Here is a 104719-nt window from a genome sequence, read left to right as displayed (position 1 = left end):
CGCTAAGAGCCATTCCTGGCTGCAGCTTCACTGCCTGGGGAGCAGCAACAATCCTGTGCAGATGTCCCTTATCAAAGCATTGCTGTCTCTGACAGGGTGACAGATAGGCCACTTAGGGGACACGCCTTGTGCTCAGGCCAATGTGAATGAGTGATTTCTGTCATGACGAGGATGTCTGAGTGGTCGAAGGGACACTCTGCCTCCGAGAGGCACAGGGTCTCGGGTGCACCTCGTGGGGCAGCACCATTTGGGCCCCCAGCCTGCCTCCCTCTTTGCATTTCCTACTCATCACACCCCTCTGCTGGCTGTGCCAAGCCCTGGGGCTGGTTTACGTGGCCCTGTTTCTCTCATGGCTCTCTGCTGCTGTCGCAGAGATGAGTTTGGGGACCTGGGTGTATCCACATGACCCCTACCCACCCTATTAGGCTTGATCCATCCACCTGCCTGCCCTCCACACTTCCCTGGTCCTGGGCTTTGGAGTGAGTATGGGCTTCATGGTTAGCTGTGTCTGTGGAGCCTGTGCCATGTGTTGGCCATCTAGAGCATGGCCCTTCCTCCCAGTTACCCCTTGTAACTGGGCTCTGGATTCTCAGGAGCTGACAGAGCTCTTTCTATCCTCTGGAAATAGTTAATCCAGTGACATCTTCCACAGTGCAGACCACCAGCCCTGCCTGTGGCTGACTCCTGCCCATCCTGAACCTGCTGATTGCTTTTGTGGTGGATGTGGCCAGCAGCAGCCAGGCTGCACAAGGCACACTTTGATTAAAGCCTCAGACACTGCTTAGGTGATTTTCCTCAGCCTGGCCCAGTCTTTTTGCATCTGCCACACGTCCCAGTGAGACTGAGATGTGTCGCAAGGGATGCTCAGCGTTCCGGGGTGACTTTGCTGCTGTGCCTGTCCTTGGCCAGATGTTCACCGAGGCATCTCTGCACCCAGTGCACCCACAGCAGGGCACCTGTCTGGGCCTGGACAAGAGGGCAGAGACCAGACCCATTCCTGCTTCTCCCACCCTGGCATCCTGCAGACCCCCAGTGCCCAGAGGAACATTTAGGGGAGGACATTGTTTTTTTCCCAAGCAGAGAAAGGCTCAAAGGCTGTGAATCCTGGCACAATGCCCAGCCCTTGTGTCTGCTAAGGAAAGAAGCTGTAACCAGTGATCAAGTGAGTTGTGTCCCCCTTTTTCTACACTGTGGGGAGGGTGGGGTATGTCAGCCTGGGCCTGGGGCTGCCCCATCCCACCCTGTGATACCCATCAAACCGCCCAGCTTCCCCCCTCTCCCTAGCCTGGCAAAGCATCTCTTGCTTGCCTGCCGGAACAGGAGCACTTAGCTGGGATAAAAATAGCCATGTTTGCCTCCCAATGGACCAGGGATGGCAGAAGGTGAAAACTTCCCTGTTGCAGCTCTGCTGGGCTTGCCACATCCATAGCAGGATGGACCCCGAGGAAGGTGAAGTCAGTGGGTGAGCGTGGGCACGGATCACGCAGCCCTCCCAACCTACTTCCCTGGGACACTGCTGGTCCCCGAGGACGGCCAAGAAAATGTGGCCAAGCACGTGGTGGAGAGGTTGGAGGAGGGAGGTTGAGGAGGCCAGGGAGCAGCCGGATGGACAAACCCAGAAGTGCAGGGGATCTGTGGGCTGGCCAGGCTCCAGCTTTGCTTCTCAGGTGAAGCAGAGGGGGCACTGCCAGAGCTGTCCTGGGAGTTTCTCTCCAGCCAGTCAGTGCATGCAGGCTCCGTGCATTGGCCGGGCCACAGGGAGGGCTGAGGGAATGTGTTTAGTTCTCTGAGCATTTCTCCACTGCGTTTTCCTTGCTAAATGGCTCTTATTTTTAGATCCAGGCAGTTGCTAAGCATCACTGCCTCGCTAAGGCGGCTTCTTTCATGGCTTGACACCAAAGCACGCTGACAACACGCTGCCTCGTGAGCATGGCCCTCCCTCCTTGCTGATCTGGATTCCCTTCTGCCCCGCGGCTTCTGTGGGCCGGGCTGGGCACAGGGATCAGGAGGGATGCTTTGCCTCCTCCCGCAGCCGCTGCTCTCCTCTGTCTCTCTCTGCATGGGTGAGAGAAGGAAGGGAGGAGCTCTGGGAAGCGCTGGGAGGTGGACAGCCCCTGAGATGTGCCCAGGACCCATGCCATGGTGCAAACAGTCAGTACTCAGGCAGTGGCATGACAAAAGCCCCTGGCTTTGTCCATGGAGGGGACTCTCCAGCACAGTCTGCATCTCCCGGGGATGGCATCGTGCACAGATGGCAACAAATCACCAGGGGCAGCAGCGGGACATCAAGTTCCCAGTGCCAGATGTACCGGTGGGCTGTGAGCTCCTCTCTTGGCAGCACTGTGCCTCTGGAAGCCTCCCCAAGTATGCTGCTGCTTCACCCTTTCCCTGGGGCTGCAGGGGATGGGGGTAAAATCCTGCTGGAGACTCCAACCCTGCGTGGAAAGCCATGCTCTGGATGGGGACGGCAGTGGGACCCGCTTCTGCGCTCGGCTGCAGACAGGGGGACCTGGCCGCCCTCCCCACACCTCTCCTACATCTCTTGACCCCTGCCCATCCCCTCCGTCTCGGACCGATTTCTCATCCAGCGTCTCCCCCGAGGCGGAGATGCAGCAGCCCCGCGGGACTGGGCAGGGCTGGGTTTCCGTCCCTGGGGGTCCCACGGCGCAGCCCGGCATGGGCACCGACACGCAGGGCTCGGGGGATCCTCGCTCCCCCGCAGTGGGCTGTGGGGTTATGCGCCCCTCCTGCCCCACGCCTTCTCCATCTCTGTCCCCTTCTCCGTCCCTGCGCGGTGCCTGACCCCCGGGGCTCTCCCGAACCGCCGGAGACCGCACCTCGGGGCAGTCCGGAGCAGCTCTCTCCCTGCCTCTTCCCGGGAGCGCCCCCGCTCTCCGCCCCCCACCCGTGCCTCAGTTTCCCCGCGGTGGTGGGGCCGGGCTGGCGGCTCCCGGGAGGAGGCGGGGAAGCACGGGAGGGAGGGGGCGGCCGTGCCCAGCCCCCGGCGGCGGCGGCGGGGACCGGGGCGGCTGCGCGCTCCTGCTGCCGTGCCGAGCCGTGCCGAGCCGAGCTCCCGGCACCGCCGGCCCCTTGCCGCTGCCGCGCTGAGCGGCGCGGGCGGCGGGGCGGGGGAGGCGGCGGCCGCGGGCCGCCCCTGCCCGCCGGCGCAGCCCGTGCGCCCCGTCGCCGTTCCCCCCGCCGCTTGGCGGGGCGGGAAGATGCGGAGCAAGGGCAGGAAGGAGAGCCTGTCCGACTCCCGCGACCTGGACGGCTCCTACGACCAGCTGACGGGTGAGTGCCGCCTCCGGGGAAGGTGCAGCAGCCACTCGGACCACGGCGCGGGGCGGTCCCGGGCACCCGCTTCCAGCCCCGCTGAGCCCCGCTCCCTGCCCGCTCCGCTTCGCCGCACGCCTTGCTCGGGGAGAGGGGGAACGGCCGCGACCCCGGCGCTAGAGCAGGGGGACAGTCCCGACCCCCGGGGGGGAGGATGCTCCGGGGGCGATAGGGAGGCAGAGGTTGTCCCTGGGCAAGGAAAAGGCCCCGGACGGGGGGTGGGATGCTTGGATCGCTTTTGGCCATCCCCCAAGCTCACACTCCCTCACTGTTACTCCCAAGCCCCTCGGGACACCAGGGTCTGGTGCTGGGCTCTCTCTGCCATCCCTCGGCCCCCCCCTGCACCCTGGGGTGGCACAGCAGCATCCCGGCAGCAGGTTCTGTAGGAAAGACAGGCTCACTCCACTCAGAAAACCCCAGCAGCACCACGGTGCCTGGTGTCTTCACCGGTCACTCGGTGTCCCCTAGAGCCTCCCTTGAGACGTCCTGCTCGTGGATGGGGGAGCTGTGGGACAGAGAGGATTAAGAGGACTCATTTGTGATCCTGTTATATTCCCCTCCATCCTCTGCCCCATCAGGGAATTGCCGACCATCCCATATCCTGCAACATCTGTCCACCCGTCACACCTCATCCTCCACTGTCCGATAAGGAAGCCGCTGGGATGGAGCTGGCAACAGCCCTCCTTCCCCACGTGTTCTCCACAGATCAGGCCAAATCCTGTGCCCTTTTAGGGCCTCTGTCGCAGCAGCTGTGAAATGGGGCAGCAGTTCCCACCTGCTTTCTGGGACCCACAATGGAGCTGAACCTTTCCTTAGCCAGTGGGGTTCGGTGTCCTTGTGCCGCAGGCACTGTTGTGTGTGCACAGGCGGCTTCCCCGAGTCCCGGTGATGCTTTTTCTGCTAAAGTCTGGGGTGGGTTTCAGGATTTGCTCTAGAATTTCGAATAGTTGGTGGTAGCAGGGCAGGACCCCTGTTCTGCTTTCCTGAGCAGCCCCAGACATGGGAGATGCTGCTTACTGTCGGCCCAAACGTGCTGCAGGGAAGATATTTTTGAGCTGTGTAGGAAATTGGAACCCACACACAACTTTTGGTTTCTCCGGTAACTTTAAAATGTCCATATGGATTTAAATCAAATCAAAGTTAAAAATAAATTCTAGTCTCTCCAAGACTGAGACCTTTTATGCCTGGGCTTACCTCTGAGCCAGCTGTGCAGCAGGAACCTGGATGGAGTGGAGCTGTGCCACCATGCAAGTCCCTGCCCACAGGGATGGAGCTTTGGGGAACTCTTTGGGGAATAAGGCTGGAAATATCTGCCCCATTTCCCAGAGTGGGAAACAGGCCCTGTAGGGCATGTCACTCATTTGCTATCACTGTCAAGTCAGTGACCTGCCAGGGAAGAGCCTGCAGTAGCACCACAGAGGAGAGGGAGCTGGCCCTAGTGGCACTGATTTCCCCTGCACTGGCTGAATGCACTGAAGCTGACCCCCCTGTGGAGGGAAAGTTGTCCTTCTCCCAGAAAGCGTGGAAGCGATGCAGGCAGGAGATGGGATGCAACCTTAGCTCTAGGGAGCATTTACTGTCTTGACCCCATGGCTTCTAACCTGATCTTGGCTCTCCTGATATCCTGGAGATGTGGTAAGGAGCTGGGACCTCCACAGTGCTGTAGCAAAGCCCTGGGGTGAAGCCGGCAGTGCCAGTGTAGGCTGTCTCTTGCTGCAGATGGGAGGGTTGCTGCTGGCACCTGCTGTTTGGTAGCTCAGCTCTGCTTGGGGTCAAGCACGAGCAGTTTGGGGTGTTCCTGCAGCTTTGGAGACCCCCATCCATCAGGGTGTGCCAGAGTTTAGAGGACATCTGCCATGCAAGAGTTGTTAACTGAGAGATGATTTGGTGTCAGGCAGGGCGACAGCCCCACGGGAGCTCCAGCAATTGCTGGTGTGTACAGGGACAGCAGTCAGTCCTGCTGCCTCCCCATCACTGCCTGAAAAACCAGGGGTGAGCAATGTGATTCTCACCTATGCGTGCCCAGAGAAGGATCAGCAGTACCCACTTCCAGAAGAAGGAGAGGGGCTAACAGGAAGCAGGGCCCCCAGCTGTGCTCAGGGTAGAAACTCTCCTCAATGTCCACTCATTCTTAATTTTAAAAAGCTGTTGAAAATGAGGGTGCAGTGACAGCCCCCTCTCCCTGCGGCGTCTCCAGCGATGCCCATCTGCCCCGGCTATGTGGGCACGTGGATGTGTGTGTGAGAGGCCCGAGTGAATGAGAACTGCCTGCGTGTGAGCAGGGAGGAGAGCAGCAGCGCTCCCTGTGCCGGGGGAACGCGGGCTGGCTGCTCTGGGGCGAGCCGGGACGGCCCCTGCCTGTGCTGGCCCCGGTGCGGCGGCGCGGGGCAGAGGCAGAAAGCAGCTATGCCTGCCTGGCTGCTGAGCCTGTGGCTGGGCACCCACCTGGGGGTTAAGGAGAGAAATGTTTAGGTTACACCACCAGGAAATTAAACTGGTCCATTTCTGGGATATTTAGATGACGCTAGCGAGAAATAAAAGCCATCCATAAATCACATTATTCCTCCAGCCTCTAATGGCATGAGCGATTAGTGTGCAAGCAGAGCCCAGAGCCACTGTCTCAGGACTGCTCTGGCCATGGCTCTCCATGCAGAAGAAATGCGAATCCAGTGCCACTTTGTCCCGAGAAGCGCAGGTACTGCATCCCTGACCCTGAATGCTGGCAGTGTGAGAGGTGAGTGAACTCGGAGAAGGGTTTCCCTCCTGCCTGATGCTCCACAGGGATGTGTGGGGCATCAGGGCTGCCCTAGCTCCAGATGGGGAGCAGGGGTGGGTGGCCTGGGACTTGTCTTACCCCATTGGACAAGCCCCTCCAAGCCATGCTGTATCCTGTGAGTGGGACAGCATGTGCCAGCACGGGGTCAATATCTAGCCTGTTTGGGGTGAGGCAAACCCCCTAACTGCCTTTTGGAAAGATGATGGATTCATCTCCAGGGCTGTTTGGTCCCCAAAAAGGGGTTAGGAGGCTCACTTTTCACCCTTGCTTTTTCACATCTGCTTTTTTCCTCCAGTTGTCATGATCTGGGGACTCAAGCAACCGCTTTGCTCCACCCCAAAGGCAGCCGCAGCATTTGCAGGGTTGAGCAATTGCTATAGAGATCATCTGCAGAGCTTTGGGATCCTCCTGTCTCCAGAGACACAGCTGATGGATGGGGACTCCCCAAATCCTAGCAATTTGAGAAGCCCACCCTGTGAGATGAAAGCCATAGGCAGCAGCATAGCGACAGCGCAGCATCTGGCTGAGCTCTACTCCCTGCCTGGAGGGTGTTTCAGAGGTGTTTCTCCCCACGGCAGTAAGAAAGGAGAGGTGGAGCCAAGCTATCCCCCACAGACACATTAGAAGGAGAACAGGCCAGTCGGGTCGATGGGAGGACAGTGGGAGCAGGGTTCTGGTTCCTGCCATGGGATAAAGCTGAGGAGCTGCGTCCCAGCAGTGCCGTAGGAGGGTCCCAGGTGATGGGCAGATCTAGAGCTGTGCCAGGGGCTTGTTCTTCTGCCAGCAAACCCGGCAGCTTCATCGTGTCTGCTCACAGCCCATGATCAGCCAGGTGGGGGGAATATCTCCACCAGCCTGCCATAGCGTAGGACTTCCATCTGCACGGGGGATAATTTATTTCCCAGAGTGTGGAGGAGGTGTCAGTACTAGCCTGTCCCAAATAATAGCATGTGTAGGGGGAAGCGCTGGGGTCTGCTGGAGTGACAGGGTCATTGGGTGGGAGCAAGGGCATGAGCAGGCAGGGGCTGGCCAGGAGCCTGGCTGCAAGTGTGCACGGCAGGTTGTGTGCTGTGCCCGTGTGCTGGGTGGGTCCCAGGGAGGGGGCTGGGGTGGAGACGGTGCCCAAGACCAGCTCGCCCACATCCAGAATAAAGGTCCTTCTCTTGTCTAGTTGCTTCCTCGGGAACAGCCCTGGGTGCACAGCCCTGCCCTCATGAGTCTGGCAGGGCCAGCTGCCTGCATCCCTCTGGTCTCTGCCAGGCATGGGCTGTCCCCTCCTCCTAGGAGCAGCCCCCAGGAGGAGTGACACCCACCAGTGTCCTTCCCCTGGGTGTCTGACCTGTGGAAACGGTGTGTTGCCCACCCCCCTGCTCCCCTGCTAACCTGCCTCCCCTCCTGCTGCTGCCCCACGCGACCTCCCTCTGCTTGCCCCTTCTGTTCCTGCAGTCTGGCAGTGAGGCTGGGCTGGAAGCCATGCTGACCCTCAAGCCAGGTCCCCAAGCTCCCAGGAGGTCCTCTGTCAGGGTGGGGTACTGTAGGGAAGGGTGTCCCCGTTGTGTGCCAGGGTTAGGGGCTCCCATGGGTCATCTCTGTGCCAAAGCGCCTTGCCCTCAGTGGCTGCTGCACCTTCTCGGGGTGATGGGACTGTTGCCTGACTCTGCCTCATCTCTGTCTGCTGTCTCCCTCCTTCTGGCATCTGTACCCTCTTCCTCTTCCCTTTTTGCTGTCCTGGCTTGTCTGCAGTCCTCTGATGCTGATGACTCCTCTCTCATGGGGTGTTGTGGCATTGCTGAGATCCTGAGGGTCGCTGATGGAGGGGATGCTGCTCCTAGCCACGCATGGGGCAAGCAGCATGTGAGTGATGCTGCTGGGTACCTCTGCTCATGTGCAGGTTGGATTTCACAGGTGGAAAGGCTGGAGCTGAGGTTTTGGCAGCCACTGCTGCATCCCTGCAAACAAAGGCAGGTTGGAGTCCATGGGGAATTGGTGGCACAGGATTAATTGACAGGAAGTTCTCGGATTTGGTTGGGGCGGTTAAACGGCTGATCGCTACAGATGCTGATGCATAATTCATGGACTGTCGAAACTTCGGCCAAGCTCCTGCTGCACCGGGCTGGCCAAGCACAGGCTCTTTCACCATTTCTGTGTCTGGGCATAGAGTTTTTCCTCACTGTTGGCTGCGTTACAGCTGGAGAAGGTGTCTCGACTTGGTGGTGCTGTTCTCATACTGTGTGTTGTGCTGGAACCAGTTGCCCTCAGAGCTTTGGGAGCCAGGACATGAGGAGGTTTGGTCCCTGGAGCAAACTCTGGTTTCTTCCAGGCTGTATTGGGTCCATATGTCCCAGCTGGAGCTGAGCCTCATGCCTTAACAGCCTGGACATCAGTGGGTTGTGCCAGCCCTGAAGGACAGGAGAGACCCCATCCATGAAGCTGCCCCTGCCTCCCTTGCTGGCTCTCCTCATTAGTGATGTTTTCATTAGGGGAAGTGGTTTGGTTTTGTTTAAGCCAAATTGCTGTGCTTGGGAGATGATAAATCCATCTGCTGGCAGATCGCTCTCCTGCCGCCGGGATGGATCCCAGCCCTGCTCTCTAATCGTGCCGCAGATAAATGAGCCTTTAGTGAAATGAATCTCCCTGCCATCCCTCGCCGGGGGGGGGGGCTGAGCTGGGTGGGATGATGCCATGGTGAGGGGCTCTGGCTTGAGGTGGGGAATCACAACCCTTCACTAACACTGTAGAACTCTGAGGGTGGTTATTGCTGAGCAGGTGAACTGCTGGGGCTGTTGGAAGCAGCTTCCCTAGGAGCAAAGGGGCAGAGGAGCCCCTTTCTATGGGGCAGGGTCTGTGGATGGGTGTAGGAGTCGTGTTCAACCCATTGTCCATGCCAGAGTGCTCTGCTGGCAGCTGGGGCTGGGTGCATGCCATGGCATGGGGGTGAGTGGCCCCGCTCCCAGCAATACCCCCCCAAGGGCTTTGCAAATGTTCTGTGGCAGCCGGGCTGTGCTGGGTGGGAGGCTCTTACTGGGGTCCTCCTGTCCCCGAGCTGCCGTGGCTCTGGCTGCTTCTGGCTTTTAAGTAAATTTGTCTTCCGCTTCAAATGAAAATGGGTGGTGCAGCCCCTGGGGAGCAGTGAGAGTAATTAGCTTGTTTGGAGATGGAGCCCTGCGGGAGGGGAGCTGGGGGCAAGATACTGCTGCCTTCAACGGGAGTTGACAGGGACGGGGGGTGTGGAGGGCTGCCACCTTCACTGCCTCTGAACCCGGGCTTCCTTGAATGTTTCTTCTCTGGTCCACACAGGGCAAGTCACCGATGGACACTCCTGGGCAGGGAAGGCACTCACTGGCATTGACATGCACTTATGTGTCCACGCCTTGCTCACCTCTCCAGCCCCAAAGGCTCAGCTCCATCAGGTTCCAGATGACTCCAGCCCCATTTTGGCAGGAAGCACTCTGCTTTTGAACCTGTTGGGTAGGAGATGCCTCCTGTTCAGGGAGCTGGCATCCCTCCCAACCCCAGGCTGGTGTTGGCATTGCTGCTGGGGACTCTGGGCAAGAAGGTCAGTGTCCCATCCATGCTGCTCCTGCTCACTCCACCTGGGGACGTGGGGGCCCTTGAGACCCTGAGGTCTGCAGGACATACAAGCAGGAGCCCCGGCTCTGAGCCTGTGTGATTACCCAATTCCTGTGCCAGCTTCATCTGCAGTGAGTGTTTTAGGGGTTGTGCCTGTGCAAGTGGGGGCACTGCACACCCCTGCATGCAAACAAACCTGATCCACTCTCCACTTAGCCCAGGGCCGTAACTGGGACAGACAGATGGCTTTGTTATGGATGGGAGCCAGGTGTGGGGTCTGACTGCTCACAGACAGGTCCATCAGGGACCATGCTGCAGAGGCAGCAGTGCTCGTAGGAAGGCAAGGAACACTCAGAGCCCCAAGGGATGGTGCCAGGCTGGCAGTGGAGATGGACAGCTTCACCTGCGGTCCTTCTCCAGGGAGCAGGTCAGGGACAATGATGGAGTAACTATATCAGCAGGTGGGATGGTGGCACAAATCTGCTGCTACAGCCACAGCTCTGCCCTGCAGAGACTTGAGAGCTGGATAGGATTGGACACCCTGGTCTGTCCTGCTGTCCCTGTGTGACACTTCCCATGGCAGTGACATTCCTGCTGGGGAGAGGCTCGACAATCTGAAGCAGAGGAAGGTTTCTTGGCAAGATGCTACCATGAGAGACTGGCATGACCCTGTCACTAAGCCTCTGTGGGGTAGAAAGTGGGACCCTGCTCCTGGCTTCAGGCACTGCCCCCAGCAGCAGAGCTGGGATGCACCAACTCCCTTACCTGTCCTCTTCCCATTACCAACCACACATCTGGACACCAAAAATGTGCTTTTTAGGGATGGAGTATTATTGGTGATGGGCTGGCCAGGATCTGAGTCACAGGGAAGAGGGGTTTCCTTGACCCAACTGGGGAAGGTGTAGCCCTGTGGGATGCAGGGAGGCACCAGAAAACTCACACACCCATCAGGAGCCAGGTCAGGAACCAGGGAAGAGCCGTCTGTCTGCTTTCACCGGTTACTGCAGCCCGTGCAGCTGTGGTGGGGTGAAATGAGAACCGGCCTGTTTGCTAACAAGATTAGACAGGCGAGCCATTGCTCCTGGCCCCTTTGGTTAATTGCTTCTTCCTAGATTGAATTTTTTAAAATTGCATTGCTTACAGAAAGCCCCTGAATGGGTTTAAAGGCAATAATCCACCCGGCCCTCTGTCACTGCAAGGACCCCCCCGGGGCTACTTGGCAGTGGGTTGTTGAAGTCCCTGGTGTGTCTCCACGTGTCTCTGGTGTCCCCAGGAGGTGGCTGGCAGCACTGGCCCTTGACAGCTCCTGATTTATTCCAGGAGGGAATACACATTAATTTTTAATGGTGTGATTTAGTGAAGTCTCCAGGGGTGAGGGAGAAGGGGCTGGGTCGGATGCCAGGCTCTGTACTGCAGCCCATGTGACAGGTCCCTTTTGCCTCCACCACTGCTGCCTCAAGGACTGTGGCGGGCAGCTTCCCATCCTGCTGGACTCCTAGGGGCATGCTGGATTTGGGTGATTCAGCACCCCCAGCCCTGGCTGCACTTGCTCGAGGTCTCGTCTGACCCTGGAGCAGGGAGGGAGAGCTGCTGGTGCCAAGTTCTGGGGTCACAGCACAGGTGGAAAAGGGATGTGGGGCTTGGGCAGCACAGTGACAGATGACGTAATACGCTGTGGTTATGACTGATCCCAGCACCTCTTGGGAGCATCTCAACCCTCTCCTGAGTGGTGGGATCTGCCCTTAAGCACCTCTTTCTTTCCCCCTTACTCTGCTTCTAGAAGTTGATCTTCTAAGCCCATCCCCAGCCCTCTGCTGCTCATGCTGACCCAAACAAATTTCCCCTGGAGCCCGCCCTCCCTGCTTGCTTCCCCTCCGTCATGCAAAGTGAGTCACTCCCAGGCACCAGGAATCATTCATGTCATTTCCCCCTTTGCCGCAAAGTCATTAATGCGAGTGGAATAATTTGTTGCATAACGGAGAGGATCAGCGGGAGCACTGCTCTGGCAAGCAATTACTGGTCCTGGCCACCACTGCCCTGGGAGAGGGCAGCTTGATGGGATCCTGCTGGTTCCTCGGCTGCCCCATGCTGGCAGCAATGGGGTCGGATCCCTAGGGCATTTTTCCAAAACCCATCAAGTCCTGACTGAAACCCAGCCTGGGGGGATGGACCCGTTTGTCATGGCCTTGGTGTCTGCTCACCCTCACACAGATCCTCCGAAAGGCGCGTGTTCCAACTCCCCCACAGTGACACAGGCAAGAAGTGTCCCCTGCATTGATCAGGGTGTGTATTGTTGCACCCTTCATTCTGGCCACATCCCTGCCTCCTACCCAGTCCAGCTCCTCTGAGCTCCCCAAGCTGAGTCACAAGTGCTTCCCACCAGCAGCCAAATCCCTCCTGGCTTCTTGCTCCAGAACTGGGGACCCCAAAGCGTTCTGGCAGAGGTGCAGGCAGCTCTGGAACTGCTTCCAGTGAGTTCCCAGCTGGCTGGTTTTGGTGTAAACCCAAACACAGCTGGCGGTCTCTCCTGGGGACCTTGCAGCCTCCCAAGTAGAGGGTTGGCTGGAGGGGGCACTTGCCACCCCACCAGCTAAGGGGTGTCGGTGCTGACAGCATGTGCTTGAGTGATGCTCGCTGTGATTGTGGTAGACCCAGTGTCTCCCCTGCATGTCGAGTGGGAGAAGGGCAAGGAAGAGTGCTTTAGGTGATAAGAGGCATTGTGGAGGCTGCTCCCCCTTCCCAGGGTTAATTTCCTTCTATCCGATGCTTGGCCAGGCATTAATTTAAAGATGCTGTAATGGGAGAGGGAGAGCGTAAGAGGATTGGGCTGAGGGCAGGAGGATTTAATGAAGGGAAGGGATGTGGCTGGGGCTGGGGCCTGCACAGGGTCTGATGGTGCAGGATGGGCAGGAAGTGCCGTGCACTGCTCAAGACCGAGCCACCGTGACGTGTCCCAAGTGCCACTGTGGTGGTACCCGTGGTACCCTCCCACCCCTGGGAGTGAACATGGGAGTGAAGCTTTTTCCCTCCTCAGGGAGAGCTGCTGGCGGCTGGGTGGGGACGGGGCTGTGAGCTGCTTGTTTGCAGCGTGGCCGTGCTGCACGTTCCACCCCTGTTTGTTTGCGTGAGACACCAGGCACAAGTTTCAAACCCAAGCCTGGAGCAACCCAGCAGAAGGGCATCGTGCCTGGCTAGGGAGAGTAGGGGGGAAGGAGCAGGCAGAACCCCTTTGGGGTGCCATGTCCCAGCTGGGACTTTGTCCCCTTGCCTCAGCTGGGCAGCAAGCCCCTCGGTGCAGGGGGCTGCCCTGAAGCAGAAGGGGGAAGAAGGAGATGGTGTCTAATATTTCAAAGTGACCCACTGAAAACCTGCTGTTCCTTGGGGCTGCTCGTCCCCCAGCATCCCCGGAAGGGGCTGGGATCGGGGCCACCCCAGCCCAGTGTAAACTGGAGGGAGAGGCTCTTTTGGGACCACACCCATGGAGGCAAAGGAGCCTTTCCCCCTCCTCCATCCCTCACAGACTCAAGAGCCCCACCTCTGCCGTGGACCACAGTGCCGGGACAGGGACGCGGGTCCCAAGGGATTGTGGTGTCCCTCCAGCCCCGCACCGTCCTGTGCCTCCCTCAGCACTGTTTGTTTTCTCAGCCTGCCCTGCTGTAATTACAACCCGCTGTCACTCTCTGGATAATACATCTTCTCTTTTATCACTGCTTAATTAAATAACTGTGGGGAAGTGAGGGGCTGGTAACCCCTCGTTTGCTGGGATGAACAACCCAGTGGCACTGAGGAGGTCTCGCGGGGCTGGCAGAGGAGCTGGATGGGAATGGCTGTGCCCCGGGCTGGGCAACGTGGCTGAACGTGGGGTACCTGCATGCCCTTGGGAGGGATGAGGTGCTGATTTGTTGTTCATGGGCACAGGACTCTGGCACAGATGTTTTCAGGCCAACCCTGAGGAAGTGCCCTGGATGTGACCACTGACACCCTGTGTGTAATTCTCCCCTCAGCTTGGAGCCTTGCCCGCTGCCAGGCTGGGAAGAGTGTGCTGCTAGGCCAGCCACCTCTGCCCACAATTAGTTGGTGCTAATGAGTGCCCCTGGCAGGTGCTGCCAGGTCAGTGATCTCTGGCTGAGCATCTGCCAGGCTATCCCCCTGTGGGACCAGACACATGGGTCCCACTCCCTGCTTGGCAGAGCGTCCTTGGGTGTGCTGTTGCTCTTCAACACGGACATGGCTCCCTCTGCTCTCTCTCCATCCCTTCCCTCATCCCTCTGCTGTTTCTCTGCCTTTGCACCTTCCCCTGGAGGCTGGTCCCGGTTTGGGCACTGCCAGTGGTCCACCTCCAGGTGCTGCCCCTGTGTCTTTCTGCTCTGGGTGCTCTCCCCATCACAGCCACCCCACAAGTTGCTGTAGCAGTGGAAATGGAGTCTGCTATGACATCCTCAGGAGCAGGATATGGCCCTGTTTAAAAACATGTGGGCTGGGGTGGTAGGAGTACTCCCCTGGGCACTGCTCATCCTGCTATGATGGGTCGGGGATGAGATAGATGTACAACATGTCTGACTGGGGTAGACTGGGAAATGTCCCCCACTGTGAACAGCGCTGGGTGTCGGAACCCTGGCTTGGAAATGATCTGTCTGGAGATGGAGCAGTTTTAGAGGCACTCTGGGATTTTGTGGCAGGATGTTGTGGGAAGAGGAGTTCCATGACGACGTAGGGGTTGTGTACAGATGTGGGAGCATGGGATGACCTGCTGGCTCAGGGTAGCTCTCCTGGTGTGCTGCCCAACCTCACAGCCTGTCCTCCTGCCTGCCCTGGATTTGCAGCTCCAGACTTGACTGGCACAGATTAAAGCCTGGGGCCATCTCTCATCTTGGCTAACCTGGGTCCCTCCTGCCCCCAGCCCAGAACGCGGGGGAGGTTTGGAGGTAATCCTTGCAGACGAGATGCTGCTGGCTAGTTATAGCAGAACCTCTCACTTTGTGGGAACCACGGCAAATTGTCCCTCGAGGCCTGGCAGCAATGGTACAAATCTTCCGCTAATTAGACTTGAAAGTCCTCCCGTGAGCTCAGACACAGGATAGATATTTGATTATTAACATATTTATTTCTGCGTCTCTCAGCAGGTCTTGCACTGGGAGGCTGTACTCTCCCTCCATAATTGCCAGGCACATTTATTCCTATCAAGAGTGCCTGGGGGCTCCAGGGAGGGGGGGCTGTTCAGCTCTGTGTGCTCATTTTTGGGATTGTCTCATTAAGGTGTGTAGAAGACAACTTGCTGATGCTGAGAAGGTCTTAGGCAGGAGCAAGGCCCCCAGGCTCTGCCTTGTGCCTTCCACCACCCCTCTTCCACATGGGATGCTCCTGACCCTCCTGGCCAAGTGGGAACCCAGGGATATCTCCCGAGCACAGTGGGTCCAGGCACTGGGTAGGCAGAGGAGGGATGAGGATGACCCAGTGGTGCGGAGCGGGTGCTGGGCGCCACAGCCCAACACAAAGCTGCCGGCCATGGCACCTCCAGGGAGAGCATCCCTCCCTCCAGTGGAGGCAGACAAACTGCAATGGAAACACTGCCTCTGAAACAACCGAAAATAGCTCTCCTGTCCCCAAAATGTCAGTTTAAAAGGCAGTCTGTGGGGGCCCCCCTGGGCTGCCAGTGGGTTGAGCGGGTGCCCTGGAGATGCTGAGTGGGCAGCCCTGCTGGCCCATGGGGCAGAGAGCGCAGCAGGGTGGAGGGCTGAGCCATCACCCAGGGAACAAGTGGAGAGAGGGTCAGTGCTGCATGGGGGGCCATTAGCCCAGCCATGGGGATGTGCAGTGTCTTGGCTTGAGGCTGGAGAAAGGTGCAGGTGAGCTGTGGACAGTTGGAAAGGCAGCACTGACCACTGAAAGGCAATGTCTGCCCTTCCCTGAGCCCCCCAGGTCCACCCAGCCACCCATCCAGGGGCTTCAGGCCAGTGCTGGGGTGTGATTGGCATGGGGGCTCCATGGGCTTGGTGAGGAGCCATGGGTCAGGACCTCAGTCCCATCTCCAGCACCACTTTGCTCTCCCTCCCTGCCTTGTTGCCATGTTTCCCTGAGCTGAGGGCACGCGCCTCGTTGCAGTGCTGGAGTTATTAATAGCAGCAAACACTCTCGGTGCCTTCAAGCCAAGTCCATTTTGGGGGAGATTCCTGCCATTTGAAGTATGTTTCCCCTCCGGGCGTCTTATCTCCCTCTCCCAGCTGTGCAGCCAGTGTGTGCCGGAGCCTCTGGATAAGCGCTGGTGCTAATAGCCCGTGTCACTCGGCGCGGCAGCATCCGCCTGGGTGACAGAGGGTGTCCCGCTCCCTGGCCCACAGGCAGCCCCGGGCTGCCTGAACACGTGGGAGCCGAGGTCGTGTCCCAGCCTGCTCCCACTGTGCTTCCTCCTGTCACCCTGCAGAATCAGATCTGTTGGTGGCCAAGAGAGTGCTGATTGCAAGGAAATGAGCCTAGTGCCACCTCCCACTTGCTGGAGCCCAACCTATGTGTGATTGTGAGGAGCTCATTTCATTTGTCACTGTCCCTGTGGCTTGGTGTTGGGGTGGTGAGGGTGGCAAGGCTGGAGAGATGCTGAGGACCATGTCCTCTCCTGGAGCAGACTTGGGGGCAGGGCTGGCAGCGCTTGTGACCAGGCTGAGATTTTTCCCAGCCTCTCAATTCAGGAGACCCTGGTGAGGCTTGGAGTGGGCACTGGAACAGGGCTGGGGATGGAAATCCTTGCTGATTTTCATGGGGTGCCATGGGCATGGAGCAAGGTCAGCATCTGAGGAGCAGAAAGATTCGGTTTGGGATAAGGAGATGCCGTGTCTGTGCTGTGCCCCAGTGCGAGCTGTGCACCCCCATACAGCAAGGTGCCCACTTGTAAAGACCATGCTCTTTGGAGGTGCTGGGGGCTGTGCTGCCTCACTGCCTGATATATCCTGATAAATGCCCCAACATTGCTGTGCTTTTCAGACACAACAAGCTCTGAAATGCCCCCAGATGGTCCAGGCAGGTTATGGTTCTACTTGCTTACAGCTGCAGTCTCGATGTGTCAGCCCTATAACCAGGGCTGGGTTCAGCTCCTGGCTGCTTTCCCTTCCCTGTGCGTCTGTTTCCCTGCAGCTGTTGGTGCAGTTCTTAGCCTTCCCATTGCAGGACATGGAGACACTCGGGGTGCACGCCAGGAGCCAGGGTGGGGGTTGATGAAGCCGTTCCCCCAACTTTGTCCCCTCCTACCCGCCGCTTCTATCCTGTTCATGGGGTCAATGAATTATTCATGCCCTGGCGGGCGCGGGTGTGTCTGTGGCCGCCTGTGTGATGCCAAGGGGGCTGACATGCCGCCGAGCACAGAGAGCTTTTCTGTGTAAATACCTAAAATATTTAGCAGAACTGACGAAAAAAATTCAGCTTGGGAGCAGTCAGTGTCTCAGGGCAACCTGGATGTCTGGGGGCCATCATGGGGGTTCTGGGGGTGATGGACACACCAGGGTGGTCCCTGGGGGGCTCTGACCTTCATCTTGGCCTGACATGCACCACCCAAATTGGTGGTGGAGTTTGTGTCCATTTGTCTGTCCAACCACACATTCGTTGGGTCTTTCTGCTTGTGTCTGCCATCAGATGGTGGGGGTGCCTCATCCTTTCCCTGCATTGCAGAGGTGCTTTGGCATGTGCTTGTCCCTAGCGTGGTGCCACAGGCTGCTGCCCCATCACCTGCTGCCTGCCAGCTGCTGGCAGGTGGGTGCTGCAGGACCAGTGCACAGCGCTGGGCTGGGTTCTTTCCCTGGCAGCGCCTTCCTGAGCAGACAGATCACGTCACATGCATTTTTTAGCAAGATCCACCAGCTGAGAACGAGCTGAGCTGTCGTCGCGTGTTTGTGATCAAAGCCAGACATGCCCTGGCAGCCCCGGGGAAAGTGGCCCTGCTTGCCATTCCTCTCCATCACATGGCCAATTTACTGGGCACAGCAGCCTGGGGATCCAGCAGTGTCACAGGTTGCAAGTGTGTTGCCCCTGCATTCCTGAATATACCAGGATGACCAGTGCCCTCCTGCCTGCTGGGGTTCAATGATTCCTGACCCGAACAGCTAAGGATGGGTGCAGTTATGATGCAGAGCTGTTGATGGCATTATGCTTCATGCACAGTCCTACATCCCAAAAATTGCACCTTCTGCTGGGAGTCAGAGTGAGCTGGGTTTGCTGGCAGCAAAGATTGGGGTAGGAAAGGATTTGTGCTTGTCCTGGGATGTGTTTTAGGCCAGGTTCACAAGGGAGCAAGCAGATGTAAGGGATGCAGGGAGCTGTGGCCAGCTCTGGATGGGAAAGCACATGGAGCCAGCTGGCTGTGACATGGCAGGGCTGCCCTTCGAGGCAGCCTGGGCTGCTGGCAGCTTTTCCTTGGCCTTCACAAGCTCGTGCTTTCATGGACGTGCCTTGGCAAGGTGGGAGCTGTGTGCTGGCCCATGATCTGTACATCCCAGGGCCAAGCCGCAGGGTGTGTGGCCAAAGACAGGAGGGGCTCACGGTTAGAGCACACAGCTCCTCCCAGGCCGTGTGCCCTGCTCCGAACCTTCCTCCGCCTCCTTGCTGGATTTGCTCCTGCCCCCCTCGCCTGCCCGGTGGTGGGGCGGCGGCTGCCTGCGGTGGGTGCCTGCGGTGGGTGCCTGCGGTGTGCCCGCAGCACGGCTGTTTTGTGTTTCCCTCTGCAAGCACAGCAGAGCCCTCGGGCTGCACTTCGTTGTGACAGCACATCCCATGTCAGACCCGCTGCAAATCCTGACTACTAATAGCTATGCAAATTACCTCATTAGCTGCCTTATTTATTTTCTCTGGCATCACGTTTTCAGCACTTCCCCCAGACCCGGAGGCTGCGGTTTCCCCGGGCTGGGAGGAGGCAGGAGCAGAGCAACAGCACGCGGGGCTGGCTGGGCTGAGCCTTCCTCTGCTGGTGGCAGCGGTGCTGGGATCCCACGGAGCCACCCGCGCCCGATGTGGCGTGTCTGGAACCAGAAGCTCATGGCTCCTGAAGTGATCCCTGCCGCCTGCTTCTCCCTCATCGTGTCCTGGCTCTGGGGTGAGTCCTGCTGAGCTCTCCCTCGAGCCAGGACCTGCTCTTTCCCTGCCAAACAGCTGTGGGTCTGGCATTGCTGGGATATGTATGCCCTCCATCCCAAAAAAAGGGTGAGTTTGAATTATTTAGATAGAGAATAGAGCATTTGCTCAGTCGCTGTGGGCTTGAGTGGTGGGTTGAGGCTTGGCACAGGGTCGCAGGATGTCCTGCATCCTTCCCACTTTGATTGTCCTTCCTTGGTAATGGAAATTTTCCTCCTTCCCTTCCTGATTGCCCTTTCCCATTACTGGAAATGTGCCTCCCACCCTGACAGCCCTTCCTCCCTGAGATAAATGTTGGCATCTGCTTTCTGCCAGCCACGGGATGACTCCAGAGAGCCCAGAGATGCCCTGGCCAAGGTGGCCCTTGGCTGGGGCCCTGCTCTGGTTCTCTCCCTGGGGGGGGGGGGCGGTGTAGCCCAGGCTGAAATACTTTGAAGCCCAGGCACCATCCAGGGCTGGCACAGGCAGGAACAGCCTCCGACCACCAACCCAGCATGGTGCCCCTTGGTGATGTGCACATCACAGGGCATCCCTACCCGTGCTGAACGTGCCTGCAAGGACTGCTCGTTCCTGGCTGCATTTTCTAGGGGTGTGTATGTGCCCACGACACCTGTGACAGCGAGTCAGACTTTGCATGGACACCAGGGGACCCACATATTGGTGTGATGACTGGTATAAAGACCTTGATTCAGCCACTCCATGGGCTTGTCACCACCATGCTGAGCTGCCTGCAAGCATTGTGTCTTCTCCCCCCACACTCTTCTGTTTATCTTTTATTTCCCCCCTTCTCTTGGCGGCTGTGCTAATGAATATTTCATGGCCAGGAAGCAGCGTGAATTCCCCCGGCAGCTCCCTGCATTCCCTCGGCAGGTACCAGCCCGGTAATCGGTGCTTTAGGAAGGATGTATCTGCCAGGAAGCCATCTCGGGAGGAGAGGACCTGGGTAGGGAAGGAAGCAATGGCTCTGGTGTGGGCAGCTGTGTCGTGTCCCCCTCCTCGGCGGTGCTGTCACTGTCCCTTCAGCCTCCAAGGGACTGCCAGCGGACCGTGGCGGCCGCACGGCCTTTACGGTTCCCGTGCATCCTCTCACAGGCGTGCAGGGCCACGCTCCAACACAACAGCACGTGTCCCCTCCTGTCCCCCGTGTGCCATCAGCTGCCACAGCCGTCTGAACGAGCCGTGTCCCCGGCTCACCTCCCGTGGCTCCGCCGCTCTGCTGCGCTGTACCGGGGCTCCTCTCAGCGTCAGGCAGCGGCACCGCGGCCGCACGGAGCGTGGGGCACGGAGCGTGGGCAGTCCGTGTCCCCACCCAGGGCATCACAGGCGCGTCTCATGGCCTGTACTGCCTGTCCCGGCTCCTGTGCCTCCAAGCTGGAGGTGTCCCGGCACAGTCCGCAGGCAGGCATGGGACTGGGGCAGGGAAGTGCGGGACAATGTTGGTCTTCAGTCTCTGAATTTGCCCTTTATCCCCTACAGCGGGGAGCTGGGCTGGTCCCCAGCGCAGGCTCGGCATTAGGAGGTGCGGGCAGTATCTCCCTTTGCCAGGGTCTAATGGGGGGAGCATGAGCTGGAGACAGAGCCTGGAGCTATAGTCTTCCTCCTTCCCATTGCTGCAGCTCCAGCAATGGCATGTCCCCTTTGGGGGCCCAGCAGGTGCTCTGGGGGCACAGGTATCTTTTTGGAAGATGATGTCCTTTGCCCCACAGTGAGGCACTGTGGGGATTGGAGTTCACCTGGGGCTGCAGCTGGGGGAGGGGCTGGGGAACCACTGGCCTCCTTAAGCAGGGAGCAGGTCTGGGAGAACCACAGGCTGGGCTGTCGGGCAGGAGGCTGGTAGGATGTACCCTGCAGTGGCACCCGTGGTGGATGTGACCCAGGTGGGGTCTTTAGCAAGAAAAGTTGTGTAAGGGTGGGCTCAACAGCTGCCTTGTGGCTTGCTTTTGATTTGTGCTGAATTCCTGCTCGGCTTCCCAGAGAGGAGCAGGGTCGGTGATCAGGATGGCCAACATCTGCTGCTCCGGAAAGGGACAGGAAATCCCCTGTCCCGCATGACCGTCACGACCAGGGTGCACAGGATGGCACTTGCATGTCTCACCCGCCCGGGACATGCTGGGATGGAGCAACTTTCCCTGTCAGATGGAAACTGGCTTCCAAGGAGCTGGATATTGGGGTTTGGGATGGATCTGCAAACTTTTGTTTGCTGTCACGTACTGTGGGCTCTGGCACCCTCCTGTGGCTGTTCTGTCACCTGTCCTGTATCCCGCGGGCCTTTGGGATGCGGCAGCTGCCTTGGTCTGAGCTGTGCTGGCTGGTCCCCGTGGACATGCTGCGGAGCTGCTCCTCTCCCCCAGCATTGGGGACGGTGTGCATTTGCAGGATCTGGCCTTGCATCACACAGCTCACGGGACCTGGTCACTGCAAGAAACTGTCCCAATGTGTGTTGTTGGGTTGAGCCAGGAGCAGAGCTCCTGGATACTTTGGGGTATCTGAGGGTCCTAAACCCCAGACCTGTCACTGGAAAGTGGCAGGAGTGGACTGGGAACTGCTGGCTACCCAAATTTCTGAACTTTCAGGTGGGGGGCAAGTGGTTCACAGGGGTAGATTCAGTCAAGGTGTTGCATTCACAGATTATCTCTACATCTGTGTCTCTGACTGCTGAGCTGCCCACTCTGCCTCAGCTGGCCTGGATTGTCCCCTTCCCCTTGTGACGTCGATGTCCCTTGCAGCCTTTCCCTGGCCTGGGGCTTTGTGGATGCGAGTCCCTGCTGTGCTGTGTGTTGTGCCTTTTTTAGGATCTCTCCAAACCTGGCTCAGCAATGCAGTGACCAGTGCAGCATCCCTTGCTGCTGGTGCCCCCCATACTGGGACATTGTCATACCGTGGTGTGGAGACACTCTGTTGGGCAGCTGCTCCCCTTTTGCAGGGTCATAGCCTGTGTAAGACGGGGGGGCTTGGTTTGGAGGGAATGACCCTTCTTTTGGGGAGCAAGGGGTGAGGTTCCCTATGCCAACCACAGTACAGGGTTGGTGGGAGGTGGTGGTGCTCTTGCCCCTTCCCTTAGGGCTCCTTCTTGAGGTATTAGTAGGGACTGGACAGTCTGGCTGTTCCTGGCTGTATCATGGCTCCACCCTCTTTTCCATCCCCCAGGGAGTAGAAGCTGTAATTTCCATCAGGTCCCTTTTTGTACACTTCCTTCCCTATTAATAAGAGATGAAATTTATGAGATTATAGAGCCTGGATGGATTCAGAACTGATAGAATCCTGCTGCTGTGGGGTGTGAATGCACTGTAGAGATGGAATACACCTGGGAAAATGGGACTTGGGGAAGGGATGTTGTCTTGAGTGTGCACAGACCATCTCAGGCTGGCTCTGGGAGCAGGGAAATCCCACTGCCACCACACTCCAGTCTGTCTTCTGGCTCTGGCATACTGTGTAAGTTAGCAGACCGCTGACAGGCTGAGTTTTGGACTGAGGAGCTCTTAGCCTGGGTGGTCTCGGAGTCTGACTCCTCTTCCTCTTATCCTTGCACCCATCCTTGTCTCCTCCCCGGTGTGGAGCCAGCAGAAGTGGATGCCTGGAGATGCAAGACACTTGCAGGGCTGAAGGACTGATGCCCAGGGATGCAGGATGCTCATAACTCTTGATAGTAGGAGTGGATGGCTGATGTCCAGGGATGCAGGATGCTCTCGGTGCCGGCTTCCCTCCGGAAGGAGCATCCTTGCCTGCTCTTGGAGAGAGGCGGCCCTGGGATGCAGCGGTGCCTCATTGGTCAGCGGGACCTGTGGAGTCTGCGGGTTGCCATACCAACCTGCCTCCGGTTCCCGGCCAGCCGGGGCGTGAATTGCCGGGTCGAGCTGATGCCAAGGGGCGGATCAGGAGTCAGGGGCAACCCGAGGCTCTGCCAGCCAGGGAGACGTCCATCCGCCTCTGCCGGAGAACTGGCTGGCACCACCGGGCTCCCCGGCACCCCGCATCACCCCGACGTTGCTCCCCGCCGCTCCCCGCAACTTTGCGGCACGGAGGGGGCCGGCGGGCGGGCACGGCCCGGGGGGGCGAACCCAGACACGCCGCTCCCTCTCAGCGGTCAGCTTTCGTGAGCCTGAGCCCCGGGAGAGGCATCGCCGCCTAACCTTCTGTCCCAGTGCCCACCTGCACCGGAGCATCCCCGCGCAAAACTTCCCGCTGCCCGCCGCCGGGGAGCGGGGCCGGCGGCTGCCGCGCTGCCGGGCGCTGCCGCTGCCCGCTCCGCCGGGCTGGACCGGGCGCCGATGCCCGCAGGCTCGCTCCGGGCAGAAAGGTTCAGTCCTCCACCGGGCATCGCCCGCTGCTCGGAGGAGCTGGGGGGCTGTTTGGCAGCCGGGAGGGAGTGCGGCTGGGTCCCTCCCCAGCGCTGGGAGCTGGAGCCATGAGCCACTGCCAGCAGCGCTGCAAGAGGCAGCTGGGCCGGGTGATCCGCTTCTTCTACCAGTTTGTCACCGGGACTCTCTCCCAAGGTAGGTGCCGCCCTGGGGGACACGGGATCTCTGTTATGTGAGAGGGGGTGTTTGTCGGGTGATCTCTGTGGGGTCATTTGGGGAGGGGAGAAATGCTGTTTAGGTGCTGAGTGCTTCAGCCTCTGGCAGAGGGGTTGTACTGAGCTCCGTGTGGAGCAGAGCTGAAGACGGTTCCAGGAGGCAACAAAAGCCCCTGAAGGCCCCCTGTGGCCCTGGGGTGAGGGGAACGTTTTGTTTGGGGAGGGGACTGATGCAAAGTCGAGCATGAAAGAACTGCAGCTGGTCTGACTGTTCCCTGACATGTCAAGGAATCTGACTCCTCTGGGGCTGGAGCTGTGCCCTCCATCTAGCTGGGCAAAGAAGTCCTGGGTGTGCCCCATGAGCCAGGGCACGGACACGCCCTGGTGCCTACATCTACCGTGCTTTTGTCCTGGGATGCTTGGTCCTGGGGACAGAGCTGCATGCTGTGTGCTCGTGGCAGGACCCCTCACCCCTGTGCCTGGTCCTTGCACTGCCCTGCCAGCTGCCCAGAACCCCCTCCTCTGGGTGTGAACCCAGAACCACCTCCTAAACCCAGTGGGCATATCTTGTGGAGGTCATCATGCACCTGTGTATGCTGGGACTCTGGGTGCCCTACTCCTGCCCCTGTCCCTGTGTCCCTGTGCAGGGACAAAGTTGCCATCCCCATGGCCTTGCCCTGCAGAGGACCACTGGGCTGCCCCTCTGGGCCCCGACAGTGCTGGGAAGTGATTCACTGTACCATGAGTGCAGGGAAAGCCTTGTTAGGCCAATGTGGCAGCATCACGCCTCGGAGCAGGGCTGGGACTTGCACTGCTTTTGCCAGGAACCAGCCTGCCTGGGAAACCCCTCCCAGGTTCTGTCCCTTCCTTGCATGGGGAAACCCCTGGGTGTCCGCAGCCTGTGCCTATCCTTGGGGCCAGAGAAATGCAGGGATAGCATGGAGATGCACTTGGCACAGCCCTGGAGGCTGCGATGTGGGAACAATATTTGACCTGTGAGCCATGCCCAGCTGGCATGCTACCTTCCTGCCCACAGGGACATGAGCCCTGGGATGGAGGCTCCTGGTCAAAGCAGGGGACAGTCCCCCCAAGCCCAGCAGCATGCCCGGCTCTAGAGCCTGGGTGTGCCGCAAGCAGTGCCAGGTCCATCCCCGCTAGTTGGCTCCATTGGGTACCAGCCAACTTGCCCAGAGTGGAGGGGGCAGAGGATGAGTCAGCTGAGTCCAGCCCAGGGCATGAGGGGCAGAGCTGCAGGTGATGGAGCAAAGAGGGAATGGGACCTCAGGATGCTCCCGAACCCCACCACCTGCAAGGATGTCCTGCAGGTCCTTCTCCCAGTGTCCTGGGCTTTCCAGCTGGGTGCTATGGCATTGTTGCTGTAGCAGGTGTCCCCTGGGACTGGGTCTCTGGAGTGGCCATGTGTGGTGCTGAGCAGGACCAAGGGCTTTCCCTACAGCCCTGCTGGGTGTGCAGGGGATTGGGATGGGCACAGAGGGCATGGCTGGCTGTGGGGCTCTGACTACCCTCACCCTCTTCTTGGTGTTCTCCCAAGCTCTGGGACAAGTCAAAGTGGGGTGAAACCCAAAGCTGGGCAGCTCTGAGTTGGGTGTGGGATGTGGGGCTTGCACAGCCTTCTCCCCTCTGCAGCATCCCCTCTTCCCCAGCTGCTGCTCCAGTCCTTGGGTCACCAAGATACTGACCCAACTCCAGCTGTTATCCTACCCCATCATTCCCTTTTGGGGGGCAGTGACCCTCTGCCCTTCCTGCACAGGTGAAGGAGGTCCCATGGAGCTCACTGTAGAAGGCACTGGGTGCCTGACCGGGTGGGCCCGGGGTAAGGGGTCCCCTGGCTGGGTGCCCTGGGGAGCCGGCCAAGGACGGGTCGCCAGAGGGGAAAGAGAAATGACTCAATCAATTAACCAGATTAAAACTGTGACTTCACCTCCCAAAAATAGCATTTCACCAATATTTTAATGTGCTTATTAATAATCTGCTCGCGCTCTGATTAGCAGCAAGGTAATAAGGGATTGGCTTTAACCTAAATTTAACTCTCCCTAATGGATGATGGCCCCGAGAACCAAAAAAAAGGAGAAATTCCTATCCATCAGGCTGGCCCCCCAGCAGGTCAGGAGCACCCAAGGGATCTGGGCAGCAGCTGCCCAGCTGTGCCGAGGGACCATCACCTCATTGTGGCCCAGCAGGTCCTATGGCACATTTTGTGGAGGTAGTGCCCTAACACCCTGCAGCACTGGGTGAAGAGCACTTTAGGGGTAGCTCTCATGGAGGGCAGGGGTGGCTCTCATGGAGGGCAGAGCCTGGCCACAGTCAAGATGCATGGTCCCCTCCTGAAGAGACAGGTCCCTTGACGATGGATGATTGCCCTTCTCCGTCCCCATCTGCTCCATCCTGCAGCTGGGGGCAGTTCCCCCTCCCCAGCTGCTGGTGGTGCTGGGAGGATGGAGACAGGGACCTGCTACCTGATGGCTCTGGGTGTTGCCCCATGTGTGCCTGTGGCATGCTGTGTGCATGGAGCTGCTTTTTGGGGAAGAAACCCCACTCCATGGCTTATTTATACACCACCCAGCAGGTGGCTGGCGGGAGGTTTAAATTTAGCTGTGTCGCAGGGCTGTGCTGCTGGCAACACCTGAGAGCCAGGGCGGGGGTGGCTGGGTGGGTATAACTTCATGGCTGTTATTGTTACAGCCCAAAGTAGGACAGGTGGCATGGACTCAGTGCCAGCCTGGGCTGCCTGTCCTGGCATAGCTGGTCCTGGGGCAATGTTAAGGGCCTGCTGCTCTCTCCAGTGCTGAGCCATGGGCACTTTGCCATCCTGTCCTGTGTCACCTGTGGATCCTCAGAGCAGCTGATCTTGGGGGAGAGAGAAGGGAGGGAGGGAGAGACGGATCTGGATGCTTGGATTCTGCTCCCTGAAAGGGGCACAGCTGGGGCAGCGCTGTACTCCTCACCCACACCCGGCTGGCCACATTCCCTGGACGTGGGTGCAGGGTAGAGATGGGACATCTTGTATGCAAAGAGGGTTTGGGATGACACACTTGGGTCCAGCATGTTCCTCAGCCATATATCCCATGGGGCAGCAGATAGGGCCAAGTGCTGTGAAGTGACCAGAAGTGTCTCAGGCATAGGTGCAGCTAATCCCACGTGGTTTGGGATCTGTGAGTGAGTGCGCCCAAACCCACTGTGGTACTGTCTAAATGCACCCAGCGTCACAGAGCAGGAATCAGGCTGACTCCAGGCTGGGAAAAACAGATGCTGAACGCAGACATCCCTGGGGAGGTGCTGTTGTGGGACACAGAGAATGAGATGCCAGTGCCTCTCTGCCAGACCCAGCTCTCCAGGATGGCAGAACTGCAAAGACACCTTCCTTCAAGGCCCCGTGTCTGGAGCAAGGACGGACACAGGCATCAGCAGAGATCCTGGCAGCATCATTCCCTAGGGAGCCCCGTTTCCAGGACTCCCAGCTTCACCTGTGGTGTGGCAGCAAGGGGCTGAGCCCTGAGGATCCCAAGGTCATCAGGGAACTCAGAGCAGCCCTTGGGCTGTGGTGATGCCTTGCTGGCCCCATGGCACTGAGACACAGCCACACGTGTAACGAGCCCCGTCTGTTCTCTGCCCCCTGCTTCCTTCTCCTGGCTGATGGTGCCACTCTCCCCCCGGGCCAGGAGGGTTATTTTTAACTGTTTGCCATGTGCTGTCTGAGCACAATTAAGGTAATTGGTTTGGGAGCCTGGTTCTCACACAACGCTCCCAATTACCTGCCTGCCTGCCCGTGCGGCCCCCCGCCTCCCTGCCCGCGGTGGCCGGCTCCTCTGGCAGGGGGACTGCCGGGACAGGGCTGCCCCAGATAGCACGGCGGGGCTGGGTTGGGGGCGCGAGCGGACACAGGGGATGGAGCCATGGAGAGGACATCCCTGCACAACGACAGCCTGCTCTATGCCTCCCTGATTGCCATCCTCCTCCTCATCTCCTATTGGTTCACCACTCGCTGCTTCAAAATCATCAGCGGCATTGAAGGTACGGGGCTGGGGACATGGGGGGACAGGGTGGCCCGCCCCGTCCGCTTCCACAAAACAAGTGGTGAGGCGAGCCACTTTGGTGTGGGAGAGGTGGACTGGGGACTCCCTCTCTGCCTCTCTGAGAGACCTCCATCTCCTCCTCAGCCACTTCATTTGTTCCTCCTGGCCCTGGTCCTGCTCTGCTGTGTGTGAGAGCAGCCGGTGGCAGCCCCGGCGCTGAGCTGTGGCTCAGGGCTCTATCCAGGGCTGCTCCGGGGTCCACCATGCTGCCTGTGTCTAGGTACTGCTGCCCCTTGCTGTGAGATGGGGATGCAGATGGACTCTCTGGAGCCTCCCGCTCTTGTAGGGTGGCCAGGGCTCATGCTTGGGCCTCAATCTGCATTTTGAGGCTCTGGGTCCCTTTGGGCGTGACCCACATCTTTGGTCCTCAGCCGGTGTGCTGGGGAGCTCTGGGATGTGGTGGGGGTCCCAGTTTCCCCGGTGAAGGGTCTCTCCAAGCCCCGCTGCAGTGGGATGTGAGTGCCGGAGGTTTGCAGGGTGACACTCCAAGGCAAGGAGCAGGGCAGGAGGGGTGAAACTGGCATCATGAGTCCGGGGACGTGCAGAGCCTCTCCTGCCCGGGGTGTGCATTGCTCCATCCATCCGTGAGACTTCTCTCTGCACAGCTCAGCCAGGGCCTTGAGGATCTTCGCACAGCATGGCCAAACGCTGACTGGCTGCAGGGGCAAGGAGCACCCCTGGGAGCAATGCCCCTCACTGGGACAGGGGGCAAAGCCCTGCCCCACGCTTCTGGTGGGGTGTGTATGCTTTTGAGCATCCCCTGCAGGCAGCTGCGGGTCTGGCTCCATTGGTGAAGTCCCACGTGTGGTCCCTTGTGTCTCCTCCATCCTGGGGGCAGCTCCAGATGGAGTAACATCCCGGGGACCTTGGTGAGGTGAAGGGGTGGTCCTTTGTCACACCTAGCTCATCTGGGGCTGCCCTTGGTCAGAGGGAATATGCTCTGGGAATATGCTCTGGGGAGTTTGGTGGTCCTGGGAGCTGGGCACAGTGTGTCACAGTGGGACACGGGACCAGTGCCGGGTGCCTGTGCTGGTCCTGGTGGGATTCTGTCTCATGCTGGCAGCAAACAGTGGAGGGTTTTATTAATGTCTCCAGCATGGAAATATGTAATCCTGACATGGTGGCCAGCGGGAGAATTATCACTGCTCCGCTGGGGAGGACAGCTGGCACGGGAGAGGCACAGGGGCAGGTGGGGAAGCTCCATGACTGACCTGCCACTGTGCCCTTCAGCCCCAGCATCCCACAATGCTGCCAGAGACACATGAGGGGCTGATGATAGCCCGTTCACATGGGCTCAGCAGGTTCCCTTTGCAGAGAAGCTGCCCTAAACCCTCTGGATCAGGCTGGAAGGGCTCATCTTCCTCTATGTTTGGCCAAAATTAGGCTGCAAAAATAGACTCATGGCCTGCAGGACAGGCATCGGCACTGGAAGCAGCTGGAGGCTTGAGGAGAGGATGGGTTGTAACTGGGGCTCAGCAGGAAAAGTGGCTTTAGAAATGCAGTTGACATCAGTGGGAAACTTCCTGCAGGAGTGCAACAGGTCTGTGCCACCCCAGCCCGGAGGGATTGACTCGAGGGCAAAACTGGGAGGCAGACACATGAAATCTAGTCTCAGTGCCTGAAAACTCACCTCTTTCCAAGGAAAGGAAATGCCAGGTCTGAAAACTTTCAGCCTGAGGAATGTTTCCTGAGGGAAGACTTTCAGCTCTTTCCCCAGGAGGCCTCTGATGCATCTCTGTCATCTTCTGCTGGTGTTAGAACAACCTTGGGAGTGTGCCCCAGGTGGGCAGGAGATGCTGAGCCTGGTGGCACGGAGCCACTAGATAGCCAGGCTATGCCACGACCTGGGACTGACACACCAGCCCTCTCCATCCCCTGCCAGGGGACCAACCTGCAGCCTACTGGGCCAGTAATGGGGTTTCCTGGGAGACTGGTGTGGGGCAGACCTGCTGGGACCTCTTGCTGGGGGTCTGCTCAATAGCCTGGACATGGCCACCCCGCTGTAGCTGTGTCAGCTGGCCTTGCTCCCGGGGGGAACTGGGAAGGGTGGGGGGCAGCAGTGGCATGGGGGCAGCCCTGCTCCCTGCTTACCACACTCGTGCTGGAGTTAGGACTGATCTTGCATCGTGTACCATGTGGGAATTATCCACCTGGAGATGGGCAGTGCCGGAGGCATCCCTGGGGGAAGACCACAAGGGGTGCTGACCCCTGGTGATAGGCAGTGACCACAGGCACCTGGATCCCCGGTGGTCCCTGTGGCTTGTGATCAAACAGCCAGGCAAGGGCTGGAGTGCTGTTCAAAAAGAGCAGGAGAACTCAGTTTAGCCCCATTGGCTGTATGTGGATGTGTGCTCGAGCCACATGGATGCCAGGGTCACCCTCTGTTTCCAGCTGCTCTGTGACCTTGGCTGGGCTCCTAGCCCCTGCATCTCCTCCTCTCCTGCTCATTGCTGCACCACTTGGGGGTCTGGCAGGGTCTTGGGCATCCTGCATCACAGCCTCTGCTCCCAGCCTGTTCTCCCAGACCTGCTCCCCATCTTCCCTTGGTGTTCCTAGCAAAACAGGTGGAGCCATCTGCCTGCTTGGAAATGGAGCAGTTGGAGTTGTTGCCCCAGACACTCTCCAGGAGGGAGATGTTGAGGTGTTCAGCCACGTTGGTCCCCGTGGGGCAGACACATGTCTGGGGCACAGAGGACAAACCTGAGTCATCCCCATCCTGGATGTTTTGCCAGTGCCCAGCGTCCTGCCCCTCCCTGTGTCCCCCCCTGGGAACCGAGTGCCTTTTAATATCTGTGGCCCGTTTCCTTAGCAACTGCATTAAGCAAATCGATGGAGGTGGTGTCATTGGAATGGGAGGGCATGCCTTCTTTTCCCCCCCGACCCCCCCATCCTCACCACCCCCCACGCCTCCCTCCACTTGGCCTCTCTCCACTCTTACTCGCAGGCACGGCCCTGCTCTGCCTGGGCTCTCGGCCGTGGCTCCCTGAGCCTCCCGCCACAGCCCCGCGCTGACCCCTCACTCGCCCATGGCTGATGGCGGGTGCCCCTGAGTAGGGGGTGGCAGCTGAACCCCCACCACAGGCGGGTGTCCCTGGGATGCGGGTCTGGCGGCTGATGTGCTGGGGTGAGGGGGCTCAAGGGCTGTGGTGGGGAGGGGTGGGGAGTGAGGGGCCATGAGACACCCCCACCATGAACCTGGAAGGCCTTGAGATGATTGCAGTGCTGGTGGTCCTGGTCCTCTTCGTCAAGGTGCTGGAGCAATTTGGCCTCTTCGAGCCTGTGTCCTTGGAAGGTAACGGGTGTGGGCGGTGCTGTCACCTCCAGGGACACGAGGGGCAGGTGGTGGGTGTCCAGAGCTGCCCCCGAGGATGCTCCAAGGCTGCTGCATCCATGAGAGAGTCCTGGGACATGGGGTCCGTCGGCTGCTTGTAGGGGCACAGGGTGCAAGGAGCAGAGCATCCTGCCTGTCCCAGTGGCTGGGGATGTGGGGAGGGGACAGGGCGGGCAGGGTGTCTGCTGTGTGGTGGTGACTTTGATGTGTGCTGGGGTGCTGTGGGCTGGGACTGTGTGTGAGCATATATGTGGGCACTAGGGTGTTTCGCAGCCCCCCCACAGGAGCAAGGTGTTCCCAGAGACTGTGGTCACGTCACCCTGCACATGAGATGTTGGACTCAGCACCAGGCTTCAGAGCAGCCAGGCTCAGGCAGGATGGGTGCATGCTGGGCTCCCTGTTCCTGGCTCTCCCCACCCTTGGGCAGGGTGGGAGGACACAGAGGGAGCTGTCCAGTTATGGATGGGCTGTGCGAGGCGCTGAGTGGTGTGCATGGGACGCACTTGGCAGAATCTGGATCCACTCGGGGCACTCTGCTTTGTGCGTGGTGGGAGGGAGGTCAGGACTGCTTGCCTGGGTGCTCCCTGGGCTCCCAGGGTGATGGTTGTGTGAAGGGTCCCACCCAGCCCCTGCCCATGCCTGCACACCCCTCTCTGAAGGATGCCGCAGCCTGCCCGGCCCCTGGCGTCAGGGCATGCACAGGGTGAGGAGGAGACAGAGAACTTCCCGGTCTACTGGTGCCCTGGGATATTCCGCTCTGTTTCTCCAGCACTGGCTCCCACATAGGCTGGATGTAGTGGTGAATGCTCCCCTCCACAAGCAGTGGAGCAGGCAGCACCCTGAGACTGCACCTACTGGTTGGCTGTGCCTGGGGATAGGGAGGGAAGGAGGCGGGCAGATCAGGGGGATCTCTCCCTCTGACCCTGTGAACCTGATCGAAGGACAGGAAAGATGGGTGGAAGTTTTCATTACTGCTTAACTGCTTGCTAAGTCCCTGTGCTCCAGCAGCAGATGCACTCCTAGGTGGATCATACCAGGAGGGAAACGGAGGCAGGAGCTGACCTAACTGACAGACACCCTGCCTTGTGAGTGCCAGGGGAGGGCATGCTGACTGTGCCCAGGGTGGATTCCCCCTCCCCAGTTCTGCTGGTGATTTGGAGGTGCCTCCCCCAGATGCTGCTTTACCCCTTCCCAGTGCTTTTGCTTCCCCATGTAGCTGCCCGAAGCTTTGTGCCAAAACCGGTGGCATTGATTGCAGCTGTTTTGCACCTCCCAGGTGCAGTGGAAAGAGTGGAGACAGAAAGCCCCCAGCCCCTGCAGCAACCCTGCTGAGGGGCTCAGGACAAGGCAGGGGCTGCTCCTTGCCTTGTGTGGCTCCTCTGTTTCCTGGGGCACACTCCTTGTCCACCTGCAATTGACTTTTCCCTAGCATGGGCCAGAGTGGGACATCAGAGATGGGGCATCCTGTGTCCACCCTTGTCCAGGTCATCTGTCACCCCTCCAGAAGGAACAGGGGCATGCCTGTCCCCCTCCACCCACACTCTCTTGCTGAGGAGCTGCAGTTCCCTCTGGCTTGGCTGGAGATGTGCCCCAGCTGTGAGGGTGGGAATAGGATCCAGGTGCCCTGGATTGCCAGCAATTACTCCCATTGCCTAAAGTGGCCCAGAGGAGAGGGAAACATGTCACTTGAGGGGCAGAAACTGGCTGAGGTAAAGCTGAGCCCTGGGCACTGTATGAGGAGTCCTGTGTGTGAATGACAGTGGTTTGGGATGGGGGTGAGATGCTGTTGCATAGGTTACTTCCCCTCTTGACTCGAGAGGCAGCAGGTAGGATTTTGCTCTCCAGGGAAGGTCCCAGACAGTGTCTGGGGCTGGAAAATAGTGTGCCCCTCCAGGGGTTGTTTACAAGCCGTGGCTCGGTCAACAGTGACAACCCAGAGACCGCAAAGAACCTGAAACCAAATGCTAATGGCTCGGGTCTGCTAATGGACACCAGGCTCTGCCACCTGCTCCGGAGCCATCGATGCTGCCGGCCGTGCTTCCCCTGTCCCGGCTGCTGGCCCATGCTCTCCCTGCCCCATCCCTGCTGGTCCCCTGCCGTGGCTGTTTGTCTGCACAGGCTGTGCTGGTTGTATCCCGTGGATAGATTGTGCTGGGAGGTGTTGTGCCACCACAGTGATGGACTGGGAATGGAGCAGCTCCAGAGGGGACCAAGCCAATCTCTCTAAGCCTGGGGAATGGTTCAGTGGGAGCATCTTGCAACAAGATCCTGGGGCAATGCCAGGCTTGCTGCATTCCCAAACTCAGCTGGATGAGGCCCCAAGCACCCCATCCTTCATTTGGAGCTGGCACTTTGCTGAGAAAGGTCTTGGACAGAAGTGCTGACTGTCTGCGACCCCTTGTCCTGTCTGCTTGGCACTGTACCCCCTTGGATCCTGCCACAGGCTTGGTGGCACAGGCACAGCCATCGCCTGGCAGCAGCAATGGAGCATCTCCCATGAGTGCACTGTGCTCCAGGATCTTCAGGGTGATCAGTGCTGGAACTGACACTGTTTACCAGCTGGATAATCAATGATGGACTGTGTCACCCCACCTCTGCCCTGTGCCATTGTGCCTGTCCCCAGCCCTGAACATCTCTTGGCAGACCCATGTAGGAGGCTCTCAGACCCCTGCCGAGAGCCTGCTTTGGCCAAGTGCTCAGGATGGGGCAGGTGGAGAGAAACACTATCAGTTTTGCCTCTTGAAGTGCAGCATCAATAATTCAGCGCAGAGCAATCGGTCCTGGCTGGGAGGAGGGATGGCAGGAGGGAGAAGGCGGGAGAGCCACCCGCGTAGCCCAGCCACAGATTAATATTAAATGAAGTTGCAGATTGCTGTCGGCAGGATAATTGGTGCCTGCCTGGGGCTGTTCCTGCCTTGGCTGTTCAGGGTACGTGCTGGAGGGCAGGCAGGATTGGGGGTGTCTTGGAGAGCCCCCAACATGGGGTGTGCTGGCCTCTGCCTTCCCTGGAGGCTGCTGCCGCAGAGCTCAGGATACGGAGAGAGAAGCAGGGCTGGGAGGGTGCCAAACCCTTCCAGAATCTGGGGAGAAACAGGAGGGAGCAGCATCATGCCTGGGTGCCACTGGCACCCCAGACGGTGCCAGGAGGGTGGTGGCAATGAGCAGTATGGACACCTCCTCATGGCTGGCTCAGGGTGAGGGTCCCTCTGGAGAGGGGAGAAAGCAAGCATCCCCAAGGTGCTGGTGAGAGCAAAGTCCCGTGCCAAGCCCTGATTTCTCCTGCTTTCCAGGAACCTCTTTGGCAGGAGTGCTGCATCTTGGCTGCAGGAGGGACTGGCCCTTCGGGGTGTGATGCTTTGGTGCCTGGGCTCAGGGCATCATCCAGCCTGGTGGCTTTGACAGACCCCAGAGGTCAAGGTGAGCTTGCTGCAGGGGGGTAGATCTTGGAGCATCGAAATCTAGCCCAGAACAGCTGCAGACACTCCAGGCTGAAGTTTGGGGTTCCCTGGGCTGGGCTGCACCAGAGATTTCCCCGTATGGAGTGGATTTAACCCTTGCCTTTCCAAGGCCTAGCAGGTTTGCCAGGCTCTACGGCTGGGCAGGATGTGTTGGCTCTCCCGGCAGCCCTGAGCTCCCCAAGGTCCACAGCACCTGTAGTGCACCCTGTGCCTCTGCTGCTGCATGGTGACACGTCCTGCTCAGCCCAGCCAGAGCTAATTAGCTTGTTGAATCTCTTCTCCCTCCGGCCTTGTGTTAATCACTTTTCACACTGCTTCCTTCCTGATTCCCTCTGGCCTGATTTGCTCTTACTGTTGCTGATGTGCCTGGAGAGGGGAGCAAGGGGACCCAGCTGAACATGGACCAGGGCCCCCACTGTGTCCCAGGATGGGCTCTGAGCCAGCAGATGGAGGGGCAGGAGACCATTCAGCCACAGGGAAGTGAGAAAATCACAGGCTGGAGAAAAAGCAAGAGATCTAGAGAGCAAAGGAGCCCATTGGGACAGCCCTTCTTTATAGCCCTGCTCTGTTGGGGGAGGGTGAAACCTTCAAGTGCAGTGGGAGAAGTTGGCACTCTCTAGTGCAGGGTTGTGTTAGGCTGCAGGGTGCTGTGGGAGCTCAATGGGGTCTCCTTCACCTCTCCCCTGTGAGGGGCAGGACTAGACCCCAGGACTGGGCACAGGTGGGAATACAAGTGCCCTGGACTGGGCTCTGGGTAGTATGGAGTCCATGGTCCCTGGAGCGCAGGTAGTAGGACATCTGATGTGCCATCCATGCTTGGCTGCAGCATCCCCTCCCAGGGATACAGGAGAATGTCTCATTCCCGCATGGGTGCCTGCGCTGGGGCTTGTTGTACTGCTGGGGCAGGAGGTGGCCTCGTCAGAAGCAGCTTTTAGGTGAGAGGTGCATAGACAGCTGCCAGAAAGAGACTTTCTAATAACCGCTGTTGCCAGGCTGGAATCTGTCCTGCTGCCCTCAAAGCAGGACTTTGGGTGGGCTGTGGGGAGCACCCACCCTGGCTGTCCCTGACGTGCTGCCCTCCCTCCAGGCAGCACCCTGTGGGGCACGTTTGCACCCTGTGGAGCACATTTCTCTCCAGCAGCACGCAAGGTACCCAGGGCTGGCAGCCCCCAGCCGTGGCTGTGACTGACTTGCTGGTGCAGAGATGCAGAGGAAGAGGGAAGAGATGAGGGTTGCAGATGTCTGTGGAGGTGATCAGCAGACAAGGCTGAGCTCCAAGGCAGGGAACTCCTGCCATGCAAGGTGGGGACACTGTTGGGGGGAAGGTTTGGTGGTTTGTGATGCAGCAGAGGGGATTTCCTGGGCAGAGCTGGTCCCTGGGCTGGTGGCAGCAGCATCCCTGTAGTGTGTGATGAGCTCGAGGGTCCCTGCAGACTGCTCAGCTCCAGTGCCACCACAAGCTGCTGTTGGGGTGGAAGTCATTGCAGCTGATCCTCCTCCACCTCCCCGCACCCACTGGTGCCAGTTCTGCACCCCTTTGTGGGTGCCTGTGCCAGGCTGTGTAGTGCAGGCGTGCCCTGGGGGAGACCTGACCCCTAAGTCCCTTGGGAAGTTCCGTGGACTCTCCTTCTCTGCAGCCTGGGTGTCCCGAGGGACCACAGTGGGTGCCAGGTCAGGAAGAGGGAGGGCCAAGGCAGGTCTCTCCTCCCCTGCCCTCCCCTCTCCTGCGTTGCTGGGTCTGTTGCTGCCAGAGCAGCTGCCGGCTGGGGCTGCGTGTCTGGGGGATGGCGGCTGAGGCACCCTGGGACCTGCAGGGGCTGCAAACGGTGGGCATCATCCTGCTGCTCTGCTCCAGCCTCAAGATACTCCATGCCCTGGGCATCATCGACCTGACCAGGGGAGGTGGGATGGGGACAGGGATGGGGATGGGGTTGCAATGAGATGGGGATGTTGTGGTGGAGGTGCTCCTCCTATCCCAAGAGCTGCAGGGTGCTTAGGGGAGTTTTTGAAGGATTAGTGTGGTTTAGGGCTTTTTGGGGGGGGGGAGGAGGGCATTGGAGTGTCTGGCAGCATTAGGATGTAGGGAACTGGGGAAGTAGGGGTGTCTGGGGGTGTTTCAGAGTGTTAGGATATTGGGTGGGAATATTTGTGGACATTGGAATGTGTGGTGTTGGGTGCAGGATGCTAGAAATGTAGGGTGTCTGCGAGCATTAGGGTGGGGGATATCTGGGTCTTGAGGCACGGGGATGCAGTGATGTGTGGGGTGCTGGGGGATGGAAACTGTCTGGGCTGTTGGAGTCTCAGGGCAAGGGGATGCAGAGGGCTGGGCTTTGTCAGATGATGGGGAAAAGGACTGCAGGTAACTGCGGCTGAGGAGGTGTGAGCTGGGAGAAAAGAGCCATGGATGTGGGGTGCAGCACCATGCAGAGCAAAGCTTTCCCACTGCTACAGGAACTGGTGGCTATGGGGGAAGTGTGGCAAAAGAGGCTAGAGCCCCTTTGCCCTCCCTATGGGGCTGTGCCAGGGCTGGGGAAGGAAGAGGATGCTGTGGGTGTTGTGCTTCCTAGTTTGGCAAGTGGGTACTGAGGATAGGGCTGGATGTGGCCAAAGAGGAGGACCCAAAATATGTCAGAGCAATGGATACAGGACCTGTTGGTTGTGGCTGGTGAGGGTGGGAGTGCAGGGAGCTGCATGGTGCTGATGCCTTGTTTCCTTTGGCTGCCTTCCTCGACTGTGCCACGGACAGTCCCAGCTCAGACAAGGGCTGCCAACAGACTTTGCATGAATGTGTTTTGGGGCTGGTTTGCTGCCATCTTCTCTGCCTCCTTGCTGACACTGGGGATGCTGTGAGATGAAGGGACTGCAGATCACATCCCCTCGGGTAGCCAGATCTCGGAATGGGAGGCTGTGTGGATAGGAGTGATCAGAGGAGCAATTAGTAGTAGAGCAGAGGGAGGGGAGGACATGAAGGTGCTGTGCCCAGGAGGTGCTTTCAACCCCCTTCTGATGGAGGATGTCCCTGAGCTGCCTGGGATCTGGCTGGGCTGTGGCTGAAGCACATCCACTCCTTGTCCCTGTGCCTTACTGTGGAGGGTATGGATGGCTGGGTAATGGGTATGCAGAGCACCAGCTCTCTTGTGGAACACACTGCTTGCAGCCAAGAGGAGCTGCTGCTCTGCTGAGGCATTTTTTTGGGTAGCTCCTCTGGCACCTTGGATGTGCTGGTTCCTGCTGCCAGAGGAGGTGCCAATGGGGGCAGGATATATCCCTGTGTGTGGGTTTTGCAGCAGGGTGATGCATCTGGCTGTCCCATCCTGTCCCTTGGGATGTGTATCCTGTTCCATTCCCTGCTTGCAACGTTTTGTATGTGGTGTGGACTGAACAAATTATTATTCTGTAACATCTCCTTTGGGCACAGCCAGGCTATCTGGGAGCACTGTCACAGGCTGGAGATGGGAGTGGGGACAGCACTGCTGTGAGCCCCACTTGGCTCTGTGGCCCATTCTGGCCCATGGTACCCTCTTCCTCTGGGGTTTGCTCAGTACAAGGGTTGTGCAGCTGTTCCTCCCTCTGGTACTGGGGAATATCCTGGTCCTGAGCCTCTGCTGTCCCATGAACCGCAGCTCGATTGGCAGCTTTGCTGCTTCCAGCTCTGTCCCACCCCCAGGACAAGGACTCTCTGGCCCCAGGAGATGGCAGCTCTGATTTCATTCCTCTGATGGATGACTGTCTGGCACCTTTGCTACACTTGGCTCTGCATTGCTGACTGATGAGGGTCATTTGCAGAGCTGCTGCTAGTGGGACACATCCTGGCCTCCCCAGGGTGGCTGGGGGGACTCACTCTTCCTCCTGCTGACCCTCCTTGCAGACTCCAGAGAGCTGTGGTTGATGGCACTGCCTGAGGCTGGGTACTTCCCTGAGTGGCTGAGCCCTGCACAGGGATGACTGTCAGCCATAGGTTTTAGGGGCAGGTGGGTTCAGGTCAGCATTGGGATACCAGCTCCTCCTGACCTGCCAACTGACCCAATGCTGCCCCACAGGGCCAAGCAGGGGCTGTGGGTGCTCTGCTCCCCTCCTGGAATAGTGCTGTGCCCAGGAGCTGGGCTGGGGACACTGTGGGGGTCTAATCATGGGAAGCACATTTTCCACCCATCATGATCAAGCATTTATTGACAGGTTACTGACAGTGATGGGGGAGTTTTGGCACTGCCTGTTGGTTTGTTATTGTAGAGTCTTTTCTAGCAGAAGGGTGCCATGGAACGGGTGGGTTGGTCTCCCCATCCAGCTGTCACTGTGGGGTCACTGGTGGCTGTGGCTCTATGGGAGGACAGGGACATTGTTATGCATCAGACTGACTCTGTGTCCTGCTTTTCCTCTGGGGAGACCACGGAGCAGCCCAGGCTTGGCTCCTCTGTGGGAAGGGGGTGTCAGTCCAGCACTGGGTAACCCTCAGCATGGTGGCATTGGCTGGATCCAGCCCCCAAGGACACATCAGCTGCTGGTGGCTCGATACAAAGTGGTCCGTGGCCGTCCTGATGGCAATCATTGCTGGGGGCAGGGATCTACCCACTGTAGGTCCCCTTGGAGCCAGCCTTAGGGATTCATTTCAACAGCATGTGGAAGTGGGGATGTGAAATCTCTTCCCCTTCTGGTGCTGCTCATGGATGGAGTCTCAGTTTGTGTGTGTTCATGTGTGTTTCGAAGTTGCCGAGCTGCGGAGTGATGCATGGGAAGCGACAAGCCACTTAACCCCGCAGACCTCCTGCCGCAGATAAAACACTGCCAGCCCTTTTTGTTCTGTACCAGCCACTGGATGGCCCTTGCAGAAGGGTGGAGAGCAGAGCAGCATCTGGAAAAGGAGCTGTTGCTGGCAGGAACAGGGCTTCGTGCTGCAATGTCCCTTGTGTCCAGAGTGGCAGCACACGGCTGGGCTCTGCTCCTCATCTTCGGCCAGAGCTGTTCCCCAGCAAGGGGGAGCTCCCAGACTTGCTTGTGGTTTGGATGCTGGGGACAGAAAGAGGCTGGTGTGTCCGACCCAGCAGAGCCCTTGTGTTCACTAAAGCCAGGACAGCAAAACCCCAGTCCTGGTCACCCCTCTCCTGTTGTTAAGCTGCATGTGCTGAATGTGCTCCCTCCCCTGCCCTGGGGACCCTGGAATCGGGCCCCCTTCAGTTTCCTCCTTGAGAAAACGCCCATGTTCCTTATTTTTTTTCTTTTTCCTTCTTTATAACAAACTAAAGTGTAACTTGCACCCGACCTGACCTACTGCACGTGCCTATACCTGCTGCCCCTGTGAGTCCAACCACAGTTTACTCTCTGTTGCATCTCTCTCGCTGTGTGGTTTCCCTCCTGCCCTGCTCCCTCCCGGGCCCATCACCCTGGCACTGGGTGTTGCTCTGCCCACCTTGTCCCTTCCCTCTCAGCAAAGGGGATACTTCTGCCTGCCAGGTCTTTTCCTGCAGCTCAGCTCTGCTGGAGGCACCTGGCCCCAGAGCATCCTTGGAAGGCTGAAAGGTGCAATTTCCCTTTCCCTCTGCAAATTAAGGCCCTGTAAGCATAGCTGGGACAAAATCATGGTTTATGTACAACTGATGCCCACTTCTAGGAAGGAAAAATCCTCTTTCCTCACCTGCCTGCAAACCCTGGAGCAGACAGGAGCCAGGTTGTGCTGCTCTGCCAGCGCCAAGATCCTGGTCCTCACCCTTGCCCCTGTCACCCCCCGACAAATGCCAGGAGGGGTGCGTTTGTTCATCCCTATACATTTGCATATCACTGTCGCCCTGCTGTGGATACCACATCCCTGGGGAGAATTTACCCTCTTTGAGTGGCTTTGTGTGATGTCCTGCTGGAACCATGACCTCCTGGAGCTATTCTCTATCCCTCAGAATGATGGAGCTGCCTTGGTGTGAGCTCAGAGGCTCCCAGATTCTACCTGTGGGCACTTTGGGGCCAACCTGCCTAGCAGTGGCTGCCGTATGTGCACCCATATCCCTGCCCTGGAGCTGGGTACCACAGAACATCATTTTCCTGGCACCTGGGGCTCAGCTTAGCCCCACAAGGCTGAGAAAGTGTTTCTGTGGCAGCAATCTGCTAGAACCCTAGAGAAACAACCCCAAAACCGGGACTCAGGACACATAGACATTGTGACCTGCTGCTTGCAGAGGTACAGGATGCTTGGAGCAAACACAGTGACAAACCAGAGCCCCAAAGGGACTTTGCACCTTTCGTCCCATTTGTCCCCATGCTGGTGCCTGCCTCCCCTTGGAGGCTCGAGCCCAGCATAGCCTTCATCCGCTCCTCTTCCTCCTTTCCCTACCTGCAGCATTAGTCCTGCGCTGAGTTTGCTGGCTTGAGGTACTGTGGGAAGGGAGGGAGGGGGTCTGCAGCCATGGGGCAACACCAGCTGGGAGAGATGGGGCTGAGTGAAACCACTGGGGCCCAAATGGGGGAACAGGGGGTGGCAGTGGGGTCAGTACAGGACCTACTATTAATGCAGGGCGACTTGGATGCAATGGCCATGGGCCAGGCTGCTGTGGGTAGTCCCTCACACAGCCCTGCAGCCTGGCCAAGGCAAAGCCCTGAGCCCCGTTCCCCGTCTGGCTGTCTCAAAGCAGGTCCCTGGGCTCGGGTCCCAGCGCTGCACTGGGGTGGGGGTGCATGCTGCAGTCTGGGCTGCATGGGGGTTCCGGTGCATGCTTTGCCTTCAGCCCTTGGGTGCCAGCAGGATCAAACCCAGCCCGAGCTTGGGGAAGATGCAATGCCCTGGCTCAGCCACAGGCTGTTCTTGGGCTTCATCCTGCCCTGCCTCCCTGCAGAGTCCCTCGGGGCAGATCCCCGGGGAGCAGGTATTTGTCCTCAAAGCTAAAGGACAGAGTCAGGCCCTGACATTTCCTGACTCTCTGGGCTCCTGGGAGTCTCCAGTGCACCCCAGCATGAAGGGGGTGTACAGAGGCGCTGGGTGTGGGTAGCCTAGCAGGGTTGCCCCCATCCTCCCCAAGGATGGATACTCCAGTGCCGGGTTTGTCCTGGGATTGAGCAGGAAGGCCGACCAGAACCTGGGCTGGGTTTTGCCTTCCTGCTCCTCCAGCCTCACGCTGCATGTGCTGCCTCTGCTCAGATCACCCTGCGCCGGGTGCCCATCCCTGCTGCCCGTCGGGACCGGGGGCTGATGCTCTGTTAACTCTTCTTCTGCTTGGTGACTCCTTCTTTCTTCCAGGCAACCCGCCAGTCCAAACTAAAAAAGCGCTGAAGCAGCGATTCCTCAAACTGCTGCCCTGCTGCCGGCCCAAATCCATCCCCTCGCTCAGTGAAAGCAAGTGCTTCTTCTTGCCTTTGTGTGTGTTTGTCCCCGGCGGTGCTGCTGCCTGCTCTCCGCCCTGGCCCTGCCTGCGGGAAGGGGACGCCTCCACCTCTCCCCTGCCCTGGCTGTCAGGATCAGCCCTGCCCTGGAGGGGTCCGATCCCATGGGCTCTGCACCTACCTCTGTCTTTACCGGCTCACAGGCTGGTTTTCTCCGTCTTCATCTCCCTGGAGCAGCTCCCACGGGATGCACAGCGGCAGGAACCGCTTGGGAGCTGGCTCAGGGCAGCGGGGCCCTCCCGGCACTAGTTTAAGGGGTGGGGGTTTGTTTCTCTAAGTTCAGGGTCGGTTTGGAGATGGAGGTGTGATGGGGGGATGAAAGAGTCTGAGCAGGGAGTGAGTGCAGAGTCCCCTAACCCCCTGTACTGGGTGTGCTTGGCCCCTTGGTGAGTCCAAGCCCCTGGTCAGGATCTTTCCCCGCTCCACAGTGCAAGCCAATTCCCCCTCAGAAGAGGTGAGTATGGAGGGGCAGGGTCTGAACCATCCCATGGAGAGGGGCTATGTGCCACTCTTGGCTGAGTGGGGTCTAAGGGTGCTGGTTGCTGCAGGCAGGGGTTGTGCAGCTTGGCAGATGGTGGAGAGAAGCCATCGATGAAGGTGGGAGCACAGTGGGCAGGATGGAATCTGGAAAGGTGGGGGGGGAGCATTTGGGGCTGGGAGTTCTGAGGGGCAACTCTCCTGCTGGACGTGAGCCCTGGTGCTGCAGGACATCAAGGGTCTGAACTCCACAGGGCAGATGCCTGTGCTGGTGGGAGGAGAAGGGCAGGCAGAGAGGATTTCAGCACTGGGGGGTTTTCACACCTGTTTTCTGCCCAGCCTAGGCTGTACTGGAGGGGGGGTAGTTGCCCAGTGTCAGTCCCTGGTCTGCAGCCAGGGTGTCTATGAGTGTCCCCTGCTGGCATAGACCCAGCTCTGGCTGAGCAGAGCACCCCAAAAATGTGTCAACCTGGGCAGGTGTGAGAGGAAGGGGTGTGCTGTGCAAGGTGCCTCTCCTGCCCCCTGGCATGACAAGATAGGGCAGGACAGTGCTGGCCTCAGCCACCCTCTCTTCCCCTGGGTTCCTTGCAGACAGTGTTGAGGACGAGTTTGAACTCTCCACCGTCTGCCACCGCCCCGAGGGGCTGGAGCAGCTCCAGGAACAGACCAAGTTCACCCGCAAAGAGCTGCAGGTCCTGTACCGAGGCTTCAAGAATGTGAGTACCCCTTGACCAGCTCTGATAGTCCCCACCTCTGCTGCCATGTCCACCTTGGGGTGGTGCTTTGTTTGTGAAGGTTTTTGGGACCTTGGGGTTGAAGTTTATATAAGGCTACAGCCTGACCTTACCTGCAGGGAGCTCAGTGAGGAGACCTGATCTTGTTTTCCATTTTCTGGGGTGCAGAGAGCCCCCTTCCTGGGTGCCTGGGACTCAGAGCCCCTCCAGCGAGGGGTGCAGCCCAAAAGATCAGAGAGATGCTCCAAGCAGCCTTTCTAGCCACCCCACCAGGTGCACAGGGCTGGAGAGACAAGGCAAGGGAGCCACAGGGTTTTAAGGGGGTGCTCAGCCCTTTTTTGCAATGTGGAAGTGACGCTGTGGCCTTGCCCTGGCAGGAGTGCCCGAGTGGCATTGTCAATGAAGAAAACTTCAAACAGATCTATTCACAGTTCTTCCCTCAAGGAGGTGAGTGCCTATCCCAATCCCTGTCCCTATACACATGGGTGCCTCTGCGGGGCAGAGGGTCACACAGCACCCCCTCATGCTGTCTGCCTCCCTGCAGACTCCAGCACCTATGCCACCTTCCTCTTCAACGCCTTTGACACCGACCACGATGGCTCCGTCAGCTTCGAGGTGAGCTGTGGCCAAGGAGGGGGTGATGGGTTGCAGCGGGGCAAGGAGAGCACGTCCCTTCAGCGACCAAGGGCTGGGGTCAGCAGCGTTGCTGTTGCAGATGGATGAAGAGCTTTGCAGGTCTAGTGGAGTTTATTAAATTCCCAGAGGCAATGGAAAACCAATGAAAAGCAACAAAAAAGGGCTTTCTGTATTTTCTGGGTAGGGTTGTGTAGGTACCCAGACCGGCAAACACAGCCATGGCTGGGTCTTGTTCAGGCTTTGGCTGAACAGCAGGTCATGATGCACATTGTCCTCTTGCTTGCTGTGACCCAAGGGAGTAGTGTGGGAAATGTATGGGGTTAAGCAATTTTTTCTCCCCAGACTCTTTTTGATACCCAACATTTCACCTTTTCAGCCCAGCCCCAGGGCACATTGGCTTTGGGGCTGAGTTCCTCTCCGCAGGAGAATCAAGCAGGGCTGTACCCTCTGTGTCTCTGAGGCCCTTTGTGGCTGTAACTCCCACTTGCCTGCCTTGTCCATCCTTGCAGGACTTTGTGTCTGGGCTGTCCACCATCCTGCGGGGCACCATTGATGATCGCCTGAACTGGGCTTTCAACCTCTATGACCTGAACAAAGATGGCTGCATCACCAAAGAGGTGGGATGGAGGGGTCCAGACTGGTCCCCAGGGCCAGTGCCGGTCTGCACCTGGCAGGGACAAGGGCAGAACTTGGGGGTATTGGCTGAGCTCTGGAGGAGAGCTCAGGGGGTCAATATTTACTTGAGCTCAGCTTTGCAAGTGTCCCTCCTGGCCCCCTGGCACTGGTGGGACTCTGGGATGGAGGGTGGATGAGTGGTGTGCAGCTTTGGGGCTCCACTGTGCATGCATGTGCACACATGGCCCCACAGTGTGCACAGAGCCAGCAGAAACACACCTGAGCACCCCACAGGTCCTTCAGGAGCATCAAGAAAAAGGTGCGGGTTGGGGACCAGGTGGAGGCAGAGCTGAACTGCAGTTGACACTGCAACCCTGCTCCCCTTCCCATCAGGAAATGCTGGACATCATGAAGTCCATCTACGACATGATGGGCAAATACACCTACCCGGCCATGCGGGAGGAAGCACCCCGGGAGCATGTGGAGAACTTCTTCCAGGTGAGCTGAGTACATCCCGGGGAAGCAGAGCTCCAGCACAGAGCTGCAGTGAGTGCGGTAGAAGGCACCCCATTCTGGGGATGAAGCAGGGCTGTGCTGGTCCTGCTGGTGCTTGGGCATGCCTGGGGCAAGGGATGCACTGTGTCCAGTCCCTGTGGGATCTGGTCAGGGGGTACCAGGTTCTCCCTGGGGCTGGGGCTGTCCCTGCTATGCCCCCTGTGCTGTGCTTGTCTGCAGAAAATGGACCGGAATAAGGACGGCGTGGTGACAATTGAGGAGTTCCTGGAGTCCTGCCAGAAGGTAAAGTCACCGGCAGCTCTTGTCTAAGCTAGGTCACCACGCTCTTCCCTGGGGACCTTTGTCCCTCCTGCTTCCTTCCTGCAGAGAGGAGGTGAAGCCAGGGCTCCCAGGGGCAAGGCTGGAGCTCTGCTTTGGGAACTGTACCCATACCAGCATCCCCGTACAGATGAGGAGAGCTGTGGATCCTAGCAGGGCTTGGGAACTGCCTGTAATCCCTGGGGCACTTGTCCCACGTGCCAGAGCTGCCATGAGGGTACAGCCAGGTTTGGGGGAGCTGCCCAGGTTGCTATTCTGTGCCCAACTTGCCTGCTTCCCACCTGCTCCTGACAGGATGAGAACATCATGCGATCCATGCAGCTCTTTGACAGCGTGATTTAGCTCCCAGACCTGCCTCCAGATGAGCTCTCCTGACACTGGGCCCAGAACCTTCTTCTCTCTCTCGACTTTTCCTTTGAGACTCCCCTCCTCCGGCTGCACAGACACCCCCATGGAAAGGGGCCTTCCTTCCCTGAGATGCAGTCGGTGCCGAAATCTTCCCTTTCCCCTGGCCCAGCTCTGCTTTCCTCGGGGGATCCCAAGCAGGTGCTCCCTGATGTTGGAGCACGGGCATGGCTGGCACAGGATGAGCATTTCACCTGGATGGACCTCCCTGCATCTAATCCTGATGGAAAAGATGCAGCCTTGGGCTGCAATAGAGGTTTTCCCCGTGCACACCACCCTGTGCAGCCACAGCTCCCCTACCCTGATCCTCCCCAGCCTCAGGAGCCCCCAGTCCTGGCTCCAGCCTGAACCCTCCAGCGACACTATCTAGAAACCAATAAAGTCTTGGAATGGGCACCAGTGCCTCGGCTTCCTCCCCTGCCCTGGCTGTGCCCTGCTGTGGGGAGTGTGTCCGGTGTGTCCACTGTGAGCCACCAGCCACCCTCCTTGTCCTGAAACTGGGCCGGTGGGTGGGCAGAGGGGCCGTGCCTGGAAAAGGCAGCCATGTGAGCCCTTGGGGTTCATTGCTGCATGAGCTATGGGGCAGCATGCCTGACCCCAGGGATCCCAGTTAGAGTTAGGAGGCTTGCCCTGACAGGGGGAGAGGGGAGGCTAAAGGGACCCCGAGGTGACTTCTTGTAGCACTTGTCCCCCAGGATGGAGGATGCAAGCCTGGGAGAGCTGCAACCTCAGCCCCTGTCCCTCAGGTTTGGGGTGCTGGCACAGAGGGACCCCAGGGATCCACTTGGAGGCTCTGGTGGAGAGACACCCTTTCCAACACTTCCCGAGGACATGACAGCCAGGGTGTGGGGACACGTAGAAGAGGGAGATGGGCTGGTGCCTGGTGGCCATTCTGCCCCCATAGGGCTCACAGTCGTGTTCCTGGCATCATTTGCTGCTGACCTTGCCCTGCTCCTGTGCCCTGGCCCATCCCAGCCCACCTGCTGCCCAGAGGACTGGGGAATGAGCAACGAGGCAGAGGTGTTCCCACAGGCACTGTGCTAGTGACATGGCTGAGCTAGCATCTCCTAGAGGAGAAAGTCGAGGCTGGGGTTAGACAGGAGTCGCTGCCATGCTGCTGGCAGGCTGGGGGTCACCTTGGGGCAGGGGGCTCATCTCCTTTCCCCAGCATGGCCATATGTGAGCCTGCTTGGGGACCTTGGGGATGGGGACCCTGGGTGTCTTTATCACCACCAGCTCCTTGGAGCCAGGTGTGTGCAGGCAGGCCTGTCCTGCCCACATACCACTCCAAGTCACAGCTGGGAGAGTGATGCCCAGGGGCTAATGATCCCATGCCAACACCAAAGGCCCCTCACAGGCACTGGGAATGCACCCAGCCCTGGCAGCCCCCAGCTGTGGCTCCACTCTTCTGTATCCTTGGCCAGAGGTGGTTTGGGCTGGCCTGAGCTGCAATGTCTGGGATCAGCACCCATGCTGGGCCAGACCCAGGCTGAGCCCCTGGCGTTGGAGACATTAGAATTTAACCCCTTGGGCTCTGAGCCAAAGCTACAGGGCTGCTTCCCAGGGGGACCGTCCCTGTCCCAGCCCTTGCAGATATGATGTGTTTTTTAGGCTCATGCGACACACTATTCATCTCGCAGACATGATGTGTTTTTTTAGGTTCATTCAACACACTGTTCATCTCACAGACCTGTTCCTGGGTTTGCTGTGGGGCTGAGCTCCCACTTGCATTCTCCTAAGGGTGGGAGGGCCTTACTCGTCCATCTCTTCGGCCCTGTTCTCCCTCCTCCCAGGCTCCCTGGGGTACCCACTGTCCCCTGCCACGTGGAGCACATGCCGCCTCCCCCCTCACGCTGTAGGTCGCATGGTGTGACCCCCTGACCTGGGGCATGGTGACCCACAACCTGCTTGGCATCTCCAGTCTGTATATTTTGTATTATAACAATTATATGAGTTAAAAAACAAAACAAAACAAAAAAATCAACAAAAAACCAATAAAATCTAACCACAATGCTATGCACACCACCGTTATGTCTTTGCATCTGTCAGCTGCCTGGGATGGGAGGGCAGGGAAAACGAGGGGTCGCTGAAGAGGGTTGGTATCCTTTTTGGGGTACTGTGGTTGCATGGGGGACAGGGTGCACACTGAGCTTGGCTGGTGGTGGTCCTCTAAATAGAGACTTTCCCCTGCTAAGAGGCTGTAAGTGTTAAGGTTAAGAAGCTCTTACATCAAGCGTGTCACTTTTCAGGAGTCAGGCTGCCAGGTGTGTTTTCAGCTTGTCACAGATGCTGCTGGGTGAACCCAAGATTAGGACCAGGTGGCCCTTGTTAGGATGTAGCATTTAAGGCTGAGCTAACAGGAACATGGTCACCTGCCACCTTGAGGAGGTAGGTAGGGACTGGGAAGGACTTTTTTCTTAGCAACATGAACTGATGGGCAATCACTAGTTGTTGGAAAAGGCCAGCATTGAGAACTGGGGAAAAACTAAGTAAAACAGTCATGTAAGTAAAGAAAGCAGTGGAACAAGAGAGTAATGCACCTGATGTGGGACAGCAAAATGGTCCAGTATTACACAGTCTGTGGTTCAGGAACTGAAAGCTCAGTGCAAAGATCTGCCTGGAGACCAAATATCTTAAAAGGATGGGCTCTGGCCGTGGGGGGAGTTACCATTGTGGGACTGGGTAAGCAGCAAGTCTGATCTTTCCAAAGCCTCTGACTCTCCAGGGACATTTTCAGGCTGCTGGCCATAGCCCAGGGCTGTGTATGGCAGTATGAATGGGCCTGAGCACATTTTTCCCTCTAACCCACTTTTCCCGGTATATCCTATCCCCTGAGCTCTGTTTGGCTGGTTGCTATTTCGGGCAATGACATCCAAGGGCTTGATGTGCCCTCTTGTGGCACAGGGATGCTGTGAGCCACTGATAGGATCCCTTGGGTCCTTGTCCCCAGGGCGAAGGGCAGGAAAGAGGCTGAGGTGACAATGGGAACAACAGGGCTGTGGGGCTCAGCCTTCAAATGCTGCCGTAGCCTTTTCACACCAAATGGGAAAAGGTTTGTGCAGGGATTGTAGCTGTTGCGGTGGGGGGGGGGGGGGGGGGGGTGGGGGGGGTGGTGAAGCATCTCTGGGAGTCAAAAATAATCTGTTTAGCTCTCCCCCAAACAGGCACTCGGAAGGGACTTAGGGCAGGGAGGCCTGGATCAGCCTCTTTAGGTGTGCCATCAGCTTGCTATGAGAAGCTGCTGGGTGAGCCAGGGCTTTGGATGACCCTGGTTAGTAGGAGGTGGCATTGAAGGGTGGTAACAGCCAAGTCATTTGGTCTATGGCAAGAACAGAGATAAGAGCTGAAGGATCCTTGGAAAAGGGCAGCCGTGTGTTGTTTCCAGCCAAGTTTTTCCCAGCTTTCAGAGGAAAAATTATTAGTAGCTATGTGGTAAAACAGCTGAGCAACTGGATGAGGCAGCTGATGCAGCCTGGGGCAGTGATTCACTCCAGCATCCTGAATACTGCCTAGAAACACAAGCATTTTGTAAAACGATGAGATTCCAGCACTGGGAGAACTAATACTGCAGGATTATTTTGGTATGATCAGAGATATCAGCACCCCTTCAGGGTCCTTTGTAACCCTGTAGTCACTGCCCAGCTCTGTAGGCGTATGAAAGCCCTGGGTGTTCTCCACCCAGATTCTGTGCATTTCTCCTCTCTAACCCTTCTGTAAAGTCTGGTCGTGTATCAATACAATTTAGCTGCTTACTATTTAGGGTATCTGTACAATTTCTATTTTTGCTCTTTGAAAGCTTTGGCCTGAAGATGGTGGTAACTAGAGATGCTCCTTGGCTACGGGCTCTGCTGCAGCTTCCTGAGCACAGGTATTGACAGTGCTGGAAACACAGCCGTCTTCAGTTTCTTGTCATGCCCGAACCGTCATCAGCGGGAATGTGGCTGAAACGGGATGTGTGTCTGCCCTCACGTCTGCAAGCATTCTCCAGCCCTTCCTCACGAGCTGGGGTTTTCGGGAGCTCTTTGTGAACTTGTTTCTTGTTGGCTGGTACCTGCTGCAGCCTCCCCAGTGCTGGGAAGGCTGGCAGGATCACCTTGCCGGCCTCTCTCCATAGCCACAAGAGAGGTCATCTTCTCAGTCCTGGGGTCCTTGCCTCGTGCTCCCATGCGGCTGCAGCTTCTCCCTAGAGAGATGCTGTGTGACCTTCTGTGATCCACTGATATCATCTCAGCTTTGGATCCTGCAAAGCATCCTCGTGGCCTCTTCCAGGCATGGAAACACCTCCAAGCGTGTAACCGGCCTTGCCGTGCCAGGAGGGTCGGAGCTTCCCCCCCCCACAGCGGCTCGGCCTCCCCTCCGCGCCGCAGCCCCGGCGGGCCCTGCTTAGCTTGCGGGGCACCGCGAGAAGTAGGTCATGTCTCACGGGAGCCCGCGCGCCCTTCGCTCCCGCGCAGGCGCGCTCCCGCCCGGGCTCTGCGCCGCGAGGCGCGTGCGCAGACGCGAGGTAAACACTCAATTCCCCACCCTCCTTCCCCCCTCGGCGCCGCTTCCCTACACAAACCCCACAGCGCATGCGCCTTATCACACTGCCGCTTCCCCCTCCGTCCCCGCGGCCCCCCGCGCGTGCGCTGCGGGCGCGCGCTGCCTCCCCGCGCAAGCGCCCTGAGGCCGCCGCGGCCTCGCCCCTCCCGCTGCCGGCCCTGCCGAGCACGCGCAGTGCGCGCCCTCCCCCGCCCCGCGCCTGCGCAGAGCGCGCGCGTCGCCCGCCCGCCTCATTCCCTGAGGAGCCTCCCGCGCCCTAGCCCGTTGTTCCCGCTCCACCGGCGCGGTCCCGGCCGCCCGCGTCCTTCGCTCTCTTCCCGCCGAGGCAGACGCTCCCCCGGCTCCCGCGGCGGTCCCTCGGAGCGGGGCGGCTGCGGGCGGAGCGGCGCGGACCGGTTGGGGCCGGTTCCCCGCGCAGGCGCAGCGCCCCGTAAACAGGAAGCGGCGGCGGCGGCGGCCCCGGAGCGGCGGAGACAAAGGGGCTGCGGAGCGGGGACGGCAGGGACGTGGCTCGGCTCGGCCCGGCCCGGCGAGCGGCGGCGCTGGCGGCGGGCGGCAGGATGGTGCAGAAGGAGGGGCAGGCGGCGCTGGAGGAGCCCCAGGGCAGTCCCAACCCGGCCGGGGTGCCCGGCGCCCCTTTAGAGCCGCCGGGCGCCACCGCAGGGCCGGTCCCGGGGGGTGAGGAGACCGACACCGAGACGGAGACGGCGCTGGGCTCCCGTCGCTTCCTCTGCGGAGTCGTCGAAGGTGAGAGTTCTCGGAGAGGATCTCCCCTGGGAGAGAGGGGGTGCGGGAAAACGAGGGGTTCGGTATCCGCGGGAGGCCGGGGGTGGGCTGGTCCCAGCTGGCTTTGCTTCCCCGTTTCCTCTCCTCCCCCGCCCGGAGGAGCCCGCTCGGCGGGGAGGTGGCGTGCGGTTCTTGGCCGGGACTCCGCCAGGGTGGGGAGGAGCTGCGGCTCCCGGGCGGGGCTTCTGCCCCCGGGGCTTGTGCTGGAGCGGGGAGCGCCCTTTGATGGCAGCTGTGCGGCGGGGCGAGGGCAGGCCTGGCACCCCAGCGCGCCGATGATTCCTCGGAGGCTGAGGCAGTGCTGGGGCTCGCTTGCTCGTACGTGTCTAAAGGGGAAGTAGGAGAGAGCAGAGCTACCGCGCGATTATCCCGGCTGTACGTGGTCTTCCTGCGCACTGGAGACTCACATTCGGTCCTGAGTAGGGACTAGGTAATTCCGTAAATATCTGCTCTGTAATTAATATTAAAAGTACCTTGTTCTCTAAAGTATTGTAGCTTATTATTTTAATTGTAGAACAGTCCTCTGTTTTTTAGCATAGTTGCTGCATTTAAAGATTTAGATTGTTGCTGAAGCTGCAGAATAAAGGGACTTTTTGCAATTCTCAGTAATGCATTTCTGACAGATCAGTTAAGGTAGGTGGTTGAAAGCCAGCAGGAAAAGTGATTTATTCGCAGCGTAGCAGTTGGTTTTAAATTGTTCATTTCCTGTGATCTCTTATTATTTCTTTACCTATAATGATTTTCTAGTAGGGAAACAAAATGATTAACAGATGGAATGGAGAGGGGAACAGACAGTTTATCAAAGTCAGTATCTGCCATTACTTGCAGACTGTTTTCTGTTCATATCTTAAATTAAAAGAGCATTTGGCTTTGTAAATATCACTGTGAGAGATGAATTAGGCCTACTTGATGATGCCTTTCTTTTTAGCACTTGGTAGGGTTTAAATACAGTCAATGTGGAGGAAAATGCCTTTTTCTTTTTTTGCTAATAGACTTAATTCTGTGACGGTAGATGCCAGATTGAAGGCTTTGGAGACAGGCAACAGTGAAGAGAAGCACAGATTGTAACAGCATGTTTTCTCATGTTCCTGCTGATACACCTGGAACATCACTTGTTTGTCCAGGTTTCTACGTGAACCACTGAGAATACCGTAATAATTTTTCTTGTTGTGTTAGTTACATTGTTGGTTGCCTCAGCATATATTTTGTTGCAGGTGTTCTTGAGTGTATGGTGCACAAAACAAAGCAATAAAATGGCCTCTGCCCCATGAAGCTGTCAGACACTGGTTAGGAGTTACCAATCTAACAGTAATATGTGTATGGGGGGGAAAAAGGAATAGGGGAGTGTTTAAAAAAAAAAGGCAAACAAAAAACCACCACCAACAGAAAAACAAACTTGTGGTGAATGAGGTAAATGGTAGTGAGTGAAAACATCTGTCTCATTAATGACTCAAGGGAATTACAGAGTTAAGAGAAAAACAGGAATTAACTTCAGAAGTGTAGATAAATACTTAAACATAGTGTAGTGGTTAATACAGACTAAGGTATAGTGAGATTAAAGCACTGAGATGGAGAATTTGGATCTTTGGTAGAAAAGGCAGAGGGCAATTGGCCAAATACTGGGTATGCGCTCTAAGAATGTGAAGAGCCTATGTCACTTACCAAATTCACTGTTTTGCAGAGTAATAAGGTCTAAGAGATTGCTGAATGCAAAGCTTGGGTGCACTGCCTCTAGGACGTCCTGGCTTTTAGTGATGGAGAGCATGGTAATGGGATGAGGTATTTTGGCATGATCTGTTGACTTTGTATTAATCTGACACAGAGTCCTGAGGGAGTAGTACAAAACCAGGTCAATTTTTTCATTTGGACAGAAAGATCCAAGAATTGTCATCAGCTGGTGACAGTAGTAACCTAAGAAATGTGTTGACAGATGAGAAAGTATCTCTTCAGATTAACCAGTTCTGTTCAGCCTTATTTAATTAATTTTTGGTAACTGATTTTCTTTCTTTTTATAATAGGCTGTGCCTTGCTTTAGGCTTGTAGGTCTGAAACAGCAGTATTGTAAGTAAAGCAAAAGTCTTGTGAACAAGTTATGAGGCATAGGGGATATTCATTAGGTCTCACAGCATTTCACTTCTCTTGTGGGTTCTTGAGCTTCCTCAGGGCAGCATCAGTCAGAGTCAGGAAACCTAAGTGAAAATAAGAAATTCCTTCTGGGTGAAGTAAACTGGGAGGTTTTCAGGCCTCTCTACTCTCTCTTCTTGTTCTGTGTTGCCCCTGGGCAGTTGTGAGAAGTAGTTGCTCAGTTTTGCCACATTGTGGTGCCAGGCAGTTTGAGATCACTGTTTGAGAGAATAATTCTTGAAACTTGAGCCTCTTGCTTTAAGCTTCTTAAAAGAGCATTGTACACTTAACATGTAACTGAAATACAATGTATAAAAAATGGCTTCAGTTTGGAGTTTAGAAAGGTGGAAGGGTGGTTTTAACCTCAATGGGACTGAATACTTACAGATTTATGAGGGTGAATAGCTTTGGAAATGAAGATACTGTTTAGCTTTTGAACTGGTGTTCTACGGGGACCTGTGAGCTTTGTGTATTAGTAGTATCATTCATCACTGAGTGGCCATGCTGTTTGAAAAGAAGAGCTTATTAAATTTCATGTTATTTTAGTCTCTGGTCTTTGCACGGACTGCAAGCTGAAGCTTTGTTTTGAAGTGCCCACTTGTGGTTGAACTGTTTGCACATAGGTCTAAGTGAGTTGGCTTGACTAAGAGCGCATTGAGAGTGCTTTTTAAAAGTATTATGTTTCTAGAATGGAAAGATTAGATTTAAAGCCAGAAGCAGTTGCAATTTCCATGGAATTGTATGACTTTCAATACAGTCTACTTTAAAATCACTTGTGTAGATGCTTTTATATATGATTATTCACAGACATAGTACTAGCTTGTAAAATGTGGAAATGGTAAAGTAGGATATCAGTTTGCAACTTAATTTTGAGAAAAAGCCTATTAAACAGAATAAAAGAAATAAAATCCTAAGCATTTTGTTGGCTCACTTGCACATGTTTTTAATTACATGTCATCTCCTCCAATATGTATTTATATATTCAGTGTATATAAATTCTAGCCTGTACCACCAGTTAAGCATTTTTGAGCTGGTAAATATTTTCAGGTGTCTTCAGTGTTCACCTTAAAATCAAATCTATTTTGTAGGTGTCTGGAGTGGTAGTTTAATTAGGTTATAACTGCTCAGTCTGCTGCTATAATAATGCTGACTTGACTTGTCAAGGGCATATGCTCAGCAACACAGTTTGTATTCTGAAAATTAATTGCTTCAGTGGCCAAAATTATAAGACCTTAGATCATAAGAAATAAAACAAATTATAATTGCATTTTAAATTTAGATCAGTTTAGGCTGTTACTATTTTATGCTAACTATTTTTTTTACTTTCTGCTTTGGGAAGCTTTTTGACAAATGTAGCAAAAGAGGAAGAAAATGGTGGGTCGTTAATACAAAGTTTCATGGAGCAGGCATAATCTAACTGGATAATTCTAATGTTGTTGCCCGTAGGATTTTATGGAAGACCTTGGGTGATGGAGCAGAGGAAAGAACTTTTTAGAAGGCAAGTCATGTTTCCTCTTACTGCAGCACATTCCATCGGAATGTAATCATAATCTTCCACTTAAGCCTGGAAAGAATTATTGTTCTAACCTAGAGCAACTTTCTGCCTAATATCTGTATCCTTGGGGATTTGTATTCACCTTTTCATCTTGCATAAACCAAATTTGTCCAATATAATTTGTGCTTCAAATTTTGTGATTTAATGGTATAACACAATGTTCAGTGAACAAAAAAATAGATTAAGTAGAAGAATTAAGATGAAGTAAAACATAGGATTCCTGCATTTGTAGGCTATTTAAAGGCTTTTTTCCTGTGTTTGTAGGCTTCAAAAGTGGGGACTGAATACGTACCTGTATGCTCCAAAGGACGACTACAAGCACAGGATGTTTTGGCGAGAAATGTACTCTGTGGAGGAAGCAGGTAATTGCTTTTATTTCTCCTCTGTGTTTTCTATAAGTAGCTTTTTGAATAAATTGGTTATTGCTATGTATGCTTGCGTGTGTTTAGTCACAGTAGCCTTTCCCAAAGGTGACTGGAGATGTCTTCTTAATACCCTGCAGGTGTGTTTATTGGAGCTTTGGAACAAGCGTGGATTTACTTCTTCTAACTATAACTGCAGATGATTTCTGAAACTGCTTTTAAGACTTTGTCTTACAAGATTTACTTTTTGTCAAGGGAAGGGTTGCTTGGACTTAATTCCTCTGGCTCTTGAACATCTGGGCCATATTTTGAAGTAGAAATTATTTGCTTCAGAAAAGGGAAAAAATATTGATGAGCAAATAGCATGTCCTTTTATGTGATTCATTAAGTCCTTGTCTCAATGAAAAGAGTACCTGTTACAAAAACAGCTCTTGACCAGTTAGTCAGAACATAAAAGATCTGTTCATGCTAGTGTGAGTTGGTTCATCCACCTCTGGCATTTATGGGGTTTATGATGGTTTATTAGACTGAGGGGATTATAGTTTTCCTTGGGTGAGGGGAAAAATTATACTCCCTTAAAATTAAATAATCCTTCTTGGAGTCCTCTTTGAATCACTGCAGAAAAAGAATCTAAAGGATACTGCAAGGTAATAGCCAATAACAGCAAAGATTGTTAAATATAATGAAAATAATTGTCTTTATTCATTCTATGAAAGAGTCAATTGCAAGTTTGTTTTTTAAAGCAACTACTTCTGCACAGTGATGTTAAACCCCACTTTTTCATGTGCCCAAGCTTTAATCCTATGAGTAGTATGTGAACCACTGTCACATATTACTGCAATAAATTGTCTGTTAGTATGTGTGGAAAAATGAGTAATAATTCTAGAATTGTTGATTTACATACTGTGGAAATAGTCTATATCCATGTTTGTCTCACAGCACTGAGATTAAGAGAATTTTAAAATTATTTGTAGAATTTTTAACATGGAAAATGAGAATACAAGGACAGTTGTTGTATTCCTGTTGGCATAATTGCTGAAGACTCTTCCAAATAATTTGGTGTTCTTTGCTGTGTTAGTTTCAAGAAATTCCAGCAAATGTTTTTTCTAATTACGATAGAAGAGGCATCTGCACTTTATAATATACTCTAAATGACACCTGAGAATTTTTTTTAACTGTTGGGTCCTTCTGAACTATTTTAATTTGATTTCCAGAGCAGCTAATGACTCTAATATCAGCTGCACGAGAACACGAAATAGAATTCATCTATGCAATCTCACCTGGACTTGACATCACTTTCTCCAATCCTAAAGAGGTATCCACACTGAAACGTAAGCTGGACCAGGTAAGGATGACACAAACTTAGTACAGTTGCAGTGCTGCTTAATTTGGAAGCTCCAATACCCTGCTCACTCTTGCAGCTTTTCACCAGCTTCTTGAACCTTTTCAGCACTGCTGTTAGGTTGGGTGTCTCTGAATGGTTCTGATGGATGTGTTCAGGTTGTGTTGCAGAAGTAGCCAACAATAACTTAGATTTTAAAAAAAAATCCTCATCTTGTACTGGATGCTGAAGGCTATTTTTGTCTTCAGAGTATTTCGGAATCTTGAAGCCAAGATGCACTGCTAAAGCAAGAACTCTTGCCCACAATAAATGCCTGTGCAGGCAGACCTGACATGCACATCATCTTTGTTCTCCTAACTGACTCCTCTCCTTTTCCCAAGAGCTGTTACAGAATTAGCTTTTTTCCCGGCTGTCCATCCTGTTAGATCAGCTTTGGATGGTTAGAACTGGAACAGATTGCAGGTCTTTAAAGGTCTAATCTTTGAGAGAAGCAGAGCTTCAGGCATTCATTGTGAATAGAAACCAAAGTCTGTTTTGCCTCCACTATACCCCCATTCCTATAGGTGTTCCCTTTAAGGTAGATTAGATTTTAAAATTCTACAGTTTGATTAAAAGAAACAATTTAACAAATGAAACATTTTGCTCTTGTCTCTTGTATTAGGTTTCTCAGTTTGGCTGCAGATCTTTTGCACTGCTGTTTGATGATATTGATCACAACATGTGCGCAGCAGACAAAGAAGTTTTCAGTTCTTTTGCTCATGCTCAAGTCTCAATCACAAATGAAATTTATCAGTATCTAGGAGAACCAGACACATTCCTTTTCTGTCCTACAGGTAAAATGAGCAGAATCGTTTGGTTCAGCCTTAAATGAGGGGGAGTGTTATCTCACTGTGTGAAAAGCTGGTTTAATATTTAATAACTGCCTTAAGGAGTATTCTGGGGTTGATTGAAGAAATTGACTTATAAAGAAAAGTTTGATTATTCAAATGTATGCAAAGGTTTTTCCAAATCTATACATTTCTGAAAGGCTCAATGCCAAGCAAAGAAGGCAACTTGATAGAACAGTTCAAGAAGTTTGAACTGAGAATTAGGCTAAAGGAAGATTTATTTTTTTTTTTAACTTGAACTGAAGTCTTTGCTTCCTGAATTAGCAGGTTGTTAGTTTCTAAGATTTTTTTTTTTTTAAGTAGAAGTAGTCTCTGCTTACTGCTGTCCCTGGTTCCTTTTTAAAATAAAATTGCTGACTTCACTAGTCACTGACTTGCTTTATTTGTAAAAAAAATATTTCTAGTTTATCCTCTTACACTGTAGTAGTTTGGTTCTGTTGCAGACCTTAACTTTAGAGATGTATGTTCCAATGTTAATATTTTTAGGTATTTCCACTTTATAATGAGTCTTGGGGTTTTCTCGTTCTCTTGGATACTGTTTGCTGTAACAGGGCCCTCTATTTATGGACTTGATGAATTTTTTCCATTTTGACACTTGAGCAATTTAAAATAATTCTCTACTTTTTGTTTCTGATATTCATGCTAAGTGTCATTCGTAATGTCCTTTTTATTTATACTTCAGACTTTTGGGCCTTGATTAATTTTATAAATGTTCCTCATTTCAAAGGGTGGTATTCTCTCAATGTGTTTGTGGGACAGTTGGGTATGTTGTCACACATGTGCATCCTTCTGATAACAGTGACATTCTCTTTTCTTGTGCAGAGTACTGTGGAACTTTCTGTTATCCAAATGTTGCCCAGTCACCGTATTTACGGACTGTAGGAGAAAAGCTGCTCCCTGGAATTGAAGTGTTATGGACAGGTAAAAAACTGTTTGGTTTGATGGCTTATTTCTTTTAATTTGTTGGTGTTAAGTATTTTCTCATAAGTTTTTATTAAAATAAACTGTCCAACTACTTGGGGATTGAATCTTCAAGTATATGCAAAGCCCTCTGATTATCCTGTTTCCTGCTTAGGTCCAAAAGTTGTATCCAAAGACATTCCGGTAGAATCCATTGAAGAAGTTTCTAAGATCATCCGGAGAGCACCAGTTATCTGGGATAACATTCATGCTAATGATTATGATCAAAAGAGGCTTTTTCTTGGGCCTTACAAGGGTCGGTCAACTGAGCTCATCCCTCGACTAAAGGGCGTTCTGACCAATCCAAACTGTGAATTTGAAGCCAATTATGTTGCCATTCACACGCTTGCGACCTGGTACAAGTCTAACATGAATGGAGTGAGAAAAGATGTGGTGATGAGTAAGTATGCAGAGCTGTTTGCTGGATCTATGCTTAACCATATAAATCATACCAATTCTTGGTGTTTTTAATGATTTTAACTCTTCCTCACCAATTTTTTCTTCTTATGATCACCTAGCCTTTTCTGTCCCATAAGTAAAAGGCAGTTGCCTGAAAGATAATGATCTTGCTTTACTGGCTTCCTGGGGCGTACCTGGAGCACGTGGTATCAAAGAGTTGCTTAGTCTTGAGAGATTTCTGTGGTTATGTAATTAACACTTTTGGAAAACAAATTTAATGCCCAAATTTGATGTGTGTCCATGGATATGATTTCATTGGAATAGAAGCAGTTCAGATCAGAAGACACCCTGAATGCCAGGGTGTCTGGTTTCTGTGTTGATACGGATGGTGACCATAATTTTCTTTCTTTTCTAGTAATTTGTCCTTTTTTAAGTAAGCCTGTGAGTGACTGAATGCCTTGTCTGACATTACTTTTATTTTTGCTATTTTAAATCAAACTTGCGTGATAGCTTCTAAAAATTTGTCTCTGTAGCTGATACTGAAGACAGCACGGTTTCGATCCAGATTAAATTGGAAAATGAGGGGAGTGATGAAGATATTGAAACGGATGTTCTCTACAGCCCACAAATGGCCCTGAAGCTGGCCTTAACAGAATGGTTGCAGGAATTTGGAGTACCTCAGCAATACAGCAGTGAGTATGATTTGGTATCATTCTGGGGTTGGTAGAAAAATGGGGTTAGATGTTCAGTATTTGTGTTTAGATTAAGGATATTTTACAGATCCTGGCAATTCATACACTTCAGCTGGAAATATTTTCTACCTTAGTAATTGGGGAACCTTAAAAAAGTAAGAATGCTTGATGTTCTGCAGTGTGCTTGTAATGCTCTGACTGATCAACAGAAGAAATCTTGATGTATTATCCTTTGGCACTTCTGATACAAGACAGGAAAGGGTCTGGATCTTGCTAGTCCCAGTTGTTACTACACTTCAGAGGAATCTGAGAGGGAAAGAGTTGTTTTTATTTTTCCGAGTTGATGTTAGATTGTCGTAAACACTAGTTCTGGTCCTGAAGACTCCGTGTTCTTCCAGTTGTTTTAAGATAGTTTTACTTTCTTGAGTTTCTGTCTACGTAAACCAGCTGAGTTCCTTCCAGCATTGTACACCTTTTCTGTACTAGTGGGAGCTTGGGATCTGAGGTAAAATCTGTTTTTCTCTAATGTGGGTTTCAGATGATCAGAGCATCTTTCTGTGGTAACTGGTGATGGAATAGAAGAGCTGGTTCTCCTGACTGCTCTGGTGCATTTATGCTTTTGAACTGCTGTAGAGTTTTGTATCTTTCTAAAACTCAGCTGCAGCAGAAATGCTGGGTGAAGAGCAGTAATTAAGGTGTCAGTCTGCCTCCATTTTCACAGTATAGTTGAAGTTGGAAGGGAGCTCTTGAGTCTAACGACCTTGCTCAGGGAGGGTGAATTAGAGCAGGTTGTCCAAGACTGTATCCAGTAAGGTTTTGAATGTCTCAATTTCCCCCAGGTTAAAGACATTTTTGAAATTGAGATATTTTAGCATCAGTCCTTTTCTTATGAAGTGTCCTTTATACTCAAATACAACTTTACCAAGTCAGTTGATGCAGAGGGAAAAATAGTGGCTTTGAGAGCTTTTTATTCTGATGACATAGTTAAAAATGCTGCTGGCAGCACACAAATGTTAACTAATTTTCCTAACTTTTTCTTCATCCTATCTTTGCTTACCAATTATGTGAAAAGGAAACTTGCAAAACTCAAAGTCAGTAGTTAGAATTACATTGACAGAAGTGAACAGGCAAAATACCAAAAGGAAGCTGTGCTGATGGGGTGCTGTGGTAACAAAATCATCCATCGTTTGCAGGAGTTGCTGATTTGAATGTTAGTTGGCAGATATTGAAAACTAAACTTGTTTCTTCTTATTCTCAGGTAGGCAGGTGGCCCACAGTGGTGCTAAAACCCCTGTAGGGGATGTAGGGCCACTGGTGGCACCATCCTCTTTAAATGCAGCGACAGTGGTTACCACGGTGTACCAGGAACCCATCATGAGCCAGGGCACGGCGCTGAGCAGTGACTCACCAGCCTTGGCCAAGGAGGAGGAGAAGAAGCAATCTGATGAGGAACCAATGGACATGGTGGTGGAAAAACAAGATGATGCAGACAAGAATGCAAACCAGATACTGACAGATATTGCTGAAGCCAAGATGGCAGAGGAGCTGAAGCCAATGGATACGGATAAGGAGAGTATAGTTGAGTCAAAGTCTCCAGAGATGTCTATGCAGGAAGACTCTGGCAGTGACATTGCACCTATGCAGACTGATGAACAAATTAACAAAGAACATTTTGTGCCTGGGCCTAATGAAAAGCCTCTTTACACAGTAGAACCAGTGACTTTGGAGGACTTACAGCTTCTTGCTGACTTGTTTTACCTTCCTTATGAACATGGGCCCAAAGGTGCACAGATGCTGAGGGAATTCCAGTGGCTCAGAGCAAATAGCAGTGTTGTCAGCGTTAATTGCAAAGGAAAGGATGCTGAAAAAGTGAGTGCAAATATTGTTTCTCTTCTTTTAAGTCAAAATCCCAAGCAATTTTATCTGTTGTCTGTAATAAAGACTGGTGTTCTACTTTGTAGGTCCTGAAGGCTAATGTATAATGAACCACAGGTCACAGTAATTTTCATTACTCCAGTGGAATCTACTGTTTTAAGCCCTGTAGTGCCACGTAGCTATGAAGGCAGTCCAGTGTCTGCATTTGACCAGTGTTCACTGTACTGGCCTCACTTCTAACAGCCATAGAGAATATTTGTAAGTCATGTGTGGTGTGGTAGTCCATCTTGGTAAAATGAAGTAATGAATTGTAGGGTCTTCCTCCGTATTTAGAGTACCTCTCTTCCCTAGGAGCCTGTGTTTGATCTTGTGGATCTTTTTCATAGATAGAAGAATGGCGTAACCGAGCGGCCAAGTTTGAAGAGATGTGCAGCTTGGTGATGGGCATGTTCACTCGCCTCTCCAACTGTGCCAACAGGACAATCCTTTATGACATGTACTCCTACGTCTGGGATATCAAGAGTATTATGTCAATGGTGAAATCTTTTGTGCAGTGGTTAGGTAGGTGCATTGGGAGCCCTTATAATCCCAGATAGCATATTTTTTTATGTGTATTTTTAATTAGCCCACGGGGAAAACTGAAGTATTGGGCAAATGCGGTTTCCTGGACAGGGGGTCTGGTTTGACCCTGTTTTAAAGGTTTTCCTGTCTTGCTATTTGAAGCAATGCTTGCAGTGAGTTTGCTTTGCTATTAAAAGTGAAGTCTGCTGGATGCTTAAGATTGGAGACCTTGATTTTCTTCTTGGGCTAATGAAACTTGAATCTCATCTGACACGTAAGTGTTGACTTTAACTTACTCTTGACTGAATGCACACTGGACTATGCCATGTAACTCCTTGGATGCCCCGCTGTATGATTGGAAATGACACTACGAAATGTGATCACATCAGCCATCTGCTGTTTGCTCTGTCTTGATAACATTATTGCTGTCTTCAACAGACCTTTCAATGGGCCTGGCCATGAGGAAGGTGATCCTCCCAGCCCATGCGCATGCGAGCTTTAGCATAAGGCTATTCTGGTGCAAAATAATTTCCTTTAAACGCTTTCCAAATTGCTGATTTTTAAAATTTTTTTTTTTGTAATTTTATTTTTTGGTAATGGGTGGAAATTGTGGAGCTCTCTGGACAGATTTAGTCTGAGACTTAAAATGATCTTGAAACAGCTTTTTTTTTTTTTTTCTTTTTTTTTTTTTTTTTTTTTTTTTTTTTTTTTTAACGTGTGGCACTTTCATCTTTGTTTTGTTTTGTTGGTTTTTTGTTTTTTTTCCTGAAAGATTTTTGGGAGATCCTAAGTTGGCAGATAGCACCAGCATGGCCTGGGTAATTCTAGTGACCTCATTTCACTTTCAGGTTTCAATCCAACTGTAAGGAATATGCTGTGGAGTTGCTTGACATACACAGCAGACAGCAAAGCTGATGGTCTCAAGTCACACTTTCTGTAGCTGTCACAAACCTCACAGTGGCTAACCATTACACAAACTTGGTCTAATCCTAGTATTTGGATTGCCTTTAAATTATATTCCTATACACTGCCAGATTTAAGCAGGGACAGAGAAGACCGTTAAATCATCAAGTTGGTCTGTGTCCAACAAATTCCTGTGTTTTGTACTTATTAAATATCTGATGCCTAAACATATAGTTGATAAAGAAGAGAGCTTTTAAGACTGCCTTTTGCAAGGTACATAGAAGAAAACTACTGGGGGAGGAAAACTCAGCAGCATTGCAGTATTTTAACATTTCTCTAACAACCTCATGCTGTTTCAAAAGCCTTAGTTGGTGCATTTTTAAGTGTAACACAACTCCTCCAACTTTACTATGCTTGCTAGAATAGTGTGTTTAGCTAGACAGAATGCTCTCTTCTTGATAGCTTAATCTGCTTAAAACCCTAGGCCAAAGCTCTATAAAGGGAACAGTGATTCTTGTAATCTCTGTAAACATTGAGGGCCCAATGCAGACTGCATTTCAGAATTATCAGACTACGTACTAAATTCAGCTGAAATTGTTTTCAATTATCAGTGTCCCTGTAAAGTTGGGTTCAAGTCTCTAAATGCATCAAATATTTGGAATAGTTCACAGTAGAAGCCAACCCAGTACACACGAACTCTGTTAACTTTGGCACTGTTCTGTTCCAGTACTCACACTGGTATTAGATAGTTGAAAAATTCAGGGTTTTTCACATGTACAGTTTAATACTCTTATGCTAACAGTGCTTCTGTGAGAGGGACCATTTTTGTCTTCAACTTGTGTTTTATCACTAGTGTAAATACAGAGTAAAGGTCTTTGATAAAATACCTAATTATGTAAAGTCAAGTACATTACAAATCCAAACAAGTTAGTTTTCACAGTGGTGTGCTCAATGGTCCACTGGATGTTCACTTTCTTCACCTCTCCTCCCAAGTCCAGCTAGCATTCAGTCCCTTAAATTAGTGTGGCTGTACAGTACTATGGATTACTAATGACTTCTATTGTCTTCTTCCCCATTGTGTACAGATGGGAGAATCCTCAGCACAAGTTTCTACTGCTATTGGATGGACAGCGCCAGATGTTCACAGCGCGTCGTCATTAATTAATTAAAATGGAAAGGTTTTGTCTGTGAGGCAGCTCAGATAGATTAGATGTACAGCAGGCATGAACTGAAGTCACATTTGCGCAGCGACTAAGGCATTAACTATGTTTTTCATTTATACAGCTCTTCATTCACACAGCTCTTTACTGTAATAATTGGAAGTGCTAGTTAAGTTGTAGTCTCAAAGGACAGACAGATACTGTCTTCCAAGTTATTGACTAAATCTCTTTGTGAAGGATATCTTCTTATGTGAGAACTCTAAAATGTGGGAGTAAACCAAATTTGAATTCTGGTGTTTGGATTGTTTCTGAAATTTATCATACTGAGGGTAGTTTGTATTTAACCTGTATTCCTAAACTCTCATAAATGTCAAACTTGGCACACTTTGGGACTCTCTGACTAGCACAACATACTTGTCTGTACTGATCTGAGACTGTTACTTGAACAGGAGGTAGATTGCTGTCCACAAAAGGAAAAGAGTATTTGCGCTGCTCCTCTTGTCAGAAAACTAGGCGGGTAATTGAGGTCTCCACTCCAGATACCACTTGGCTTTTTTCTCTCTCCAGAGCTGTCATATGTGTTACTTGGTGAAGGCTGCAGTGCCTTACTGGCAGAACTGTGTTAAAAGTCAAACAGACAATGGAAGTTACTTTTTTAAAGTAAGTGCAAACTAAAGCTGAGAACTGCAATGGGCCTGCTGCTTCTGCCTGAGCAGCAGGGTCCCTGGTGCATCCAGTATACTTGTGGAAGAAAAAATCAAGATACAAAAAGCAAAGCTAGTAGTGGCCACCAAGGTGTATTACTTAAATTGTGAGTTAATTCCAGTTAACACTACTTAGCTTTTTAATGTGCTAGCAGTGTCGTGAAGGCGTGGCCTGGATTATGTAAATCTTTGTAGTCTCTTGTAAGAATGCTGTTTCATACAGATGTCCTGGCTGCCTGATCTGTTCCAGACTGTTTGCATATATTGCCAGTCCTAGTTTTCTAACAAGATTAGAAACAATCAGTACTAAAATGTGACTTCAGAAAGGTCCATTTTTTTTTCAGGGGCTGTGATAATGGCATTTGTTTGATCTGAAATTTATGGTAGTAGCTATTAAGCCACGTAGCTTCCAAGATGTCGTATTTTCATAGATTAAATGAGTTTTTCTGACACAAATATGAGAAAAAAAATGTACAAAGTATGTGGGAAGTTTACATAGTTGTGCATGGCACCATTCTTGTGCCTTCTGGTCTAGAATGAAGTGTGTAGCTGAATTGCCTCACCTGTCTGTTACAGGTAATCAAAAATTTGAAATACCACAATTAGTGTGCAAGCACAAAATCTTTATAAATTTTACATTATTACAGCCCCTCCCCCTCCCCAAGCCCTGGATTCTAGCTCAGTTAGAGAGCTTTTTCCACAAGTGTATGTTAGCTTTTTGGACATGTAAGACACCCAGGAAATCCCCCTTCTCGTAACATTCTCCGCTTGGATCTGATCTCAACAGGGTGTCGTAGTCAATCTTCAGCACAGTTCTTAAGTGGAGACCAAGAACCCTGGGCCTTTAGAGGTGGTCTAGCAGGAGAGTTCCAGGTATCAATATGACTTCACAACTGAATGACATTTTCTTTGTTTTATGAGAAACCTTTTGTTGCACATCAGAGGTCTGGAAGGATTGGTCTGCCGAAGGCTTTCTGGTCCAAAGCCCATTAGCCTTACAGCTTGGTTTAAAATAATTTTCCTCCCCTTTCTACAGTAATTTCTCAAGGAGATGCTGCCTGTCCCACGCGCATGCGAAGCGCAGCGGCTTTAGTTGTACATTTCACATTGTTTCTTTGCAGGTCGCACAGCATTTTTACCTGCGCCCGCAATTGCACAATGCGCGCATGCTTGTCTGCCGATGGGAATTCCATGAGCAAAAGGGATCGTCATCCAAATTTTGGTTCCTCTCGAAATAATGCTGTAATGTGCTTTATTGCGAGGAATTCAATTGGCAAATATTCCTAAATCGCTGTTTGTACCATGTGCAGATTTGTTCATGGATTTTTCAGGCGCTATACTTTTCCCCCCTCACAGGTGCTCTGCGCGCAGCAAATTGAATCAGCGCATTGCTTTTGGGATAAAGCGTCTCCTCTGGCCAGTTAACCCTCTTCAGACCAAACCTTTCCTCCTGACATTCTGTGTTCTTAGTGTAGATATGATTGGTAAAAAGTATTTTAAAGCAGTTAAGATTAACAGACTCTTAATGTGCTGTTTCAATTGCATATTTTAGAACACCAATTGGATATTTTCTATTCAAATAAGGTCTTTGCATTTATAAACCATACCAACCCCACCTTCTTCGGGGGTAGCAAGTAGCAAATGTTAATTTGGGAGTCTGCAGTGCACACCCAAGAGTGATGGGTTTTGTTGTTCATATAGTTATATTAAGTATTTTGTTTTCACAGCGTTTGCTGCCTATTGATGGGGCAAATGACCTCTTTTTTCAACCACCTCCATTAACACCCACTTCCAAAGTGTACACCATACGACCCTACTTCCCTAAAGATGAGGTAACTGCTTTTGACACTTGTCACTTTTATTGTTAGTGATGCACTTCCTGTTGTGGCAACAGTGGTTACTGCTGAATCCCTTCTTCCCCAAACGAAGCAGGTGTCCTGATAGCTTGCACAAGGCACAAATGCCAGCTCACAGGGAAACTGAGGTTTAGTGATTTGCCTCTGGTTCAGCAACATGCTGTGCAACAGTACGTGTACACCCACAGCTTGATTCCCAGCCTCCCACCCCCTCACGCTTTTAAATCTGTGTGTGCCTTCTCTATGAAAGGCAAGTTAAATTTGTTCACAGCTGTTAGAAGAATTCTTGCAGCAGGGAGACATGCAGTGGGTTAACCTTAGAGGGTGGATGTGTATGCCTCTTTCACTCAGTAGTTATTGTGGTACCTGCTGGTATCTGCAGAGTTGTATAGGCAGAACATTGATACTGCGTCTCAAATTAGAGCTGAAAAATATGATCATGGTTCAGCCATTCATATCATTTTAGTTACACTTGGAAGCTTCTTGGTCTGATTTTGAAAGAATTGTTGTCAAATCTGCTTTGGAGTGTTTTATACTTTAAAACCAGGAAGATTTTGTTAGTCATTATTGATTAGTGCTTTTTATCTTTCTGTTTTCTGAACAGATCTGTACTGTAGTTTCTTTCCTATTAGCTTGGCATGGAGAATACTTGAAACTGAAGTATCAGCCAATACTTAGTTAACTCTTTATGGATACAGTTTAAACAATCTAGGGATTAATGCAGCTTGAAATTTGGTGTTGGTAGGTACATTGAGATGAAACAGGAGTTTCTAGGTTGAGTTTGCAGTAGTTCAAATGAGTCCTAACTTCAAAGCCAGACAGACACATAGGACTGGCACATGAAGACCTCTCTTTCCTGCCACTTTTAGGCCAGCTCTGTCCTGTGCTGTTCTCAGGAGCAGCCAAGCAGCCTTTTCCAAACCTTCCTGCAGGACTCGACCTAAGCTGACTTGTTCTTTTGTGGAAAATGGAATTGATATTTCTATACCACCTTAGCAATTGGAGATGCAGCTAACCATGCAGTCATAAACAATGTTTGTTCTGAGAAGTTCTCCTTTTAATGAAAGGAGGACAGAGTAGTGTCAAATGCAAAGCATTTTTGTTAAAAAAAGAAATAAAGTTTCTTATTTAAGATGTGACTGATAAAAGTTTGCTCTTTTAAAGAGATTCAGGTGAAAGCCTTTTAACATACAGGATCTGTCTGTCCCTGGCAGAGGTTGAGTTGCTGTACTTGAACATCAGAGGTTTTGTGAAGGGACTTTGTAGCAATGGTGTTGGTCTTCACTGAGTGTTGAGTACCTAACTCTCCGAATTAATCTTGTGCTGTTCCAAGAGCAGGAGGTTGACCGCCAAGCCTTTCCTTTCCTTCCCAGCCATTCAACTTAACTGCAATGTTTTTGAAGGCAACTTTGAGTTACTTTCAGGGAAGAGGTGGAGGGAAGCCCGTTCTTTTGCATAGATGGATACTTTTGACCTCAGGTGGCTTAGTGCCTGTCAGTATTAGGTTACAGTGTAGCTGCTAATGACACATTCTATTTTGAATGTGACTGATAAGTTTAAATCATCTATTTTCTCTTCCTAGGCATCTGTATATAAGATCTGCAGAGAAATGTATGCTGATGGAGCTGATCAACCCTTCCATAGTTTACCAGATTTAATTGGAGACAAGTATGTATTAGGAACAACTGTCCTGCAGAGGTGGTTCTGAAGGTTGAAGTCCTGACATTGTATTTAATTTAAATTTTTAGAAGTGTGTGGGAAGAACACAAAGAACATTTGAAATAGATAGATAAAATAATTTACCCTCAGGAAATTGGGGTTTTGGTTTCTTAAAGAGACTGTTGACAGTTGTGTCTCACTTCATGTGCTGGTCACCTGTTATATGCTGTTAGAAAATAAATTTAGCTGAAATCTCTGTATTATGAAACCTGTGCGTCATAGTATCTTATTTCAGATTTTGTGAAAGTATATCATGAGAGTATCCATCGTCTGTGGTTACCCTCTGATATTCTTTCTGACCTACTGTAGTTCTTAAGATAAAATAAAATAAAATAAAAGAGGGGGTTTTTGAGGCACAGTCTCCCAGCCAAGTGCTGCAAGTTTTTTCTGAAGTACATGTACAAACTTTTTAAAAGGATAAACAATGATAGATGAAGTTTAAAAAAAAAAAAGGGGGGGCATTGAATCTGAGCTGTAAAATGAGCTACTTTGAGTGGGGTTTTTTTGTCTCAGGTGTTTAATTTAGATAGGATTTTATAGGGAGTCTGCTCTGAGTGACAGGAAGGCAGATAAGAAAGGGTGTGTAACTAGTATCAAACAATACCCAAAGGAAATGATGAACGAACAAGGAAATAACGGCAGCAGAGCAACTAAGGGCAAAAGCTGAAGAGTAGTGTGTATGGAATTAAACTGTGGAATCCTGAGGTACATATGTTGCTTATAGCTGAGTTTTGATAGCTGATCAGTCAATTAGAGCTTTGTCTGAACTAATTCCATGACTGGAGGACTCACTTCTTTGGTTGACCTGGGAGTCTCCTCCATGGTAACCTGAAGGGCATACTTGGTCAAACTGGCCTTCTTTTGACTGAATTTGCACTTTTTTTGTTTTTTGCAGGTTAGTTGGAGGTCTGCTCACCCTCAGCCTGGATTACTGCTTTGTCTTAGAAGATGAGGATGGCATATGTGGCTATGCTTTGGGAACGGTTGATGTGACTCCCTTCATTAAGAAATGCAAAATGTCTTGGATCCCTTTCATGCAAGAAAAATATACTAAACCAAATAGTGACAAGGAGCTGTCTGAGGCAGAGGTTGGTATAACCTGTGAGATCAGAACTATGTATGCTGAAATCTTTCTAAAGAGGGTCTTTGTTTTTCTCTTGCATTTTGAGCTCACATGAAGTTCAGTTTTTGCACCTTTCTGATGACTTTGAGTAGGTCAAAAGCATCTGATGTATCAGAAGGAGGCAGTAAAATTATTCATTGCCAGTCAGATACAGCTATGTGCTGTAATACACCCATGAGGTGTACTTTAGTAGTAATCAATGCAGTAAATGTAAAGCACCTTCATCTAGAGAGAATTACATTTTGGAAATAAAGTATTGTTCTGTTCTACTACAAAATGCAGTATTAGTTTCCTCATGCTGCAGGTAGAGCGCTGAAAGTCACATCAGTTTAAGTATGGAAAACAAATTCAAGAGCACTTGGTTTTGGTGTGAAAATCTATGAGCTGTTTGTGGAGTGTGACAGCTGTAAATGGTGCAGAGCAACCTAAAACTGTCCATTAAAAAGGCAAAGAAATAAAAATAGAGTATGTGCACAAACTCTTGGTTATGTGTTGGCTTTTGTTTTCTTTCCCTTGAAGTATGGGTCACTGAGAAGGAGCTTTGCATGCCTTCTTTGATGGCCTGAGAAGCTTTTCTGGCTAATCTTTTTGTCTAGAGTACAGACAGCAATTCAGCAGGTGAGGAACCTAAGTGGCCATCAGAGAGACGTGTAGCTGAAAAGCCTGCTGGTTTGGAGGTACACTCCATGAGCAAAGCAGTCTCCCTTGAAAAAGATGAATGAAAATGAAAAGCTGGATAATTATTAAATACCTCTTTCCCATATTCTTTTCAGAAAATAATGCTAAGCTTCCATGAAGAACAAGAAGTATTGCCAGAATCGTTCCTTGCTAACTTCCCATCTTTGATAAAGATTGATATCCACAAAAAAGTGACAGATCCAAGTGTGGCCAAAAGTATGATGGCCTGCCTGCTTTCTTCTCTAAAGGCTAATGGTAAGTTTCTTGCACTTAGAATTCCTTGTTTCCTTACTACATGTCATTTCTAGGGTGCAAGGCAAACTTGGGAAGATTTGGGTAAATAATTACAAAAGCTTTTGAATAGCTAACTTCTGCTGCTGCCTTGAAACAGGTTGCTTTTCACTTTAGCCATAATCCTGCAAATTAGAAGATAGGCAGAACTGAGGGAGCCATTTGGCACTGAGAGCAGACATCTTTACATCTTGAACACTGCACAAAAGTCTGTATTTTCCCTGCTGGCATTGGTAATGATGCCTTTTTTTATGTTTGGCTGCGTGCACTGATGGGTAATTACCAAAACTTCAGCATGGGAAGCGCTTGGCTGCCTGCCCTGACTGCGCACCCCACACCCAGAGTTCCTTTGTGCCACTCAGTGCCCTCTTGTAATGCTGTTTTTGGAGCCAGCGTCAGATATTTGTGTGTGCAGTGAAAGGTGTGCAGAGGGTTTGTTCAGACTGATGAGACACCTGCAGTGTGCAGTCCCGTTAGGGGACGGTCAGCTATGCTGCCATAAATCTGGGCTCTTGGGCACTATGCTCCACGTGGAATTGGATCACTGAATTACCTGTTAAAATAGGTGGAAACTCTAGTAATATTTTATGTCTGTGCTTTTTACAGTAACTCTTCTCCTACAGTATTTTGTTTCTTTTCTTCCTTCTTCAGGCTCCCGTGGGGCTTTTTGTGAAGTGAGACCAGATGATAAAAGAATCTTGGAATTTTACAGCAAGCTGGGTTGTTTTGAAATTGCTAAAATGGAAGGATTTCCAAAGGATGTTGTTATCCTTGGAAGAAGCCTGTGAAGTGCTTGACAGTGAACTGTTCCAGTACTGTAGACCCTTAACAGCTGGGCAGGTAGTGGTGGGGATCTTCATATGGTCTAACTGCACAAAGCCAGCAATAAGCCAGCTTGATATAAGGGGCTATGCGAAAATCACCCATCACACATTCAGACTGTAATTTGTTGGAAGGGGATAATGCTGCTGAAAACATTGTTACAACAAAGAGAAACCTTGTCCTCTCCTGGTCCTGTGTGAAGTGCCAAGGAATCTTGCATGGGCTATAGCTTCTCAGAGGAATTCCTCTCAGTCGGTGCTGTGGTTGATGACAGTTCTCTGTGTTCAAGTGTCAACAGAAAATTGGCCTCTGGCAGAATGCCTATAAAGTTGCAGGTTTTTTTTTCTCTGTCATAGGGCAGGATGTGCAACTGGAAGTTGCAGAAATAGGAGGGATTGCTTGTGTCAATCAGCATTTTTAAGGATAAGTAGTTACAGTTCTATTTTTTATTACCTTTACGCTTGTTGATAAAGCAATGACCCATTGTCACGTCTAATGACCATTGGTTCAAGCTTTGTGTTTTGTTAGGGACGAATGTGCAGTGGTCTGTGGCAGAAGTCACTTAATGACAAACTTGTAAACTCAGTGTATATAAACTTAGCTGTATGCTGACTAACTTTTTGTTTACTAGTTTTTGTAACTTTTTCTTTTGAAAAGTGAAATGGTATAGGTCCAAGATGGCACTTTTGAATAATCTAAAACCACAATTGAGAACAAGTCTGTCCTCAGCACTGACCTTTCTTATTGTGCCTCATATCCAGGGCTAGGAACTGACCATCTTGGGAAAGGGGAGCAGATCCCAACTGACCCTTCCTTCAGATAGCAGTTTGTCACTGCTTGAGGGTATCATTCTCCTGGGACTGAAACAGCAATTCACAGGATGCTTTGCTGAACCCGTTAATTTTGGTAATGTTCGCATGGGATTATGGATGAAAGATGGTGAGAGGGAGAGAGAGCTGGCCCACAGCTGGGATTTGTCCTTGGAAGAGTCACCATGTTTCAAAGCCTGTTCGTACTAGTTTGATTAAATCAGGGTCTTCAAGTCCTGCACATTTGTATCAAATAACTTTTCTATAAGAAATGCCACAATAAGCACATTTTTACACATTATTTAAATGGTTATCTAGTTTTAAATGTTCCAAGAGTTTACTGTTTTTACCCAGGATGGACATGCTTGGTGATGGGATGGATCTGGCATCGTATGGGACCTGGTAGTCAGGTAGTTGGACCATTTATGAAAATGGTATTTCACAGTAGTCCCAGTGTCCCAGACAGGTGATTGGACAATGGTAATGCACTTCGCAGTACTTCCACCTGCTGCCATCACCTGTCTATATCTTATGTTTAAGTTTTCCTGGTGTTTTTTCAGTGGTGCACAAAGGAAGCTTGGTTACTCTTACAAGCCTCCAGCTGCATAGAAGTTAATTTGCAACCTGTAATGAATGGCATTAAGACTGCAGTAATGCTCTCTGCAACCTGTGAGGAGATGCTGTGTTTGGCCTTCTAGTGCAGTCATGTGCAAGATGGTTGTTTTTTTTTTTTTTCTTTTGCAGAATGTGAATGATTTTTAATGTGGTAGGGAAGTATTTAAGTTGAAACAAGTTCATTTCATTTTTAGAGAGAGGTATGGGGTTGTGCTGTGGGATTTCATAAAGTCCGAGCTGAATGCCACTAGTTTTTATACAGCTTTGAGTGCATGTTGAGTAGCTGATACCTTGATTTACCAGGTGGGAGAGTTTTGTTTCTTCATGGATACCAGACTCGACTTATTTTATCTGGATGCATAACATTACAGCATAGGATGCTTGTGGCCTTATTTCTTGGCTTTTAAGGAGTTGCCACATTTTCTCTTCCTATGAATTTGTTACTATTATAGAAGTTAATTGTCTAAGCCTATGGAATGTCAGGCCAATACCATCATTCTAGGATTGTAAAGTGATATGTTGACATATCTTTCATGGTTATGAATTTTCATTAAGGTTGGAATGCCACTTTCATTAATCTGTTTTAGATCAACAGTATCTGTAGCAGAAAAAGACCTGTAAAACTGTATTTGAAGACCATGCGAGAAATAGAATAAAAATTGAGAATTGAATGTAATTAAATGTGTATTTTGTGTATGAGCTGGTCCAGAACCGGAAGTGATTCGGCAACATACGTTACACCACACTGTAAGTGTTGGATGCCCTCGACATCAGCTGTCAGAGACTTTTGTCTGGTTTTGGTGTTGGCAGTTGTACATCCACAAAATTTAACTTAGGAAGATAAATACTGAGATACCTAAAGCAAGTAGCTTCCTGCTTAAAATGACAGCTAAGCAAAGGGGGGGGCCAGGGGTATGAAAAGCAGCTTTTTCCTAAGGTCACTTCACAAGAGTTTGTCCACGTGCTGTACAAGTGCACAGGTGTGGTTCAGAAGCTGTGCAGAGTAGAGAACAGGATAACACACAAACTAAGCAAGGAAGTTAGCATTTTCTTCTGGCCCAGTAAATGTTCTCTGTTAAAACAAGTAATGCGTTGCACATAGGTGACTGTGTTTTCTTGAAGCCTATTTCACGAGGTTATGACAGACTTGCCTCTCTGCAACACATCTTGGCCTGGGAAACGATACTGGACTCTGATGTTGCACCAGACTCTTTTCCTTTAAGGGAGCATAATGCAGCAATGGATGCTCCTGCCTCCATTGCTCCAGGGTGGTGGCTGCAGACAGGTCAGGTAGGGTCAGGTGGCTGTGTGGAACAGCTGCTGAGAAGCACATGGCTGTGCTTGTGTAACCATTGCTGCACGAGCACTGGCCGCTTTCTGGGACTGGTTCAGCTTTTCAAACCTCTTCAGTCAGGTTTTTCTTGAACCTATCCCAGCTTGAGCAAAGCAAGTGGCTGGCTGGCAGCAGTCTCTGCGGTGGGAGCAGAGCCAGGTTCGTCCCCAGAATCCAGCGTGAGCTCGTTGTTAGCGGGATTTGTTTTAATTTGTCTGCTCCTCTGCAGCACCAAGGAGACTGCTTCCCTTTCTGCTTTGAAAGGCCGGTCCAGGCTCTCTCCTCCCTGCCTTAGATTTTGAAGTAGGATATTGCCTGCTGTGCTCAAACGCTCCTGTGCCGCAGTCCCCAGTGTCAGGTCACGCTGCTCTTGCCCGTGCTTAAAGGGCTAGAGATGAGCAGGTCCCTCCCGTTGTGGCCCTCCCTCTGTCCTTGTCACCCTCCTGTCCCCCCCCTCTTTATGCCCTCAGCCTCCTGGCTCTGTAGGTGCCCTGTATCTCCTCCCCAGTGCTGGGACGGCTGCTGCCGTGGGCCGGGATGGTGCCCAGGAGAAGGGCGATAGGTGAGCAGCAGCCCGTAGTAAGGGCCGTTTTTCCGGTGTGGCGTTTCCACAGCCGGCGCTGGGGTCACTAAATGCTGAAGGCCCAGGATGGGCAGGAAATGCCCGAGTTAAAGGCTGCGGGGCGCTGCCGCAGGACCCTTTGGTTCGGTCCCCGGGGGCGGGCGCGGGGCGGGGCGGCTCGGCACAGCACGGCACGGCCCGCCCCGCTCCCAGACCCGCTCCCAGCGCCGCTGCCTCATGGAGCCGCACGGGCCCGCCTGCCCCGGCAGCGTCCTCTTCGGTGAGCGGCTCCGGGCCAGGGGAGCGGGGGCAGGGGCAAGGGGGAGGGAGAGACACGTGGGGGGGCATAGATGAATTGGGGAGGTGACTCACGGGGCGGGGAGTGGGGGGACGAGAGAGAGAGACGTAGGAGGGTAAGAGAGAACTGGGGGGCAGGAGAGACACGTTGGGGGCAATAAATAGGGGGCGGGAGAGAGATGGGGCAGAAAGAGACTTTGGTGAGTAATGGGGACGGCGTGGAGGCTGGAAAGACACGTGTGGGTGGGGGGGGGGAACACGTGTGAGGGCAGTAGGGCCGGGGGGTCGGTCAGAGAGAGAGCTGGGGGCAGCAGACACATCGTGGGGGGAAGGAGGCAAGAGAGACACGTGGGTCTGAAGAGACACGTGGAGGGCTTTAACGTGCCGGGGGGGAGGGCGGTGCGGAGAGACACGTGTGTGACCGGGCTTGGGAGGGAACGGGCACATGCTGGGGGTCCCGGGGCGGTTTGGGGGGAGCCGCGTGGGGTCTTGGTGTTCTGGTGGCTTTAGAGGGCTGGGAATACCGGGGCGGTGGGTTGGCAGCCCCAGCTCTCGCCGGCCTCTCCCGCTCCTCCGGTTCATCCCCCGCGCTCTCACGTCAGCGTTTCGTGGGCGCCTGTCGCGGGGCGGCGGAGCCGCGTCCCTCCTCTCTGGGAGGGGTTTCGGCCGGGCCGTGGAAGCCCCGCCACACGCGGCCCTGCGCTGCTCACCGAGGCTGTGCGGGGCAGCGCCCAGCCCGGGCCGGGCCCCGCGGCTCAGCGCACGCTGCGCTGGGGGAAGAGCGGAGCTGCAGCTCCCCAGGCCTTTCATGCACCTGGGGTTTGGTCCTCCCCTCGGTGAGTTGAATACATAAGCATGGGCAGAAAGAGGACCTGCCCTGGGCTGCGTTCGTGAAGGCCGATTCCTCTCCCTTGCAAATGCCGGCACTGGTATGCAGGGCTTAGCTCTGTGTTTTTCCAATCAGCCTGACATTGGTGAATCATCCTGCAATAACTAAATGCACCCAGGGCAGTTTCGTCCCTCTGTTTGGTTGGCTGAATCCTGATCCTAAGAGCTAAGGACATAGTTATGCATCTCCCTTGTTTTTGTAACTGTCTGAAGAAGTACATAATAAAGTATGTCTCAAAACTTCTCTTGAGGGACTCCAGCTCCCTGTAGCTTGGCCTGGCATCCTCCCCTTGGGTTGTGCCTTATCATTCAGGTCTTGCACTCTGTGTCTGTTTCTGCTTCCAGACTCCCATCCAAGAAAAAGTTGTACTGGTGGTGGCATGAGCAGAGTCCCTGTTTTGTCTGCTCCCGCCTGTTTCCCACAGTGGTGTGCCCTGACTGTTCTGCTCTCTGGAGGGGAAGAGCCTTGCCCTGCCAGTGCTTGGGAACCTTGGGTGCCTGTGGTCATTGCTTTGTGGCAGCCCGCTTGGGGGACACCAGGTTTTGTCCCTGCATGGCGCAGAGGCAGATGCGTAGTTTTCTGGGACCCTGGAGCCCAGGGTGCCCTGGCCTGATGCTGCTCCTCACATGAGAAAATAAAGAGGTTTAGGGATGCCATGTGCATGCTTGGCCAGGGCTCCCCCTCAGAACATTTTGCCCGTGGTGCATGGTGTTGTGTAATGCCTGCTACAGGTTTTTGATCTGCTCCTTCTAGGCTGTGAGCTGACTGCCAGTACCAAATCCTACACATTTCAGGTGGATGAAGAAGATGACTCTGACCACATTTTGGCGCTGTCTGTGGTAAGAGAAATGTTAATTAACTGTGCTTGTTCTCTCCTGTAGTCACCCATATCCTTAAGCCCCCTTTCCAGGCTCATCCTCCTTTCTTGGCTGGACTGGATCAGGGAACTCCCTGGGTGACTGAGGCCCCAGGACTGGCTGCTCTCAGGGCAGGTCATAGAGTGGTCACGTTTATCCATCATACAGAGGTGCTTGTGCAAAGACTGTGGTGCAAAGGACTGCTGAATAGGGGGATGCTCCAGGCAGGTGGTGAAGAAAAATATTTTTACCTTGAATTTGACCTTGTTGGAGCCTCACACCAGATTCACACCAGCTGGGTCTCTGGCTTGTTGCTCCCCAAGCCCACATAGGTGCAGGGCTTCATTCCTGGCTCTCACTTGGATTGTTTTCTATCCTGGGAGCACAGAACCTGCCAGCGTGGATCAGATCAGCAAAAATGCAGCCCAGGTGCCTCCCTTGAGGTAACTGCAAAAACAGCTGTCACAGCTGGGAAAGGCACAGAGCCCCCTCTGAGGCAGTCGGGGGACAATTGCTACAGGGTGCTTCAGTGCTCTCCCTGTTTTGTGGAGCAGCATCCTCACACCTTGCATGACATCTGGGCTGGTAGCATTGTTGTGGGTTACTTGTCCCGTGGAGAGCTCCAGCTGTCCCTGACGTGCCCTTAGGAGAGCAGTTGCTCACAATCTCCACTCCCACCCAGGTCTGCCTCACAGATGGTGCCAAGGATGAGTGCAATGTGGTGGAAGTCATTGGGCGAAACCATGAGAACAAAGAGATTGCTGTGCCTGTGGCAAATCTGAAGCTGTCATGCCAGCCCTTGGTAAGAGGCTGATTTAAAGACTCGGGGGTGGATGGCTGCAGGGAACAGGACAGCTCTGGATGTTTGTGTATCCTGATCTAGGATCCGCAGCTCACAGGCAAATGCCCTGAATACCCTTGGCCTGGCTGAAGGTGCCCTCAGGTGGACATGTTTTACTGGGCCAGGTGCTGGGAACTACAGGATATTCTGCTTTTTGCTTCTGCCCCTAACTCAGCTCCATCTCTGCTCTTTGCAGCTGAGTCTGGACAACTTCAAGCTGCAGCCTCCAGTGACCTTTCGCCTGGCAGCGGGCTCTGGCCCAGTGCACCTTGCCGGCTGGCACAGGATCAGTAAGGACTGAAGGGTGGGAAAAAGCTTGGGAGGAGTGAGGGCTATGAAGGGGCTCCAGTGTCAACAACTGCCAGGGAGCTGCTGGGAGATGCCCTGGGTGCTACTTGGCATGCATTCTCTGTCCCTCCTTTGTCCCAAGGGGCCATCTCAGTGCAGGGATTCCTTCCCTGCCCTAAAGCCTTGTATGGGAAAAGGGGTCTGGATGTCTCAAACTGTCCCCTTCTTCCAGGTCTGGCTGTCACCACTCCCTTCTGGGACCTCCCTCCAACTGGGATGCTGCTTATTTCCCACTGTTAGCTGCTGTGAAAGCTGCTTCAGTGCTCCTTGGGCTGTTCTGCTCTTGGGGTGTCTTGGGTGCCAGTTGTATTTGCACACACATTAATTGCTGAATAACAGTTACTTGTGTGTCCCAGTGCACAGGGAAGATGCTTCCTTGGAGGAGGATGATGACTTGTCTGAGGAGGATGAGGAGGAGCTTCCTCCTATTATGCCAGCCAAGAAGTAGGAGGAGGAAGCAGTAACTTGTCTCCAGGCAAGGTGAGGGGCTGGGCAGCTTTGGAGGAAGGATCTGGGTGGCTGTGGTACCGGTGTGGCAAGTGTGGGTGGAACGTGCTGCTGGAGTCTGCTGGTCTCAATCTGATTCTTTCCCCTAGGTATTCACTGGGACTTCTCTCCCTGGATGGTTTTTACCTTGGACACCTCTTGCCAGGACCTCAACATTTGCTGCTTTTTCTTTTTATGCTGTTGTAACTTTTTGGGGAGCAGGGGCTGCTCCCAGCACCGGGGTGCCTCCTTTCACACATCCTTGGGAGGGTTATCCCAAAACTGGATGGATGCTGCTGGTATATCCCCTCTCCCCCATCCCTTTTCTGGGAGTTGGAGGTGGAGGAGGTGATCCTTGCCCTGTGCCTTTTTGCTGCCCTGGACCTCTGCTCTCTGCACCCCCTTTCCCTGGCTGTGAAATACCCAGTCCTGGCCCCTTCCCAGCAGATGGATGTAAAGCCAGGCACTTTCACTGATTCCAATGTGTTTGCTTTTGCTTGCTCACAGTTTGTTGTGTTTTATACACGTGGAAGTGTGAAACTGGGGCCCAGGCTCTGTTCCTGACTGCAGTTACGGTGGGGTGGGAGCTCACAGCCTGTCTCATTTGGGGGGAGGTTCTGGGTCAATCTGCATTGTAAAGAACTGTTCTTACACTCAATAAAGGTCTCTCAGGCATCAGGTCTGAAGAAAGGTCACTGCTGGCTGGCAGGTTCTTCCCATGCACGCTTCAGTGGGGCAAGTTTGAGCTGTGACCTTTGCTGAGGGGTTGTGTCCCCCCCATGCCTGGGTGCCCAGAGAGGGCTTGATCCTTTCTGCACTTTAGCCAGGTGGCATTTCTCACCCGTGGTGGCTGGTTCTGCCCTTAAATATTTCACTGGCAGTTTCTCTGCAACCGGTCTTGTATTCTTGGCCCATATGCTGATGCCTGTCCCAGTCCTCCTTGTCTGAGACACTGGATGTTGTCCCTGAGAAGCACCATGGGCTGTTCTGTCATGCTGGCTCATTTGATGCCCTCGGACAATGAGTTTCTCAGGTGCCTGGACCCATGTAGGAAATCCAGGGTGGATCCTCAGCTCAGGCTCCTTTCTAGATCATATTTCTCTCTGGGACCTGTGCAGCTCCTTTCCACCTACCCACTGTTTCCTTCTGGCCCCAAACAGCCCTTAGCTCTCAGAATGAGGCTTCAAAGCGCCTTGCAGCAAAGGGGAAAGGACTGAAGAGGAGTTGGCTCTGGGGAGATCTTTCTGTGGCATTTCAGTACTTTAAGGGAGCTTATAAGAAAGATGGGGACAGACTTTTCAGCAGGGCCTGTTGTGGTAGGACAAGGACTAATAATTTTAAACTGAAAGGGTTGATTTAAATAGAATATAGGGAAGAAAGGCTTTTTTCAATGAGGGTGGTGAAACACTGGCACAGGTTGCCCAGAGAGGCGGTAGATGCCCCATCCCCGAAAACATTCAAGATCACGTTGAACAGGGCTCTGATCTAGTTGAAGATGCCCCTGTCCATGGCAGAGGGGTTAGACTAGATAGCTTTTAAAAGTCCCTTCCAACCCAAAACATTCCACGACTCCAAGACCGCATGCATCCCGACCCCGGGGCACGCGACCTCAGCTGCCTGGGGGCACCAGCGGAGAAAGCCGGCTCGGGGAGCTGAGCCCCGTGTTTCGCGCATGGCCCCCGCAGCAGCGCGGGGGAGGATGCCGGGGGCTGGGGAGGCGGCGGGGCCCGGAGCGGCACCGCCAGGGGGCAGGCGGGCTCTGCGGCCCCGCTCCCGGGGCACCGGGAACCCGGCCGCTCCCGCTCCCGCTCCCGCCCCGACCGCCCTGCCCGCGGGGGGCTCGCCCGGCGTATGGCCGCCCTCCCCGGGCACACCCCGGGATGCGAAGGGTACCCCGCTCTGCTGCTCCTCCTATCCCTGCGAGAGGCGGGTGCGGCTGGCAGGGGTCTGTCCCCGGGGAGATGCGGTTCCCCCGCCGTCCCGTGTGCCCGCGGCTGGCGCTCCGTGCCTGTGCCCACAGGCGCGGTCAGATCTCTCGGCAAATCCCGTTGCCCTGGGAAGTTCGTAAGAAGCGGGACATTCCTGCAGCTGAGCTGGGTGAAAGGATGCCGTAGCAGCTTCCCTGGGGGCTGGGGATGTTTGAGAGGTGTTGGTGGGCACAGCGCACCAGTGGCCTGTGCTGATGGTACAGGAAAGGATGTGGGCTGTGGATGGAGCCATGGCTGGGACAGCGCTAGGAAGGTGCCCAGCCCCTGCCAGGGCTGGCACCCCATCACCTCGCAGATTTCCCTGGCTATGTGCACCTGGAAGGGGTCAGGGATAATCTGTTTGCCAGACCTTGACTGTGCTTGTGCTCCGTGGAATTGCAGCTTGACTCCAGGGAAACAAGAGCCAGCAGACCATTTTTAACAAGGCGTTCTTGGAAGGGAGGACTGGGGGAGGCAGCTGGTACCAAGCCTGGTGAGGAGTGATGAGTGAGGGAGTGGGCACAGCTCAGTCCTGGAAGGGTGGTACTGTTGCCTGACATAGGGTAGAAGAAGATGTGCTGGCTGACGAGAAGGAGTATTTGGCCTCTTCAACGGTAAAAGGAGATTATTTCAGGCTGCTGGTGTCCTTCATGGTGTCTAGGTAGCTGGAACAGAGGCAGGCAGGACTGTCCTGGCAGGGGACAAAGGTGGCACCATGGGGGACATGAGGATGGTGGCAGGAGGCTTGAGGAGACAAAGCTTGCACACCCCAGCGTAGGACCAGTTCAGCTCAAGACTTTGTCATGAGTGCTGGCTGGTCCCCAGTGCTGTTGTAGGGCAACGCCAGGGGAAGTGAATGCCCCAAACCCAGAGGGAGCAGTGCAGGGGCTGGGGGGTGTTGGTACTGCCAAGCCCCTTTCTAAGTGACTTGGGGAGGTTTGCCTCCAAATCCCCAGCAATGTCACAGCCTTGATGTGCTCAGCCTGGGGAGAGGGAGATGAATGCTGAAATGTCAGGAGGCTGGGAGGGGGGATGCGCTCACACACAGCACTTAATGGGGAAGGATGGGATTACAGGGGTCACGCTAGGTGAGCAGCTTCCTTCGTGGAGCTGATGGTATCAAAGCAGGTGCCCCCGGCTGCAAATACCTTGGGCAAACAAACAGGGCTGTCTAAGAGCAGGTGGGCTCGGGTATGGCTGGGGATGCTCAGTGATGGTGGGGGGCAGGAGGCTCTCTGTGCACAGGGAGTTGAAGCGTGGGGCTCCTGGTGCGAGGGCTGCCATGTCTTCCATAGGGTGAGGGGGGTAATCGAGTTGTGTTTCTATGTACATGTGTGAGCTCCCCATGCTGGAGACACGTGTAAGAGTGGAGCCCTTCCCTCTCCCAATGGGGGGTGGAGGTGCCAGTACCTGGGGAGCCAAATGATGCCCCAGATGATGGCTCTGGGATTGCTCTGGGACCTGATTTGCTCTGAGCATCCCTCCTCTCTGCTGCTTCAGGGCTCTGCATGCTGCTACAGCTGGTGATGGATGCCTTCCTGCTCTTGCAGCAGCGGGGAGCCCTGCCCGTGGCTGGGACATGCAGCAGAGAAACGTGGCTGTAGTGGGGCTTAATGTGGGGGTCACCATGCATGAGCACCGTGGCTGTGCACCCATGGTGCCACACACGCCGCAGCCCTCCCACACCAGCCTGCTGCTCCTGCTGAGAGGCTCGGGCTGCTCGCTGCAGGGCCTGGCTCAGGTGCAGCCTCACTGGGCTGGGGCTTGGCTGCCTCCTCCAGCTGGGTGGCTGGGCCAGGCCAGCAGCTCCCACAGGATGCTCTGATTTCAGAGGTCAGGTTTGAGTTGCTTTTTCAGGGGCAGAGGAGCAGGATGGGGAGCTGCTCTGCTGAGTGTGGCCAGGAAGTGGTTTTCCTTATGATGCCCCAGCCAGTCCTGCCCCATCAGAGTTCTGGCTGGGTTTCAACTCTTTGTGGCTTAGACCACGGCCCCAGGGCGGCTGAGAAGCGCAGCTGTGGCTGTGCTGTAGGTGGGGCTGGTCCCCTGCTCCATAAGCTCTCTGTTGCTGGTTCCCACGCTGATCTGGGGTAAAGTTTTTTTTCTTTGAGTCTCGGCTGCCTGGGCTTCGAAGGAAGCAAGGGAGACACCCCAGGAGATGCAGCACCCCATTATCCTGGGGTTCAGTGGCTCTGCAAGGTGGACAGAGAGCCGTGTGGTACCTCGGTGGCAGCAGGAGCCAGAAAAAGGGCCAGCGGAGCCACATTTAGCTGAGACTACCCTGATGGTGGGAGTGAGGAGTGTCCTGTTCTCTGAAGCGTTAGCTGACTGTGCAATCCCTGTTCCATCCCGACGGGCAGTGGGCACGGGTACCTCTGCTGTTGCCTCAGGGAGCCACCAGGGCAGGGCGTGCCCTGGCACAGCTGAGCTGCGGGCAGATTGCAACCAAGACAGGCAGCAGCAGGACCCGGAAGGGCCACTCAGCCACTAATTCCCATCCTCTTCCCATCAATATGCCTTGCAAAGGGAAATGGTGCTGATGCACTGTGTGGGAATGGCCTTCTCTGCTGGAGAACTGAAGCTCAGGTCTGGTGTCATCACTTGCTTGCTGGTGCTCAGACATGTGCTGGGTCCTCCCAGGGTGCCTCAAGTTTTTTGGGAGCATGGATGTGTGGCTGTTCACTCACTGAGTGTTCTGTGGGAAGAGAGGCCCCTCCAGCTCCACAGTGGATGCCTGGATGCACATCCTGGCACAGGAGTTTGCTCATGCCCTGGGTGGTGGCAGGCTGTGATAATGTCGCTGCCTGTGGTGTGGACTCATGTCCCCAGCCCCACAGTGCAGCCCAGAATACAAGAGAGGGCTGTGTCCATGAAGGTGCTGCTGTGGCAGCTGTGGTTTTTTGTTCTGCAGTGAGGGCACAGCTGGAGAAGCACAGGATAATCTTGGAGCAGGGGTGTGTGGGTTTAAATTCACAGACGCTCCCAGACACGTAAAGCAGGTGTTAAAAGTGAATATGTTTGGGCTGTGGCAGAGAGCTCCATGCAGGACAGCCTGGGTTGAGGCTCCCTGCAGCTGTCCCACACTCCCCTGCTGAGCCCCCTGCGCAGCCGCCTCACGTCAGGGCAGTGTTGGCAGCTCTGTGCTCAGCACCCGCAGCCGAGATACCCGGAGGTCGCAGGTGTCCTGCCCTTCGACCCCTCCGAGGTGCAAATCTAATCGCTCTGGCCTCGGCTGTCTCTGACACTGGCAGGACTGTCAGTACTGGCCACACGTCCCTGCCAGCCTGGTGGCATCCAGGGGAACAGGGCCTGCACGGAGCATCTGGGCTGTGTCCCAGGGGGATTTAGGATCTCTGAGTTATTCTCTCAGGCCTGTCAGTGGCAGAGCCCTAGGCTGGATGGGCAGGATTTATCTTCTGTGGTATCCTTGGTGGTGATGCCTCTGCGTAGGGCCTGTGGGACAGCCACACCACTCCATGCCTCCAGTGCCTGCTCCCCTGACAGGCTCTTAGGCAGGCAGAGACCCCTGAGCTGCAGGGCATGCAGTTTTTGGGGCTGAATAGGAAGGGATGTTGCTGATGGGCAGAGTAGAGGATGAGGAGAGCAGAGGGGACAGGGACCTTGTCTGTGGCAGGTCTGTCCTGCTAGACCTCCTGATGCTCAGCTCACAGGGAAAAGCAGCATGGTCTAACAGCGGGGCTTGGACATTGGGAGGTAGGATTTTGGCTCCTGGGAAAAAAATGGCAGTAGAATGTTTGGAGAGCTCTCAAACTCCATCTGAACTCCCTGGGCTCCTGTACCTGGCTGGCTCCCTGCAGCCCTGACCCATCCCTGCACACCTTTGAGATGGTGTCTGCACCATGATGGCAGCTTGGGTTGTGCATGCCGTGGCCATGCTGCCGGGTGGCATGAGGTCCCCTACCACAGCTGGTACTGGGGAGAAGCCAGTTACAGACTGTCTCCAGGCTCTGGCTGTTGTTTTACCTGTGACCATATGTTCCTCACCTTCCCAAAACACAGAGGTCTGTAGGGCAGCACAGAGACCAGGCATGGCCTGGGTGCGGAAGCTGGAAAGGAGTGCAGCTCCTGTGCCAGTCCCCATCCCAGCATGGGGCGGGGGGCTGTAGGGCGGACAGAAGATGAAGGGCTGGGCTTGGATGAGGACTAGCAGGGGGGTTGGGGCAGGTCCATGGTGCGGTGGTCCACAGAAAGGGGGGGGGGGGGGCGGCTGCAGCCACGCCTGGACAACAGCAAGTGCCATGGGAAGTGTGTCCAACACTCCTTTGGGGTTCACTCCCATTGGCCCCACTGTCTCCCCCCATAGCCCCAGCTCTCGCAGGGCCATGTGGGGTGCCCCAGGGCCTGGCTCCTCGGGGCCAGGGTCAGGAAGAGCTGTGGCTCTGCTGGGCTGGGATGTCAAAGGGCCCTAACCCTGGTGTTTTGCAAACTCCTGGGGTCAGCAGTTCAGCTGCCACTGACACAGAGGCCCAGAGACACACACGGGCATTTTGGGTGGATGCTGTAAGCAAACAAACTAAGGTAGAGTTACAGCTGACGTACAGCACCCCCCCCCCCCGGGCCATGCTGTTGGTTTTAGGCTTAATCCCACTGCAGGCTGGGCACAGAAGTCCTCTTCCTAAGAGGACCCAAACCAAACCAAATTGCCTGATGGGGCTGGCTGGGAAGTGAGGCAAGAAAGGAAGAGCATTTTGTGTCTCTGTCTCAGCTACTCATGATACTGAAGGAGCCACAGACTCCATCCCGCAGACAGGACAGTGACACCTGGCATTGAGTGATGGCTCCCATCTTCCTGGGTGGCCAGTGGAGCCCCTTCCTACCCAGCCTGGCTTTGACCCCCCTCTTCCCAGCCCTGCCTGATGATGTGTGGCTGGAGACCCTCAGGAGGGTGCTGCTGCTTGGGCTGGGGCTATGATGCTTGGGAAGTTGTGCCAGCCAGGGATGTCTTGGGACCAAGTCCTAGAGGCGCTGTTTGGTCTGTACAAGAGGGTCAGGAATGGAGTGGAGCTTCCCAAGTGCCATGAGCACACACATCCTCATCCACATGTCCATGTGTGCCACCCCTTCCCCATGCAGGCGTGTCATGGCCATTCCTGGTCAGGCTGCTTGTTTGCTGACCCCTGTTCGATGCAGAGCAGAATTGCGCAGAAATACTCAACCTCGGGTTTAAATCATGCAGGGTTGGAGATGTCACCTTCTCCCTAAGCTGGTCCCATTTGAACTGGGAGCCTTTGGTTTTTGTTTCTGGCTTGCCTAGCTCAAGCCCAGCTGTGATACTCTGTGCGGACCCCTTCCTGAGCTGGGTAGCTGCAGAGCCATCCCAGTTCTCTCTGCTTGCCGATGGATGGGGCCTGAGCAGGTGTCTGCCCTTCAGTGCCCTCCATAAGGCTTTGGCCTCGCTCAGCTCTGCCAGATCATTACCCATGTGCCTGGCTCACCCCAAGTGCTGGGTGGGGATACCAGAGATGAGAACAGCACTGGCCTCAGCGGAGCCAAATGCAGGGGATGCTTAACACCACTGGAAAATCCATGTATGCATCCATGGACCATCCTGGGTGACGGGATGACACCCTGCTCTGCCTGGGGACCAGGAGTGAAGCTGCCACATGCTGAGCTGCCCAGGCTGCCCCTGCTATGCCAGCAGCCCTGCTGTTGTGAGTGGTGACTCTCCTCCCTATTGCCTAGGCTGGATGGAAAGCAGAGCCCAGCTTTGTCTCCTCTGATCTGCAGGAGTGTTGCTGCCTAGGAGCCAGCACGTGGCCACTGAAGGATGGTGAAGCCAATATTGACACCCGCAATTCCAGGAGCACAGACTGAAATTATGGAAGCAAAGGTTGTGTTTCTAGAGTGCTGCTGGGCAGGAGGGACAGGAGGTGGTGAAGGGCAGAGGAGTCAGCCCAATTCCCTGAAACGAAGCTGTGAGAGCAGGCTGCTGAAAAGTGACCAGACAGGGCCACGTCACCCAGTTTGGTCCTGCACAGGGGTGGGCACAGCTCCAGGGGGCTGTGACCAGAACACAGGGGCAGTCTCCTGGCCTGGTGTTCCCACCGCCCACAAAACATGCCTCAGTCTTGCTGCTAGTAATTGAATAGAGAGAAGAATTAATTGTGAGTGGGCTGTGTCTCCCCTTCCCAGGGCTCCTCGTTTGCCCCGGGGCTGCCTTGGTGCTGTGGGTAGTGAAGACAAGGTCATTCCCATGTAACACATCCCAGTGGGGTTTCACCAAGTTCCTTCCCTTTGGGGGGTGGGGACAGGTTAATGGTGAGCAGTGGGATTGCCCCAGGCTGCTCCGTGCTGTTCAGCCATGGAGGACTGCTGTTGCCTCTGAAACGCCCCATTAAAGCCACAGTGAAGGCTCAGCAGGCAGGGCTGGGGGCACTGGACTGGCGGGCTGGGAAGAGTGAGGGTGGAGTGGGCTAGTATCCCTCTGGCTTTGCTGGGAAGCCCCCGTGCCTTTATTTTGGGGTGGAAAAAGTTGGTTTATGGCCAAGCATCCTCCAGGCATGGCTGTAAAACATTACAGGATCCTGGGGTTTGTGCATTTTGGCTGTTCTTCATAAGGTGTTGGAGCAGAGAGAGATGCTCAGGTATTGGGCAGTGCTTCTTGCGCTTCAGTGTCCTCATCTTCGTGTGTCCCAGTCTTTGGCTAACCCTCAACCCCCCTGCCTACACTGCCTGTCCCCTTTCGCAGTCCCCAGGCTGTCTGAGTTCTCTGCACCTGCAGAGAGGAGCTTTCCTCGCCCTCTGGCTCGCTCAGTGCTGCTGTGTGCTGCTGCAGGTACTGCTCTCCTCCATCAGTCGGGATTAGCGCTGTGGTCCTGTCTATGTCCCTGCCTGGCAGGAGCAGGGAACTGTGCCTATTGGCCTCTCTCTGTGAGTGACAGCAGTGTCCTGGTTGCTCCTCCACCTGATAGTTTCCCCTGAAACTATTCACTGGTAGTTCCCCCTGAAAGAGGTATTCAAGGCAAAACTCCTGTGGGTGTTTTGCTGGCTTCCCCTCACCCCAGATTCTCCTAGGCTCCTCTTATGACATGAACTCCCAGTTTGCTAGAAGCCCTTGTTTCCATTCAGCCCAGTTTGGCCTGCTTGCCCCTAAAGCTGTGGTTGGTGTTGTTTTTCTTGTTTCTGCCTTTCTGAAATAAGGGATGCTAGTGGAGAGGTTTCAGGCTGATGCTCCTTGCTGGCTTTGATCTCTTGTGGGGAGCAGGAGCTGGCACTGCTGTTCGTCACCCTGCACAAGGAAGGGGGTGTATGTGGACCATTTCTGATGTGGACTGGGATAGATGGGGGTGATGAAGAAGCAGGCAGGAAGTTGGAGCTGGAACCTGTCTGTGTCCTGCAGGTGTGCTAAGGGACATCCTGGGAAAGAGAAGGCATGGTGCTGGGGTGGCTCTGGGTGTGGGGGTGCCATGCTGAGCATCACAAGGGGAATGGGAAGAGCTTTCCTCAGCCCCCACTGTGCTCTCTCCAGTCTCTGCTGTACAGCGGCACAGACCTCTCCCAGAGTCTCACAGTCCCTCTCCTGCTGTCCCTTCCTTCTCAAATCCTCTCCTGGTCTGCTTCCTGTCTTACCACAGTCTAGGCTGCTCCAGGAGCTGCCTCCACAGTTTCCAGCTGCCAGGAGGCTCTGTGTAGGGTGAAGGACATGGGCAAAGTTTGAGAGCAAGCCTGGACCCCAGCCAGGCTGGGACAGACACCTCCGTGTCCTGATTCCTCTCTCAGCTCCTGCTTCTTGGTGTCGTAGCCCTGTGGCTGCACCTTGGGAAAACAAAACTCAGCTTTGTGGGAAAGGGGATGGGAGGGCTGCAGCTCACATGCCTGCTGCATCATCTGCAGCATTTAACATCCCTGATGAACATAAAACACATGAGGTCTTCTCTGAAGAAAAACACTTCTGTACCTGACCAGTCTAAACATGGTCCCAGTTCTGCAGACCAGGGCAGTGGAGCAGTGGGGTAGCAGGACAAGATCTGATGGGACCATGCTGGTGAGCCTCTTCCAGGGATCACAGCCCAGTGGCTGCTTCAAGCGCTGGGGGCACAGCAGGTCCCCAAGTCTTTCTGCCACAAGGGGCTTTCTTCCACCATCTCCACAGCAGTTTGGCCTGAGGCCCAGCTGGTCTCAGGAGCACAGGGCTGGAGTTTCTCTTCTCCCCAGGAGAGCCAGACAAGCCATTTAGCCTCACTGCCTGGGGATGGAGGGGACCCTCACCCCGTGGACCAGGGGGCTTATCTCAGATGGCCTGTGAAGGAGCTGACAGGCACACAGATTTCCCTTGTGCTGCCTGGCACGGGAGAGAGCCTATCCAAAAAGGTTTTTTACTTAGAAACAAAAGGCGGTGGGGGGTGTCACACTTGATATGAACACAGGTGGGCTGGGAAGCACCAAGGGAAGAAGGCAAATGCCTCTGTGCAGGCACCTGGCTTCCCTGCAAGGAGCAGACTGTGGGCATGATCCAAGGCAGCAGCAGAGGTGGAATGAGCCCAGCAGCCATGATGCTGCTGGTCCCTGGCTGTCACCGACCTTCTCATTTCTCTTCCCTTCCCGAAGGTGGGGTAGGATGGGGCCTGTGGAGGCTTTGGCTGTAGGCCCGGGGATGGCTGACAGGAGCATCATCTGTCATCTGCTGTCAGGGGAAGTGTGGCCGCTCCTGGGTGATCCCACACTGGCTTGATTTTACAGCCATGACTGGCACTTGAGCCTGTTTGCCGAGGGCAGGGGGCACACAGAACTGTCAGCTTGTGGCTGCCTCTGACCCCGTACAGGACACCATAAATCTCCCAATTTAAGGCAGCCCAGACTATTCTGGACACGGTGCTATTGAGTAGACTGTAGTGTGCAGGATAATGTGTACCTGATCCTGTGCCCACCAGGGGTAAAGTGGAGACGGCCACTGGTGAAGGAGAGCAGCATCTGGGAAATAGACTAAATTCCTTGAATTTTTTCTGTATAAAAAAGTGGGGATTGTCTGAATTTAGAACATCAGGAGTGTCTAGTGCTTCCTGCTTTGGTTTTGCCTGGTTTTCCTTAGGCAGTGCAGAGAGGGGAATATGAGGATCCACCTCATCCGTGCTGTGGTACATCAGCTGTTCACACAGCTCATCCTGGAGGATTTTTCCCCTGACCATGTGCTGTAGTGATGAGCTGAGTATGTGAATGTGTCCTGCCCTTGGAAACCAGCTCCTGCTTCTGCCGAGCACCTTCAGTGCCTGTCCTGCCTGTTCCTGTGGTCCTCCTAAATGTTTCCAGTTAAATGCAGGCTTGGCCCAAGACTTCTTTCTACACATAGGATGCCCCCTCAGAAACATCCTTAAAATCTTTTGCACCAAAAAGAGGGAAAGAAACTGAACAAGGACCTGAATTTTGGGGGAATTTTGGCCAGCACAAGGCAGTTGCTCATTCTGTGCTGTACTGGGTTTGTTAATACTGATACAGGGACTGTTTTCTCCTTGGGCCCTGTGGGGTCAGCCCAGTGGTGGGGCAGTGCCCAGGCTCCCGCACCTGCTTGCAGCACCCCTCAGCAGTGAGGATGCTGGGCAAGATCAGGTGAGAACCCTGGGAGATCCATCCCCAGAGGTGACAGTAGGCAGAGTTTTGGGGTGACGCATTGTATGGTGGGGAGAGGTGTTGGTGCTCTTGTGTCTAGGGTTGCTGGGTGCCTGAGCAAGGGGAAAGGTGCGCAAGCTGCGTGTCAGCGTGCACACGAGAGAGAGAACTGTCCCGTGGCTGCAGCTGTGTGTCTGTGTGTGAGGCAGAGGGGTGTATTTTGCGGGTAGGGGTAAGCAAAGCGAAGGGTGAATAACTGTGCTGGGGGGTGCACAGTGTGCCAGGGGTGCAAGTGAGACGGAGGGGACCTCATGGGAAAGGCTGCACGCATGTGCCAGCTGTGCGTGCGTGAAAGGGACTGCGTGGAGCCTGTGTGTGTGAGGGTAGCGTGCATGTATGTGCGTGTGCGGGGCCGTGTGTGTGTGCGGGCGGGCCGTGCACGCGTGTGTCTCTGTGGGTGTGTGTGCTGGTGCGGCGGGGCAGCCGCCGCGCTGTCACGCAGGGGCGGCTGACAGGAGCTGCCTCTCCAGCGGCGGCAGATAGCGCTGATTGCTGATTCGAGGAAGCAAAATAGCAATTGTAATTATGGGCTCTGATAAGATAAAGGAGGGCGCGGGGAGCGCGGGGACCGGCAGCGGGGCACGGCCGGCAAATTAGCAGCTGTCACTCAGCGCCGAGCAGGCGGCGCCGGCCCCGGCCAGGTACCGGCCCCGGGGGCCGCCCGCTGCAGCCCCGCCGCAGCCCCCGCCCCGGTGCGCAACAGGTGGCGGGGCCGGGAGGGCCGGGGCTCGCCGGAACAATGCAGCCCTCGGCGGCCCTGCCCGGGCTGCGGGGCTGAGCCCCGTCCCGCCGCCGCCGCCGCCCGGCCCCATGGCCCCGCAGCGCCGGCCCTGAGGGCGCCCGCCCGCTCCGCAAGGTAAGCGCCCGGCGGGGATGCTCGCGGAGAAAGCGGGGGTGTCCCGCTCCCTACCCCGGCGGAGGTATTTGCTCAGCCTCACTCCTTCTCGAAACTCCGGCCCCCTCCATCCCCCTCCTCCGGTAATCCTTTTAATGTCTGGCACGTCCCGGGAGGGCTCGCCCGCCCGCTCCCAATCCACAACGCGCCCGCGGAGCGGCGAACCCCCAGCGGGGGGAACCGCATCCACGACCCACCCTCCGAGCCCTTAAACCCCGTTTTACCGATGGGGAAACTGAGGCACGGGGTGGGGAGGGAGTCCCGCCGGCGACTGGCCGCGGAGCCCGGCCCTTAGTGGCAGCCCCGAGCCCCGGCGACACCTGGCCCGCCGCTCGCTCCGCTTCGGCAGGTACCGCCGGGGCCGGGAGGGTAGCGGGCGTCCGGCCGGGCTTCCCCCGCTGCGGCTGCCGCCCCGGGCCGCGCCCGCCCCCGCCGTCGGGGCTGCGGGTCGGCTTCGCCTCCCGGGGAGGCAGCGGGGCCGCGGAGCGGGGCGGGGGGCTCCCCGCGGCAGGGGCCGCCGGCCGAGCGCCCCGGGGGCTGGGCGGGCGGTCGGGTCCCCGGGGCCTTTCCCCTCTGTAGCCGCTTGTGCCCTCCTTTCTTTGGGGCGAGGACGTGCCGGCAGGGCGAGAGGAACCGAGGAGCTGAGGCAGCGCCGCGCCCCCCGGGCGCTCCCCGCCGCCGCCGGGCCCCGGGCCCCCGGCTCCGCATCGGCGCCGCGATGGACCCCTGCTCTTCGCTCTTCAGCTACGTGTGAGTACCGGCAGCCCCAGCTCTCCCGCCCCGCGCCCGCAGCCCCCCCGGCTCACACCTCTCTCCCGCTTTTCCCCCTCCCAGGTTAATGCACTTGTTCGTCCTCTGCCTGCAAGCCCAGGTAAGAGCCCGCTGGGCTGCCCGGCTTTGTTCGCCCCGCGGGGATGGGGGGTGCCCCGCCGCCGCCGAGCGGCTCGGCAGGGAGGGAGACAGGGAAGAGGAGCCGTTTAAAACCCAGGAGACAAAAGTTGCCGGGTCGTAAAAAGCCGGAGCCAAGGGGGAACCCACCTTTCCCGGGACGCAAAATACGGTGCGGGGGACTCCGGCTGCGAGGCAGGGAGTACCGGGATTTCAAGGAAATACGCAGGGTTATCTTAAAGCAGCTTTAATTCCCGTCCCCCGACCTCTAATTACACTGTGGATACCCCCATCCTTCTCCTCCGTTTTTTTTCCCTCCTATATGGCTTCATCCAAAAAAGTAAAGCAGAATTAAAAAGAGGAAAAGAAACCCTGCAAAAGCCTTAGTAAAAAGCGCAGGTTTTGATTCAGCTTAAAAGTGTCAGACTTTAGCATAGCTGGTTTGTATCGGCAGAGGCAGAAGTGACACGAATAGATTAAACGTCCCGGGCAGAGCTTGTGCAACACCCGCATACCAGCAGGCACGCGTCGCTGGGAGCGGTGCGCCTCCAAACCGGGGTGAAGCCCCCCCTTCCCCCTGAGATCACAGGTGCAGAAGCTTTGTTTAAAATGCCCTTTAAGCTACTTTTTTTATTATTGTTATTTTCCTGGAAGCTTGGGGGGAAAAAATGGAATTTCCAGCTGAATAGTGAAGGGAATGGAGCACTGGGAGTGTGCAGTTGTATAAAAACATAGCTGTAATATTTTGGAGTATGAGATGGAGACCAAATAGCAGCATGGCTAATGACCTCTCCTCCACATGGTACCCTCATCAGAGCTGGGGAGAGAATCCTGCTGTATTATCCAAAACCCGTCTATAGGAAACACACATGCACAGGCAGAAGCAGAGGGAGAGAGATGACATTGTCAAGGGGAGATATCTCTATAAAGCTGGCTTTGAGAGAGCAGCGGCTTTTGCTTTTATTGTGGTTTTCTGTTGTTGTTTAAGACAGGAGGAAATCTTCCCATTTGACGTGGGGGTGGTGGGGGGTAGTCCCAGCCTTCTGATGTTGAAAGGAGCGATCTCCTAACATTTGCTCAGAATACATCTTTATAAATGTCAGGGAGCAGCGAAACTTTCCAGACTTAAAAGAGGGATTTGAGACGAGGGGGGAAAAAGACTTCTGTGCCAGCTTGTGAGCCGGGGCTGAGGGGGGAGCAGGTTTGGCTGCTCATGAAAATCATTTAAAGCCCAGGAGCAGCAGTGTCGGGTCTGGAGAGGATGGGCTCAGCTGCAGCTCTGGGACTAACGGGTTGGTGGGCTGGGGAAGACCCCGTGCTGGCACTGACTGGGGATGAGGACTGTGATTGCATGGGTAGCATGTTGGTATCCTCAGGTTGTTATACCACTAAATACCTGGGCTGGGGTATGGTTTTCTTGTAATTCTTATACCTCACAGCTCTACCTTCTCTGTGGACTTTGTGTTGGAAGAGCTTATTGAGTGGGATATTTGGGAGCAAATAAAGAGCCTGAGACCCAGAGGACAGGCAGCTGTTGAAACTGCTGGGATATGTGCCTGGGGCAGCTGGAGTAGTAGTATGTTCCTGCAGAGGTGAAAGAGGTGTGGGATGAAAGCATCAGCCCCTTGAGAGGGCAACACAGTGCCATCCTGCATGTCTCGCCTCGACCCCTTCCACCTCCCAGCCTTGACGCCCATCTCAAGGTACCCCAGCGCCAGTTAGGACCCCCTGAGCCCTGGAGGGGCTTCTGGGCTCACCAAGCACTGTTGTAGTCCCGAGCCACCTGCCCCTCTGCTTCGGGCATGTCTAGAGCTCTGTATAGGGCTCTGATCACTGTGTCCCAGAGCTTAGTGCTCCTTCTCCTGGAAAGATTTTGGTGGCACAGGAGGCACCGCCGCGGTCCTGGCTCCTGGCCTCCCCGTAAAGCCCATTTGCCCCGCTGAGGAGTAGAGATTATAATGGTGTGTTGTATATTTTTTAATTTCCTAAAGGTAACTGTTCAGTCCCCACCTAATTTTACACAGCATGTGAGGGAGCAGAGCCTGGTGACAGATCAGCTCAGCCGGCGGCTTGTCCGTACCTACCAGCTGTACAGCCGGACCAGCGGGAAACATGTGCAGATCTTGGACAACAAGAAAATCAATGCGATGGCAGAGGATGGGGATGTGCACGGTAAGGACACACGATGTGGGCAGGCGAGGGGGGGACCTGGGGAGGTGTTTGCAGCCCATAGTGGCGATTGATGATTTCCGTCCTGTTTGTTAGCCAGAAATCGTTAAAATCGTTCAGCTTGTGGGGGCTTGTAAAAGGAGAACATAGGGGTCAGTAATCAGCAGCTGTGTGATTCAAGGTGAGGGCGGGTTCCCTGTGCCAAGGGAGGGGACCAGTTCTTGAAGGATAGGCTCTGCTTCTTTCCTTTTAATTCTTGGTTTGCACCTGACTCAGAGGGCTCGGGGCTGTGGCATCCTGAGCATCAGCAGTCATTTCATCCCAGCTCTTTAGAGGGATGGGAATCCCTGAGACTTCCTTCTGAAACAGAAACAGAAAGTAAATTTGAAAAAGAAGAGGCAGGGAGGAGAAAGGGGGAATGACTGCTTTGGAAGCCTTCCCTGAACTAGGACTGTCTAAAGTGGCATTTTCCTGATATAGTCCCATCCCTTTCTTCTCCTCACAAATCCCGAGCAGAGGGTCAGCGAGGCAGTCAGCTGCAGGTGAAGATGCTGCGGTGTCTCTAGAGACAAAGCAGGGACTCTGCAAGCGTGAGAGCCTGTGCTCTGCCACAGCCCCTCTGCATCGTCCTGGCACCCTCTCCCCAAAACCCCCACCTTCTCTAGGGCAGGGGGACCGGTCTCTCCGCTGGGGACTCTTGAAGCCCAAATACTTTGGTGGTGTGAGCTACTGCCACGCTGGGATGGTCAAACGTGGCGCAGGGGTCAGTGGGGCCAGCGAGCCCTGGCAGCGCCACGGGGCCGGCTGCGGGAGGCCTGATCCTGCACCCGGGGCAGGGAAGCACCTGCGTTCCTGTGTGTTGTGCACAGGGATTGCAACTCTTGTTCTTTGGTATTAGCTGCAATTTCCCTACCTTGCTTGGGTAGATTAGTAGGAGCAATTTTTTTCTTTACCTTTCTGGGTTTTGGGGGCTTTTTCTTCATTTTAGTTTGGCTGAAAATTTCACCCTGGACATTATCAGTGTAAGCACAGTGCAGGTTCCATGTGATATTCCATACATCCAGAATTAATCTTGCAAATGAATTATTCCCATACTGGAGCAGATCTAGCTTCAAAGGGCAGTAGCTAATTTCCCAAGCAAAAAAAGAAAATCCCATCTTGTTTTAGACCTCTAACGCCTGGATTTTAAAAAACAGTTAGTGCATATTTAAATAACAACCAGGTTTAAATAAGGCCAGAAGGAGGGGACTGGTGGTGGCTTGAAAAACTCTATTAAAATGTAATAAAGAAAGGTTAAGCATTTGAAGAGCTAAGGAGGAAAATGAAGACTGATCTAAACCAGAAAGAGAACAAGCAGTTTTTCAGATGTAAAGTTTTAAAAGAGTTGCAAGTCTGTAAATGTTAAAATAGAGGTTCAGGATTGTTCTGTATGAATCTCTAGGGAGGCCCCCATGTCTGGAAGAACTATTAAAACGCTTCTTACTTTCACCTTTTTTAACATTTCCTGAATACTTTCTCCTCTTCGCAGTCCAGTTGGGGGATCAAGTGTGTCTCGCTGCATTTTTTCAGCATTTACGTAGCCACTTTCCCTTCAAAGTTTGAGCATGAAACATAATTTTACTGGGATAAATCTGTCACTTAAATGAAAGAATGGAGTTGAAAATGTTAAGCCTCGCCCCCTCCCCAAAAGAGGGAGGAAAAAAAAAAAAAAAGGACTCCCCCCAAATGTTATCTAGAAATCCACTTTTGCAGCAAGGATCCCCCCCTCCCCAAGCCGTTCCTTCTGCCTTTTTTTTTTTTTTCTGTCTCATTTTTGGGGGTGGGTGTGTAAAAGGGGTTGATTTATTTTTGCAGATGACCCCTTTCCCCACGCTGACATTTTTACAGCCGACTTAACATCAAGTCTGGCGTTTTCAGTTATTTATCTTAATTGTCAATATTTGATTGACTTTTTTTAATTCTAAGGGAAGGTGGGCGGCCTTAATTCTAAGGGAAGCTGCAGCCCAGCTTGTCCCTCCCAGGCTGTGCCTGCCACCAAGAAAACCACTGCCAGCTGCAGCTTGAACTCAGCCCCACGAGTGGCTGGGGACACCAGCACAGCTCTCTGCCCACTTGCTGGTTTTTATCTATGCCCAGGGTTTTCTGCTGGCTGGGGCTGGAGTTTGCAAGGTTCACGAGTTGCCTACAAGGGTCTAGGGGTGCAAGTCCCTGGGGCCAGGTTGTCTTTATCCTCTGTGGATGAGGGGGCCGGAGCGACACATGGGCTGGGCTCGTGCAGGGCAGCAAACCCGTCTGGTGGCTGTAAATCACAGCTGCCCTTTGGGGAAAAAGAAAAAAAAAAAAGGGAAAAGTCCAAAAGAGAAGCAATGTGCATCTTTAAAGCAGGGTTTTGTGCTCACTGAGGCCAAGGCCTCCCACTCCCTCCCTCTCTCCCTCTTCATCCCTCCCTCCCTCCCAGCTCTTTCTATCGCTCAGAGAGAAAAATCAATTCTCCTCAAACCTTTTACTGCCTCCAAGATCAATTCCCCCTTTCCCCAATATAGATAAATAGGGGGTCACTGTCTCAGTGCTTTGTTTGCAGAGTGCCATCGCTCCCGTGGGTGATTTTGGGGATGCTAGGTGCTTGTCAGGCTCTGGGCATTGATCAGCACAGCCTGGAGTCGGCTCTTCCCAAATTTCCTGTCTCTGAGTTCAATCTGTGCCTGCCTAGGAGTAGGGGGATGTGAGTGCACGGTAGCTTGGGGACAAGAGATGCTGCAGGGTGATGCTGACGGGAGGGGGTGCCTGCATGCACATCAAGCTTGGCCTGCCTGACAGCACCAAATCAGTCAGCCCCAGCAAATTTGGGGATGATCTTTCCATTGGTCAACTCAGTGGCTGCCAGCACTGCCTGCTTGCTGTCCCCACCCTTGGTGCCATTGACCTGAGCAGCATCCATCATAACAGGGAACAGGATTGAGGCATTGCAGAGACAGAGGGGACATTTGCCCCTCACCCAGAGTGTGATTTAGGCTCGTTTTAGCTTGTGTGTATGTACCCGCAGCCTCCTTCTGCCATTCAAAGCATCCTCCTGCCAAGCCTCCCACTCCAGAGCCACAGCACTGCCCTCACTGGGGCTTGCTGGAGGCTGAGCATGCTGGGCTAGAGATGTGCAAGCTGCAGTGAACCACAGTCCTGATGAACTGAGCGGCCCTTGTGCAGAGATCAGAGGGGATAAATCGGGCATCAACAGACTTAAACCCATATTAAGAGTGTCAGCTTGGAATCTTTGTGGCCTGTACTCTAATTGCCTTTTCTGATAGCACTTGTGGTACTATGGGCTGATGCTGGACAAGAGCTGATGGGGCAGTCACAGCTGGCTTTTCAGCACCGTGGGGAATTCTTCGGTGCTTGGCATAGCACAGACCTTTTGAGGTGCAAACAGGTAGCCACCATCCCCATCGAGGCTTGCTCTGGGGACAGCAGCTGCAGGACTGGGAAGAAGGATGTCCTGTCCCCATCCTCCCCCTTCCCTGGGGATGGATGGGCTTTGGGGCTTGGGTTCCCAGGGTGAAGGCAGGGAGGGAAGGTGACAGTTCTATTTATAGGTGGCCCATCGACCCAGTGATTTGCATAGCTCCTTCAGAAGTCGATCGATGCCTCCATTAAAAAACTGAGACCAAATCAATACGCCCTCTCGACTTGTGCAAAGGTGAAAGGCATTAAAAGGGTGGCTGTTACCCTTCACGCCTCCCCTGCCAGCTGCAAAGTCACTACTCCTCCTGCAGCCCTGGCCTGGCAGAGGGACATGGAGCAGTGTCCCCTGGGCTGGGGACAGCTGGCAGCATGCTGTGCGCTTCCAGAAGGTGCCTGCCTGGTTCTTGCCCACAGACACACCCAGACCTCCAGCACAAGCCCTGCTCGCTGCCCTGACTCCATCTGGGACACCTCTGTGGCACCTGAACCACTGAGCCCCGTGGAGTGGGGTAAAACAGAGCTACTCCCCACCCAGCACAGCTCACGGTGGCAAAGGATCATGTCCAAGGTCATGCAGGGACATAGGGGCAGATTAAGGGAGGGACAAAGCTGTATCTTAACCTCATGTGCTGATTTTAGGGCTCTCTCTGGCTCAGTTGCATGAGCTCATGTGCCTGCAGTGCTCAGCACCAGGGTTCATTGCTGGGGTCTCCATACCTGGGCTGGCTCTATCCCACAGCCCCTCTGACCTCCCTCCCTCTCTGCCCTCCGTTGCTCTCCCCAGCCAAGCTCATCGTGGAGACAGACACCTTTGGAAGCCGCGTGCGTATCAAGGGGGCAGCCACAGGTTTCTACATCTGCATGAACAAGAAGGGGAAGCTGATTGGCAAGGTAGGGTGCAAGGGTATGGGCAAGGCAGGGAACTGCTGGGGACACGGAGCAGGGACTGCCAGGAGAGGAGCTCTGACCTGATACAGAGCTACCTGTGTGGTGGGGAGGTGAGATGGGGGTCCTGGGGCTCAGCCAGCACTGCCTTTTTGAGGGCAGGGGGACAAGCCATCCTGCAGCCTGAGGGGGAGCAAGAGAGGTGGGAGGGTGCCGTGTGGGGCACATTCCTTCTATCTCTCCGAACAAATAGGCGGATTGCTGGTCTATTCTCCACGATTACATGGTACAAATGCCAGGAATGTTAAGATGCGCCATGGGGCTGGCCCCAAGGCCAGACCCCACCACCCGCTGATTTGTCATGCAGCTTCTGAGCCTCGATGCCCCTTCCCATGGCGGGGGGGGGTGGAATGGATGTGCAAAATCCCTCCAGAACAGTGATTATCTGCAAGGATTTTCCATGGCAGCTGCTTTCTGGGGGCTGCCCAGTGTGGGTCCCTCTCTAGTCCTGCTGCTGCCCATAATGGGGAGAGCTCAGTTCCTGGCTACCCCGTGCTCCTCCCACCACCTGCATCAGTGGGCACCAGCACCACTGACCTCACGTCACTTCTCCTACCACCCAATGCTCCTCGATGCCCCTCCTATATTAAAGACGCCAGGGGGACAGGATGTGTGGGTGAACTGGGACGGAGAGTTTGCTTATGGTTATACCCAGGCACAGGTGGAGGCAAAAGTTCCCTTATGGATGTGGTGGAAGTTAAGGCTAGGACCAGCTGCACTGGTATGTAAGCAGCAATGAGCAGTGTTTGTGTCACAATGCCTGCTCCCTGCGGCTTGTTGAGGAAAAGCAGATTTTGGGCAATTCTGACCTGTGGGAGCAGTGAGCCTTTGGTTGCCCGCAAGCACTGCAACCCTGTTGCCACATCAGTCAGTCCAGTGTGGGGCAGTGAGAAGCAGCCCTCTGAGCAAGTGCCTGTTGCTTAAATCTCTGCTCCTGTCCCCTTCTCAGAGCAACGGCAAAGGCAAGGACTGCGTGTTCACGGAGATTGTGCTGGAGAACAACTACACAGCGCTGCAGAACGCCAAGTACGAGGGCTGGTACATGGCCTTCACCCGCAAGGGCCGCCCGCGCAAGGGCTCCAAGACCCGGCAGCACCAGCGCGAGGTGCATTTCATGAAGAGGCTTCCCAAGGGCCACCAGACCACCGAGCCCCACAGACGCTTTGAGTTCCTCAACTACCCCTTCAACCGGAGAAGTAAAAGGACTAGAAACTCCAGCTCCAGAGCGGGCCCTTGATGTGCCTGCCCCTGCCCCATCTGCCTGCATCTCTCCTGGAGGATGTTCCTCTGAGCTTGGTGGACTATATGTAGAGACCTTCCCTTATGGGTATTAAACAAAACAGAGAAAAAAAAATGGGAGGGGGAGGATAAAAAAAAATTACCTGCTCTAGTTGTTGATACTTTTGTGGGGGGTGTTTGATTTTTACAAAAAAAAAAAAAAAAAGAGGAAAAAAATGAGAGAGGCTCTATTTTTGTACTCCAGCTTTAAAAGTAATGAAACATTCAAAGACTGGTGAAGGGAGAAGAGCCCTTCACTTAGAAATGTTCTAGTCTGTTTGGGGTTGCGCTTTATTTTGTAATTTTTTTTTTTTTTTTTTTTTTGTAGCTCTAGGGGTAAAGGAGTTAAAAAATCATGTTTAAAACAAACAAGCAAAAAAACCATGGAAATCCAAATCTGGAAGCGATGTGCTACTTAAATGAACTGAACTAATGCTATGCTTGCTGGAGAAGATGGAGAGGCTGGAAAACAACTAAGGGGAGGGGGTTTATTTTGGAGGTGGTTGGAGATTCCCTAGGTGGTTTTTGCAGCCTGAGTGATGTGGGGGCACTGCCTGTGGGAGCTGACTGTGACGCCTGGGGGTGAGGACCACTGGGTGCTTTCTTTCCTTGGATGTGCCTACTTCTTTGGCTGAGCAAGGGGTTGCTGGAAGTCGCTTGCATCCTTCTGAGAACACTGCTGGCTTCACAACTCTCAACTTACTTTTTTACTCAGGAGAGGACAGGGGTGATGGATTCCCCAGAGAAAGTCCTGAACTGACTTGGTACCTCTTACCCACGGGAGCATCTTTGGCATTTGGTTTGTTTTAAAGTACTAAGGTACAGCTGCTGTGGAGCAGGCTGGTAACTGGTATTATTTTTTTCCCCACGTGGAAAATGTGAACTTCTCACCAAAAATTGATATTTTTTTTCTGTCTATATTTTTTTATCAGATGCAAGTTTTCATCCATAAAATTAAACAAAGTTTACAAATTATTGTGGAGCCATTCCAGGCTGTTTTGTGGTAATATTCAGTATCATGTCATAATAGTTGGTGCTTCCATTGCCAACTGTCTCTTCCAGGTTTCCTCTTTGATAAGAAATACTGCCATCCTTGTCCCCCTAGGAAAGGAGGGGGTTTCTTTCAAAATTTCTGTGTTGACAGAAGCCCAATTTTCTATTTAGAAGAAAAAAAACCCCAACCCCAAAGGAAACATTAAATCTCTTGAGTGAACATCCTCAGCCAGCCCTGCTCTGCACATGCTGCCCTGGGACTGTGACTCTCTCCAAAGGGTTAAACCAATTATTCTTAACGGGGAGGGCAAACAAAGACACTGGATAGGAGCCAGAACCAGGGGTAACTTTTCATTCAATCTTTTTTGATTGTTTGGGGGTTTTCCTGTTTCCTTGAGGATTTTTGTTTTGTTTCGGTTGTGTACAAATTGAATATGAAATGATTGAAATATTTATTTAATATGTGCATTAAAAGTTTGTATTAGTCTGACAGAGCCTGATGCTTTCCAGGGATGGGTTGGGGCTGGAGAGACACGTTGGAGAGGGGTGAAAAAGGATGGCAGTGAGGTGCAGGATGGGGCTGAGGCTGCTGGTTGGTGCAATTTCCTTCCCAAGGGAACAGCTGTTGAAAGTGGGAGACTGCCCCAAGATTTTGAACCCAGATGAATCTCGTGGAAATCATGGTTTTCCTTGCAGCAAATTCCAGGTTCAATGTGCAGATGCCAACTCCTTGACAGGTGGGAGCAAGGCCTGCTGCAGGCTGAATGGGGACATAGTGCAATGGAGCCTTGATCACTGCTTTCAAGCACAGGATGAAGCTTTCCAAGAGAAAGCTGGTATTTGCTCCTCTCTTACCTGGAAGAGCTTGGTGGCTCTGCAAAGTGGGCTGTTGGGTCCCCTCCTTCAGAGAATACTCAACCCTGCTGCAGTGCGTGGTCTTGCTTACAGGACCTGATCAGGGATTCAGATACAGAGTGGTTCTAAGGTATGGAAGCATACAAGAATAAAACTGAAATATGTTAAACTGCATAAATGTAGCAGTCCTGCAAGGTGAGTCTCACCATCACTGGTGGCAGCCCTGGTTCTGTTGCTGTGTTCAGAGGTGCCTGTGACATCATTTAGTGCTCAGGGTGAGACTTATCTGTGGGTTTGAGGCCCTGACACAGCAGCCTGGGCTGAACTGGCAATATTTATCAGTCATTTCAAGGGGGGAAAACAAGGGGCTGAGCACTTGGCCGTGCTCTGCACCTGAGCATCACTGCTGCATCACAGAGATCAGGGATGTTGCTTGAGTCACAGGATAGCATGGATGGCTTTTGTCCTAGGAAGGATCCAAGGGCTGCAGAAGCCTGAAGATGACTGCTGGGGCGAGACTTTGTTGTGGTTTACAGGCTACAGGAATTAAAAGCGAATTGCTCCTGGCCTTTCCCCAGGCAGCGATTGTGTTTGATAGTCCTTAATGGTTGCTTTTTCTCCTTTAATTTGTCTAACTGCTTTTCCTAATGGCTTTGTGACCATGAGTGAATTGGTGCCAGGTGCCTGCTCCAGGTACAAGTAGCAGAGGCACAGGACTGGCTCCATGTCTCCTGTCTTGTTTCGAATGCCCCAGCTATGGGAGGGCATGGTGTGGGTGCTCAACCTCTGGTAAGGCTGTTCCCCCATCCCTGCCATCCTGGGATGCAGCCAAGAGCTGAAGCAGGGAGCAGCTAGCACCCTGGGGTTTGAGGTGGGTATGGACAGCCCTGTGTCCCTGCACAGCTCTGTACCACACTATCCTCCAAATCCTGCTGTCTGCTCTGCACCCAGGCCTGGCTCCTGCTCACTTGGTTCATGGTTAGTCAGCAACTTTTCATTAAAGGGCTTTTGGGGGGCCATGGAGCACTACAGCCTGAGACTTTGTTTATTGTTCAAATTTGTCCAACTTGAGCTTCTAGTCAACAAAGGTTGTTTCACCATTGCTTGGAAGATTAAAGAGCCCACTTCTAGTAAGTTAATGAGTAAATGAATTAATTAACGGTTCCTCATACCCTGTCTCTGCACTGATACCACTTAGTCCTTGGTAAGTCTGGAGGAGATCATGCAGGGTCCTGTGCACATTGTCCCCAGGGCTGGTGGCTTCTACTACCCATGTAGGGAGGTGGGGACAGTCCCTTGTGGTACCTGCTGTTCCTCCACAGTGACAGAAACCCTGGCTGTTATTTGAATGCATAGGGTCAATCATCAGCCCAGGAATGTGGGACTTTTCCTTTTCCTTCTTCATCAGCAGGTGTGTGAACCAAGCTTGAGAATCACAGCCATCCAGAGGCCCTGGGGACTGTGGGATGATGAGATGGGGCTGGATGCAGGAGAGTGCTGGGGATGGGGAGCTTTGGGGATGGGTGTTTGCTTCTGTTAACTCCTGCTGTTAGCGTGGGTGTTTTGGGCAGAAACCTCTGCTTTGAGCTAGCAAAGTCCTTGTGGTGGGCATGTGCCTGTTCCTAATGCCACCCTTGCCAGTGACACCCTGCAGCCCCCTCACTGCCCCCAGCTGGCTGGAGGGAGGTGGCAGATGAAGCAGGAGAGGAGCCTCGCTGCTCTGGCTGTCGGAGCAGGGGTGATGGCCCCACCCTGAGCTCCAAGCAGCAGTGTGTGTGTCCCTGCCCGGAGAGGGCTTCACCGTGCGGTGCCATCCAGACACAGCGACGAGGCTGGAGCTGAGCAACGTTTGCGACCGTCTGCCTTGCCAGATCACAGGGAAGCCCATCTGGTCCAGCCAGCCAACACAGGGTAAGAAGAAAATGTGGGGTGAACACACCAGGGCAACATCAGGCAGGAGAAAGAGCTGTTTTCAGATCAAATGCTGCTGTGATTGCCCAGAGAAGCTGTGGGTGCTCCATCCCTGGCAGTGCCCAAGGCCAGGTTGAACAGGGCTTTGAGCAATCTGATCTAGTTGAACGTATCCCTGCCCATGGCAGAGGATTTGGAATTAGATGACCTTTAAAGTCCCTTCCAGTCCAAACCATTCTGTGATTCTATGGCAGAGAAACAGAGTAGACAGGCAGCAGTAAACTGAAGTGGCAAGAAAACAGGCATGTGCTGTCTGAGCAGGGGCTGCACTAGGCCTTGATCAATCAAACCCCAAACTTTCTGGCACATGCTGTCTCTGCTCCCACCCCTTCTCTCAGTTTACAACTTTTCCACGAGGTGCGCTTGGATATGGGTGCCCACTGAGCTGGGTGGGCTGTGGGATGCTGTGGCAGAGCTGGGGCTTGCCCAGGCTCCCTTAGGCAGGCTCTAGCTTGGGAAGGACGACTGGGCTGTTTGTTTATTGCATGAGGCTCAGCTTTCAAACATTTCCCTGCCATCCCCCTCCCCCTCCTTTAATTAATTCTGGGTAAGAAGTTCTGGCTTTATTGTGCCACCGAACTGAGGGCTCCCTGTGGGAAAAGTCACACCTACTGAACAGCTTCTGATACCATGCAAATGAAGGACAAGTCCAGGAAACGCTTTCATCTCAGACCTGTCCAGCCCCCTGCCCATTAATTACACAGATTTCATTTGTGTGAGAGCAATTCCTCTTGGGGAGGGGGGTGGGGGCTGGCTGCAGCTTGTGGATCGTCTCAGCCCCCGCTCTCTCAAGACTCCTCCTTGGAAGGGGTTTATAGCCAGAAATGAGGATGCTCAGGGACTCAGTGGGGGATCTCATATTTTGGCCTCTCCAGACCAAACTGGCTTGTTGGTGGGCTGCATCCTGCCAGTGGGGAGGGCTCAGCACTGCTCCATGCCCTGCTCCATAGCAGCAAGCCCTGGCTGTGGAACCGAGTGGAGCATCCTAGAGGGGGACACAAGGTGGAGCAGAAATGAGCTCAGTGCTGTCCCAAGGGAATGGCCCTGCAGGCCAGGAGCTCATGAGATAGATTACTTTGGGCAGGGTAGCCACAAAACGAGTCTTACATATGGAAACATCCTTCTGTGCTGCAACAGAATCACATGTGTTGAGGGACAGCACCACGCTGTGACAGGGCACAAAATCTTCTTGGCCACAGGTGGACCAGACCCAAATCTCCTTTTGAGCCTTGGTCCCTCTCCGCTCCTCTCCTCTCCTTTCCACACAGCTCCTCTGACCACAAGCTGCAGCCAAAGTCATCTGCAGGCTGGTTCCTGTTTTCTGGAGTCTGATGGGGAGTCTTTGGTCCAGGCCCTGGAGAAGGTGCAGAGAGAGGTGCTGTGGAGCACAGTTGGTTTTCACAGCCAGTTTCCTGGCCGTAGCAATAACACTTAGCACTTCTGTAGCACCTGGGATGCTCCAAGCACCTACACATATGCTCCTCATTACCACTCTGCTTCCCATTTGCAGCCTTGCTGCCCCCTCCCCACACATGCCTACAGCACTATCAGTTCTCCCTTAGAAATGGGACCACCCTCCAACTGCTGTGGCTTTGCTGCAGAAGACCTTTGATGGCTAAGTTTGCTGTTTGCCTTCCTCTGGGACAAGGATGTGCTGTGACCTCTGGTGTTGCCAAGCCTTGGGCCCAGGGAGACATGGCCCCTGTGGCTTGGTGCACCAGAGGAGCTCTTGGGAGATGTTGGAGGGGTATCTGGGACTTGGATGGGGGGTGTTCTTGGGCTTTGTGTGACTTACAGCATCTCTCCTATGTTCATAGCAGCTGTAACACTGGAATGTCCTTCCAGGCCGCGTGGTGTCCAAGATCAAATCTGTGGCTACAGAGTCCTAGATCAGAGACAGGGGAGGCTTGGCTGTGTTGGGAAGAGCCACTCCAGCCATGTCCAGGTATTACCACTTTGCTAAGCTTGTGCTGTTTGTTGTTGTGGACTGGAAATGGGATGGTGAGGGCTGTCAGAGCCTCCCCAGTTTGGTGAGTGCCTGATCTGTGCCCCTGCTC

The 104719-nt window shown here is 53.6% G+C and overlaps 4 protein-coding genes across 11 annotated transcripts; all 4 read left to right on the top strand.

Moving 5' to 3' along the window:
- Window positions 1-3144: 3144 nt before the first annotated feature.
- KCNIP2 (potassium voltage-gated channel interacting protein 2) lies at window positions 3145-47268 on the top strand. 8 transcript variants are annotated; one of them, XM_039553921.1, is made up of 9 exons: window positions 3145-3291; window positions 41403-41498; window positions 42614-42738; window positions 43134-43203; window positions 43301-43371; window positions 43902-44009; window positions 44401-44505; window positions 44743-44805; window positions 45136-47268. In XM_039553921.1, the coding sequence occupies exons 1-9, from the start codon at window positions 3219-3221 to the stop codon at window positions 45181-45183; spliced, it is 759 nt and encodes a 252-aa protein (XP_039409855.1). In that variant the 5' UTR covers window positions 3145-3218; the 3' UTR covers window positions 45184-47268. The 8 variants fall into 8 exon arrangements, with proteins under 8 accessions (XP_039409855.1, XP_039409856.1, XP_019149435.1 ...); XM_019293890.3 differs by lacking the exon at window positions 3145-3291 and adding an exon at window positions 5742-6067; XM_039553923.1 differs by lacking the exon at window positions 3145-3291 and adding an exon at window positions 30937-36088.
- Window positions 47269-49994: 2726 nt separating this feature from the next.
- OGA (O-GlcNAcase) lies at window positions 49995-72687 on the top strand. Its single transcript, XM_039553712.1, has 16 exons — window positions 49995-50535; window positions 54145-54196; window positions 54518-54615; window positions 55830-55960; window positions 56619-56790; window positions 57667-57765; window positions 57920-58204; window positions 58737-58895; window positions 60154-60764; window positions 61157-61331; window positions 64886-64971; window positions 65826-65930; window positions 67537-67622; window positions 68569-68761; window positions 69570-69729; window positions 70417-72687. Exons 1-16 carry the CDS (start codon window positions 50349-50351, stop codon window positions 70551-70553), a joined length of 2736 nt encoding a protein of 911 aa, XP_039409646.1. The 5' UTR covers window positions 49995-50348; the 3' UTR covers window positions 70554-72687.
- A 1291-nt stretch (window positions 72688-73978) lies between these two features.
- Window positions 73979-78319, top strand: NPM3 (nucleophosmin/nucleoplasmin 3). Its single transcript, XM_039554436.1, is given in 6 exon segments — window positions 73979-74186; window positions 75846-75931; window positions 76632-76751; window positions 76987-77080; window positions 77495-77618; window positions 77735-78319. Coding segments are annotated over 5 exon segments (585 nt in total). The 5' UTR covers window positions 73979-73993; the 3' UTR covers window positions 77587-77618; window positions 77735-78319.
- A 12506-nt stretch (window positions 78320-90825) lies between these two features.
- Window positions 90826-99068, top strand: FGF8 (fibroblast growth factor 8). Its single transcript, XM_039554299.1, has 5 exons — window positions 90826-90857; window positions 90942-90978; window positions 92987-93167; window positions 97405-97511; window positions 98515-99068. Exons 1-5 carry the CDS (start codon window positions 90826-90828, stop codon window positions 98800-98802), a joined length of 645 nt encoding a protein of 214 aa, XP_039410233.1. The 3' UTR covers window positions 98803-99068.
- The last annotated feature ends 5651 nt before the right edge of the window (window positions 99069-104719 follow it).

Source organism: Corvus cornix, chromosome 6, assembly GCF_000738735.6.
Source record: "Corvus cornix cornix isolate S_Up_H32 chromosome 6, ASM73873v5, whole genome shotgun sequence".
NCBI lineage: Eukaryota > Metazoa > Chordata > Aves > Passeriformes > Corvidae > Corvus > Corvus cornix.
Note: the sequence above shows the minus strand (reverse complement) of the source record. Positions and strands in the feature narration are given on the sequence as shown.

Excerpts from the sequence above, each read along its gene's own strand:
- KCNIP2 (XM_039553923.1), top strand. The coding sequence starts at position 35,971 with ATGGCGGCTGAGGCACCCTGGGACCTGCAGGGGCTGCAAACGGTGGGC. Across the intron at positions 36,089-41,402 it reads CATCGACCTGACCAGGGGAG|GCAACCCGCCAGTCCAAACT; the intron begins GTGGGATGGGGA and ends TCTTTCTTCCAG. Across the intron at positions 41,499-42,613 it reads CATCCCCTCGCTCAGTGAAA|ACAGTGTTGAGGACGAGTTT; the intron begins GCAAGTGCTTCT and ends GGTTCCTTGCAG.
- OGA (XM_039553712.1), top strand. The coding sequence starts at position 50,349 with ATGGTGCAGAAGGAGGGGCAGGCGGCGCTGGAGGAGCCCCAGGGCAGT. Across the intron at positions 54,616-55,829 it reads GTACTCTGTGGAGGAAGCAG|AGCAGCTAATGACTCTAATA; the intron begins GTAATTGCTTTT and ends TTTGATTTCCAG. Across the intron at positions 68,762-69,569 it reads AGGAGCTGTCTGAGGCAGAG|AAAATAATGCTAAGCTTCCA; the intron begins GTTGGTATAACC and ends TATTCTTTTCAG.
- FGF8 (XM_039554299.1), top strand. The coding sequence starts at position 90,826 with ATGGACCCCTGCTCTTCGCTCTTCAGCTACGT. Across the intron at positions 90,979-92,986 it reads TCCTCTGCCTGCAAGCCCAG|GTAACTGTTCAGTCCCCACC; the intron begins GTAAGAGCCCGC and ends AATTTCCTAAAG. Across the intron at positions 97,512-98,514 it reads AGGGGAAGCTGATTGGCAAG|AGCAACGGCAAAGGCAAGGA; the intron begins GTAGGGTGCAAG and ends TCCCCTTCTCAG.